The following is a 121,896-nucleotide window of genomic DNA, read 5'->3' on the forward strand; positions in this document are numbered from 1 at the left end:
ACTGAGCAGGAAGAAGAAAGATCCCTTTCCTGGCAAGGACTCAGCCATTGAAAAACCATGAACTCTCTGTGTACTACAGCCCTCCCACTTTCCTTTTCCCACTATAAAAACATTCTCCTTTCCTTGCCGTGCAGGCACTATGCCCTAAACGTGTAAACCCTAAACTGCAATTATCTACTGATCCCAAATACAATCATCTTTCCTGGAGAAATATCTGGCCATCTATGTATTTCAGATCAGATATATAAAATATACATTATATAGTCTGTCTAAGTGAAACAACTTAGAACTGGTTGTGTGATCACAACAACTAACTGTATGCTCACTGTATACAATGTACTGCACTCGATACAAAGCTATGGTAGCAGTCCTCCAGGAGTTTAGATGGTCTAGTGGGGTAGATGAGCACAATCACACAGAGCTGACTGCTAACTGCTAAAGTTAAAGATGGAGGACCTAGAGATCATCACACAAGTAAGCCAGACAGAGAAAGACAAATATCACATGATATCGTTTATATGTGAAATTTTTTTTAATGATCCAAATGAACTTATATATAAAATACAAAAAGACCCACAGATATAGAAAACAAACTTATGGTTACCAAAGGGGAAGAGGGGAGATAAATTAGGAGTATGGTATTAACGTATATACACTACCATATATAAAATAGATAACCAACAAGAACCTAGTACTATATAGCAAAGGAAACTCTATGCAATATCTTGTAATAACCTATAAAGGAAAAAATATGAAAAAGATTATTATATACATATATATATAAAAATCTCTCTGCTGTACACATAATACTAATGCAACATTGTAAATCAATTATACTTCAGTTGAGGGAAAAAAAAGGTAGAAGGGGATGGAGCAGTGAGGAAGCTTTCATGTTTTTCTTTTGTTCCTTTTTGTACTGTCAGATTTTTCCAACAAAATGCATGCATGACTTTTTATACTAAAAAATTTTATCAGGATTAGAAAATTATGGGTCATTTTTTATTTTCTTTTGACTATAAAAAACCTTTGAAATTTTTTAACAAAGAAGAAATTAATGACAAATTTTAAATAAAATATGGATAAATCTAGAAATACGGGAGACTGCCCCTAAATGATGAGATCTAGGAAGATATGGTTGAGATGGAGCCATTCAGTAGGGCTGTGAAGGATGGAAAAATAGAATAAGAAAATATGTGAGAGGAAGATCCTCCAGGGAGATGCAAAAAAACCAGCTAGGCAGAAAGGCGTGAAACTAGGTGGCAAGTTCAGGGTGAACTACCCAGCATAGCTGAGCAATGACTGCAAGCCAGGGAACACCAGGATGGTTGTCTGGCCCGTTTGTGAAAGGTTTTGAATATCCAGCCAAGAAGAGCCAGCACCAGAGTTGCTTAAGGTGTAGCAAAGAGAATGCAAATAAAGAGAAAGAGTTTAGAGGCAGGGCCAGTGGTTGAGAAGGCATTGCAATACCAGGGTGTTTTCAAAGTTCCTTCTCAAAAAGTGACAGTTTTGTTCATGTTAAGTTGGCAAAGTGAAAGCTGAACTGTGTAATAAACACCTTTGGCATTACTTCGAAATGTGTTTCAAGGCACCTGTGACTCTATAGCTTTTCTATCCATTTCATTTATTTTAAGCTAACTGACATTCAGACAGTTTGAATTAGAGAATTCGATTAGGGTATTTTTCTGTTTGTTTTCCAAATCTGATTTTTTTTTTTAATTTTTGTTGAAGTATAGTTGGTTTACAATGTTTCAGGTGCACATTGAAGTGATTCAGTTAAACATACATAGCTATTCTTTTTCAGATTCTTTTCCATTATGGATTATTACAAAATACTGAATATAGTTCCCTGTGCTATATAGTAGGTCGCAGCCAAGGGTCAGAAGTGGTCGGAAGCCAAGTCCGTGGACCAGTGCTTTTAGGGGAATGGGGATCAGGTGAACAGTGTGGCAGAAGGAAAGGGCAGCTTCTCAAGATGAAGGAGGACTGTATTTGGACTCCATTTGGGCCCTGTTGCTTACTCACATGTGACAAAACATGTCCCTTTCTCTGTGTCTCAGTAAATAGAGAGGTGATCAAAATAGGTTGTTTTCAACCCAGGAAACTCAGACGCCCAGGAATCCACAAAGAGGCTAGTAGACATTCATAATTTATTCTCAATAGACTTTATAAGACCCAAGGCAATACTAGTTCTTTCAAGCTCATCCAGAGTTTCAGCGGTAAATGCCCCCTCTTTATTTGATTTATAATAACTAGGAGAATACGTTAATTATAACTCACTAAACAAGCTTGTTCTTTTAAAAATATACAATAAAAGAGGAGCTTGTGGTTTTAAAAAAAAGTACGACACAAATGGACCAATAGATTGCCAAGATCATTCCAGGTCTAACATTCTAGAACCCTCCTTTTACCTGCTGCCAGATATCTGGTCAGTAGAGGTCTGTCGATGTCCTCAAGGTTAGAAACATGAGATTTGGAGTCAGATAGACTCAGTGTTCTTGCCTGGAGAATCCCAGGGACGGGGGAGCCTGGTGGGCTGCCGTCTATGGGGTCACACAGAGTCAGACACGACTGAAGTGACTTAGCAGCAGCAGACTCAGGTAAAGGGTCTGCCTACAACGCAGGAGACCCAGGTTCAATTTCTGCATTGGGAAGATCTCCTGGAGAAGGAAATGGCAACCCACTCCAGTATTCTTGCCTGGAAAATCCCATGGACGGAGGAGCCTAGTAGGCTACCGTCCACGGGGTTGCAAAGAGTCGGACACAACCAAGCGACTTCACTCTCAGACTCCGGTTCAGTCCTCATCTCTCACTTGCTAGCTGATTGACCCTGACCAAATCATTTAACTTCTTTAAACCTCAATTTTGTAATAACTAAATTGAGATTAAAATAGCATTTTCCTGATAGAGTCAAGGCAAAGAGTGAAAAAATACAAACTTTAGTCATCGACATATTCCTTCCTGATCGTTGCCATATCTGCATAAAATCTGAAATAAATTAAGTAACATTTTTCTTTAACTCAATCTATGTTTTCACTTAATGCACTATAACAGGAAACAATGAATTGCTACCATACATAGAAAACCAGTATCACCATAAATTGATACTAACCACAAGATTAATACCAATAAAAATTGTACTTAAAAATGTTTCTCAGTAAATAACAAATAAAATTTCGTTAAAGTCTAGCTAAATACTATTTTTGCTGAAGGTTCTGTGCCTGAGACTGCCTTCTCTTTGTTAAAATGAAGATTAGCATGTATGAGAATGGAGTTAAAAACAGCAACTTCAATCTAAGGCGTTCTCCTTACAATCATCAGAAAGCTGGGAAAGAATTAAAGGGAGCTCTCTGTGTGATTCAGTGTTCCTCAATGCCTCAGCTGGGTATTACCTAGAAATAATCTCTCATAACACAGAGCCACATTGCAGGTACACTGAGAGAATATAATCAAAGCAGTTGTCACTAGACTTGCCATAAAGTCACTGGATGAGTCTTTACAACTACTGTTAAGAGAGCCAAGCCACTCAGCCCTGACACAGGCCCTGCCCACCCTATTCCACGCTGGACTGACAGCCTGGCCGTATCTCATCAGAGGCATCCGTAAGTGGCATTGTCATTCACTCCTTCCTGCCTTTCATGCTGCCTTTCATGACCACTTGTTAATGTCTCTATACTGCTGCTGCTACTGCTAAGTCACTTCAATCGTGTCCGACTCTGTGCGACCCCATAGACGGCAGCCCACCAGGCTCCCCATCCCTGGGATTCTCCAGGCAAGAACAGTGGAGTGGGTTGCCATTTCCTTCTCGAATGCATGAAAGGGGAAAGTGAAAGTGAAGTCACTCAGTCGTGTCCGACTCTTAGCTAGGCTAGAGCTAAGCAGCCCACTAGGCTCCTCTGTCCATGGGGTTTTCCAGGCAAGAATACTAGAGTGGGGTGCCATTGCCTTCTCCATGTCTTCTCCATAGTACAACTTTAATTCACCCCTTTCTGTCCACTTCCATAATGATGACCCATCACTTGGCTTGGTTCTTCATCACCCTACCCCTCCTTCTGACTGGATTTTAGGATTCAGCTGAAAACACTGCTCTAAGTCTTTCCTGATCCCCTAACCCCCCATGCCAGACAGAGGTAACAGCCCTCTTTACTGTGCACCCTGGACGGTCTGCACAGACTTCTGGTGTAATAAGTACTTGGCAAGATTGCAGTGTCCTGTTTATTGTCTGTCTTGCCTACTCAATCATGAGTTTCCAGAAGCTAGGGACTGTGTTTAAATTACCATGGTATTACTTAGCTCATAATAGATACTCAACTCTGTTTTTTAATATGGAAGGAAGGAAAGAAGGAGGAAGGAAGGGAGAGAGGGAGAGGGGAAGGAAGGAAGGAGAGGAGAAAAGGAGGGAGGAAGAGAGGAAAGGAGGGAGGGAAGGAGGGAGAAAGGGAGGGATGTGGGTGTTACAATGATGGACCACGGTGCTTCTCGCTTTCTGATTTTCTAAGGCAGAAGAAAACCAACATAATTCAGGCAGAGTTGGCTCAATTCCCTCCTGTCCAATTTCTGTACATCCCCTTCACACACCATCCGTGGCATTTTCCTCATCTTACAAATACCTAAGGACTCCAGCCTTTCACAGAAACAACCTTGACTCCTTGCCAGAAAGCAAACAAGCCTAAGAATAAAGGAAAATAAATAAATAACAACTGCATCGTCTCATACTTCGAGGTCTGGGAAATGAATTCCAAATGGGAGCTGAACTCAAAACTAAATGTTTGACTTTCAGTAACAACCAGCTACTTGGCTGGAAGCCTCAGGCCCTGCCTGAGACCACTTAGAAACCGTGGGCCCAGAGCTCCTGGTGAGCACCGCTGTCTCCCCTATACCTTCTTTAGGCAAGGAAGCAATTACTGCCAAGAGAAAACAAGCAAACCCGCTACCTACTACTGCAAAGCTGCAGTTTGTGGTGGATCTTCTTCTACCCTGGGAACTTCCCAATTAGTTCCTCAGGAGTTAGACTGTGTTTGCAAAGAGTTTACACAAACCAGCAGATCAACACCTGTCATGTGTATCAGACACACACACATACACACACACACCCTCATAAACACACACAGGAAATTGGGCTTTTAAACCTGGTGCCTCCTTACCATTCAGATGCTACAGGACTGTATGTCTAGCCATGTGTAGCTACTTACATGCCCTAAGCCTGGGGATAAGATGCACTTCCAGGGGGCAGTCCCAAGATGGTGGAGGAATAGAACAGGGAGACCCCTTTCTCCCCTACAAATTCATCAAAAGATCATTTGAATGCTTAACAACTTCCACAAAACAATTTCTGAACACTGGAAGAGTACACCAGGCACCCAGAAAGGCAGCCCATTCTCTTTGAAAGGAGGTAGGACAAAATATAAAAGACAAAAAGAGAGACAAAAGAATTAAGGATGGAGACCTGTCCTGGGGAGGGAGTCATGAAGGAGAAGTTTCCAAACAGCAGGAAACCCTCTCACCAGCGGGTCTGCAGGGAGTTTTGGAACCTCAGAGGGCAACATAACCAGGAGGAAAAAAAAAAAAAACAAACCCACAGAGGACGTGCCTAAGCTAACGCAACTCCGAGCGGAGAAGTAGCCCAGACGCTCGGGTCGGCCACCAGCAAGCAGGGGCTAGACAGGGAGGCGTGGGCTGCATGCTTAGGGTAAGGGCCGAGTCTGAATGCCCTGAGGACAATCTGAGGGAGCTAATATGATATAGCAACCCAAACTGTGGGATAGCCAGAGAGGAAAAAAAGAGAGAGAGAACTTTACCATGAAAGGCTCTAGAGGAGAACATAGGCAAAACACTCTCCAACATACATCACAGCAGGATTCTCTATGACCCACCTCCCAGAATATTGGAAATAAAAACAAAAATAAACAAATGGGACCTAATTAACTTAAAAGCTTCTGCACAACAAGGAAACTATAAGCAAGGTGAAAAGACAGTCTTCAGAATGGGAGGAAATAATAGCAAATGAAGCAACTGACAAACAACTAATCTCAAAAATATACAAGCAACTCCTACAACTCAATTCCAGAAAAATAAACAACCCAATCAAAAAATGGGCCAAAGAACTAAATAGACATTTCACCAAAGAAGACATACAGATGGCTAACAAACACATGAAAAGATGCTCAACATATCAGAGAAATGCAAATCAAAACCACTATGAGGTACCATTTCACGCCAGTCAGAATGGCTGCGATCCAAAAGTCTACAAGTAATAAATGCTGGAGAGGGTGTGGAGAAAAGGGAACCCTCTTCCACTGTTGGTGAGAATGCAAACTAGTACAGCCACTATGGAGAACAGTGTGGAGATTCCTTAAAAAACTGGAAATAGAACTGCCTTATGACCCAACACTCCCACTGCTGGGCATACACACTGAGGAAACCAGAATTGAAAGAGACATTTGTACCCCAATGTTCATCGCAGCACTGTTTATAATAGCCAGGACATGGAAGCAACCTAGATGCCCATTAGCAGATGAATGGATAAGAAAGCTATGGTACATATACACAATGGAGTATTACTCAGCCATTAAAAAGGATACATTTGAATCAGTTCTAATGAGGTGGATGAAACTGGAGCCTATTATGTAGAGTGAAGTAAGCCAGAAAGAAAAACACCAATACAGTATACTAACACATATATATGGAATTTAGAAAGATGGTAACAACAACCCTGTATTCGAGACAGCAAAAGAGACACTGATGTATAGAACAGTCTTGTGGACTTTGTAGGAGAGGGAGAAGGTGGGATGATTTGGGAGAATGGCATTGAAACATGAATAATATCATATATGAAACGAGTCACCAGTCCAGGTTTGATGAACGATACTGGATGCTTGGGACTGGTGCACTCAGACGACTCAGAGGGATGGTACGGGGAGGGAGGAGGGAGGAGGGTTCAGGATGGGGAACACATGTATACCTGTGGTGGATTCATGTTGATATATGGTAAAACCGATAAATATTGTAAAGTTAAAAAATAAAAGAAAAGAAAAAAAAAAAGAAAGGCTTTAACCTAACACACATCCTGGCCAGCTCACAGAACAAAGGATTGAACGAATACCAAAGGAGAGCTAGCCTGCTGCATACAGGCCCCTCCCGCATCCAACAGGAAGCAGAGAGGCAGGCGTGCTACAGTCAGATATGGAAGGCAAGGGGCAATCTCGGCCCCAGAGACCGATATCCTCCACCAAACTGTGAGCAGGCTCCCAGTTGCTAACCACGTCTTCCTGGGATCCTGGACTGTTGACATCTGCCAGGAGGGTCGCAGCCTGAGATCAGTTCCCCAGAGGAGACACACAGCACACCTGAGATGGTGCTCTCGTGGTGCACCCAGGAAACCAAGTGCCCAGGACAGGGGTGGAGATAAAGACCATGGCCCACCTGGGACAGTGCACTTGCCAAGCACCTGGTCACCTGAGCTGTTCAGACCTGGGAAGGGCACAAAACGCAAGCCCAACCGAGTCTGTGCCCTTGTGGAGTACCTGAGAACCTGAACCTGAGCAGCTTAGACCTGGGAAGTGCATGAAACTTGGAGCCCGCTTTGGACAGTTCCCCTGCAGAGCAACATGGAGCCTGAGCAGTGTAGACCGGGAAACCACACGCGCCGTGAGCTGGAGCAAACCCAGTGTGGTCCATACACTGTGAGCACTCCCCACACATGCCAGTGATATTTGTTTGCAGTGTTCCTCCCTCCCCACAACACAACTGAACAAGTGAGCCTAAATAAACGACCACCTTCACCCCCTTGTGTCAGGGCGGAAATTAGACACTGAAGAGACTTGCAAACAGGAAGCCAAAATAAAGAAGAGGGAACCACCCTGGAAGTGACAGGTGCAACAGATTAAAACCCTGTAGTTAACATTGACTAAGCATTGGAGGGGGCCTATATTTTTGAGAAGAAGTACAAGCTGGAACAAGGAACTATCTGAAACTGAACTGACTCCACACTGCCCTCAACAGCTCCAGAGAAATTCCTAGATATATTTTTACTATTACCATTTTTTTTATTTTTAAGTTCTTTATATTACTCCTTTAATTTTCATTTTTATAACCTACTATTACATTGCCAAAAAAGGCCCTATTTTTAAAGCAAATTTCATATTTTTTTTTATAATTTTTGTGGTTGATTTTGTTTCATATTTATAACACTGTATTTTTGAGAGTCTAACCTCTACTCTAGATTTTTAATCTTTGCTTTTCAGTATTTGTTATCAATTTTGCACCTTTAAGAATCTCATCTTCAGTATCCATTTTCACGTACGGGTGTGATTACTGGCTTGATTGCTCTCTCACCTTTTGACTTTCCCTTTTCTTCCCCAGGTCACTTCTATCTCCTCCCTCCCCCTTCTCTTCTCTACTTAACTCTGTGAATCTCTCTGGGTGTTCTGGGCTGTTGAGAACACTTAAGGAACTGATTGCTGGCTAGACCTGTCTCTCTCCTTGTGACTCCCCCTCTTCTCCTCCTGGTCACCTCTATCTCCCTCTTCCCTCTTCTCTTCTCTATGTAACTCCATGAATCTCTCTGGGTGTTCCAGACTCTGGAGAGCACATAGGGAAGTGATTACTGGCTAGACTGCTCTCTCCCCTTTGACTCCTCCTCTTCTTCTCTTGGTCACCTCTATCTCCCTCCTCCCTCTTCTCTTCTCCATGTAACTCTGAGAACCTCTCTGGGTGTCCCTCACTGTGGATAATTTTTTTCACCATTAACATCGATGTTTTATCATCTGTGCTATATGAATGGAGAAGTGTTAAGGCTACTCTAAGAATAAGACTGAAAGCCAGACTGGTTCCAAACAGGAAAAGGAGTACATCAAGGCTGTATATTGTCACCGTGCTTATTTAACTTATATGCAGAGTGCATCATGAGAAACACTGGGCTGGATGAAGCATAAGCTGGAATCAAAATCGCAGGGAGAAATATCAATAACCTCCAATATGCAGATGACACCACCCTTATGGCAGAAAGCAAGGAACTAAAGAGTCTCTTGATGAAAGTAAAAGAGGAGAGTGAAAAAGTTGGCCTAAAGCTCAACATTCAGAAAACTAAGATCATGGCATCTGGTCCCATCACTTCATGGGAAATAGACGGGGAAACAGTGGAAACAGTGGCAGACTTTATTTTGGGGGGGCTCCAAAATCACTGCAGATGGTGATTGCAGCCATGAAATTAAAAGATGCTTACTCCTTGGAAGAAAAGTTATGACCACCTAGATAGCATATTAAAAAGCAGAGACATTACTCTGTCAGCAAAGGTCCGTCTAGTCAAGGCTATGGTTTTTCCAGTGGTAATGTATGGATGTGAGAGTTGGACTATAAAAAAAGCTGAGTGCTGAAGAATTGATGCTTTTGTTTTTGTTTTTTTTTTATTTTTTAACTTTACAATATTGTATTGGTTTTGCCATATATCAACATGAACCTGCCACAGGTATACACGTGTTCCCCATCCTGAACCCTCCTCCCTCCTCCCTCCCCGTACCATCCCTCTGGGTTGTCCCAGTGCACCAGCCCCAAGCATCCAGTATCCTGCATAGAACCTGGACTGGCAACTCATTTCATATATAATATTATACATGTTTCAATGCCATTCTCCCAAATCATCCCACCCTCTCCCTCTCCCACAGAGTCCACAAGACTGTTCTATACATCAGTGTCTCTTTTGCTGTCTCATATTCAGGGTTATTGTTACCATCTTTCTAAATTCAATATATATGCATTAGTATACTGTATTGGTGTTTTTCTTTCTGGCTTACTTCACTCTGTATAATAGGCTCCAGTTTCATCCACCTCATTAGAACTGATTCAAATGTATTCTTTTTAATGGCTGAGTAATACTCCATTGTGTATATGTACCACAGCTTTCTTATCCATTCATCTGCTGATGGACATCTAGGTTGCTTCCATGTCCTGGCTATTATAAACAGTGCTGTGATGAACATTGGGGTACAAGTGTCTCTTTAAATTCTGGTTTCCTCAGAATGAAGCAACTGACAAACACTAATCTCAAAAATATACAAGCAACTCCTACAGCTCAATTCCAGAAAAATAAACGACCCAATGAAAAAATGGGCCAAAGAACTAAATAGACATTTCTCCAAAGAAGACATACAGATGGCTACGTTAGCATGAAACACATGAAAAGATGCTCAACATCACTCATTATCAGAGAAATGCAAATCAAAACCACTATGAGGTACCATTTCATGCCAGTCAGAATGGCTGTGATCCAAAAGTCTACAAGCAATAAATGCTGGAGAGGGTATGGAGAAAAGGGAACCCTCTTACACTGTTGGTGGGAATGCAAACTAGTTACAGCCACTATGGAGAACAGTGTGGAGATCCCTTAAAAAACTGATGCTTTTGAACTGTAGTGTTGGAGAAGACTCTTGAGAGTTCCTTGGACTGCAAGGAGATCCAACGAGTCCATCCTAAAGGAGATCAGTCCTGGGTGTTCATTGGAAGGACTGATGTTGAAGCTGAAACTCCAATACTTTGGCCACCTGATGCAAAGAACTGACTCGTTGGAAAAGAACCTGATGCTGGGAAAGATTGAAGACAGGAGGAGAAGGGGATGATAGAGGATGAGATGGTTGGATGGCATCACCGACTCAATGGACATGGGTTTGGGTAAACTCCAAGAGTTGGTGATGGACAGGGAGGCCTGGCATGCTGCAGCCCCTGGGGTTGCAAAGAGTCAGACATAACTCAGCAACTGAACTGAACTGAATTATAAGCCTATTTTATTTTTTAAATATTTTTATGGAAGTATATATAGTTCATTTACAATGTTGTGTTAGTTTCTGCTGTACAGCAAAGTGAATCAATTATACATATACATATATCCACTCTTTTTTGATTCTATTCCCATGTAGGTCAGTATAGAGTAGTGAGTAGATTTCTCTGTGCTACATGGTAGGTTCTCACTAGGTATCTACTTTATATTTAATAGTATGTATATGTCAGTCCCAACCTCCCAGTTGATGCCTCCCCAATGAGTCCACTTTAAAAACCTACCTCCTCTTCTCTCGTGCCTATTGGTTAGTCCGTGGTTTAATATCACTTAATGCTTTAGGAAAAGCATTAAGTTTTTCATAAAGAACTTCCAATGTTAAATCAATAACAGATTGGTCTCTGGATAGAAACCATCCAATTAACCTGACTGGATGGTTAAAAAAAAAAAAAAAGTTATCTTTCGTTAGTCATTCACCTCCAGAAAGAAAAGGTCAGTCTTTATCTTAATAACAAAGAGGACAACTTAATCATGGCAAACCTCCTGAATAAATCAAAACGAACACCCTCTATTAGATAAATGAAGATGAGCATCTCAGTAGGTACCCATTACCCTGACAGGAGCAGAGAGGAAAGTCTGTCTGTGTCTGTCAGTCTGTGCTCTGAAAAAGTAGCACTGATTAGACCTGACACATGTTTGTATCTGAAGAGCAGGAATGAGCAGCAAAGGGGACACCTCCAACATCCTCTCTCCACTCAACAGCACACTCACATTTAACACCACCATGAAGCTTTACCCAACCTTTTGTATTCAAAAAAAAAAAAAAAATCCATTACTTGGCTTGACCCTCAAGGAAATCCTGTGATTTCCTTGTGATGTAACTAAAGGGCAGGCTTAATTTTACAGATGAAGAAGTGAAACAGAAGAGTGACCAGGAACCCAGGCACAGATGGGCGGGCCATCAACCCATTCATCTGGCAAATGAATGAATGCCAGGCATGGCACTGGGTCCTGCAGAGGTGATGGTGAGCAGGGAAGAGAGTGTCTGCTTCCACAGCCCTTAGAGAAAAGGAAGATTAGACAACAGTGTAGGATAAGTGCCAGGACAGGGAAACAAGGTAGGAGAAGCATCAAATCTGTTGGCAGGTCCTGAAGGATGAAAGGGGCCAGAAGAATTTGACCCTATGAGAGAGCCTCAAAAGGGAGAGCCAAGAACAGGAGGTAGGTAATGCAGGGAGAAATACCAGTAAAGCATGTTCATGCTTGTCTGCAGGAAGACCTGCAGACAAGCAGATGGAAAACAGAATGGTAAATCCAAACACTGCTATATTCCATGGGCTTTGGGGGCCTCTGAATATCCTGGAGTTCTATGGTGTTAGCACTGAGATGTGGAGAGGGCAGTGGCGCCCCACTCCAGTACTCTTGCCTGGAAAATCCCATGGACAGAGGAGCCTGGAAGGCTGCAGTCCATGGGGTCGCTGAGGGTCGGACAGGACTGAGCGACTTCACTTTCACTTTTCACTTTCATGCATTGGAGAAGGAAATGGCAACCCACTCCAGTGTTCTTGCCTGGAGAATTCCAGGGACAGGAGAGTCTGGTGGGCTGCCATCTATGGGATCGCACAGAGTCGGACACGACTGAAGTGACTTAGCAGTAGCAGCAGCACTGAGATATAATCAGATTTGACCACAATGATTTTGGTGGTATGTTTTGTTTTTCTTTTCTTCTGGCTGCATGGCATGTGGGATCTTTAGTTCCCCAACCAGGGATTGAACCCGAGTCCACAGTAGTGACAGCCCAAGTCTTGACGACTGGAACACCAGGGAATTCCCTGGACTGTGAGATTTTAAAGGTAATGATGAAGTTGAAACAACTGCTCCTTTCGCCTCATCTGGCAGCTCGAACAAGGCTAAACACACAAGTCCCAAAATCTCATTGTCATCTCTCTGTACAAATGGCCCGGACCTGTCAGAGTCAAGGGGGCTTTGCATCTCACCAGACTAACACAAAGAGAAAAAGGGCATTTATCACCTGTCTCCCCCTCTCAACTTGAGCCCTCCCTGGACCTAAAGCCATATACCAAGGCCAGGAGGGGAGGATGGCAGGGTGAGGGAAAGGAGAGGGACTTCACAATCCGGTGACAGTGTTTCTGTTGTGTGGATGAAAGATGTTGCCTGCTATATCAATAAACAAAGGATGCCGCAGCCGTCAAGCCATCAACCACAGCAGCCACCCTGACTCTGAATCCTGAGGGAGTTCGGGACGGAGAAAAGCCCAACACTGGCCTACATGGTTAACATGCACATCAAAGGAATGGTTTCATTGAGCCTGGACTCTTACATGTTCCCATATACAGCAACAAGCTAAACTCATTAACTTGAGATATCCGATTTTCTTTAATTAACAGTAACCTTTTGATGTTTCAATTGTCTGGTCTTTGTTGTGAAACTTCCTAGATAACCTGGCCCCTCCCCTACCACTTTGGAGCAGTCTCTCAGAGATATCTGAGAGGCTGCCTTCCAGACTTAAGTCCTCAGTTCTGTTTGCCAAATAAAACATAGTTCTCAACTTTTAGATTGTGCATATTTTTCAGTCGACAGGTGATACTACTAATTGTTTTCTTCAAAAAGCACAAATGAGAAACACTTCAAATTTAGGGTACCTTTTGGGGAGCCAATTAAGCCGACTGTGCTCTTTTCCCCATGGGGGCCTAGTGTGCAATGGCTGCAGACAGCAGCCTCCTTGGTTGTGTATGCACCTGTTGCCTGTACAGGTTGCCCTAAGGGACCTTGGAGACAACTCTTTCTAGTGGGCATTCATGACTGGCCTGCTGTCCCCAGTCTATCCCTGGGTTGGGAGGATCCCCTGGAGAAGGAGATGGCAACCCACTCCAGAACCCTTGCCTGGAGAATCCCATGGACAGAGGAGCCTGGTGGGCTATAGTCCAAGGGGTCGCAAAGAGTCGGACACAACTGAGAAACTTCACTTTCACTTGGGGGTCCGATTGCGAGTTCATTTTAGTTACTATGTGTTTTTAAAACAGAATTCACATAGGGTATTTTATTCCCACTTTCCTTCCCACAATGAGGGGTGAAATCGCAGTATCAATGAAACTAGCTTTCATCCTCTGGCTCCCAGAGCGTCCCGTCTGGTCCAGTTGCTTCTCAAGCCTGATCTATTATCAACCTTGAATTCTCTTCTGAACCCACTTTCTCTGAGCTCTGAGACCTTCTCTCTCTCTCTCTCTCTCTCTCTCTCTCTCTCTCATTTGTTTTCTAGGTCCATAAAATGCTCTGCCTTTTCCTCAGTCAACAAGATTTATACAAGTTGTCTTGTTATAAGTTGGTTTCTCCAGCGCCCTGTCTCTAGCGGCCATAAATTCCTAATGCAACTCCTCTGCGCCCCATCACCGTGAAGACTGAATAGCTTTTACGACATCACTGTAGGTACAGAAACGTTGCCAGGGAGTGCAGAAACAGAAAGACATAAAAGCTCTGGTCGCAATCCTCTGAGCCAAACTCCCACTCCATCAGGCAAATGAAGTTTCTTTCGTACCCCAAGGGAACTCTAAGATTACAATGGATATGGCTCTTACTCTTGATATTCTTGAAAGTATCTGCTGTCAACCTGTGCTCTGTGGCCACTGGTGACCCATAAAAAGCCTTTATTGGTTCACTGAAAAAGTACGGAGTTCTTTCTGTTCATAAGCTCTACTTTCAGTTCCTTTGTACAAAAACACTGTTTATTTTCATCGCACATATCATCATCTGAAATAAAATTTTTATCTTGGTTTATTTCTCTCAACAAAATATACATGCCAGGAAATCAAGGAGTTCATCGGGTTTGCCTAGAATTGTATCCCTAGTGTTTGATAGATAGTAGGTGCTTAATAAATATTTTTTGGATGGATGGAGAGTAAGAAAAAGGTCTTACCCAAGACCTTTCCCTTACTCCTCATTCTACTCAAGGATTTTAGAAATGGAATAGCTGATTTTTATGCCCTCATGTTTATAATACAATTATGCTATAGTTCTTTCTTTCAGCTAAATCTTTTTTTTCCATACTAGGCATCCTATTATTTCCATCTCAGTTATGCAAGTAGCTCTCTGCTGTGCCTCTGTGAGGGGAATTTGGTCACACACATTGGAAGCCAAGTCCAAGGCATCCTAAGTACGGCTGGGGAATTTAACATACTGGGAAAGTTTAAATACTTCTTTCTGAAGGTTTCTGGGGCACCTAATTAAATTCATTATACTATACAGATCCCATACTTTCAAATCTTTTTTGATCTCTATAACAGACTTGTGCATCTTGTATGATAGACTATCTCCCATCCCCCAAATAGGCATTTGAAAAAGATGTAATGCTGAGGCTTGTCCAAAATCTCATAATATTGTGACAGCCTGGTCAAGGCCAGACCTGATTCCTGACTTTTCCACCTTGCCCTGGATGAGGATGGCAAAACAAATGACATTTTTTCCTTTCCAACCCATGGTAAGTACTATACTAATCAACCACACTGCCCTCCTTCCCATTGTTCCTAGAGGCAACATTATTTAGAAACCAGTTAATGTCAAGTTGAAACCTGAGAGTTGAAATGTATTTGCCTTCCCTGCATTAACCAACGGAGAAGGCAATGGCAACCCACTCCAGTTCTCTTGCCTGGAGAATCCCACGGACGGAGGAGCCTGGTAGGCTGCAGTCCATGGGATCGCAAAGAGTCCGACACGACTGCGCGACTTCACTTTCACTTTTCACTTTCATGCATTGGAGAAGGAAATGGCAACCCACTCCAGTAGTCTTGCCTGGAGACACCCAGGGACAGAGGAGCCTGTTGGGCTGCTGTCTATGGGGTCGCACAGAGTCGGACACAACTGACGCGACTTGGCAGCAGCAGCATTAACCAAATTCCCTGTGTAAATTAGGAAGCCTCTGGTGAAAAATAAATAGAGTGAAAACTACTTTTTGCAAAAGAAGGGACACAAGGAAGGTGAGCTAAGAGAACAGGAGATGAGGTGGGTTTTGAATTTTACATTCTATAGTTACCTGAAAGTCCTAAGACCTGGGTTTCATTTTCCTCTAGTTACTGTAGAAAGCAGGGATGAATCATTGCCACCACCAGGAAACATCCAACTGTTACATGCAAATGGTTGTTTATTACATTCCCTGCTTCCATTAATCGGGAAACAATGATTTCAACCTCTCCCTTGGTGACCAGTGTGTATATATTCCCTCCCTAACACCACCATGAAAACATTTAAATGGTGCTTTTTACAATCAACCCAGATCTAAGTGTGCCAGTAGTAGAGGTGATGGGCTAACTCTGAAATAACAGCTTATATAAATTCAAATGATCCTCCTTTGGGGAAAACAAATATAAGTGCATCTCTTAGAATATGTCTTTCTCTCTTGGGTGATTCATTCTCATTTTTAATTTGGCAAAAATGCTAAATAATAATAAAATTGATACCATACCTGAAGAGGTGAATCAGCCAACACCAACAGATCATTTCCATTAGATGCACTAATGGCATCTTTTATATTTCCTCCCAATAAATAACATCAAAAAGAGATGTCTCTTATGCTAGCACTTAGCAGAAATAAAACCTATTTATTGTTTTCTGGATAACTGGAACAAAAACAGAAATATGAGTGTGACCAGACTGATGACGTTCCCAGAATCCTAACCTAAACATAGTTTGCTGAGATCATCTGAGAACACCTTCCTTTTGAGTTCTGCAAAGACATCCCCCTATAAAAACACTCTGTAAACTGGAAATAAGCCATTTCCTCCTGCAGTGGTTAATCTCTGTGCCTAAACTACGCAGATGAGGCATCAGGGTGACTACAACTTGAGATCACGGAGTCTTTTCCTATTTAATTGTACTTTGAAAGAAAACTGTATTCTCAGGCACCTGTGGCCAACTGGTGTCCGGGAATTTGCCCATCTTATTTGATGGAGGTCATCCAACTTGGAGGTCACTCACTCCAGCTTTCACCATGACCTCCTTCCCCCAGATTATTTTTGTATATTGATGTTGTTTTTAGCTGTGCTGCGAAGCTTGCAAGAACTCAGTTTCCTGACCAGGGATTGAACCCTTTCACAGCAGTGAAAGCCTGGAATCCTAACCACTAGGTCACCAGGGAACTACCCACCTTCCTACCCCCCCAAATTTTATTCTTTTTTTTAATGTAACATAAATATTTTATTTCCCAGATTATTCTTGAAGGTGCATGTATGGTACATCCTGAATATAGGTAGGCCTTGCGTTTCGACTCATCTGGCCAATCCCATAACTCAAGTTTCTCCAACTGGTTCATAATACTACTGTTGATAAAGCATTATAATATGCTTGGCACTATAATCAGAGCTTTATAGATGTCATCTCACAAAAACCCTAAGTCTGAAATAAGTGCTAAGGTCTTCTCCATTTTACAAATGAGGAAGCCAAGGCTCCCAAGTCACCCAGCTTGGGAGAACCTAGATTAAAAGCCAGGATCCAAAGTCTTTGTGCTAGGTTCTATGCAACCTTGCCTCATGGCCAATGAGACTTCATTCAGACATGCACAGGAAAATAGTACATTCTGTCACAGTCCTTCATCCATCCATGCTGCTGCATTAAACAAACAAAACATTTTAATATCAGGATCTAAAAACATCAAAGAGATAGTGTTCTTACTATTATAAACAATAGCTTAAAATCAAATATCATGCACATTTTCATTCCGGTGACCCAGCAGATAAAATTTTTTTTCTGTGTTTGGGGAATTCTCTCTTAAGCATCTTGTTAGGAGGCAGAGACTTAAATGTGATGCTTGCTTTCCCAACCTGCCTTGAAGCGAGGGCATGGGACATGGCCCAGGCCCATCTGCTCAGACGGTCCCATCCAGGACTCTGAAAGAGCAGTAAGAGATGCAGATAAGCTGCGACCATGAAGAATCTATCTGAAGACAAATGATGGAGGACAGTTCCCCACTCCCAAGGGAAGCAGAGTCGGTAGTGTACAGCATGCTAGCAGCAACTACACAAGCCGTGGTGTCCGGAGTCAAAAGCAACAGCTACCGGGGCCTCAGCAGTCCAGTTCTGGGGCCATGATCTGTCTGCAACTCCAGCTTTGGTCCTGACCGCCCAGGCCCCCAGCCTTTCAGGTCGTGGTGGGGGTTGCCCCATGTGCATTTAACGTATTTCTTTTCTGCTCCTAAGTCAGTTTCTGTTGCTTGCTCTGAGTAGACCAGGAAGGCAGAAATCTAGGATCACAAAAGTCTCCATTTTCCACAATCCCTTGCCAGTCATTTAACTAAAGGGGGCAGGGGAAGAACAGAAGGATCGAATTTTATGATAAAATCCAGACTCTGGAATTCTGCCCTGATTCATGAGATTACCTATCTAGGGCTAAAGTGTGACTGAAAGAAATCATTTGTATGTGGCCACTGTAGTAACTAAATTCACCAGGTCTATTGATGCCCCAAACAGTTCAAGTTTCTCCTTAGAACCATGGAGCTGGATTCCAGCAAATACCTTGGAGATTACAGAAATATGGAGTATCCTGGGGAACAGGATAATGTGTCTGCAGATTAAAAAGAAAATATCTGAGTAACATTAAATAAGGCAAGGAAATTTTCTAAATGAACAAAGCTTTTGTGGGGGATAAAAAAATATTCTCCAAAAATCAAAAACATAAGATAAAATAATTTTAACAATAAAAGCTGAAATACACAGAGTACATAAGTCCCTGTGCTTTACATTATGACTCTTGCGCTTTCAAATCCGTGTGCCTTTGTGGAGGGGGTTTTACACATGCACACGCTAAAAATGATGTTGAAATGCTTTCTACCCCCAAAAAACATACTCCTTAACATTCCCAGTTGCTCAAATTGTGTTTCTGGTAAGATGCCCTCACATACTGTTTCATTCAACTATAGTTCATCAAGTGTTTTCTATGTGTTAAGCACTTTGCTAGACCTAAGAAGACAAAGATGAATAGGACTCATCCTCATCCTATTCACCAACAGATACTCTCAATGCTGTGTGGCAAGTGCTAACAAAGAGAAATACAGGGGCGACAGGCACAGTGATGATGGAGGAGCTGCATGGGGGAAATCTAGAAAGGCAAGATTTATTTACACAAACCTCAAAGAAAAATAAATTATAAAGTTGACTTAACTAGTAAGTCATCGGCTTAGTCAATTCACATGGTCACATGCCTACATCCATTTCCTTTGTCCCACTAGCAGTCCAATTTCCTCCTGGGGATTTATTGCTACACCATTGTGCATAATGGAGAGAGGGTGATTCCAAGTGCCCACCTTTCAGGACAAAAGCTAAAAGTCCTCTCAACACTCTCTATATAGCATTATTCTATATAGTATTATTCTCTCTATATAGCAGATTTGGCACTGGAGGCTCTGAGAGGTTAAGCAATTAAGAGGTAAGGTCCTTTTTCTCCACACCCTCTCCAGCATTTATTGTTTGTATACTTTTTGATAGCAGCCATTCTGACCGGTGTGAGGGTGATATTTCACTGTGGTTTTGATTTGCATTTCTCTGATAATGTGTGATGTTGAGCATCTTTTCATGTGTTTGTTAGCCATCTGTATGCCTTCTTTGGAGAAATGCTTGCTTAGGTCTTTTCCCCACTTTTTGATTGGGTTGTTTGTTTTTCTGGCATTGAGTTGTATGAGCTGCATGTATATTTTGGAAATTAATCCAAAATTGTCAGTTGTTTCATTTGCTATTATTTTCTCCCTTTCTGAGGGCTGTCTTTTCACCTTGCTTATAGTTTATTTTTCTGTGCAAAAGTTTTTAAGTTTAATCAGGTCCCACTTGTTTAAGAGAACGCTCTTGCACTATTGGTGGGAATGTAAATTGATACAGCCACTATGGAAGATGATATGGAGATTCCTTAAAAAACCAGGAATAAAACCACCATATGATGCAGCAATCCCACTCCTAGGCTTATACCCTGAGGAAACCAAAATTTAAAAAGACACATGTATCCCATTGTTCACTGCAGTACTATTTACAATAGCTAGAACATGGAAGCAACCTAGATGTCCATCAACAGATGAATGGGTAAATAAGTTGTGGTATGTATACACAATGTAATATTACTCAGCCATAAAAAGGAACACATTTGAGTCAGTTCTGATGAGGTGGATGAACCTAGAACCTATTATACAGAGTGAAGTGAGTCAGAAAGAGAAAGATAAATATCATATTCTAACACACATATATGGAATCTACAAAAATGGTACTTAAGAATTTATTTACAGGGCAACAATAAAGAAACAGACATGGAAGGGGGGCGGTCCTAAGTTGGCAGAGGACTAGGATGGGGAAACCACTTTCTCCCCCACAAATTCATCGAAAGATCATCTGAATGATGAGCAAATTCCACAAAACAACTTCTGAATGCTGGTAGAGGACACAAGGGACCCAGAAAGGCAACCCATTCTCTTCAAAAGGAGATGTCTTATCATTGGCGCTGTATGGATGGTGAGGTCTTGAGGCTACTGTAAGAATAAGACTGAAAGCCAGAGGCAGGAGGCTTAAATCCAAAATGAGAACACCAGAAAACTTCTGATGCCAGGGAACATTAATCAACAAGAGCTCATCCAAAAGCCTCCATACCTATGCTGAAACCAAGCTCCACCCAAGAGCCAAAAAGTTCCAGAGAAAGACATACCAAGCAGGAACATAACCCTGAGCATTAAAATACAGGTGGCCAAAAGTCACACCAAACCCATAGACACCTCAAAACTCACTACTAGACACTTCATTGCACTCCAGTGAGAAGAGATCCAGCTCCACCCACCAGAACACCAATGCAAGCATCCCTAACCAGAAAACCTTGACAAGCCACTCGTCCAACCCCACCCACAGAGAGGAACCTCCATAATAAAGAGGAACCACAAACTTCCAGCATACAGAAAGGCCACCCCAAACACAGCAATCTAAACAAGATGAAAAGGCAGAGAAACATTCAGCAGGTAAAGGAACATGATAAATGTCCACAAAACCAAACAAAAGAGGAGGATATAGGGAATCTACCTGAAAAAGAATTCAGAATAATGATAGTTAAAATGATCCAAAATCTTGAAAACAAAATGGAGTTACAGATAAATAGTCTGGAGACAAGGATTGAGAAGATGTAAGAAATTTTTAACAAGGACCTAGAAGAAATAAAAAAGAGTCAATCAATAATGAATAATGCAATAACGGAGATTCAAAGCACTCTGGAGGGAACCAACAGTAAAATAACTGAGGCAGAAGATAGGATAAGTGAGGTGGAAGATAGAATGGTGGAAATAAATGAAGCAGAGAGGAAAAAAGAATTAAAAGAAATAAGGACAACCTCAGAGACCTCTGGGACAATGTCAAATGCCACAACATTCGACTCACAGGAGTCTCAGAAGAAGAATACAAAAAGAAAGGCCATGAGGAAATACTTGAGGAGATAATAGTTGAAAACTTCCCTAAAATGGGGAAGGAAATAATCACTCAGGTCCAAGAAACCCAGAGAGTCCCAAACAGGATAAAGCCAAGGTGAAACACCCCAAGACACATATTAATCAAGTTAATGAAGATTAAACACAAAGAACAAATATTAAAAGCAGCAAGGAAAAACAACAAATAACACACAAGGGGATTCCCATAAGGATAACAGCTGATCTTTCAATAGAAACTCTTCAGGCCAGAAGGGAATGGCAGGACATACTTAAAGTGATGAAAGAGAAAAACCTACAACCCAGATTACTATACCCAGCAAGGATCTCATTCAAATATGAAGGAGAAATCAAAAGCTTTACAGACAAGCAAAAGCTCAGAGAATTCAGCACTACCAAACCAGCTCTTCAACAAATGCTAAAGGATCTTCCCTAGACAGGAAACACAGAAAAGGTGTATAAACTCGAACCCAAAACAATAAAGTAAATGGCAATGGGATCATACTTATCAATAATTACCTTAAATGTAAATGGGTTGAATGCTCCAACCAAAAGACAAAGACTGGCTGAATGGATACAAAAATAAGACACCTATATATGCTGTCTACAAGAGACTCACTTCAAAACAAGGGACACATACAGACTAAAAGTGAAGGGCTGGGAAAAGATATTTCACGCAAATGGAGACCAAAAGAAAGCAGGAGTAGCGATACTCATATCAGATAAAATAGACTTTGAAATAAAGGCCATGAAAAGAGACAAAGAAGGACACTACATAATGATCAAAGGATCAATTCAAGAAGATATAACAATTATAAATATATATGCACCCAACATAGGAGCACCATAATATGTAAGGCAAATGCTAACAAGTATGAAAGAGGAAATTAACAGTAACACAATAATAGTGGGAGACTTTAATACCCCACTCACATCTCTGGATAGATCACCTAAACAGAAAATTAGCAAGAAAACACAAACTTGAAATGATACAATGGACCAATTAATCCTAATTGATATCTACTGGACATTTCACCCCAAAACAATGAATTTGACCTTTTTCTCAAGTGCACACGGAACATTTCCAAGATAGATCACATCCTGGGCCATAAATCTAGCCTTGGTAAATTCAAAAAAATTTAAATCATTCCAAGCATCTTTTCTGATCACAATGCGGTAAGATTAGATGTCAACTACAGGGAGAAAAAAAAAAAAAAAAACATTAAAAATACAAACATATGGAGGCTAAGTAACACGCTTCTGAATAACCAACAAATCACAGAAGAAATCAAAATATGCATAGAAATGAATGTAAATGAAAACACAACAACCCAAAACCTATGGGATTCATTAAAAGCAGTCCTAAGGGGAAGGTTCATAGCAATACAAGCTTACCTCAAGAAACAAGAGAAAAATAAAATAAATAACCTAACTCTACACCTAAAACAACTAGAAAAAGAAGAAGTGAAGAATCCCAGGGTTAGTAGAAGGAAAGAAATCATAAAAATTAGGGCAGAAATAAATGAAAAAGAAACAAAGGAGACTATAGCAAAAATTAACAAAGCTAAATCTGGTTCTTTGAGAAGATAAAGTAGACAAACCATTAGCCAGATTTATCAAGAAACAAAGGGAGAAGAATCAAATCAACAAAATTAGAAATGAAAATGGAGAAATCACAACAGAAAACACAGAAATACAAAGGATCATAAGAGACTACTATCAGCAACTATATGCTAATAAAATGGACAGCTTGGAAAAAATAGACAAATTCTTAGAAAAGTATAACTTTCCAAAACTGAACCAGGAAGAAATAGAAAATTTTAACAGACCCATCACAAGCACAGAAATCAAAACTGTAATCAGAAATCTTCCAGCAAATAAAAGCTGAATTCTACCAAAAATTTTGAGAAGAGCTAACACCTATCCTACTCAAACTCTTCCAGAAAAATGCAGAGGAAGGTAAACTGCCAAATTCATTCTATGAGGCCACCAACAGCCTAATGCCAAAACTAGACAAAGATGCCACAAAAAAGAAAATTACAGGCCAATATAACTGATGAACATAGATGCAAAAATCCTTAACAAAATTCTAGCAAACTAAATCCAACAACATATTAAAAAGATCATACATCATGACCAAGTGGGCTTTGTCCCAGGGATGCAAGGACTCTTCAATATTTGCAAATCAACCAATGTGATACACCACATTAACAAATTGAAAGATAAAAACCATATGATTATCTCAATAGATGCAGAGAAAGCCTTGACAAAATTCAACATCCATTTATGATAAAAAACCCTCCAGAAAGTAGACATAGAAGGAACATACCTCGACATAATAAAAGCCATAGATGATAAACCCACAGCAAACATTATCCTCAATGGTGAAAAATTGAAAGCATTTCCCCTAAAGTCAGGAACAAGACAAGGGTGCCCACTTTCACCACTACTATTCAACATAGTTTTGGAAGTTTTAGCCACAGAAATCAGAGAAGAAAAAGAAATAAAAGGAATCCAGATTGGGAAAGAAGAAGTAAAACTCTCCCTGTTTGCAGATGACATGATCCTCTACATAGAAAACCCTAAAGACTCCACCAGAACATTACTAGAGCTAATCAATGAATACGGTAAAGTTGCAGGATATAAAATCAACACACAGAAATCCCTTGCATTCCTATACACTAACAATGAGAAAACAGAAAGAGAAATTAAGGAAACAATTCCATTCACCATTACAATGAAAAGAATAAAATACTTAGGAATAAATCTACCTAAGGAAACAAAGACCTATTTATAGAAAACTATAAAACACTGATGAAAGGAATCAAAGATGACACAACTAGATGGAGAAATATACCATGCTCATGGATCAGAAGAATCAATATAGTGAAAATGAGTATACTACCCAAAGCAATATATAGATTGAATGCAATCCCTATCAAGCTACCAATGGTATTTTTCACAGAATTAGAACAAATAATTTCACAATGTGTATGGAAATACAAAAAACCTTGAATAACCAAAGCAATCTTGAGAAAGAAGAATGGAACTGGAGGAATCAACCTGCCTGACCTCAGACTATACTACAAAGCTACAGTAATCAAGACAGTATGGTACTGGCACAAAGACAGAAATATAGATCAATGGAACAAAATAGAAAGCCCAAAGATAAATCCACGGACCTTTGGACACCTTATCTTCAACAAAGGAGGCAAGAATATACAATGGAGAAAAGACAATCTCTTTAACAAGTGGTGCTGGGAAAACCGGTCAACCACTTGTAAAAGAATGAAACTAGAACACTTTCTAACACCATACACAAAAATAAACTCAAAATGGATTAAAGATCTAAATGTAAGGCCAGAAACTATAAAACTCCTAGAGGAAAACATAGGCAAAACACTCTCTGACATAAATCACAGCAGGATCCTGTATGACCCACCTCCCAGAGGAATGGAAATAAAAGCAAAAATAAACAAATGGGACCTAATTAAACTTAAAAGCTTTTGCATAACAAGGGAAACTACAAGCAAGGTGAAAAGATACCATTTAGAATGGGAGAAAATAATAGCAAACAAAGCAACTGACAAAGAACTAATCTCAAAAATACACAAGCAGCTCCTGCAGCTCAATTCCAGAAAAATAAATGACCCAATCAAAAAATGGGCCAAAGAACTAAACAGATATTTCTCCAAAGAAGACATACAGAGGGTTAACAAACACATGAAAACATGCTCAACATCACTCATTATCAGAGAAATGCAGATCAAAACCACAATGAGATATCACCTCACACCAGTCAGAATGGCTGCTATCAAAAAGTCTACAAACAATAAATGCTGGAGAGGGTGTGGAGAAAAGGGAACCTGCTTACACTGTTGGTGGGAATGTAAACTAGTACAGCCACTATGGAGAACTGTGTGGAGATTCCTTTAAAAACTGGAAATAGAACTGCCATATGACCCAGCAATCTCACTGCTGGGCAAAGACACCAAGGAAACCAGAATTGAAAGAGAAACGTGTACCCCAATGTTCATCTCAGCACTGTTTACAATAGCCAGGACATGAAAGCAACCTAGATATCCATCAGCAGGCGAATGATAAGAAAGTTGTGGTACATACACACAATGGAATATTACTCAGCTATTAAAAAGAATGCATTTGAATCAGTTCTAATGAGGTGGATGAAATTGGGAGCCTATCATATAGGGTAAAATAAACAAGAAAGAAAAACACCAATACAGTATACTGACACATATATATGGAATTTAGAAAGATGGTAACGATAACCCTATATGCAAGACAGCAAAAGAGACACAGATGTATAGAACAGTCTTTTGGACTCTGTGGGAGAAGGTGAGGGTGGGATGATTTAAGAGAATAGCATTGAAACATGTATATTATCATACGTGAAACAGATCACCAGTCCAGGTTCAATGCATGAGACAGGGTGCTCACGGCTGGCGTACTGGGATGACCTAGAGGGATGGGATGGGGAGGGAGGTGGGAAGGGGGTTCAGGATGGGGAACACATGTACACCCATGGCTGATTCATGTCAATGTATGGCAAAACTACCACAATATTGTAAAGTAATTAGCCTCCAATTAAAATAATTAATTTAAAAAAGAAACAGACATAGAGGCTTATGGACATGGGGAAAGGGGTGGAGAGGGTAAGATGTATGGAAAGAGTAACATGGAAACTTATATTACCATATGTAAAATAGATAGCCAACAAGAATTTGCTGTATGGCTCAGGAAACTCAAACAGGGTCTCTATATCAACCTACAGGGGTGGGATGGGGAGGGAGATGGGAGGGAGGTTCAAATGGGAGGGGATATATGTATACCTATAGCTTATTCATGTTGAGATTTGACAGAAAACAACAAAATTCTGTAAGGCAATTCAGTTCAGTTCAGTCACTCAGTCGTGTCCAACTCTTTGTGACCCCATGGACTGCAGCACTCCAGGCCTCCCTGTCCATCATCAACTCTTGGAATCTACTCAAACTCAAGTCTATCATGTCAGTGATACATCTCATCCTCTGTCGTCCCCTTCTCCTCCCGCCTTCAATCTTTCCCAGCATCAGGGTCTTTTCCAATGAGTTGGTTCTTCGCATTGGATGGCCAAAGTATTGGAGTTTCAGCTTCAGCATCAGTCCTTCCAATGAATATTCAGGACTGATTTCCTTTAGGATTGACTGGTTGGATCTCCTGTAAGGCAATTATCCTTCAATTTAAAAAATCAATTAAAAAAATAAAAAAATTTTTAAAAGGAATTAATGGGAAAAAAAAAAAAAAAAAAAGGTCTTGTATCCCAGTTCAAGGGATTCCAAGGCTTATGTTCTTAAGTACCATGAGGCACTGCTATGCCTAAGCACCATGGCCAGCAAGTCCAAGGCCAGATGAAGGAAGTAGATATAGACATAACTATTCCTACAGGCAGCTAAACAAAGTAAAGGAATGAACCACAAGCAATATCTACCTGTCCAGTGCCATAATTTTAGTTTGACAAGTCTCCCTTGACTATCTACTGCCACCACCTCTTCACTGATTTCCATTTTCCAGTACTGTTCACCTAACATCCATTCATCATGCTGCTGGAAATGGGATATTCCTACCACAGAACTGGGTCATGTCATTCTGCTACCTAAAATTTTCCATGGTTTTGCCACTGTCCTTAGGATAGAGTCAAAATCTTGCTAATCAAAACATGGACCATGGAACAGCAGCCTCATTGTCACCTGGGAACCTGTTAGAAATGCAGAATCTCAGGTTCCACCCCAGACCTTCTGAATCCAAACCTGCATTTTAACAAGATTTCCAGGTGATTCATAAGCACTTTAAAGTCTCAGAAGCAGGGATCTAAAGTCTTCAGCAAACTCTTTCAGGTTACATGATCTGGCTACCTCTACAGCCAAATTTCCAGTCTCTTCATACCTTACACTCCAGCACTGAATATCTCTCTATGTGCCCATAATTCACATGTGTTATTTCCACAGTTCTATTCTACCCTCCTTTTTTTTATTATTTTTTAACTTTTTTCCTTTAATTTATTTTTAATTGAAGGATAACTGCTTTACATTATTGTGTTGATCATGAACATGAATAAGCCATAGGTATACACATGTCCCCTCCCTCTTGAGCCTCCCTCCTATCTCCCACCCCATCCCATCCCTCTAGGTTGTCACAGAGCCCTGGTTTGAGTTCCCTGAGTCATACAGCAAATTTTCACTGGCTATTTATTTTACACATGGTAGTATATGTTTCCATACTATTCTATCCATTCTATCACCCTTTTGCCTAGGCAATGTCTTCCTCTTTCCTTCAGCCTTAGCTTAAACATCACTCTTCTCCAGAAAGCATCCTTGCCCATCATCTCTGCCCCAGCCCCAAGTACATTAGACAACCCTGCTATGCTTGTTCATAGCCCAAGGCCGTGTCCATCTGCAGTTGCATGCTAAACTGATTCTCTTTACAGAAAAAGAAGGAAAGGGATATTGTTGTTGCTGATCAGTTGCTAAATTGTATCTGACTCTCTTATGATCCTGCAGACTATAGCCTGCTAGGCTCCTCTGTCCATGGGATTTCCTAGGCAAGAATACTGGACTGGGCTGCCATTTCCTTTTCCAGGGGATCTTCCCGACCCAGGGATGGAACTCATGTTTCCTGCATTGAAAGGTATATTCTTTATCACTGAGCCACCTGAAAAGCCAAAGGAAAGGAATAGGATACGCCATGTTCTCATTATATTCCTGGTGACTAGAGTGGTGCCTGGTAAAAAGTACTTCATTAAACCAATCAATCTACTAAAACATAATGTTCAACTTCCCACTTGTACTGTTTTCCAGCCCACATTTCTACCTCTAACCAGCCCCCAAAATTGAAACAAAAAAAAATGCATGAAATCTATTTATATAGCATTTCTCTCCCTATTGACTTTTGTGAGAAATCAATAGCAGAGATGACAGATAGCTGATGCCAACACACACACTCCTGCATGCTCAACTACACAAAATAGCACCAATTATTCACCCAGATAAAGGGAGAAGGAATTCATACACTTGAGTCAGAAGGATTAGGTGAAGGAGCCCTGGAAAAGAAAATTAAGTCCCTGAAATGTGTGCTGAGTCATGAAGCTATTGTGGGAAGACCTACAAAGCTTCTAGTAAGGGATGAGAAGGTAAGAAAATATTTAACAGACAGGGTACAAAAAAAAAGAAGTGTTATCAGTTTTTCAGGGCCATCTGTCTCTAATTTTCATAACAGCTCAGTTGGACTCTGAGGAATATGTGACAAACTACATAAATTTTTTAAAACTTGTGACAAAATCCAGCCAGAGAGAGGTTTGACTAAAATGGAAGAGTAAGGAAAATTCTTGACACCAATGGTGACAGCCTAAATTATCTCTTTTGCCTAATTCCAATAAGGTCCTGTATTTGTACCATTTTGCATAAGTCTATACATGAATTAATATAAAGTTACTGACATAGTCATACAAGAGAAAATTAGATCGCTGTCAAATCCCCTAGGAGGTTACCAAGGTAGTGTGAAACTAGAGGCACTAACTAACTTCCAAGTTTACAAAGATTTTTAGTTTCAGCAACTTCCAAGACCTCAGTCCATGCCTTCAAACTCCAAGTCTGGTATTGTCTCCCCTCAGCTCTGGGAGGAATAATGAGAATGTAGCCAGCATCCTGCAAGTTCTTTCTTGTTTCCATAGCAGGTGCCACTGGTGATCTAGTGTCTATCACTAGGATGTGACTTCCAAAAGTTCACCCACATTACATTATAGGCGACTGCCATAAATTGATTAGGACCAGCACCCAAAATGAACTTTATTTGCCTTTGTTCACTTAATGCATATTGCTCCTCTTAAAAGTGAAGCTGATTTTATCCCTTCTTCCGAGGTAGCTCAACATTTGGCTCAATTCCCATGATCTATCAACCAAAGGTTTTGAGTTGAATCAAAGTACTCTTTCCAAGTGCATCTTGAACATAGAGCTCTCCCTTGAATCAAATCAAATGTTAATCCATTTACTGCTTTTCTTTTCATCATGCTTTTAACTTTTTGAAAGCATTCTAAATTACATTCCTATTTCATTCTCAGAAAATCCCTGTGAGCTCGGCTAAGCAAATAGTAGTATCTCCAAGAGAATGAAGGCCCCAGAAGTTGAAATGAATCATGAAAATAACCCAGTGATTTAGAGGAAAAACTGGGTTGAACATCCCGGTCACCTCGCTGCCACTCCACAGCCTTCATATGACTCCACAGTGCTCTGGAGGATGCTTCCTCTTCTCAGCTTACTCTTTTCCACTTGAGGTCCACACACACACGCACAGACATACGCACTCTTGCAGGCACAGACACATACATGCACACAGAAAATCTGCACACAAAAATATGCCTGCACAGAAAGATATATACTCACAAACACAGACACATACATGCCCAGAGAGAGAGACATCAGTTCAGTCACTCAGTCATGTCCAACACTGTGACCCCGTGGACTGCAGCACGCCAGGCTTCCCTGTCCATCACCAACTCCCGGAGCTTGCTCAAAGTCATCTCCATAGGGTCGGTGATGCCATCCAACCATCTCATCCTCTGTTCGTCCCCTTCTCCTTCTGCCTTCAGTCTTTCCCAGAATCAGGGTCTTTTCCTGATGAGAGACACACAGAGAGATAGAGAGGTATACATTCAGAAAGACACAGAAAAAGACAGATGCACAGTGATATACAGAGATGCACAAAGACAGACACATATGCACAGACACACAAAGAGACACATAGGGACATATACACAGAGACATACATCAGACACACACAGACACATGCATTCAAGAACACATGGACACACACACATGCAGGTAGATATACACACACACACTTTACTTTCTAACAATTTTCATTTAATTAGCTCAGGATGGAAAATCTATTTTTCTGTGGGACTTTACCAGTGTGAGTCATGGAGAACATCCTAGCCCCTGACTCTGTTCCATAAATAACAGGCCTCCCTCTGTGAGCTTAGTGATAAGAGCATGCTAGATGGGAGATTATGGCTCTTAGTAGAACTGGCATGTGGCGATCTGTACAGCATTCATCCACTCATTAATCAATCATTCATAGCCTAGTTTGTGTTGAGGTACTCTCAGAGGCTGTTATTATTATGAGGAGTCAGGGGTGCATTGTAGCTGCCACACTGGGCTCTGATGACCCCATCTGGGGGCCGAATCCCTACTGTAACTGTCACATTTGCTCTAAGAACACACCATTTGTACCATCATCTGATTTCCCAAGAACAGAAGCATTTGCTCTCGGTGCTAACAATTGTAATGGATCTCTGTAGAGAGGTAAGGAAAGAGAAGGATCAGCTAGAAAAGTAAGAAAGTGGGAGAAAGTGTAAGAGTAATAAAGAATTCAAATTGTGGTCTTTTTTAGGGTCTTAGGCTATAGGCTTCCCTGGTGGCTCAGACGGTAAAGAAACTGCCTGTGATGTGGGAGACCTGGGCTCAATCCCTGGGTTCGGAAGATTGCCTGTGAAGGGATTGGCTACCCATTCCAGTATTCTTGTCTGGAGAATCCCATGGACAGAGGAGCCTGGCAGGCTATAGTCCATAGGGTCGCAAAAAGTCAGACATGACTGAGTGACTAACACTTTGACTTTCACAGCCTATGGAAATAATAAAAACCATCTTTATCTTCTTTCTTCAACACTGCCTAATTAGGCCAGACTCTCCATATGGATGGAGTAGGAAATGGCAGCCCACTCCAGTATTCTTGCCTGGAAAATCCCATGGACAGAGAAGCCTGGCAGGCTACAGTCCATAGGGGCGCAAACAGTTGGACACAACTTAGCGACTAAGCATGCTCCTTATGGAAAGTTTATGCAGCCACATGTACCCAAATCCATTCTCTAGAGGCCATTCCATAGTGGCAGTGTCCCAGGTTGAAGAGTACTTGCCTACCTTTATGAAACCTTATTTTCTAGGAAAACCATCCAATCTTCAGCTTAAGAAGGGTGTATCTTGATTAGGCCAAGCTGAGAAAGGTTAACTACATTCTTCCTGCCAACAATGTGGCTATGAGATTTGAGGAGAAGCCTGTTGGTGAAGCTTCAGGGAAACGCCTTCTATTTCTACCTTTGGACATTGATATGTGACATCATGATGGATGGAGCTGCTGCCACCTTCTTAACAGCCATGAAATGAGCTAGTTCATATGCTGAGCACAGGGTGGCAATCTGTCTCAAATGGCTACAAATTCTTTGACCATTTTTCCACAAGAGATGGGATCTTTGTCCCCTCCCCTGAAATCTGGGCAGGCTTTTGCATACTTCAACCAACAGAATATGACAGAAAGGATACTAGGTCATAAAAGGCCATGTTACTTGTTTCTTGTTCTCTTGTAGACATCATTCACAGCCCTTTCAATTAAAGGGAAGGCATCTATCATGTAAGACTTTTGACTACCCTGAGACAGCCCCATGCTGGAGAAGCCAAGTGTAGATGTTCTGTTTGACATCTCAGGGAAGCCCAGCCCTCAAGAATCCCACGTTTCCAGACATGTGAGAAAGCCATCTCAGAGGTGTAATTCCAGCCCCTGCTGTCCCACTTCCCACCTCCAGTTGTTAAGTCACCCCCAGCCCTTTATGCCACCTCCAGATGAGGATCCAGAACCATGAAGCTGAGACAAACAATCCCTGATATACCCTGACAAAAGTCCTGATCCAAGAATCCCTGCATATAATAAGACAGTAACACACCACTACATTTTGAAATTGTTTAAGCAGCAAAAGTAACTGAAGCAAAGTAAAAAGATGGAAAAACCTGACTTCCTGATGGCAATAGTGCTATTAACCAACCCTGGAGTTGCCTCCTCTATGGGCTTCTAGTTACATAGTGTGTAAGTTCTTTTGAGATGGTGTATTGGTTTTATAGAGTTGCCATAACAATAACAACAACAACAACCCAGGCTGGGCATATTAAACTACAGAAAAGTATTTTCTCATAGTTCCAGACGCTGCAAGTCCAGATCAGGGTGTCAGCAGGAGTGGGTTTTTCTGAGGCCTCTCCCCTTGGCTTGCAGTTGGCATCCTCAAATGCATGACCTTTACTCTGTGCACCCATACCCCTGGTGTTTCTCTGCATGTCCAAACTTCCTCTTACAAGGACACCAGTCAAATTGGGTTAACACCCCCACAACAGTCTCATTTTAACTTAATTAATTCTTTAAAGACTATCTCTAGATATAGTCTCATTCTGAGGTACTAAGGGTCAGGGCCTCAATATATGAATTAGTGCAGGAGGACACAATTCAGACCATAATAGATAGGCTCCTTGCTGCTGAAATTATCCTTAAAAATAATATGAGAGAAAGATAAACCACTCTAACACAACAGATACCAGAAGAGTTCAAAAATTAAAGAAAGAGAAATATGACAGAGTAAGTCCAAGAATGCCAGTGGCTGGAACTGGGGTTATCATGGCATCCAAATACACATTCTCTCTGTGTCACTCCGACATCTCTGATTCTCTCTGGGGTTTGCCTTCCTTCTCTAAAGAGCCACCACACAGGACATTATCTTGTTATTTTTGTATGAAATATACCTCCCAGTGAATTATAGGAATATTGAGAGAAACAAGGCTAGAGCTGGCAGAGCTCCACACACCTGCCCAGGGGGGAGCGATAGTGCTCTTACTGTCATGTGAAAGGAGCGCTAAGGCTTCCTGGCTTCCTGGAGCTGCCTACCACATGTCTGTTCACCCCCTGACTCAGTCTAAGACATGCTGCCTCTTATAATACCAAGAGAAAATGAAACATGAGCTAATCTGGTGAGAGAAAAGACATATGGTAGACTCATGGGGGAAGAGTTGTTGAAAACCACTGACACTAAAGCTTCTGCTATTAACAAGCCTAAAAACTCGCATCACATATAGACTTTTAAATGATTCTCTCTCCTAAAAACAAAAAACTAGGAGTAACCTAAAATCTGGAATGTAAATAAATCAGGGATGTGTCCACAAAAGAAATATTATGTAGCTATTTTAAAGGTATGTAGGGAATTCCCTGGTGGTCCAGTGGTTAGGACTTGGCACTCTCACTGCCAGGGCCTGGGTTCAATCCCTAGTTGGGGAAGAACTCAGAAGCCTTGTGGCACAGCCAAATAAATCAACAGAAGAATGAAGCAGGGGCAGATCAAGAGGGTGGAGTAAGAGGACACAGAGCTCACCTCCCTCCACAAACAAAAATACATCTAAATGTTTAACAATTCTCAAGGAAAACTAACTGGAAACCAGCAGAAGGACTCCTGTACAAACAAGGCTGTAAGAAAGATATACACATAACTGGATAGGAGAAGAAGAAAGTACCAGGTAGGGACCACGGCTGATGGAAAGGGACTAAGAAGAAAAAGGAGACTACATGGGTGGACACTTGTCCTGGGGAGCGAGCAGTTTGAGCCACAAACTGGGCTATCCCAGGGTCCTACACATACGAGACAATTGGAGACCTGCTGGGACAGATAGAAAGACTGTATAAGTCTAGCCACCACTAGTGAGGAGTAACTAAAATAGAGATTAAAAAATAGACAACAGAAAAGATCAGTAAAACCAAGATGTAGGTTATTTTAAGATTAAAAAAAAATCGATTAACCTTTAGCCAGGCTCACCATGAAAAAAAGAAAGAGAACCAAATAAACAATATAAAAAATGAGAGAGTAGAGATAACAGCCAATACCACAGAGATACAAAAAGTCATAAGAGAATACTGAAAAGTGTTAGTCACTCAGTCGTGTCCGACTCTTTGCAACCCCATGGACTGTAGCCCACCAGGCTCCTCTGTCCATGGAATTCTCCAGGCAAGAATACCAGAGTGGGTTGCCATTTGCTTTTCCAGGGAATCGTCCTGACGCAGGGATGGAACTCAAGTCTCCTGCATTGCAGGCAGATTCTTTACCATCTGAGCCACCAGGGAAGAGAATACTATGAACAGTTATATGCCTACAAATTGGAAATTTAGAAAAAATGGACAAATTTCTAGAAATGTACAGCCTGCTAAGATAGAGTCAAGAAAAAACAGACAATTTGAACAGACTGATCACTAAGAGTAAAACTGAATTTGTAATAATAATAATAATAAAAAGCTCCTAGGAAAGAAAAGTCTAGAATGGATGTCTTCACAGAAGAATTCTACCAAACATATAAAGAAGAACTAAGACCTAGCCTTCTCAAACTATTGCACAAAATTGAAGAGAAGTGAACACTCCCAAAATTCACTCCACAAGACCACCATTACCCTGATAGTAAAACCAGATAAAGACACTAACACCAAAAAATAAAATTACATGCAAGCATCCTTGATAACTATAGATGCATCCATTCACAATTAAAAATCTAATCTAAGTGGATAGATTTTAGATTTTTGTAAGTTGGAACATACCCCAACATGATAAAAACTATTTATGACAAACCTAAAGTCAACATAATACTCAACAGTGAAAAACTAGAAGCCTTCTCACTAAATTCAGGAACAAGACAAAGATGCTCACTCTCACAACTTAAAATAGTACTGGAAGTTCCAGCCATAGCAATCAGACAAAAAAGAGAAGTAAAAGCTATCCAAATTGGGAGAGAAGAAGTAAGCCTGTCACTATTTGCAGATGACATGATACTTTATACAGAGAATCTAAAATCTCCACCCAAAAACTATTAGGACTAATAAATTAATTCAGCAAGGATACAAGATTGATATATAGATTAACTAATTAATATATATCTTTTGCTTTTCTGCACACTAAAAAAATAATAATAATACCAGAAAGAGAAAGTAAAAAAAAACAAATTCATTTAAAATTGCATCAAAAAATTAATTCAGCAAGGATACAAGATTGATATATAGATTAACTAATTAATATATATCTTTTGCTTTTCTGCACACTAAAAAAATAATAATAATACCAGAAAGAGAAAGTAAAAAAAACAAATTCATTTAAAATTGCATCAAAAAATATCTCAAATAAACTTAACCAGGGAGGTGAAAGACCTATACTCTGGAAACTGTAAAACAATGATGAAGGAAACAGAAGATAATTCAAAGAAACAAGAAGACATTTTGCACTTTTAGATTGGAAGAATTAATATTGTTAAAATGACCTTACTATCCAAAGCAATCTACAGATTTAATTCAATCCCTATCAAAATACCCATATTTTTCACAGAACTGGAACATATGATATAAAAATCACATGGAACCACAAAAGACCCTAAATTGCCAAAGTAATCTTGAGAAAAAAGATCAAATCTGGAGGTATTAATGTAACAGTCCCAGACTTCAGACTATACTACACAAAGCTACAGTAATCAAAACACCATGGTATCAGCACAATAACAGACACACAGATCAAGGGAATAGCATAGAGAGCCCAGAAATAAACTCTTGCACCTGTGGTCAATTAATCTATGACAAAGGAGGTAAGAATATCCAATGGAGAAAAGACAGTCTCTTCAATAAGTGGTGCTAGAAAAACTGGACAGCTACCTGTAAAGCTGTAAGATTAGACCATTCCTTCACATCATATACCAAAAAAAAAAAACTCAAAATGGTATAAAGGCTAATATAAGAACACAAATCATTAAATTCCTAGAAGATAACATAAGTAGAACACGCTTTGTTATAAATCATAGCAATATTTTCTTGGATCAGTCTCCCAAGGCAATAAAAGCAAAAACAAACAAATGGGATCTAATCAAACTTACAGTCTTTTGCACATCAAAAGAAACCACTGACAAAATGAAAAGACAACCTACAGAGTGGAAGAAAATACTTGCAAATAATGTGACCAACATGGGTTAATATCCAAACTGGCAACTCAACATCAAAAAACAAACAGCTCAATCAAAAAATGGGCAGAAGACCAGAATAAACATTCCAAAGAAGATCTACAAGTGGCTAACAGGCACAAGAAAAGATGTTCAACATCACTAATTACTAGAGAAATGCAAATAAAAACAACAATGAGATATCACTTCACACTTGTCAAAATGGCCATCATCAAAACATCTACAAATAACAAATGATGGAGAGGATGTGGAGAACAGAGAACCTTTTATGCTGTCGATGGTAATGGAATTAGTGCAGCTATTAAAGAAAACAGTTTGACGTTTCCTCAAAACAACTAAAAATAGAGCTACCCTATGATTCAGCAATCCCACTACTGGGCATATATCCAAAGAAAACAAGATTTTGAAAAGACACATGTACTCCAATGTTCACTGCAGCACTATTTACAATAGTCAAGACATGGAAGCAACTCAAATGTCCATCAACAGATGAATGGATAAAGATGTGGTATATATATACAATGGAATATCACTCAGTAATAAAAAAGAATGAAATGCTGCCATTTGCAGCAACATGAATGAATCTAGAGATTATCATACTAAGTGAGGTGAGTCAGATAGAAAAGGATAAGTATCACATGATATTATTTATATGTGAAATCTTAAAAAGAAAATGAGCTTATTCACAGAACAGAAATAGACTCACAGACTTAGAAAAGAAACTTATGTGAAAAGGTTGGGGGGAAGGATAAAGTAGGAAGTTAGGATTAACATACACAAACAACTATATATAAAATGTTTCCCAGGTGGCTCAGTGGTAAAGAATCCAACTACCAAGCAGGTTTGACCCTGGGTCAGGAACATCCCCTGGAGAAGGAAATGGCAACCCATTCCAGCATTCTTGCCTAGGAAATCCCACAGACAGAGGAGCCTGGTGGGCTACAGTTCATGGGGTCCCAAAGGAGTCGAACATGACTTAATGACTAAACAACAATGACAACAGTACATAAAACAGATAGTAAAAAAGAATTACTGTGTAGCACAGGGAACTCTACTCAATATTCTGTAATAACCTACATGGAAAAATATCTGAAAAGGAATAGATATATGTATAATAGAATCACTTTGCTGTACACCCGAAACTAACACAACATTGTGAATCAACTATACTCCAATATAAAATAAACATACTTTTTAAAGAAAGTGGTATTAAACTAGAAAAAATATAAATTTGTGGACTTCTTGCAACAACCCACTGCCCAGGGTATTCTGCCAACTGCAAGGAAAGAATCATTAAGACTAAGATTCTTTCATAAATCAGACAAGAATCCTATGGCAGTATAAACAGTGTCACTTTCCCTTCTTCTTAGCACCTTAATAATAGTCCATTTTATATATCTGGGTTTCTAAAACCTACTTTATCATCATATCTGCTATATCATACAACAGGGTCTTCCACATAACAGGCATTCAATAAACAGTTGTCCACGAATGAATAGCATCTTCAATATTGTCAATATATGGCAACTATTTTCTAATGCCTACTAAAATAGCATAAGTTCTGAGTCACAAGTGTCAGGACCAGTATCTAAACTTGGATTTCTCTTCTCAATTACTTCTGCCTTTCCCATTGTATATCTTCAAGATTTTCATACCAACAATACCAACCACATTCCCTGAGGCTACACAGCCTTGGCAGAACCCACCACAATAAATTAATGTTCAGAGTTGGACTCAAGAGGATACATTCAAATCACAAAAGAATGCAGGTCAGATTTGTAATTATGATCAGTGAAGTAGATAGACTTCAATGTGTCATGCATAATTTAAATGACTATAGGAATGTTCAGTATATATCAGCTGGAAAAACATCTCTTTCTGTATGGGAATAAAAATTAGACATGAGGAGACTGTCATATCTAGCAAAAGCTTGACTATGAAATAACTACCATTTCTATACCCTGGTTATAAGACTGTACCTGCCCACCTGTTACCTTTGGCCTTAACAGGTTCAACTACTAACTACTACATAATCATAAACCACTCTATGATTATGACTTGCTCAGAATTCACACTGTCAGACTTTCTTAAAACCTAAAGGGAGCTGAAAAAGAAGATCTTGCTTTTTCTCTAGGAAGTTCTCAATGCTTAAAACAATTAAGAACACACCTGCAACAAAGGATTCCCATCCAAGCTTTATCTCTTGTACACCAAGTGTACTTACTATTGCTTTTTCTCAGCAGTGCCCCACTCATCTCATCTCCACCCCTTGACCAGAACTGAAAAATTTTTCACACTATTGGCTCAGTCATCTGCATGGGAGCAAGGAAATAGTATGCACATGTTACTTAAAACGTTGACTTAGGCAGAGTGGGAACAGTGAGTGAACCTCATTTTCTTAATTTCATATCTAACTAAACATTACTAAAAGAACTGTTGAAGTTATGAAATTCCATGTTCATATAAGGTTTAGGATGGGGTGGCTAAGGACACACATAAAAAGAATTATTCTGATTCTTCTTTTCTTAGTAATAACATTTAACACTCAGATATTGCTTTCATCTCCATCACTCTTTACAAACATTAATTGTATAATTTCACTACATTAACTGCAAATAGAGTCAGAAATGGCCCTATAATTTTGCAGTCACTTTGGAACATTCATTGTGTCTTAAAATGATACACTACACTCCAGAGTCTATGTTTTAATTTGGTTTAAGAAAGGAATGAAGGAGGAAAAGAGATCCTATTTTAAAATAACAGAGATCTCAGAAGCCTACGTAGGATTCTAGGGAAATATCCTGAGATATGTGGGTTTAGAACATAGAAGGCAGGAGAACATTGTGGGCACGGGGAGAAGGAGGCAACAGAGAAAGAGATAGTTGGATGGCATCACAGACTCAGTGGACATGAGTTTGAACAAACTCTGGGAGTTAGTAAAGGACAGGGAAGCCTGGCATGCTGCAATCCACAGGGTTGCAAAGAGTCGGACACAACTTAGTGACTGAACAACAACAGAATGTGAAACTGAAATAGTGAACTGAATGACACACCTAAATTTTGAAAAGTATTGTTATGCTAAGCACATAACAGTTTATATTAAAAACAAAAACAAAAAAGGAAAGGTTCCAAATGCTTCCTAGCAGAGAAAAATTTCCTTCAAAAAAAAAAAAATTGAATATAGTGTGTATACAGATTTAACATAAACAAAGGACATAGTATCTGTTGTTGGTAATACTTTTGCAGCTCACCTTCTACCTTGGAGTCATTTTTTGGGAAAGACTCTCCAAATAATAAAAATAGGTATCACTTGTTAAATATATACTACATGTGAGGCATCATGCTAAGTCTTCAAAAACATTGTTTCAACTCAGTTTCCCAACCTGCAAATTGAAGGAATTATCTAGAGTAGGAATCAGCAAACTACAGCCCATGGTCTAAATTCAGTTCAGTTCAGTTCACTCCAGTTACTTGGTCCTGTCCAACTCTTTGTGACCCCATGGACTGCAGCACACCAGGCCTCCCTGTCCATCACCAACTCCCAGAGCCTGCTCAAACTCATGTCCATCAAGTCAGTGATGCCAATCCAACCATCTTATCCTCTGTTGTCCCCTTCTCTTCCCGCCTTCAACCTTTCCCAGCATCAGGGTCTTTTCCACGAGTCTGTTCTTCACGTCAGGTGGCCAAAGTATTGGAACTTCAGCTTCAGCATCAGTCCTTCCAATGAATATTCAGGACTGATTTCCTTTAGGATGGACTGGTTTGATCTCCTTGCTGTCCAAGGGACTCTCAAGAGTTTTCTCCAACACTACAGTTCAAAAATATCAATCCTTTGGTACTCAGTTTTCTTTATGGTCCAACTCTCACATCCATGCACGACTACTGGAAAAACCACAGCTTTGACTAAATACAAACATTATTTTTGTAAATGATGCTTTACTGGAACATATCCATGCCCATTTATTTACAAATTGTCTGTGACTGCTTTCCCACTCCCAGTGTTCAGTTCAGTTCAGTCACTCAGCCCTGTCCGACTCTTTATGACCCCATGGACTGCAGCACTCCAGGCTTCCCTATCCATCACCAACTCCCAGAGCTTGCTCAAACTCATGTCCATCACATTGGTGATGCCATCCAACCATCTTACCCTCTCTTGCCCCTTCTCTTCCTGCCTTCAATCTCTCCCAGCATCAAGGTCTTTTCAAATGAGTCAGTTCTTCGCATCAGGTAGTCAAAGTATTGGAGCTTCAGCTTCAGCATTAGTCCTTCCAGTGAATATCCAGGACTGATTTCCTTTAGGATTGATCTCCTTCCAGTCCAAGGGACTCTCAAGTGTCTTCTCCAACACCACAGTTCACAGTCTTCTCTATTCCCAGGGTAGAATTGAGCAATTGTGACCAAAACCACATGACTCATGAAGTTTAATATATTTATGATCTATTCTTCTGCAGAAAAAGTTTGCCATCCTCTGATCTAGAAGACAGCCTCAAAGGAATGCCAAATACTAACATCTTATGCCTCTGACTCTGAGTGTTAAGAAATCCTCTCTACTTTCACCATGGTCATTTGCTGCAACAAAAGGCACAAATAGTATATTGGTCTCTATTTGGCAATATATTGTTATGTAGATTTCCATATCCTGTTAGCTCTTCAGGAAAATATTCTTCATGATTCTAATTCTAAAATAATTCACATATCAGCCCACTATTGAGAGTTAACAACTTCAGTTACTCCAAATTTAAACTATATACTATCAATCACAACCACATCAAATATTAAAAACGACACTAATAAAAAAAATTAAATTCTGTCCCTTCTTCCTTCATTCGCTCAGTTCAGTGCTTCTTCGCCACTTTCTCTGCTATCATCATTGCCACTTCACCTCATACTTGAATTATAACTTGACTGAACACCATTCAGCCCAATTCTCCACATAAAGTAGGATTCAACACACCTGCAATCCAAGATTCATCTTTAGAAAAAATCTGTGCTAGGAAGGTAGGGACTTTTCTTAAATGTTTTCATTGTCCAGGATTAGAAACAATGAAGAATTATCCCATTTTTTTCATATCTTCTCATAAACATGGTCAATTTTCACATTGGGTATGATAGGTGACAAACGGTTAGAATGCATGATTGTGATGGGAATTTATGAGGCTTTAAACATTCTTTGGGATTGGAATGAAAACTGACCTTTTCCAGGCTTGTGGCCACTGCTGGGTTTTCCAAATTTGCTGACATATTGAGTGCAGCACTTTTGCAGCATCATCTTTTAGGATTTGAAATAGCTTAACTGGAATTCCCTCACCTCCACTAGCTTTGTTCACAGTGATGCTTCCTAAGGCCCACTTGACTTCACATTCCAGGATGTCTGGCTCTAGACGAGGGACCACACCATCATGATTATCTGGGTCATAAAGATCTTTTTTGTATAGTTCTTCTGTGAATTCTTGTCACCTCTTCTTAATATCTTCTGCTTCTGTTAGTTCATGCCACTTCTGTCCTTTATTGTGCCCATTATTTTGCATGAAATGTTCCCTTGGTATCTCTAATTTTCTTAAAGAGATCTCTAGTCTTTCCCATTCTGTCGTTTTCCTGTATTTCTTTGCACTGATCACTGAGGAAAGCTTTCTTATCTCTCCTTGCTATTCTTTGGAACTCTGCATTCAAATGGGTATCTTTCCTTTTCTCCTTTGCTTTTTGCCTCTCTTCTTTTCACAGCTATTTGTAAGGCCTCCTCAGACTGCCATTTTGCTTTTTTTGCATTGTTTTTTCTTGGGGATGGTCTTGATCCTTGTCTCCTGTACAGTGTCACGAACCTCCGACCATAGTTCATCAGGCAGTCTGTCTTATCTAGTCCTTTAAATCTATTTCTCACTTCCACTGTATAGTCATAAGGGATTTGATTTAGGTCATACCTGAATGGCCTAGCGGTTTTCCCCACGTTTTTCAATTTAAGTCTGAATTTGGCAATAAGGAATTCATGATCTGAGCCACAGTCAGCTCCTGGTCCTGTTTTTGCTGACTGTATACAGCTTCTCCACCTTTTGACTGCAAAGAATATAATCATCTGATTTTGGTGTTGGCCATCTGGTGATGTTCATGTGTAGAGTCTTCTCTTGTGTTGTTGGAAGAGGGTGTTTGCGATGACCAGTGCATTTTCTTGGCATTTTTTATTAGCCTTTGCCCTGCTTCATTCCATATTCCAAGGCCAAATTTGCCTGTTACTCCAGGTGTTTCTTGACTTCCTACTTTTGCATTCCAGCTCCCTATAATGAAAAGGACATCTTTTTAGGGTGTTAGTTCTAAAGGGTCTTGTAGGTATTCATAGAACCATTCAGCTTCAGCTTCTTCAGGGTTGCTGTCAGGGCATAGACTTGGATTACTGTGATATTGAATGGTTTGCCTCAGAAACGAACAGAGATCATTCTGTCATTTTTGAGATTGCATCCAAGTACCTCATTTCAGACTCTTTTGTTGACTATGATGGCTACTGCATTTCTTCTAAGGGATTCCTGCCCGCAGTAGTAGATATGATGGTTGTCTGAATTAAATTCACCCATTCCAGTCCATTTTAGCTCGCTGATGCCTAGAATGTCGATGTTCACTCTTGCCATGTCCTGTTTGACCACTTCCAATTTGCCTTGATTCATGGACCTAACATTCCAGATTCCTATGCAATATTGTTCTTTATAGTATCAGACTTTACTTTTATCACCAGAAAGTAATGCTCAAAATTCTCCAAGCCAGGCTTCAGCAATACGTGAACCATGAACTTCCAAATGTACAAGCTGGTTTTAGAAAAGGCAGAGGAACCAGAGATCAAATTGCCAATATCTTCTGGATCATCAAAAAAGCAAGAGAAAAACATCTATTTCTGCTTTATTGACTATGCCAAAGCCTTTGACTATGGATCACAATAAACTGTGGAAAATTCTGAAAGAGATGGGAATACCAGACCACCTGACCTTCCTCTTGAGAAACCTGTATGCCGGTCAGGAAGCAACAGTTAGAACTGAACATGGAACAACAGACTATTTCCAAATAGGAAAAGGAGTACGTCAAGGCTGTATATTGTCACCCTGCTTATTTAACTTATATGCAGAGTACATCATGAGAAATGCTGGGCTGGAAGAAGCACAGGCTGGAATCAAGATTGCCAGGAGAAATATCAATAACCTCAGATATGCAGATGACACCACCCTTATGGTAGAAAACAAAGAAGAGCTAAAGAGCCTCTTGATGAAAGTGAAAGAGGAGAGTGAAAAGTTGGCTTAAAGCCAACTAAGATCAGAAAAGTAAGATCATGGCATCTGGTTCCATCACTTCATGGCAAATAGATGGAGAAACAGTGGAAACAATGACTGACTTTATTTTTCTGGGCTCCAAAATCACTGCAGGTGGTGACTGCAGCCATGAAATTAAAAGACGCTTACTCCTTGGAAGGAAAGTTATGACCAACCTAGACAGCATATTCAAAAGCAGAGACATTATTTTGTCAACAAAGGTCCATCTAGTAAAGGCTATGGTTTTTCCAGTAGTCATGTATGGATGTGAGAGTTGGACTATAAAGAAAGCTGAGTGCCGAAAAATTGATACTTTTGAACTGTAGTGTTAGAGAAGACTCTTGAGAGTCCCTTGGACTACAAGAAGATCCAACCAGTCCATCCTAAAGGAGATCAGTCCTGAGTGTTCATTGGAAGGACTGATGTTGAAGCTGAAACTCCAATACTTTGGCCACCTGCTGCAAAGAGCTTACTCATCAGAAAAGACCCTGATGCTAGGAAAGATTGAGGGCAGGAAAAGGGAATGACAGAGGATGAGATGGTTGGATGGGATCACTCAATGGACATGAGTGTGAGCAAGCTCCTGGAGTTGGTGATGGACAGGGAGGCCTGGCATGCTGCAGTCCATGATGTCTCAAAGAGTCGAACACGACTGAGCTACTGAACTGAACTGAAACTGGCTTTTGTTGCAAAAACACTTATATAGCCTGACTCCTCCCTTTCCTCTTCAGAACAGACCCTCAGAGCTCTCTGAGAGGCTATCTCCTGGGTTTAAGTCTTCAGTATGTCTGCCAAATAAAACATAAGTCTTTAACTTTTAGGTTTTGCTTTTTTCCAGTCAATAGCACAAACTGTTCTGTGTGTAAAGGCAAACTGAACTCTATGGGCAATTGTGCCTTTTGTGATATTGATGACCCGCTATGGCCTGTGGATCAAATCTAGCCCACCACCTGCTTTTGTATAGTCTGTGAGCTAAGAAGAAACTGGAAAGCCTGCAAAGCTGAAACTCTGGCGTCACAAAGAGTTGGACACTATTGAGGGACTGAACTGAACTGAAACATTCTTTATCACTATACTTGTTTTAGAAAGTCCTAGCAATGTCTAAACTTCACACATAATTTGTTTTCCTATACAAGCTTGTGTTCTCAAAGAAAAATCACTCTGAAACAACCAAAGCCACAGTACAGAGAGGATATGAACGCACTGTTACAGAAAGCTGCCATGTTAGTTTCAGTATGTATGGGGTACAGTCTCAAAGACATATTTTTACCTCAGTAAAGACGAGGTGCTAGATTTTAGTACTATTCATGAGAACTTATTTTTTTTTATCTACTCTAAAGTACTAATTGTCTTCAATTGATTAAATCACTAACTTTTCTATCCAATTTATCAATAGCTTTCATTGGGTTCACTCTAAAGTGCTTTTGAACAGACCCAGTAATCATCTAGATTCGTTTATTATTACAGCTCAAGCATGATTTTAATAAGTAAAAGTATCATCTTTATCTCTTTAAATATTAACTTTGGATAGTATCATCAAAGTAATATTTCAATACCACCTTTATCCATCCAAGTGGAAGATTAACATTAGAAGGAAAGACTAGGGGAACTTCTCCAGTGGTCCAGTGGCTGAGACTCCATGCTCCCAAAGCAAGGGACTCAGGTTCAAGCCCTGGCCAAGGAACTAGATCCCACATGCTGCAACTAAAGATTCTGCATGCCACAACTAAGACCCAACACAGCCAAATAAATAAATAATTCTTTTTTTCAAAAAAGACTAAAAAAAAAAATCCAAATTCTTACATGGAATTAAAATCACATTATTCTATACTCATACTAATTCTATACTAAATCTTCCTGTTAGTTTCCAGAAGTAGGCAACTGAACTGAAATACCTTCTTTAATGTAGTAGTTACAATTTCTGTCACACTCCTCATGTTTATCTTATTGTTGTCCATCTGGTCCTGCGATTTTCTTTATTGAAAGGTTTTTGATTATTGATCCAATCTCCTCACTATTGGTCTGTTCAGATTTCTTACTTCTTCATAATTCAATCTTGGTAGGTTATAATTTTCTAAGAATTACTTAGAAATTACTTCTTCTAAGTTATCCAATTCATTGGTGTACCATTTTTCATAGTAGTCATTTGTATTTGTACTTCTGTGGTATAAGTTATAATGTCTCCTCTTTCATTTATAACTTTATTTACTGGGGTCTTTCCTGTTTTTCTTTGTGTGTCTCAGTTCAGTTCAGTTCAGTCACTCAGTCATGTCCGACTCTTTGCAACCCCATGAATCGCAGCACACCAGGCCTCCCTGTCCATCACCAACTCCCAGAGTTCACCCAAACCCATGTCCATTAAGTCGGTGATGCCATCCAGCCATCTCATCCTCTGTCGTCCCCTTCTCCTCCTGCCCCCAATCCCTCCCAGCATCAGGGTCTTTTCCAATGAGTCAACTCTTCCCATGATGTGGGCAAAGTATTGGAGTTTCAGCTTTAGCATCAGTCCTTCCAATGAACACCCAGGACTGATCTCCTTTAGGATGGACTGGTTGGATCTCCTTGCAGTCCAAGGGGTGTGTCTAGTGAGTGATTTTTGTTTGTTTCAAAAAACAAAAACTGAAAGAGAAAAACTAATATCATGCATTAACACATATATATGGAATCTAGAAAAATTGTCCTAATGAACCTACTAGAGAATGGACTTGTGGACACAGAGAGGGAAGGTGAGGGTGGGACAGACTGAAAAAGCAGCCTTGATATACATACACTATCAAGTGTAAAATAGTGGGAAGCTGCCGTATAATACAGGGAGCCCAGTCTGGCACTCTTGTGATAACCTTGAGTGGGATCCAGGGAGGGGAAGGCAGGAAGGGACACATATATATATATATATATATATATATATATATATATATAAAATTATGACTACAGACTTCCCGTAGCTCAAACAGTAAAGAATCCGCCTGCAATGCAGGAGACCAGGGTTCGATCCCTGGGTTGGGAAGTTCCTCTGGAGAAGGGAATGGCAGTCCACCCAGCACTCTCACCTGGAGAATTCCATGGACAGAGAAACCTGGCAGGCTATATAGTCCATGGGGTCGCAAAGAGTTGGACACAACTGAGTGACTAACACACATAACACACACATAATTAAGACTGATTTGTGTTGTTGTACAGCAGAAACCAACACAAAATTGTAAAGCAACTTTCTACCAATTTGATAAACAAATTTTTTGAAAAAATAAAGTCCTGACTTTAAAAACTTAAAAAACAGAAATGTTACTGCAGAGACCTACAGTAACATATTCTTAATATGTTAAGAATATTCTTAAGGAACAGGAATGTCCAATACTTCCATACAAAGCGTATGTAGTACAGCAATATTAAATTTTCCCTTGAAACATGAGTAGAGTCTATACCACTTTTACAAGTTCTTATATTCTAATAAGTAGACTCAGAAAAGGTAGGCTCTAAGCAATAACCTGTGTGTCAACATCAACCTGAAGTCCAAAAGCTCACAAAAAAGATAACTAGAAAAGATGAACACTTCTGCATCAGCAGCAAGTATAGCTCTTCTCAGTTAAAAACCCTGTGTTGTTCTGATAATAGGAGATTGAAACCAGGAGGACACTGAGAGGTCACAGTGGGAAGAGAGAATCTTGTTCTTTTTTTTTAATGTAAACCTTATTTAGAATGCACTCATAAGAACTAGTTTGCTGAAATATCAATTGCTCCGCTCTGTGTTTTACATACATTATGTCACTTAATCCTCATAGAGCTGAGGAGCTAGGGCCTATCGTCTCCATATTTACACATGAGGCAACTTAGACGAAGCACAGCAAGCAGTGGAGAACCAGCACTAAACAGGAGTCTGGATGATTCTGTAAACAGGCTTGAGACTCTCTTAGTTTTGACACTCATGACATGTTCCAGATGTTAAAATTCAATAAAGCCTAAGATGCAAACATTCAGACCAGTGTTTGCCCTCTTTGTGTTCCTCCAGAACCCCAAAGCTTTCTATTTAAAATGGGGCCCTATGGCTGATTCATGTTGATGTTTGACAGAAAACAACAAAATTCCGTAAAGCAATTATTCTTCAGTTAAAAAATAAATAAAATTTTAAAGATAAAATGGGGCCTTGGAACTGATGAAAACACACATTATACAAGAAAGTGGGTAATCTACTGATATTTGACTTTTAAAAGCTAGCTTTAAGAGAGATCAGAGACAAGCCTATATTGCGTTTCTCTTGTTCCTTCTCCATGTGCGTTAGACTTCCTAGGTTAGAGCCACACCAACCTTTAGGAACACATGCGTGTAAGCCAAATTCACACAGACTGCATAAGCTATCTTGCTGAGGGATGTGGCAAAGGCAGAAAGAGCAGTCTCTGGGCCTTTGCAAAGAGAACTCAGAGCCAAGTTTGGAAGCATAAAAATTGTTCTGCATAATAAAGTGAAAGGAAATTTTTTTTTAAGAGAAGAGTAGTGAAATGAAAGAGAAAGAGGAGGCTGAAATCACTGTAGGTACATGTGTCTTAGGGAATATTCTTAAGGAACAGGAATGTCCAATACTTCCATACAAAGCCTACGTAGTACAGCAATATTAAATTTTCCCAACTCCCTAATTCTTCAGGAAAGTTAGCTTGACCCCACTAAACCACCAAATCACTTTTCCTTCCTTAGAAAAAGTAAGTGAAGGGATCAAAGAAAGAAGAGAAACAGCCTTCCCCGTTCTTTCAAAAGAATGGAACTTCCTGTTTTACAGACTAGAAGAAAGTCAGGAAGAGGATAAGAATTATGTCACCATCAAAGCAAGGAAAGAAAGACACCCTGACTACCAGTTAAGAAAGCTTGCAAACCTATGCCTTTGCTGTTGGTTGTTGTTTTTTTTTAATTCTGATACAGGAAATTAATGCCTATAGAAAAAGTGAAGAAATGTGTTCCTGGAACTTTCTAGAACCAGAGCAGCCAGTCCCTAGTTCTGATCTAATCCTACTATTTACCTCCCTGAGAGGACTCTGAGAGCAAGGAGCTCAGCTAGTACATACCAATATTAAACTCTAGTTAACTTTTCAGTCCACATTTTCTACATGCCTACCCTCCTAATCTGATTCAGCATCAGGATTCGTGCAGAGCTCAATTCTTTTGAACTTATTTACAAGTTTTATCATTATACTTACCCACATTATGCAAGCAGTTTGCAATCTCCCCTAATTCTCTGACTTTAATTATATAATTGAACAAGCCAAAAACTCATTTTTCCCAGGAAACATTAAACATTACCATCTTAATGAAATTCTTAATGAAATGGTCCACTATGCATGCAAATGACCAGCAGTGGCTGAGCCCTTAGATTATCTCTGGGCAAGGCACTAGGACAAATGCTCTTTCTTTTGTCCGTCACCAGGAATGGCAACCCTCACCCACACTTTTGGCTGGAATGATAATTTCACAAGACCAGAAGATGGGTCTCTGCCAGATGCATGGATATAATTAAGATTGGATGGAAAGAGTTTAAATGAAGCAGGAATTGATCTTAACCTACACAAATCAAAACTTATTTTCAAAGTTGAGCAAGCTCACTTAAACTTTTCTTGCCAATTAAACAAAAAAAAAAGTTATCAAGTGTCCTTTTCTCCAAAGACTAGAGGTCTGAGAGAGAAAATAGTTCTCTTCTCAACTAACTTTTCAGGACTGAAAACAGTAAGTGGCCAAGACAGAAGAAACTTAGGGGACTTAGGAAATTTGGAGTGAAATTTGGAGGACATTTTCAGCATAGTTCATAGTTCTTCAAGTATCTGTTCCTTCTCAACTGCATTTTTCAAATGCTCTTGTTGCATAAAACCCAAATCTTATATACACCACACACTGTCCACATGCCAAAGTCACTAGCTGCCAAAAGCTAAACTGGAAGGAAAGCAGACCTATTCACACATCTGTTCAAATAACATGCACATCAATGTCCTGTGCCATGCAGACACCAAATTAAAGTATTTAATAGTAGCTATTATTTATATAACAAATAACAAAATCTTTGCATTGCCAGAAACATGTCAAAATGTCTAACACAAAATCTTACCCTAAACATTTATGGTATGTTAGAGAAAAGAATTTAATTGCTGCACTATGCATAGTACCCAGCTGAGTAGCCATTACTTCACCTCCTCTCAAATTCTTCTATTTTTCCACAGAAGGAATTAAAAGCAAGGGAAAATTATGTTTGTAAATTTAACATCTTTATTAGAATATATTTCACAAATCATATAATTCACTAAAAGTATAGAATTCAATGGTTTGAGGTATATTACATTATTAATTTTTTAATTGTGGAAAAACAATACATCATAAAACTTGCCATTTTTAAATGTACAATGTCAGTGGCTTTAATTACATTCAAAGGTTGTGTAACCATCACCACTATCTATTTCCAAAACTTTTTCATCACTCCAAACAGAAACCCTATCACCATTAAGTAATAATAACTGCCCCTTCCTCCTCCCTGTAGACCCTAGAAACCTCTAATCTACTTTCTCTGTATGAAGTTGCCTATTTTGGACACATCATGGAAGTGGAATATCCTTTTGTGTCTGGCTCACTTCACTGAGCATACTGTCTTTAAGATTCATTCATGCAGTAGCATGTCAAGATTTTATTCCTTTTTAAGGCTGAATAATATACCACATTTCTTTAATCCATTCATCTATAATCATGTTGATTATAGGTTTATATTTTTTAATAATTTGAGTGCAGAGAATGGAGAGATCTTGTACCTTAATTCATAGCACACTTTTGAATTAAGTCAGGATGGTTTTTGTTCATTTCTTGTTCAAGATCTCTTGGATTTTGTTCATTTCATTTCTTCATCCCCAAGAATCTCTCCTCCAGTGGGCACACGTACTAATGTGTTTGACATAGATCCTTAAATATGTACACAGGTTTGTAAAATACAGAACTGTGTGTTGTTTTAATTTATATAAATGCATCTAATTTATATAAATGTCATTCTGTTTCTTTTTCACTCAACTCTATGTTTTTCAGATCTACAGGTATTACTATGTCTAGTTAACTGTTAATTGTTTAATGAAATATGGCAGAAATTGATTAAGTGGTTTCATGTTATTATATCTTTTCCACTGAGTATGGTGACTCCCAGGGTAATTTTTGTACTTCTCAGTGAGCAGTAGACAAATCTCTTAATCTCTCCAAGTCTAGTTTCTTCATTTATATGATGAGGGGGTTACTTCAGATCAGAGATCCTTAAAGGCAGTAATGTGACAAATGACTTCGGAAACTTCTCCAAAACAATGTGCCTAGCTCAACACTGTTAATCATTAGGGAAATACAAATCAAAACCACAGTGAGAATTCTCCAGGCCAGAATACTGGAGTGGGTAACCATTCCCTTCTCCAGGGGATCTTCCCAACCCAGGGATCGAACCCAGGTCTCCCACATGGCAGACAGATTCTTTACCAGCTGAGTCAACAGGGAAGCCCAAAAAGACCACAAAGAAATGTTGGCAAGGATGTGGAGAAAAGGGAACCTTTGTATACTACTGATAGGAATATAAATTGGTGAAGCCATTGTGGAAAACAATATGGAGGTTTCTAAAAAAACAAAACTAAAAATAGAACTACTATATGATCCAGCAATCCCATTTCTGCATATATATCCAAAATAAACAAAAACACTAAATCCAAAAACACAAATGCACCCCAATGTTTGTAGCAGCATTATTTACAGTTGTCAAGATATGGAAGCACCCTAAGTGTCTATCAACAGATAAATGGATAGGGACTTCCCTGGCTACCCAATGGTTAAGATAGCTTCAAATGCAGAGTGGGCAGATTTGATCCATGGTAGAATGAATATCCCACATGCCACACAGCCAATAAATAAATAAATTTAAAATTCATATGTTATTTTAAAAAAACAGATGAATGGGTAAAGAAGATGAGGTATTTTATATATATATGTATATACACACACATACATACACACAATGGAATATTACTCAACCATAAAAAAGAACAAAATTCTGCCTTTTGCAACAATGGATGGACCTAGAGGGCATTATGTTTAGTGAAATAAGTCAGACAGAGAAAGACAAATACTGTAGAATATCATTTATATGTGGAATCTAAAAAAATGAAACAAACTGGTGAATAAAACAAAAAGGAAGCTGACTCACAGATACAGAGAACAAATTAGTGGTTCCCAGAAGGAGGGGGAGGGACAACATAGGGACGGAGAAATAGGAGGCACAAACTACTGGGAATAAGCTATAAGGATGTATTGCACAACACTGGAAATATGGCCAATATTTTGTAATAAATATAAATGGAAAGTAACCTTTAAAAATTGTATAAAAACTTAAAAATTAGTTTAAAAACAAAATAAAATAATGTGTCTAACCCAACAGCAACCCTGGCATAAATAAGTGTTTGGAAAAAAATAATATTAACTCACCAAATGATTCTGATGTACACCCCTGGTTAAAACTCCTGAACAAGATGGATCTCAGAGGTCTCTTCCCTTTAATACACTAGGAATCTGTGACTATAGGGAAAATCTCTCAGCAAAGGTCCTACAGCAAACCAGACGTGAGAATTAGCAATAAAAATGATGTCTGTGTCCCAGCTCTCTATTTTCTAAATATAAAATCTATTTTAAAAGCATCTATGCTGTTTTATTACTACCTTCGATAAGTATATTCCCAGGATTAACTGCTCCCTGGTTAACACACCCTTCCACAACTCCTCAGGGCTCAATCCTTCCTTGGCTCAGATCATGCCCCCTGGTTCTTGTATTTGATAAAAGCTGAAAGAGGCTGGGAACATCTTTCATTTCTATTCCCATCAGAAATTCGTGTAGCTCAATAGGGTCACCTCTGAATTTCTGCTTTTGCAAGGAATACAGATCTGGTTTCTAGAGTCTGATTTAAGAAGAAAATGCCTGTTCCTTTGTACACATACAGGGCTGCACTTGCCTCATCCTTCATGCCTTGTTCTGAATTTAATAATAAAAACTAACCTTCCCAGTCTTCGCTTTCTTCTTTTTTGTATTTTTGGACAGACAGCAAATAGGAAAAAGAATAAAAATTACTGTAATCCCACTGAGTGAAATAATTTTTCCTCCCAAATATCCCCTACTGCTACTGCTAAGTCGCTTCAGTCGTGTCCGACTCTGTGCGACCCCATAGACAGCAGCCCACCAGGCTCCCCCGTCCCTGGGATTCTCCAGGCAAGAACACTGCAGTGGGTTGCCATTTCCTTCTCCAATGCATAAAAATGAAAAGTGAAAGTGAAGTCGCTCAGTCGTGTCTGACCCTCAGCAACCCCATGGACTGCAGCCTTCCAGGCTCCTCCGTCCATGGGATTTTCCAGGCAAGAGTACTGGTGTGGGGTGCCATTGCCTTCTCCTACCTAACTGTTTTCATCAGTTCAGGATGCTATAACAAAGTACTATAAACGGGGTGGCCTATAAACAGATGTTTCTTTTCTCACAGTTCTGGGGGCTGGGAATCCAAGATCAAGGTGCCAGTATGGTCAGGTTCTGAGAGAGGGCCCTCTTCTGGGTTGCAGACTGTCTCACTACACCCTTAAGTGGCAGACAGCAAGAGGAAGCAAGTTCTCTCGTGACTCCTGAGGGCACGAATCCCATCACATGGGCTCCCCCCTCATGTTAACCCTGATCACCTCCCAAAGACCCCACCTCCTAGTACCAGCACACTGGGGGACAGGGTTTCAACATATGAATTTGGTGGGGAGTGACGCACACATTCAGCGCTTAACATTCTTACATATTTCAGCTAGTTGTACCATAATGGTCCTGTAGCTCAGGCCCAGGACTTGACACTTGGTTCTTCTCTTCTTACCTCCTCCAACCTCCAAATATATCCTGAATCTATCCTCATCCTTCTGTTTCCATTCCTACCACTGTAGGCCAAATGGCCATCATCTCTTACCCAAGTTTCTCATTTAGCCTCCCCAATAAACTGCTAAAGGAATGAAAATATTGACTGACAGAACAAGGAAACAAAAATACAGTGACTAGCTTGAAAAATTAGGCTAAAATTAACAAGATTAAATTTAAATACAAATAAATATAAGTCTCTGCATTTACTTTCCAAAATTCCATAGCAGAAGTTACAAGATGTATAAAGGACTTGGGTGATTTATTTGACTGCAAGCTCAATTAAGAAAACAACGTGATGTACCCAACTAAAAAAAAAAATCCTTATTACTTTAGCTGCATGAAAAAAAAATGCACAGTCCAGTACAAAAGGCATAATATAATCCTTTGTGGTCACACACAATGCTTCATTTTGGGTACCAGATTTATATAGATAGAAAGATAGATGGATAGATGAGTGAATAGATAGATGGATAGATAGACGAACAGATGGACAGACAGATGGATGGAAAGATAGAAAGACAGACAGACAGATCTCTGTAGTTGATAGAGAAGGATTCTGAGTGGAGCTAAATTGGTTCACATGACCAACAGCTAAAAGAACAGGATAGGCTTCTCTGGAGAAAAGACTGAGAGTTTAAAAGGAACACCCACACTTGGAACACTCGAAGGCTTTGCCCTGCCAAGAGGATTAGTCTCCAACAACATAGCTAAAGTGGCAGACTCTGGTTCAAAATAAACCCTCCCATCCTTCAAAGCACACCTGAAAGACCCCTCCTCAGAGAAGCCTGCCCTGACTAGCCTGTCTAAACAGCCCCAGTGACTCTCCACCACGGTACCCTGTTTCATTCCCTTCCTTGAACTTACTGCCGGCTAGAGTCATCCTGGTTTTATTAATAATTAGGTGTACACCACGGAGTCACAAAGTGTCAGACACAACTGAAACGAACTGAACTGAACTAGAGACTGAGGTGTATGCTACGTCCCAGATTCTAATGCACCATTTGTCAGAGCAGGAATTTTGTTTATTCTGTTCACCGTAACATTCTGGACCCAGAAAAGTGTTTGGTACATAATAGGAGCTCAGAAAACGTTCACAGACTAAAGGGATGAATGGATAAATGAATGCCTTCCTCCCCACAGTAGCTTCCAGCATTTGAAAGGGTCATGAAGAGCTGTTCTCAGGGAGACCTGGTTAAAGCATCCAGAGTGCCTGCTGGAAAAAGAGGATGCAGAGAGCTGAATTCATTATCTCTTGAGTCCTGGGGCACTTCCTTCACTCAATATTTTTCATTCTGTGACTTGATCTGCAGCTCCATCACTACAGATTCCTTGGTTATTACCTAGTCTCAGATTTGTCCTTGGATCAGAACTGATTTGGGGTTCTCCTTGAGAGGAGCTCCTACTGTCCCTCTGCATTTAGCTGGGGTTCCCTGAAGTCCAGAACATTGTGACTTTTGACCTTCTTCATGCTAGGTCATGTGGAGGTGTTAAGAGATCCAGACTCCAGCAGAGACCAAAACGAAGACTCCAGAATGCTGCTCCCACAGCCTGGCATGTTCTTTCTGAAAAGTGAACTGAATCCAATAGGCAGATTTTGTCACCAGTCCTTAGAAGACTGCTTCAGTGTACAGCCATTAAACTTATAATAGTGATCTCTGCCTACAGATCCCTGAGTCAGGAAGAGCCCCTGGAGAAGGAAATGGCAACCCACTCCAGTATTCCTGCCTAGAGAATTGCATGGACAGAGGAGCCTGGTGGGCTGCAGTCCTTGGGGTTGCACAGAGTTGCACACGATTGAGCAATTTCAATTTCTTTTCTGCCTACAGACATGAAAACCTACGAAAGGTATATTTTTAAACTAAAAAGCAGGTTGTTAATCAACTAGATTCCAATATAAAATAAAAACTTCTTATAAATTAAAAAAAATAAGTTAGAAAACAATGTGTTGAATATCATCTCATTTTTGTTGTAAAATAAAAATATATATAAAAAGCCTGGCAGGAAATATACCAAAATATCAACTGTGTGATCACTAGGTAGGGGCAACATGATATCTTTACTGTCTTTTTTATAATTAAAAATTGTAATTATGCAACAGTAATTATTAATTCTTATAATTTAAAAAATTACAGTTTAGGCTAAAAAGGTGGGGTTTTGCCAAAGAAAGTTGCTTGATCTTAGGCTGGAAACAAATAGGGAAGCCAGGGGCAGTAGTGCAGAGCCTGCAGTAAACCCTTTCCTGCTTTCTCTCCCTGAAGTCTCACAACCATCCCATGCAGTCCTAGCCCCATTTTACAGCTTGGGAAACTGAGACTCGGGAAAGGTTAGTAATTGGATGAAGTCATATTATTTGGTAGAGATGATTTAACCCAGCTCTGTTTAATTCTGCACTGGTGCTTCTACAGTTAAAATACCATCTCTCCCTCTAAACTGGCAAGTCTGAGGCTGGAGCAGAAGCGATAGTCCTTGGCTTTTGGTGGACTTAACATACGGTGCGTTTTTGCAAAGTTTTGGGTTTCTCTGTCCAGGGTCAACACTGCTACTCGTGGAATGGTGCACGGCATTGCTGACACCACCTGGGAGCTTATTAGAAATGACACATATCAGGACTAGCTGAGACCTACTGAATCAGAATCTGCATTTTAACAAGATGCCCGGGTGATTCACCTGCACTTTACAATGGGAGAAGTGTGTCTCTAAAAAATGCCTCTCCAGTCCCACTCCCTGACCTGGTTGCTAGGGAAACCACCATCCCCAGCCTCTGCTTCCAGTGTCCAATCTCTTTCACCGAAGCAAAGTCCTCTATCAGACACTCACAGAAGCCCTGGGGCCCAAGAGGAGAAAAACTATTTCCAAAGGCACTTTATGAATCAAAACAATGCATGGCACTTCATGGTTTATATGTGCAAGCCTCAAAGAGAGCTGGACCTGGTCCCTGTATGACAGCAGGAGCAGTGGGGTGTGGGTACCTGTTTAACAAGCTTGGGGTGGAGACCTGATTTGTAGCACTTGCCAATTTCCCATTTTCAGTACTCCCACCAGAGCCAATTCCAAGGCACAGAGGCAATGTCACTGAACGTGGAGCTGGGAAGGGATGCATGCAATTGGCTCATGCAAGCAGGCACCAGCTCCAGCACACCACTCAGCCTGAACCGAATTTTTCTGAGTCAAGATCCTTCATATAAGAAGGGAAGCCACAGGATTATTTCAGCTAATGAGGACATGATGTTTTATTGTTGGCTTCTATCACCATTTAAATTTATCCATCTCTAATTAGTTTTGGAAAACAGAAAATGACTTACCAAATATACTCTGCAAACAGCCTGTCAGACCATAAAATTGTCTGTGCTGGCTGCTCTCTCAGCAAACAGAGGGAGTCTTGAGTTTGCAACAGAGAAGGATTGGGAAGCCCGGGCTCAGTATCATGAATAAAACATTTTCAGTAGCTTCTAGGTGAGAGGAGAAATGGGTTCGGGCAAAGCCTACACCATATATTTTCTCTAACTCTTCAGTATCTACTCTTGTCGTTCATTTCTCAATAAAGACAAGGTATAGCAGCTGTGTAGTTTTGAGTTAGGAAGGTAGAAAGTTAGACATCTAAGGAGAAGCTGAGAAGAAGAAATCTAAGGAGAAGATCTGGGTTGACAGAGGAGAGGTAAGAATAGCATAGCTGATGGAAAACTGAGAACAAACATATAACAGAAGGAAATAAGAACTATTTGAAAAGGTCTGTTTGACTAGAGGAGAAAGTTGTTAACTATTGTCACCATTACTAGCCCCTACTTACTGAGCCCTCAACCATGTGCCGGGCTCTATGCTAGCATTTTAAGTCAATTATTTCACTGACTCATCACAGAAATCCTGTATCACCACCATCACCATCATTATCATTATCATCATCCTCACCTCCATTTTACAGAGCAGGAAATTGCAGTTTAAAGAGTTTAAGATATTTGCTCAAAGTCATACAGCTAGTCGGAGAAGGCAATGGCAACCCACTCCAGTACTCATGCCTGGAAAATCCCATGGACGGAGGAGCCTGGTAGGCTGCAGTCCATGGGGTCGCAAAGAGTCGGACACGACTGAGGGACTTCACTTTCACTTTTCACTTTCATGCATTGGAGAAGTAAATGGCAACCCACTCGAGTGTTCTTGCCTGGAGAATCCCAAGGATGGTGGAGCCTGGTGGACTGCCGTCTATGGGGTCACAGACACGACTGAAGCGACTTAGCAGCAGCAGCAGCATACAGCTAGTAAGAAAGGGGAGGGGGCAGAACTCCAACCCAGGTCTATCAGATGCTGAAGCCCATGCTATAAGCAGTGCCATTTATCATCTCTAAATACGTGTGAGTGGTGGGGGTGGGGGGTGGAAAGGGAGATGTCTCTTTCAGGAAAAGGGCCCATGAAACCTCTCTGAGCAGGCAGAGAGGGAGAAGAAATGGAAAGGAAAGGGACCCCTGACACCCCTCCTAGGTCCCGAGGGCCGAGAGTAAAGAGCCTAAGAGCAAGCAGCCTCACCTTCCTCGTCTACCCAGCTCAGACTACTCCTGAATGCCATGCATTTTCAGAGGAACACTGACAAATCAATGCATAAGAAGAGGGGAGTGACTAGAGGGTGGGAAGATTCAAAAGCTACCCTTGTTGGAAAGGAATCAGGCCAGGGAGGATGAGGCTTAATCCAAGAAACATATTTTTTCAGAGATTGCTGGCCGATCACAAAACCTAGTAGCTCTTCCAGGATACACCGCTAGATCACGTTTTCCAGCCATCTTTGCTGTTCAGTGTGGCCATGGACTGAGTTCTAGCCAATGGAATCTGGGTGTAAATGATGTAACACTCCTCCAGGCTTGGTCCCTAATAATCTCCCACGTGCCATTCTTCATGCTCTTTCTCCTTCCGTGGTGAATGCAGAAGCCAACTGTTGAAGACAGCAGAGCAGAGTCTGGTCTCTGAATTATCACTTGGAGATGAGCCTCCTGCCAATCAAAAACACTGAATTAAATCCTGTGTAAGCAATAAATAAATTTGTATTTATTAACATTTTTTAAAATACACCCTGCCAAAGCAACTGGAGAATACTCAGAGGTGGAAAGTGATCATGATATTTAACTTTCAAATATCTAATGAGCCACCATAAGTTAAAAGATTTCTTTGATGTTACTCCAAGTTAGGGAACTAAGACTAGGAGTAGTATCTGAAAGAAGATTGATCATAACCCAGTATAAGGAAAACAATTCCTAAGAATCAGAGATGTCCACAGATCTGGCTCCTGCCCACTCTCCAGGGTCATGTCTCATCACTCTTCCCTCGGCTACCCGCCCTTTCTTCTGATCCATGAGCACGCTGAGCTCTTTCTTGTATCTGGGCCAGTATGTGTGCACATTCTTCAGCCTCAAACACTCTTCCTGACTCCCCACAGGCCTTATTCATAGATTCATTTAACAACTATGTATTGTTGCATGCCCACTTCACATCAGGTACTGTTCTGGGTGCTTAGAATACAGAAGTATTCCAAGCAAAACAAGTATTCCAAGCGAAACAGACAAAAATCACTGCACCCGTGGAACTTAAATTCTAACCATAGATCAACATTATAAACAATGAACATAATAAATGAATAAGTGATCTAGCATGTTAGGGGATAGGTTCTCTGGAATACAAATAGAGAGGTTCAGCAAGGCAAGGAGAATTGGGGGTTCTGGGCAAGAGGGGACGATGGTAAGACAAGCTACCATTTTAAGTACAATGGACATGGTAATGGCAGGCCTCATGATGATGGACATGGTGGATAAGGGGATGGCAGGCCTCATTGAGAAGTTGGATACTTGAGCCAAAACTTGAGGGAGGTGAGGAAATTTAGAGAATATTGGGGGGGGGGTAGTGTTTTAGGAGAGGGAACAGCTATAGCAGAGACCCTGAGTGGGAACACCCCTGAGTGTTTGAAGAATAGCAACAGGGACGGTGTGGCTGGAGTCGAGTGAGCAAGAGGTGATATGCTGAGAGTGGGGATGAAAGAGGCAATAGGGACACCTCAGGCTTCAGGTTCCATATCACTTCCTCCAGGACCCCTTTGTGAACCCCCAAATCTTAACTATATTTGCACCCCTCAATTCCATGATTTTCTCTCACAGTACATTTGTCTTTTATGACATTGTATTCATTTGCTAGGTTGCCACAACAAAGTACCACAGACCAGGAGGCCTAAAGGACAGAAATTTATCATCTCACAGTTGTGCAAAAGGAGGGACGAGGTCAGGGCACAAACTCTGAAAGAATGGCATAGCCTGAGGACAAAACATAAACTGATTAAAACCAAATGGGTCCAAGATGACAGACAAGTCGATTTCCACTAGACTTTGGGCCTCAGTATAGGCTCACTGTAATATATCAGCAAGCTAAATGACACACCCACAGGTGCCACGAAGGTTTCAAGGCCAACCATAAAGGTCAAAATGTTGGCAGAGGCCCAATTCCTGGAAATCCCAACCCCTTCCCCAAAATAGCTGGAAAAATCCTCCCACTCATTAGCCTATGGAATTACTTACCCCTATAAGAACCAACACCTGGGTGTTCTTTGGAAGGAATGATGCTAAAGCTGAAACTCCAGTACTTTGGCCACCTCATGCGAAGAGTTGACTCATTGGAAAAGACTCAGATGCTGGGAGGGATTGGGGGCAGAAGGAGAAGGGGATGACAGAGGATGAGATGGCTGGATAGCATCACTAACTCGGTGGACATGAGTTTGAGTGAACTCTGGGAGTTGATGATGGACAGGAAGGCCTGGTATGCTGCGATTCGTGGGGTCGCAAAGAGTCGGACACGACTGAGCGACTGAACTGAACTGAACTGATAAGAACCAACAACCCTGTACACCCTGGTGTCATTCGCACTTTCTGAGATGGCCCACACTTTGCCTGTAGAGCATGTTTCTCTCTAAATAAATTCACTTCTAACCTATTATTTTGTCTCCCACTGAATTCTTTCTACAATGAGACAGGAAGAACCTGAGCTTCATTAAGTTCTGAGACCTTATGTGATCTCAGTTAAAAGGTTACGGGTTCAAGTCCCAGTCTAGGTTTTGGCTAGATACAAGTACCAATCTGAGTTACATGATTTCAGCACCAAGGTGGAAGCAGGGTTCATTCCTACTAAAACAGAGAGGGGAGCATCTCTTCCAGGCCTCTCTCCTTGGCTTGTAGATGACCATCTTCTCCTTATCTCTTCACACTCTCTTCCCTCTACTTATACCTCAATGTCCAGATTTGCCTTTTTATAAGGACACCACTCATATCAAATTAGGGCCCACCCTAATGATCTCATTTTAACTTAATTATCTCTGTGAAGAGCCTGTCTTCCAATAAGGTCACATTCTAAGATACTAGGGATTAGAATTTCAACATAAGCATTTTGGAGAAGACAATTCAACCTGAAACAGACCACGTAAGTTGTAATTATGTCAGGTGAGTGTAATCTCCTCGGTTCTGTCTCATCACAACAAAGATTTGAAGCAACGGACATTAAAGCCCTCAGCATGTCACAGTTCTTGGACAGACTGTGTTACAGGTCTTGGGTCTCGAACAGACCGTGTTATAACTTTTAGACAGATCAGTGTTAAAACTCCGTGTTACAGCTCAGTTTTAGTTAGAAAATAGCAGGAAAATACATCCTCAAGGTATGAGGGCTGCTGCTGCTGCTAAGTCACTTCAGTTGTGTCTGTCTCTATGTGCGACCCCATAGATGGCTGCCCACCAGGCTCCCCCGTGCCTGGGATTCTACAAGCAAGAACACTAGAGTGGGTTGCCATTTCCTTCTTCAATGCATGAAAGTGAAAAGTGAAAGTGAAGTCACTCAGTCATGTCCGACCCTCTACTTGGTGCTTAATTAATATTTGTTGATCAAGTGAATGGCTGTTGGAATGAGTTACCTCCAGAGGCAGTGGTTATCTAACCCTGGAGCTGCTGGGACCAAGATTTGGTGGTCATGTGGTGGTGATTCAACCATCACAGGGCAAGGGGAGACAGAGTAAACTTGAAAATCCTTTTCCACCCTGGAAGTCTATAATTCCCTGGCATTCCTGAAACAAAGCCCTAAGTTCATTTTGTTCTGCTGCAAACAGACTGAACAACCTCCTCTTGTCCTTCAGTTCTGCAGAGTTCTTTCTTTCCATTTAAAATCCTCCTCCCTCAGGGCTGCCTCTCAGGGCTGTCCTGTGTTCTGTTGACAAATTAGAAACCCTATTGAGTTTCCAGCTTGATACTGCCCTGTTGGCCATTTGAAAGAACTACCAGGTAATAATTCCTGTAGTTTTAATGAAGCTGGGTTTACTCAACCCTCTTCTCTCCCCCACCCCCTTGCAATCTCCTTAACACAGCCAGTTGACTATGAAAGGACACTGCATAGTAAGTATAAATCTCTGGACAGAGACCAATAAAGCATCCAAAGTTTCATTTGGAAAAATGCGCAGCAAAACGGCAAAGAGAGCTAAGGTGTGTTGTAGACTTCGTCTCCACTCACTGCTCAGATGCTGATTTATGGTGGAATTTCAGGGATGTGATTTAACCTCTCTGGTTGCCTCATCCATAAATTGAAGATAACACTAATGGAGTTTGCATCATAACACAGGGATAGCAACACACTATGAGGGCTTACAAGCATTATTCTAATGTGAAATGTTTTATTAGAATCTAATGATACAGATTTCTTATCATCACCTGAAAGCCCTGTAAAACCTGGTTCCTGACTCTCCCTTCTCCAGCTAGTTATGTATTAGTTCCTTAAACACACAACTCCTTTCCTGACCTGGGACCTGTCTCCTCCAGAAATATTTTCCTTCCCAACATTTACCATTTGCTGATGCATCTTTCCCCTTAGTTCTCAGTTGAGCCCTTGCTTTCGAAGAGAAACTTTTCTTTTTTTCTCAGTCCTGCCTACAATGGATGCCCCTTCCCCACTCACTCACTACTAAGCTCACTCTCATCGCTATCTGATTTCTCTATAGCATTGGCGTGGGCCACCTGACGTGAAGAGCTAAGCTGACTCATTGGTAAAGACCCTGATGCTGGGAAAGACAAGGCAAAAGGAGAAGGGGGAGGCATAAGATGAGATGATTAGGTATGAATTGGAGCAAACTCTGGGAGATAGTGGAGGACAGAGGAGCTTGGCATGCTACAGTCCATGGAACATGACTTAGCAATTGAACAACGTTTTATTCACACTAGTCACTTGCTTGTCTGTTTCACCAGATCAAAGGGCCATGCCTCCCTCATTCACGAACCCCACTACTCAAGTGGTTCAATAAATATTTGTTGAGCGCATGAACAGATTCATTTCTAACAGTGGACAACTGGAAACAACACAGGAAGGGTGAGGCTAAGGAACTCCAGGTATGTGCATGAGTTAGAAAGAACCTAGTCTTCCTCCTGAGTCTCTCCTTTACTCTCACAACACTTGTGACACCAGATGTGTGGAGTTTTCCCCACCAAGCCATTGTCAATGACACCAGCTGGATGACCCTACAACTGAACATGATTCAGACACTGCCTTCCTGAAGATGGCATCAGATCCCACAGGTTAAAGGCTCAGCGCCATGAGACTACCCCTACTTCAGATGCCAATGGCAAGAAGCAGGTCCCCAGGCTACCCACAACTTCTGTCCAACCTGGCTACAAATCAGAGATTCTCATGACCTCTTCCCCTTTGGATTCATTATTTGCTAAAGCAGATCTCAGAACTGAGGGAAACACTCACTCACATTTACCAGCTTATTAAGTAAAAAGGATATGATAAACGATACAGATGAACAGCCAGATGAAGAGATACACAGGGAGAGGTCTGCAGGAATGTCTAGCACAGGAGCTTCTGTTCCCATGGAGGTGGCATGCATCACCCTCAAAGTACGTAGATACATTCACCCACCTGGAAATTCTCTGAATCCCATCCTATTGGAAGTTTGTGAAGGCTGCCTCACATAGGCATGATCAATTATTAGAGAGGTGGTGTGTGTGGCTGAAAATTCTAAGCTTCTAATCATGGGCTTGGTCTTTCCGGTGACCAGCCCCCATCCATGAGCCATCTAGGAGTCCACTCAGAGTTGCCTCATTAGAGCAAAAGACACTCCTAACACCCGAAATGCCAAGGGATTTAGGAATCCTGAGTCAGGTAAGTGAAAGTGTTAGTTGCTTAGTTGTGTCCGACTCTTTGTGACCATATGGACTGTAGTCAGCCAGGCTTCTCTGTCCATGGGATTCTTCAGGCCAGAATACTGGAGTGGGTTGCCATACCCTCCTCCAGGGGATCGTCCTGACCCTCGGATCAAACCTGATCAACTACCAGAACAAAAGATACTCCTAGTGCTCTTAGCACTTGGGAAGTTAGAAGGGTTTCAAAAGTTCTGCATCAGGAATGGGGGACAAAGACCAAAGTATATATTTTCTATTGTCTCACAATATACTTAACAAAACTCTGTAGAGCCATTCAAAATCATCACTGAGAAGATTATGTAGCGCTGTTTGTTCAGCGATTACAGTTTGTTTTAGATCACAAAACTAGGCACACTGTTGGATGGTCCACAGACGGGAGGCAAATATTTGCTCACAGGTATATGTGGAATGAACTTCTTTTTCATACGTTTCTAGAGTCAGCCGGGCCATGGTGAAGTGAGGAGAGGGATGTGGCACAACTTTCTGAGCCCCTATAAACTCACCTGTGGAGTTAAGCATCAGGAGTGGGGCTGCACTCCACATACCTGCGAGGAGGTGATGCCCCAGAGAGCAGGGGAAAGTCAGGGTGTGGCTACTGATTAAGAGAGGGAATATCAGTTCCCTGGCCAAGAAAGACACCAACAGTTACTACATCAATAAAGATCTCTCCTATCCACAACTTACCTTTCTCTGTTTTTAAGGCCACTGTACCTCCAAAGCCTCATTCAACCCTCGAAACTCCTCTTGTGAGGTCCTTGGCTATCATACACATATTACAGAATACACTCGGGCATTTGAAGAGCTTAGCCTCCTCATTCTTACCTTGAAATTAGGGATATCTATGGCATAGAATAATGCCTCTGGGGAAGAAAACCTCACCATGAATTTACTTACCCAGGCCATGTGAGATGGAATCTCGTCACCATACTGGAATGGTTACAGTGATACGAAGGCTAAACTACCAAGGCACACGAAGTGCCTGATCATAAAGACCAACAGGATGGTTCAAGTGTTCCCAAGCTTTCCTCCCTTGCAACAGAGATGATAGATGACACTTACGTGTATAATACACCTTATGTCAATCCTCTGGGTCACACACAGTTCCCAGGCACTAACTGGTAAGACTTTCTCACCTGGCCAGGGCAGCACCTTACAATACAACAAAGCCAGAAGGTGAGCAAGTAAATAACTGAAACACTTAAATATTTTCATAGTTATTAGCATGGGAAGCAGTTTTGCTCAGTAGCTAAGACACAGCCTGTAGTGAAAACACATGGCTTCAAAGATTGGTTCTAACCCTTTCTAACTATGTGACCTTTAACAAGCTGATCTACCTCTCTGAGCTTCCATTTTTATAAACTGGGGATAGCAACATCCATCTCATAGAGTCCCAGGAAGGACAAATAAGAGAACGCATACAAAGTTCTTTGCAACAGACTTGGCACATAGCATATACTCAGTGTTAGCTAAGGATGGTAGCAGCAGTGCCGCTAAAGACAACTTGAGAAATCCTCCAAAAATGACCACTCCACACAAAACAAGCTGGTTCTGAGTGACCTTATTCTAAGAGCTTTACCCCCAAAGAGTTGAGAATTGGACAGTTGGTATAATGAAGTTCAGGAAGAAACTGGATCATTCCATCAGGAATCTTGCCAATTTCTACTGCGTTCCCTCACTGAGAACTAAAACCCCATGGAGGGAGAAGAAGGAGAAACAGTCAGAGAACCCCTGAAGAGATGAGATGATAAATCAGGGGAGAGAACTTGGCATGCCCAACAAAACAAAACATACCTACAAATCTCTCTGGAAGGTCCCTGAAAGGAGGAAGGGTTTGGCCTTAAAGTACAGGTAAGATTTGGGTGGGAGGGGAGGAGAGAGGCAGGACAGAGCCAGATACAAGAAAAGGATGGACACATGGCCAAAGCAGAGAGTTTGTGCCAGAGACCTGTGAGCAAGGCCCCCTGCCCTCTTCTCCTTGCCCCTTCCATCCTCCTTTGCCCGTCCCAAAATAACTCAGCCCTTTGGCTAAGCTATCAGGATGTTCTAAGTTGGTTCTGCTTGCAGTGTTTCTCCAGCTAGCTAATTAAACATAGCACATTTAATTGAATCATAGTGAAACCCATAGCTGATGTCTCTACACCCGGAGGGGAAAGGCGGAGTGTGATGGAAACCAACTGTGTTTTACTGGTGCCAGCTACAATGCTGCCGGTGTTTTCAAAGCTCAGCATAAAAGGCATGATATTTGAGGCAATATCATGTACAGATTAGAGTAATCTCCCCAACAAGAGATGAGAAGATATCCCTTTTATACAACAACAGTTCAGTAAATTTTGTTTAGCTTGCGTAGGATACAGTTAATTACAGTAATTTATCAAAGTGGCATAAGGTGGTATTCACACACACAGAGAGTACTTTCCCACAGTGGAAAATCCTTAGTTTTATAGAAGCTGAAGCTAGTACTAATTGAATTTTCACTTGGGTAGATAAAATCTTTAACAACTCCAGAATAACTAAATGCTCTTTGCTCAGTGATGTGGATCGGGATGATTTACAACACCTTTCACATAATCATGCTAATTTTGCTTTTATATGATTAATTAAAACAATATGTTCATTCTTCCTAAAGTGGAAGTAGGGCACCCAAGGAGCTGGCTTCTATAGCCAACTTCCCTATCCAGGAATAGAAGCAGTGTTCACATATTGTCTTCAAGGAAGTGTCAAGTCCATGGGGCCCTAATGAAGACTTTGTCAAGTCCAACTTTGCTCTTTGGAGGACAGCAGAGGTGAGTCTGATGGGCAGAAAGAGGCTTCTAGAACTTTAGAGCTGAAAAGGACTTTCAAGTCAATCACGTGAAAAGCCCTCACTTCACAAATGAAAAAAGCTTTGAGAGACTAACAAGTTGTCCCCAGATCACAAGGCCCCATTTCTTGTAGAACTGATATCAGCATCCAGCTACCCTGAGGTTTAACCCAGTCTCCTGGAAAAAGAGCACTGGAATGGGAGTCAGCAAACCCAGGTTTAAGACCTGATTATGGACTTCCATAGTGGTCTTCACTGCAAGCAGAACCAACTTAGAACATCCTGATAGCTTAGCCAAAGGGCTGAGTTATTTTGGGATGGGCAAAGGAGGATGGAAGAGGCAAGGAGAAGAGGGCAGTAGTTAAGAATCTGCCTGCCAGTGCAGGGGACACAGGTTCGATAACCAGTCCAGAAAGATCTCATATGCCTTGGAGCAATTAAGCCCATGCTCTGCAACTTGGACTGCAAGGACATCCAACCAGTCCATTCTAAAGGAGATCAGTCCTGGGTATTCTTTGGAAGGAATGATACTAAAGCTGAAACTCCAGTACTTTGGCCACCTCATGCGAAGAGTTGACCCTTTGGAAAAGACTCTGATGCTGGGAGGGATTGGGAGCAGGAGGAGAAGGGGACGACAGAGGATGAGATGGCTGGATGGCATCACCAACTTGATGGACGTGAGTTTGAGTGGACTCCGGGAGTTGGTGATGGACAGGGAGTGCTGCAATTCATGGGGTCGCAAAGAGTCGGACACGACTGAGCAACTGAACTGAACTGCAACAAGAGAAGCTACTGCAGTGAGAAGCCTGTGCACCACAGCTGGAGAGTAGCCCCTGCTCGCCACAACTAGAGAAAGCTGAGTGCAGAAACGAAGACCCAGTGCAGCCAAATAAATAAATAAATAAAAATGAAAAGAAAAAAAAAGACCTGATTCTGCTGCTGACTCTCTGTGAGACCTTGCAAGCAGGGGTCTCTCACTTTCCTCCTCAAGGAACTGGGAAAATGATAGCACTTGCACCATCAATTTCCCAACATAAGAAGCTATGAGACAGATGAAGTTTATTACCAGGGCTCTTCCATTTCTAACCCCCACTTTCTCTTGAATTTCCCAGACCCTGTTGCTTTATTATCCTCTGATACTTAGAATCTTCAAAAGGGGCTCTCTCTTGTTTTCCCAGCTGGAGAAGCTAAAGGCTGGGGGACTTTAGACCAGGCAGCTACTTAGTGGCAAGATGCTTTGGAACCCACTACCACCTCCCTATGCAGCCTCCTTCCTGTGCCCATTCCCTTAGAATCCTGCCCTCTACCGTGGATGACAGTGGATGGCAACTCTGTTGGCTAACAATCCTAAACGCTGAGGGAGCCCTACTCATCCTGAAGCTTTGGTTCACCTTGCAAGAGGCTCTTTTTAATCAGGACGCCGGTGTTAGACTCCAGTTCTTAAGCAGTGAAAGACAGAAAAGACCTCCAGCACCTTTACTTTACAGATGGGAAAACTGAGGCCCAAAGGAAAAGAAAGTGCCATTTACTAAGCACCTCTGATATACCGGACATCACTTCAGGGGCTTTCTCAGGTGATCACATTTCATTCAAGGGCAGAAAGAACATATGACTTATCCAAGGGCATCTGGCTGCTAAGCAGTTAATCAAGACTCACTCAGGCCTGCTCTGTTTTCCATGCAAACAGTCTCCAAAACTTTCTCCAACATTTTATGTGTTGAGTGTGAACTGTTTTATATGTACTAACCTATTTTATATTTCAAATGAACCTCTACAGGTGGCACTACTATCCCTCCTGCTTTAGAGATGAGGAAAGGGAAGCAGAAAGGTAAAGTCACCTGGCTAAACTCACACAGCCAACGAAGCCGAAGACTGAGATGTGAATTCAGGCAGTGTGTCTCCAGAGCCCAAAATCTGAACCTCTGCACTCAACGACCACCTCTAATACACTGCCTCTCCTTAGATTTCTGTTAGAGCTGCAAGGCCTCTGGTGTTTGGACCACAGCTCTCTATGCGAGCGTAAAATAAAATCAATTAGGAGGTGCCAAGTACAGGCGTCACACGCCTTCAAACTGATAGCACAAAGACTTCAAATGGTCCTTCAAGAGTTCTTGCTTCCCCCAAGGGGTCACTGGTTCTGGATTCACGGATGCCATTAGCATAATGACAACTCTGCCAGCAGCCTCAGCCCCCGGGCTGCCTGGGTCTGAGTGAGTGGCTGCCTCCCAAGGCCTCCCTTCGGCTTCACGCTCCACTGGAGAGTGAAGACAGCCGCGTTCATCTACCCCAGCAGCCTGGAAACCCACTCAGAAGCTGCATGCCCCCACCCTGAGGCCAATCCACGGGAAGACCCGTGGGTTTCTCCAAGTTGGCCTGACATTCAAAAGGATGGAAAGCAAAAATAATAAAAAACACAGATGACATGGGATAGTACAGCAGGAAAAATGGGGGTTTTATCCAGATGAAAATAATCCATTTAGTGCTCATTTCAGCAGCACACATACTAACATTGGAAGGATACAGAGAAGATGAGCATGGGCCCCTGCCCACATGCAAATTTATAAAGCGGTCCATATTTTTAAGAACCTACTATATAGCACAGGAAACTCTACTCAATATTCTGTGATAAACTATATGAGAAAAGAATCTAAAAAAGAATGAATATATGTATATGTATTATATAATAAAATCACTCTGCTGTACACCTGAAGCCAACACAACATTGTAAATCAAGTATACTCCAATAAAAAAAATTTTAATTCATTCTTTCAAGGTTCTTATTATCACAATTTCTCACCTTCCCAAACTCAATGCTATGCTATGCTATGCTAAGTCACTTCAGTCGTGTCTGACTCTGTGCGACCCCTTAGACAGCAGCCCACCAGGCTCCCCGTCCCTGGGATTCTCCAGGCAAGAACACTGGAGTGGGTTGCCATTTCCTCCTCCAATGCATGAAAGTGAAAAGTGAAAGTGAAGTCTCTCAGTCGTGTCCGACTCTTAGCGACCCCATGGATTGCTGCCTAACAGGCTCCTCCATCCATGGGATTTTCCAAGCAAGAGTACTGGAGTGGGGTGCCATTGCTTTCTCCGCCCAAACTCAATACCTCTAAGCAAAGGTTCTACAATTACTGTTGCTGCCACTCAGTCCCTAAGTCGTATCCAACTCTTTGTGACCCCCATGGACTACAGTGCACTAGGCTTCTCTGTCCTCCACTATCTTCTGGAGTTTGCTCAAATTCATGTACATTGAGTCAGTGATGCTATCTCATCTCGTCCCTCTGCCTCCTCTTTCTCCTTTTGCCTTCAATGTTTCCTAGCAACCGGGTCTTTTCCAATAAGTTGGCTCAGTTCTTTGCATCAGGTGGCCAACGTCAATGCTATAGAGAAACAGATAAGATTGAGAGTGAGCTTAGTGCTGAGTGAGTAGAGGAGGGACATCCATGTAGGCAGGATGTATTGGCTGGAGCATCTGGAGGCACACACGTGGTGCCAGCCCCAGACTATCCAGGATCCCAGAGCTCAAACAGCGTTAGAGTCCATCCATGTTCAACACGGGATTTCATCTTGGCTTCAGTCTATGATCTGTCCTCCTAATCTCCTCGGGGACATTGTTTCTGGGATCAGTTCCTATAGCCTATGACACATGGGACAAGATGGTCAACTCCTCTATCTCCATCTGCAATTCAAAAAATTCCAAGGAAGTTACATGCCTTTTCCGGTGGCCAGGGAAGTGGGATCTATTGTTGCCTATCCCATCAGAACCATGTAGGATTTTACAAAAAACAAAAGGATGCATTGTGGTAGAACATCCCATATTTATATGGGAACCAGTGTGTGATGACAGAGTCCCTTTAAAGAGTGTACATTACCTGTCTACCTAGGTAGAGCCATAATATTCAACATACACACATGCTATTCAAGAAGCAATAGAAATGAACCATAAGTTGTATATGCTAAGCAGAAATTAAATTTATATTTTCTTCTATCCTCCACAGTGCCCAGCACAGATTAGTCACTCTAAGAAGGATCTGTGAAGTGACTAATAGCTTAGCTCTGGAATCAAATTATGTCACTGTGTTAGTTAGGATTATGCTTCAGTTTTCCTGATAGTTCAGTTGGTAAAGAATCCACCTGCAATGCAGGAGACCCCAGTTCGATTCCTGGGCCAGGAAGATCCACTGGAGAAGGGATAGGTCACCCACTCCAGTATTCTTGGGCTTCCCTTGTGGCTCCGCTGGTAAAGAATCCGCCTGCAATGCAGGAGACCTGGGTTCAATCCCTGAATTGGGAAGATTCCCTGGAGAAGGGAAAGACTACCCACTCCAGTATTCTGGCCTGGAGAAGTCCATGGACTGTATAGTCCATGGGGTCCAAAGAGCTGGACACAACTGAGCGACTTTCACTTTCACTTTTCAGTTTTAAAAAATAACCACCAAATCTTAGTGACTTAGTGCAGGTCTGAGTCTCGCTCACACAAAGTCCACGCAGTACAGGTGACTGTTCAAGGCAACTGTTCCCAGAAGAAACTCAGAGGCTTCACCATCTTGCAGTGTACCATCTGTAACACAGGCCCTTGGTCAACACGCAGCAGAGACTCCATGGGGGAGAGGCAACATGGGGGGTGTCTCATACTGACAATTAAGTCCTTCACTCCACAAGGGACCCATATCATTCTGCTCACAGCACATTGTCTAGACCAAGTTACCAGCCCCACCTACTGCAAAAAAAAACTGGAGAATATCATCTTTCATATGCCTGGAAGGAGAGGAAAACCAGGTGTGAGTTCTATTGATGGTTGTCTCCATCGAAATCAGTTAAGATAAGATTACATTCTATAAAAATTATATCCCAATTTTTAAATTTAAGAAGTTCCAAAGAGAAGAAAGTAGCCTAAAGCCTATTAATATGGCTTTTCTACTACTCCATCACTGAGCTCCATTCCCCACATTTCTGACTAAACCCATATAACAGCCCAGCAGAGACTAATTCCATTTGAAAGTTCAAAGTTTATTTATTTTGCACACTCCACTATTAGACAGAAATGACCTTCAAAATCCAATTGAGCATACAATCTTACTAGAGGCAATTGACAGTTCTTTGCAAAAGCCTTTAAAAAAAACATGCCTACTCTTTGACCCTGTAATTCCACTTCTGTGATTTAACCTGAGGAAATAAGCATGGATATGCACACAGATTTAGCTACAAGGATGTCCCTTGCAGCCTATTTGAAACAGGGAAAAGGAAGAATTAATCTAAATGGCAGCATGAGTGTTGTTTAAATAAATTAAAGTATGTCCTCACGCCAGACAACTATGTATCCATTAATAATTATACAGTGAAGGTGTGCTCATTAATATGAAAAGAGGCTTGTGGTACATTAAATGGGGTGGGGGGAGCAGGTTATCAAATGGTATGTACACTGTATATGTCTGGGAAATATTCTAGAAGAAAATATATCAAGGAATTAATAATGCTTGCTTCTGTGTGGGTGAGATTATAGGTGTTTTTATTTTCTCTTTTTAGCTAGACTATTATTTTATGCTATTATGAGTACTGCCATTGAAGTAAGAAAAACAAGGTAGTTAAATTATAAATAAATAATATCCTTGAGCTTATCACACAGTCACTGCTCATAATGGGGCTTTTATCTTAGAAATTGACTGCAGGCGATTAGGTTCTTTTTAGTCTTTACTGTTCACAGTCAGTATCAATGACAATAAGAGCAGGGCAATTTCTGGGAGATGGCACTTCCCAGTTTATAAGACCTTTCAGATTCAGAAGGCTCCGACAACTGTATAGGAAGGTAGGAAAGGCCCTGCTCTCCCACTTTACAGCTAAGGCTCATGACTTACCGCTTATCTGCCCAAGCGTGGAGGCCACACAAGAATCCAGGCCACTTCCAGGCCATGGCACTGTCCCAATCCAGGGAACATCACTGTGTTCCAGAAGTGCTGCTCACATAGAATATAAATGAAAAGTGCCCCCTGGAGGTGTGGAGTGTCCAGTCCTGCTCAGACCCTTACCGGAGAGCTGTACGTGCTCCTACGCTAATGAGGCACAGTGGGTTACAGGTAAAAAAGCAGCTTAGTGTTCAAAAGGTATTTATTGAGCACCCCTATAAGTCAGTGCTGTGGGGACACTTGAAACTAAGTTTGGCCTTTAGGCACTGAGAAGACATTTGAGGGTCCTAAACAGTAGACTCATATAAGTAGAGCTGTGTTTTAGAAAGAACATTCTGATAGAAATGAGTCAGCGAAAGTCAGCAAGACCATAGAGACAGTTAGGAGGCTGCTGCAATCATCTGGACAGGAGGAAATAAATGCCTAAACTAAGGCAGAGGTATCTGAGTGACAGACAGTATCAACATCATCACTATTTTGATAAGATTAGTAGGCGCTACTGTTTACTGAGCACCTATCATGTGTCATATGCTATGCTAGTGATTTACATAGTGAACCCACTCAACCTTCAAACTAACAGTAAGCATTATTATTATCCTTTCTCTGAGGTAAGGGTTCAGAAGAGTTAGGTCACCTGCCCAAGGTCACCCAGCTAGTATGTGGCAATGATCCCAACGTGGGCCCATGTAACCTCAAAGCTCATCCTCTGAGCCATCGTGCTAAAATGAGTAAAGGCGGGTGGATGGCAAAACGCATGCCACTGATGACAAAGGGGCATCATGAGTTCATTTCCAGAAACATGGAATGCCACAGAATGTCCAGAGGGATGAATCCAGGCGACGTGCAGAAAGGCTAGGACTGAGGCTGAAGCTTTGGAGGCCATTGGCGTGTAGGTGAAAGCAGGTGCCCTAGGAAAATAAACAGCTCACAGGGAGAGTGCACAGAGCCTGTTGCCCCAAATGGAAGCCTGGGGAACATCAAACTTTAAAGGCCAGGAAAGCTGCTTTGAAAAAGCAAAACACAATCAAGGCAAATCAGAAAAGAATAGCACCAAGGAAACAATGAGTGAAATGGTTCCAAAAATCATACTAAGCCCACACTAGACTTAGTGGTATCAAATGTTACATTCCCAACAATAGGGACTGATATTTTTGAGCACCGATTCAATGGTACTAATCTGAGTGCTTTATGTATATTAGCTCATTTAATCTTAACCACCTTTCCATAGGTAGACATTAGCCTCACTCTCAAATAAGAAAACTGTCCTGTCCCAGGTCCTATGGCTTACATTTAATGGAGCAGAGATTCAAAGCCAGGCAGTCTAACTCTACAGACAACACCCATGGCCTCTATAGTATCTGACTCTAGAGCTGGCATTCATGGTCTCTACACTATCTTGTCTTCCTCAGTAATGTCTAACATTTTCGAACACTCAGTATATGCCAGGCACTGTTCTATATACTAACTCAATCTTATAACAATAACCTTATTAGGTGGGTACCGTTATTATCCCTATTGTACATATGGGAAACTGAAATCACAGAGCAGCTTCCCAGAATCACAGTGGGTAGAACCATAAAGGTATAGTAGACCCATCCATCAGGAAATTAAAGAATTATCAATCAGCACGTGGTAGGTGAAGGCAAGTTGGCAGGAGTCCTAACCACAATGAAATGTAGAAATGAAAAGTCAGAGTCCAATGGGAACTAAAAAATTATGAAACTTCAGCACTTAAAGCGGCCTGGGATCTGATCTCGGAAGCTAAGCAGGGTCGGGCCTGTTTAGTATCTTGGATGGGAGACCACCTGGGAATTCCGGGTGCTGGAGGCTTATTTTTTTTTGCTTGGGGCTGGTACACTGGGACGACCCAGAGGGATGGAATGGGGAGGGAGGAGGGAGGAGGGTTCAGGATGGGGAACACATGTAAACCTGTGGCGGATTCATTTTGATATTTGGCAAATCTAATACAGTTATGTAAAGTTTAAAAATAAAATAAAATTTAAAAAAAAAAAAAAAAGTGGCCTGGGATATCTATTAATGCTATTCACAAAGTGCCAGGCACAAGGTCAGAGTGCACTTTCTGGCCCCTGTGCTTGTGTGATCCATAGGACTATTTTCATCCAATGAGCAGGGAAAAGATGTGACACATGTCACTTCTAGGCCCGCTGATTGCCAGTAAAAGACCCTCCAGAGTGCACTGTGCCTCTGTCGCAGCGTCTGTAGCAACAGTAATGGTGGCTGCTCCATCAACCTAAGTTCCACAGGAGGGGACGTAGGGACAAGCCTCACCTGATGCACAGTGGACATGTGGCATGCATGAGAAATAAACTTGGCTGGTACCAAGCCTTAAATGACCTAGGTGGGGAAACAGAGGGCCCAAAAGGACAGAGACTTGCCTAGCAACACAAAGCTGGATACCTAGAGGCATTGAGGGGCAAGAACCCACATTCAGCATTCCATCCAGTTCTCTCTCCTCTTTACATCCCAGAGTATCATGCTGCATCTTGTTAAGTCACTGCTCCTTCTAACCCAAAGCATATTCAGCTCTGTAAATTAATGCGAAGGCTACATTTTACTATTCATTGCCTAATTTTTACAAACTGTCTCCTAGTACAACACACTCAAAGCTCAGTTTTTTCCAAAAGGTATAAGGAGAAGGCATGGGGGTGGGAGGGTTGGATGGCAGAGTAGGGAAACCCTGCTCTATTATTTATAGAATCAAGGCTAATTTAATTAAGTTTTGACACAAAGTGCTCAATTTCGCGGACAGTTGCCACCCGTTCTTCCTGCAGTCTGCATCTCCTCATAGTAACTGACTTCACTCCATCTTCCTCTTTGATGTATGAGGCTATAAAACAGGGAGTGAGCAAGTCACCTTCGAAGAGGCCTTTTGTCATTGCAATAACTAGAAGTAATTTATGTGCACCTGGAATTTAAGTTCTCTGCCTCTGACTAGGCAACAGACTGAAATCACAATTTGGATGCTGGCAGCCAATCAGAAGGTCAAAGTGATTCTGAAAGGTATCCATCTTCTAAAATCTAGGATAAGGAAATACCAGGATCTATGCTCAGCAATTAGACCATCAGCAAAGATTTTAGATTCAGGCTGTCACTTGTGTATTTGGGATTCACTTCACCTTGCAGGTATCCTGTGACACCTTCCCCATCATGACCACCATCCAAGTCCCTCCTTATCCTCCATGACCATGTTTAAGTCCTGCCTCTTCCAAGAAGCCCTCCCTGACTACCCAAGCCTATGATATATATCGTATGCTATAATTTTACAATTCTTTGGGTACTTGTCACATTCTCCCTTGGTGCATGCTTTTTATGTTTGTCTAGATTCTGTGGATCATGTTTCTATAGAAATAAGTTTCAACTCATGTGCCAACCCTGGTCAATTAGTGGCTGCCCAGAGTGAGGACTCCAAGGTTCCATCTGGGCTCAGTGGTTAATAGTGCAATGATTGATTAACAAGGTCTGCAATGGGCATGACCAAGAAAAATGAAAATGTGTGGCATGTCTGCCCTCTGTCCTGTAAATAGTGACTTCTTTAAAGAGAGGGTCCATGAACTGCATTTATTTATATTCCCAGGAACATTTGCACAGGCACACAATGCATGGTCAAAAAGTATTTGATGAATAAATGTTTCCCATTTTAATAATGAGCTTACTCTAATGCATTAATCATATAAGTTCTAATTATGGTTTTATGAAATAGCCCTTAACACACATAAGTAGATTTGACTCCCATCAGAAATCTTTCCAAAGCTGGATTTTATATGAAGGATGGCTTTTGACACATCAGCCCCCTAAGGTTTCTGAATCTGCAAATATTAATACTTAATAACTCCTAGCATCTGTACAGTTATTAATGATTGCAAAGTTCTGTACTTCATTTGATTACCACATGACTTTCATAAGATAGAAGTTTATTCTCATTTACAACTTTGAAACAACTTGTTTAATAGCATAATGATTAGTCAGACCAGAAGTTGTAACCCAATAAATGTTTACCAATCCTCCAAAAATTAAATAAGCCCTTAAAGTCTAGGCCAGTGTTTCCTGTAGTCTTTTCCACTGTAGAACATCAGGGTTTTTGTAGGGTCGTGACATGTCTTCTTTGTGGTTAGATGAGTTTGAGAGACATTAATAGGTTTCCCCAGGGGTGGGACTTCTCAGAGCTTTTAAGACATTGATATACTTGGTGAACTGCAGAGAGGGCTCTTGACATGAAATACTTCCCATCGACTCCACCTCAGAACCCCTTTGACAAGAAGCACTTGAGTTTCACAAAACCTTCTGGACTCATCAAAATACTATCCTTCATCTTTATCTAAAATTACCAGCAAGAGCACTAAAACGAAACTAGTTAAAAGTGCTTCCACACTAACTGGCTGTGACCTTGAATGGGTCACTGAATTCCCAGACTCGCTTGCCCACCAGGAACACACAGATTCTAACAGGGCCTAACTCTGAGGGTTGTCATGAGGACTGAATGAGGTAAGGCAGGCAAAGTGCCTAGATCATGTAAGCATTCGATAAATGTTAGCTGATTTTTATTGCCAAAGAGGCAGAAGGTCAGAACAGAATCTATTTAAAAACAGAACAAAACACCGAAGGTTGGGCTCCTTGGGAGGCAGCCTCCAGGGTGAAGATTAGCCTGCAGGAGGCTTGTAGAGGAGTGTTCCTGAAGTCTATGTCAGGGGAAGGGAAGGGAAGAAAGAGGGGAAAAAAGTTGAGCTGTGAGACAGCCCAGTGAAAGTGAGCCCCAAAGGGAAAGACCTAGAGATGAACTGATCCCTCAGAATTGTCCCCAGTTGAACTGAGAAGGTCAGGCATGAATCTGTCATTGGATGTGGGTCACCCAAGAAAGGCCTCAGATAAGGCAGCTCAGGATACCAGCACTCCCAGCAACCAAGGCAAGTTCTCCAGCAGAGGGGTATCTGACCAGTGCACATAGAGTTTTGCATACACACACACACACACACACACACACACACACACACAAAACACAAAACAAAGCAAATGCTTCCCTGACCCTCTGGGAAGGAAAAAGAGCACTCTGTAGACATCAACCAAATCTAGTCATTTATTCACTCATCATTTATTAATGCCTACCATATGCCAGGCCGCGGGGCTAAGGGGTACTGATTCTATAACAGTAATAATAAGAATGTCTTCTCTTGACTTTTTAAAGCATGAAAATAAAGATGGGGAAACAGAGTCGGTAGAGATATCAAATCACTTGAAGCCAGGATATATTCTCAGGTGATCAGTCACCTGTCAGCCCAGTATGAAAAGGTGTTAATTTGAATGAAGAAAGGGACACAGCAATTTTTTTCCCCACAGCAATACATCAAGTTGTTCTCCCAGTGATTTCGCAAGCTTGGCAAACTCTGTGTGCTGCACGAAATTGAATTTCCAGGTTTGGGGAAGCCTGGGCAGGCTCGAGATGCATGAGGATTTATGACTTTAGGTACTTAAAATGCCTCCCACTATATTTGTTGTGACCTTCTTCCCTCTGCCCGTGGCCCCAAGTTAACCACAGCCTGGGACAGAGCAAAGGTTAAAGGCACACCAATCAAACAAAAGCAGCCCCAGAGAGACAGATCTCTGCCTGGTGGAGGGAGAGACAGCAAAGCCTTTCATATCCCCAGAAGCCCTGGCTGTGTTCCTCTCTGCCCTGGAGCAGCTTCAGTTCTCAGGGTCTATCCACCCTCCCTCCCCAGCCTCCCGTCCTCTCAGGACCCCTCCCATCCTCTGCATCTTGTCGCTTGCCTCCCTAGCAGCCCCTCAAGCATTGTTCTTCTCGAGCAAAAGACAGCTCTTGTCTTTCCCACTGACCTTCTCATCTGTTTATGTTGTGTCTTCTCAAGAAGCCAGTCAGCTACCCTGCAACTAAAATTTCACGTTTGTGTAGGATGTCATAATTTACGACACACTCTGGGCCTCACAATCAGCTGAGAGGCAGGCTCTGTAGAAATGATGACTCCCACTCCAGAGATGAGGGCATGGAGGCCCAGAGAGGCAAAGTTACTTGCCCAAAGTCACAAAGCAGAACAGCGAAAGCCAAACCAGCCCCTCCGTGCCACAAAGTAGCCGCACCCACTGTCTCTCAGCCCCAGGGACCAGGCCATGTGTTGGCAGTGTGCCTCACACTCGGTAGGACAAGTGATCCAAGTCACAGATTTGGGGAACCACCTGGGAATCCACAGGAAGGAAGGGATGGCCAACCCTGCAGAGGAGGCCCATGCATACACTTCTGCACAAACATATGATCCAACTGGAGCATACCTGGAGAAGCTAAAGGTGGTTGTTTTCCAAGCCAAAAGCAACTAAAATTTTTAACTAAAACAACATAGATTTTTTTTTTTAACTTCACTGCCCCAAGTGAACTTAGGAAATCCACGGGCCTCTGAGCCTAAATATTTTTCTTGTCAGTTTAAAGTTCTTGTTTTAAAATGTTCCCAGGCACCTGTTTAAGAACAAGCCCTTGGCAGGTGTTCATTCTACATTTTCTCTTTCACCCAGCAGATAATCACTGAGAACCTACAGTGGACCGGGAGCTGCGCTAAGTTCTAAGGATTCAGGCAAGGACCAGGCAGTCAAATTCCTGCTCTCAGGAGGTCTCACAGGCTGGCAGAATATTATGGTTATTAAACAAGCAAGTACAATGCAGAATTTAGAAACATCGCAACCTTTTGTAACCCTGTTGGAGTTTAATATAGGACAACTTCTATGAAGAGCAAATTGACAGAAGCTATCAACGTTTTAAATGTGCATAACTTAGGGCTCAGCAGATGCAAAAGTAAAATGAAACAAATTAAACTAAAACATCAGATACTTAAAGCAAGGGCAAAAGGGTACATATATGAAAGGGGAGAGGGACAGAAAAAGGGGGAGGGAGGGAGCAAGGAAGGGAGGAAATAAGGAAGAAAAACTTAAATACCCATCCAGAGGAATACAGCTTTAAAGTTATGGTACATTCAGGCCATTGAATACTAATAGTTAATAAACATATGCAATAGACTTCTTTGTACCAACCTGGGGAAATGTTTATAAAACAAGCTAAGAGGAGGAAACAAGCAAGTTGGGAAGCGGCGCATGTGTTCTACCTGTCTACGTATATGTGAGTGAGCACATCGCTCACTCTCAGTGCCCAACTCTTTGCGACCCCATGGACTGTAGCCCACAGGCTCCTCTGTCCGTGGGACTTTCCAGGTAAGAATACTGGAGTAGGTTGCCATTTCCTACTCCAGGGGCTCTTGGAGGGATTGAACCAGAGTTTCTTGCATCTCCTGCATTGGCAGGTGGATTCTTTACTGCTGTACCATCTGAGAAATGCTGTATAGGCATATATGAACAACTAAATGTATATCTATTTAAAGCCAAAGGAAAACATCAGCAAGGATACAGCCCAAACTGTTACCAGGGAACAATATCTCTGAGCAGTGGAAGGGGGGTGGTTTAAATTGATAAACCTTCAAAACTTTGCAAAGTAACCTTACTTTTGTAATTTTGAAAACCCAGTTGAGCAAAATAGAGTATTAAATGTTCTGAGAGGGGAAGAAGGGAGAACTGTCTCTCAGCACCAAGCAGGACTTACATTTCATTTCTTATGACTTTAATTTGCTTGTCTTTCAGTCTCCAGCATTTCCCAACAAGACCCCAAGCATCCTGCAATTTTTAACCCCACCTAGTGGCAAACAGGTGAATTTCAGATGTCAAAACTTAAGAGAAATACATTATTTTGCAGGAGGGTGAATGTGGTGGACTTCACAGCTAAATACTACAAAATGACTAGTGAGAAAAGGGGGTCTTCTGGAGCCCCCCTTATAACCAACAACAAGTTGCTGTGAAGAGAAAACAAGCTGAATATGTTACAGAGGCTGCTTCCCAGTTCACACACTCACTTGTGTAAGAAACATGTGTGTGCTAAGTCACTTCAGTCATGTCCGACTCTTTGTGACCCTATGGACTGTAGCCCTCCAGACTCCTCCGCCCAAGGGATTATCCAGGCAGGAATACTGGAGTGGGTTGCCATGTCCTCCTCCAGGGAATCTTCCCAACCCAGGGATCAAACCCGAGTCTCTTGTGTCTCCTTCAGTGGCAGCCGGGTTCTTTACCACTAGCGCCACCTGGGAAGTCCCACATATTTTTATTCTTTCTAACTCAGCTAAACTTCTATTTTGAGCTCTTATTCTGCCAAGAGGGCAGGGATTTATTTTTAGTCAATACAGTACCACTGGCTCTGCTCCCACAACCACTCCCAATACACAGTTACACACACATAACACCAGGACCAGGAGGAAGTTCAGGGGGAGGGGTCTCTGGGAGCCCGTGTGCTGGGAGTGGGGGTTTAGGTCTACGTAGGCTACTGTAAGGTGCCTCTGAGCCTTCTCACTGGGCTCTTTCTGGCCCAGCAACTCTCCCTTGCTTCTGAGTCAGAGACTCTTTGCACAGTCAGGTCACTTCTGCCTCCCTCCAAGACTGGCCATATCATCTTTTTCTCTTGCTACTCGCCTCCCGGGCTCCACCCAGGGGAGAGGAAGGGAAGGATGTAGGAAGTCTCTCTCTCCTAGATCACAGAGTTCACTGCTCTCAACACCTCCACCTCAACAGTCCCCACCACACCACAGGGGATCTCTGTCTAGTCTTGTAGGGCTCTGGGGAATGGTAAACCCCTCTGTGCTCCAACACTCCAGAAGTCAGCAGATGGGAGCACAAACACCCGGAAGCTCTGCCCCAACTTTCCCTGAGGTAAAGAGGTCTATTGCAGAGTAGGTTGCAATCCAGGATGGGGAAAAGGAAAATAAATGGAGAAAAAAGAAGAGGCTAATGTGCCATGTGCAAATGGTATAGCCAAGGCTTGGTTCAGTTCAGTTCAGTTCAGTGGCTGAGTCGTGTCCGACTCTTTGCGACCCCATGAATCGCACCACGCCAGGCTTGCTTACTGGTATATAATTGTCTGGGTCTGAATCTCCACTGCACCATTCACTGTGTGCATGTGTGCATGCTCAGCCGCTCAGTCATGTCCAATTCTTTGTGACCCTATGGACTATAGCTCACAGATATCTCACAGGAAAGAGTATAGTTGTCTTTGGTATACCTTGCTCTAGAATAAGCATTTCTTAGCATCCATTAGAATGGAAAAGGTGACATGATTAGTGCCTAGGAAATTTCCCCAAAGTCCCCCTAAATACCACTCCAATAAAACGCAACTAGATACGAACAGGGAATCCATTAGTCCTGTAAATTCTACATACACATTTCCTCCCACCCATGCTAAGAAGATAAAGATTATGCTACCAACTCTCTCTTATCCCTTCTGTGGATTGGCTCCTTCTTCCACAGACACAACAGGGCTAGGCAGACACTGAACTAAACACAAGTCCCTTTTCTAGAAAGCTCCCCCGATCCATGAAAGAAGAGAGAAGCCATGGGACCGTACTCTTAACCATTTCTGATTAGACCAGAAATGAAGACACCTGACCCAAGATTAGCCAATCAGATTCCCTCCTGGGAATCTGAAACTGGGATTCAGAGACATTTAGTCAGTATTTGAAATTGGCTATACTGATAAGTACGAGGTGGGCAGAATTCACCAGATGGCCTGAGGAGCAGGAAAAACTAATCTATAGAGAAAGAAAAGAGCAAAGTAACTATGCATAGGTAGAGAGAGAAGACAAAAACATCCCCATGGCTTTCCAGACCCCAGCTTATGTCTCCTCCTGGTGGCTGCCCAGAGCCTTCTTTATCCCACCTGCATGTTCCATGAGGCATTTTACATCCTCATCATTATTTTCCCTTTCCTACTTAAATTAGCTCCAATTGGAATCACTCATTTATTCAGTCCTCAGCCATTTGTTGAACACCTGAGCTAAGCCAGGTGCTGTCCTTGGTGCTGGAGAAATGGTGGTGAACAGTACAGACCCATTCTTGATACCATGGAGCAATCGGTTCTGTTACTCACCACCCAGAACACCTAGGATAGACCCTACACCTACCACAATATAGAGAAATGCACTCACAGAAGGAAAAGTTATAGAGAAATATACACAGTTTATCCAACATCTACTATGTGCTAGGCACCCTGTTAGGTGCTTTATATGCACCTTCTCTGACAACAGCCCTAGGAGACAGGAATTATCATCATCCCCTGGCTCAAGGACACAGAGGATTCACACCTGAGCAGTCTGAATCTTCACAGCTGCTAAGAGAAAAGATAGAAAGTGACAGAACATAAGTAGACACTGGAGAAAGACACATACTCACAAACTCATTTACATTCACATATACACTCAAACACACACACACACACACACACAAACCCAGAATTCAGGCCACCTATAGCAGCACAGACCTAGGCACATCTTGTTCTTTGTTAGGTGCTGGCCTCTGCTTCATCTCTATCCTATAAGGAGACAAAAATCAACTCCTCCCTCTTCAGAAATACTCTTGAAGAGGAAGCAAGCTCGGTAATACTTTAATTGGACAAAAGCCTTCCAAACATGGCCTCCTGAGCACAGCAGGGATCCATTTCCACCTGCCTTTTAGAAAATGTGCCCTCCCTGGATTGCACATGAATGCTCTTAGGCAAATGCCAGAGAATCACTCTAAAAACTTTCTCCCAGCAGGTCAGCACTTACCCACTGGACGCCTCGTCAGGAGCCCCACTCAGCTCCATCCCTGGCTGCTCCCTGCCAGGCCCAGGAGAGCAGGGAGCAGCTCTGATCCAGGTGGACACAGATGTGACTAGTCCCTGCCAAGAGCCCTTCCCCCCAACCTCAGCTCAGGGTGGGCAAGCAAAACACTTAAAGGCTGGCTGAGGCTTCAAGCCTGCAGAGTCCAGGAAGAATACAATAACTAAGAGGCAGGGGACATTCCAGCAAGAGAGGATGGGGAAACAGGGTAAGAGACACCCCTTGTTAGCGTCCACATCTGGAAAGCTGGGGTTCTCACATCTGCCTTACCTCAAAACAGATACCATTTATTGAGCACAGGCACTGTGCCAACCACATTTGCATGTTATTTTAAAGAACTCTAGTAGCTAGAGATGACTGTCTCCAATATACAACTGACAAAACTGAGGTTGCAGAAGATAAAGCTGGTTCACATAACTAATCCTGGTTCACATAACTAGTAAATAGGAGAACCATCACTTTCCTAAGTCCATGCTGTCAGCCACTAGCTTTACTTGTGTTTGAGAGGATAAACCAACAGTCAGCAGAAAAGGACAAAGCCACCAGTATGTCTTCATAATTTGCCAGTAGTCAGCCTGATCTAGCGGCAACTTTTATTCCTCCCCTCCCCACCTCCATCCCCAAGCCTGAATTCTCTTCTAGCCCAGCTGCAGACTTCTTAGGACAATTTTCCTGATCCTAAGACAGGAGGCTTAACCCCAGAAGGCCTCAGCTGCAGCCCAGCAAGCTCACAGAGCTCTGAGACAAATGTACTGACAAATCCATATATCATCATAGCTAGAAATTTTTAAAAACAGAAATCTGAGCTATATTGAAGTAACTGGGAACTGGTATCAGAGTTTAGGTTTCAAATGCTTCTCTAAAGAACAATAGGAAATGTCTGCCTTAAAGCCCCATAGAGTAAAGCTTTATGATAAATTTGGGGAAACCTCTTTGAAACTCTTTCTGTCTCCCCATCCACTCTACTGGTAAGAATCACTCACATGTTTCATTTAGTATTTTCTGCTTTGCCCTCACACAAGCTTTAGGGTGAGCTCGGTTACGCACTCTCGCTCGCCCTCTCCTTCTCTCTCTCTCTTTGTTTTTCCTGAATTCTCAAGGTTCTCAGCAGAAAAAAAGAAAAAAAAAAAAAACAACACTAACAAAGAAACACCCAAATATCCAGTCCTCTATGGGAAAAGAAATACTCATAGACACATGTCTCAGAAATAGAATGATATGCTTTTATCTTACATTAGATCAGGTATGTTTCCAGTTACAGCAGAGAACAACCAATATCTTAGAGCTAATCATAACTTTGATATTGGCTGAGGTCTCTCTGTCCTTGTCATCCAGAGAAGATGAAAATGAAAGGTCTGTTAGGGGCAGGCATTTTTTCCCTTTCTTTTTTCCCCCCATTGCTGTATCCCCAGTGCCTAGAATAGTGCATAACACACCGTGATATTCAATACAAATTTTTAACTCTTCCAGGATTCATCCAGACCTATGAATCAAAAACTCTGGGAATGAGGCCTAGCAATATTTTATTATATTAAGCCTTCTAGGTCTTGATCCTGAGTGATCCTGAAGTTTCACTGAAGTTTAAAAACCACTGAACTGGGACTTCCCTGGTGGCCCAGTGGCTAAGACTCCATGCTCCCAATGCAGGGGGCTAGGGTTTGACCTTTGGCCAGGGAACTAGATCTTGAAAGCTGCAACTAAGAGTTCACATGTTGCAACTAAAAAGAATCCTTCATGCTGCAATGAAAAATGAAGATCCTATGTGCCACAACTAAGACTTGACCAAATAAATAAATAATAAAATAAATATTTAAAAAATAAAGCTAAGAAACCACTGAACTATGGTATTGGTCTGTGCTGTTCAATATGGCAGCTACTAGACACATGTGTGTGCTTAGTCGCTCAGTTGTGTCCAAATGTTTGCAACCCTATCGACTGTAGTCCGCCAGGCTCCTCTGTCCATGGGGATTCTCCAGGCAACAATACTGGAGTGGGTTGCCATGCCCTCCTTCAGTGGATCTTGCCAACCCAGGGATCAAACCCAGGTCTCCCGCATTGCAGGCAGACTCTTTACCAGCTGAGCTACCAGGGAAGCCCTACTAGACACATATGGCTATATTATTGATATAATTAACATATAACATTAGATGAGTTTCAGGTATGCAACATAATGATTTGAGATATGTATACACTGTAAGAAAGTTTAGTTGCCACCCATTACCATTCAGTTCAGTTCAGTCGCTCAGTCGTGTCTGACTCTTTGCAACCCCATGAATTGCAGCACACCAGGCCTCCCTGTCCATCACTAACTCCCGGAGCTCACCCAAACTCATGTGCATCGAGTCAGTGATGCCATCCAGCCATCTCATCCTCGGTCGTCCCCTTCTCCTCCTGCCTCCAATCCCTCCCAGCATCAGGGTCTTTTCCAATGAGTCAACTCTTTGCATGAGGTGGCCAAAGTATTACAGTTTTAGCCTCAGCATCAGTCCTTCCAATGAACACCCAGGACTGGTCTCCTTTTGGATGGACTGACTGGTTGGATTTCCTTGCAGTCCAAGGGACTCGCATGAGTCTTCTCCAGTACCACAGTTCAAAAGCACCAATTCTTCGGCACTCAGCTTTCTTCACAGTCCAACTCTCACATCTATACATGTACACAGTAACAAAAAAATTATTTTCTTGTGATGAGAACTTTTAAGATCTACTCTCTTAGCAACTTTCAAATATACAATACAGTGTTAACTACAGTTACTATTAAAATATTTTTAATAAATAGGCAAAACTGCCTCAACATACACACACACATACCCTCTGGGGTAGGCAGACTTACAAGATGGCTCCCAGTGATTCCCACTTCCTAGTATTCCTGCCCTTGTATAACTATTCCTCTCTTTGAATGTGGGCTATGTGTAGTGACTTGCTTCTAATCAAAAGAACATGGCAAAGATGATGGGATGTTATTTCTGTGATTAGATGTCACTTCCATGATAAGGTTACCAATGATGGTCATTTCTGTCTTACCAGCAAAACTCTCTCAGGTTAGCCTGAATGAAGCAAGCTGCCATGTTGAAGCTCACATGGCAAGGAAATGAGGAAAAACTTCAGCTAACAACCAGTGAGGAAACACAATCCTCAGTCCAGCAGTCCCCAGGAAACTGAATTTTGCCAACAACCACATAAGAGCTTGGAAGCCTTTCTTTCCTCAGTTAAGCCTTCAGATGATATCCAAACAATGACTGATGCCTTGGTCGTAACCTTGTAAGAGACCCTGAAGCTGTACACCCAGAGAAGCTATGCCTGGATTCCTAAGCCACAGAAATGCAAGATAATAGATGTTCACTGCTGTAAGTTTTAGAGCTATGTGATACACAGCAACCGGTAACTAATATTCCCTCACAGTGTAGAAATCCGAAACATTCCCCAGCACTTCTGAGAATCACAGACTGCTTATATTTTCATGTTCCCCCCGGATTTGAACTCTAGGTTTAGTTTGATTTAAGAACCGTCTCATGTTCCACCTACACTACCCCTAATCCATACTCCTTCAATCTAGCCATGACTCTCAGACTCTTATTCATTTCCATGTTTGCAGAGAGCAGGTAAAACAGGCTAACCAAAAAGCTTAAAAGGACAAAATAAGGAAGGAAAAGTCCCTAGTTGGCTTGGAAAAGCTTTAAAATATTTCTACAGATCTAGAAGACCATACATAAACACAGACCTGTGGGCATGCTAGAAGACCTGAGAACATCCTAACTTCTCATGTCTGGCTAACACTGAGGCTCTATTCAAGCAGAAAGTAAAGTCTGTACACTCAGGAAAGCTATGCCTGGCAGTTGTGAACTGCTGGTTCAGCAATGAACATGTGCCCCAACACAAACACAGAGCCCCTCAGCAAGGCCTGGGAGATGTAGCAGTCCTGGAAGTTTAAGGAAACCACTACCCATCAGGAAATTTAAATTGTTCTCTAGAAAATACCTATATTTACCACAAAAGAAGGCAGTAATAGAGGAACAGAGAAACAAAAAAATATAAGCTGTATAGGAAACAGCAAAGTCACAGGCATAAATTCCACCTTCTTGGTGATTACATGTTAATGAATTAAACACTCTAATTAAAAGGCAGAGCTTGGCAAAATGGACTTTTTTAAATGATCCAACTATACACTGTCTATAAGATTCAAAAACACAAATAGGTTGAAAGTAAAAGTATTGGAAAAGAAATATCAAGCAAAAAGAGAGAGCCGAAATGGCTATAATAATATCAGACAAAACAGATCTTAAGACAGAAATTGTTACTAGAGACAAAATTTCTAAATCAATGAAGAATATATAACAATTATAAAAATGTGTATACCTAATGACAGAATCCAAAAATACACAAAGGAAAAAACAACAGAATTGAAAAGAGAAATAGACAATTCAAAAGAGACTCAGCAGACATATCAACCAAAAGCAATGCATGTACCTGAACTGGGTCCTGATTCAAATAAATTGTAAACACACGCACACACACACACACACACACACACTGTAAGAAAATCAGGGAAATGTAAATACAATGAATATTCAATGATATTAAAGAATTACTGTTCAAGGAGATCAAACCAGTCAATCCTAAAGGAAATCAACCCTGAATATTCACTGGGAGGACTGATGCTGAAGCTCGAATACTTTATATGATGTATGCAGCCTGGAGGGAGGAGGTAAAATATGAAGACTAGATCAAATAAGATTACTCATGAATGAATAACTGAATAATTAACATTGCTGGGTAGAGGGTCCATGACAGCTCATTTTGTTATTCTTTCTTCTTATGTATGTATTCAAAATGTTCCATAATAGAAAGCTTAAAAAGGCAAAACAAAGCTACCTGACTGCTCATTCTGAGAAGCACTAGAACCAAAAAGATTGTTGTTGTTTAGTCATTAAGTTGTGTCTGATTCTTTTGCGACCCCCATGGACTACAGCCTGCCAGGCTCCTCTGTCCATGGGATTTCCCAGGCAAGAATAGTGGGTTGCCATTACTTTCTCCAGGGGATTTTTCTGACCCAGGGATCGAACCCACATCTCCTGCATTGGCAGGCAGATTCTTTATCACTGAGCCACCAGGGAAGCCCTTACTATTTGTACATCTACTCAAAAAACATTTGTTGAGCATTTACTATGGGTAGATCATTGGGATAAACATGTTCTCAAGCAGGTACAGATAAAAATTAATTATAAACAAAGACCAGAAAGGTGTTTTAGGAGAGACCCAAGTGCAGGGCTTCAAGGGGTTCGTAAGGGAGAGATTATTACTGATGGAGAAGAAGGGCAAGCTTGAAATCACAGAATATTCAAGTAGGAAGAATCTTCATCATAACCATCTTATTTACATCTGAAAAATCTGAATTCCAGAGAGAGGAAGTTGATTTGCCCAGTTACCACAGCAACATTCAATAAAGCTGGGATTTATTTGTTCTGTAGCTAACATTCATTGACAGCTTATTATGTCCTGGCACCTTGCTTAGAATTTCACAGATATTATTTCATTTACTCCTCACAATGTATTGCATTATTATCCCATACAGAGAAGGAAAGAGAGGTTCAGAAAGGTTAAGTGACTCACCAAAGTGGACACAGCCAGGAAGTGGCAGAAACAGGTCTCAAACCAAGGTAGGTTGTCTCCAGCTCCTTCTCTCCTCTCCCTATCCTGGGATTTAACCCAGAGGTCCTTCCATCACTGAGTGCTGGGTTCTGCTAGGGAGAGAACAACAGATGTTTCAGGCAGAGGAAATGGAGGAGATATAACTAACACTAATACTTTGTCCTACAGGGCTTTCTAGGACTGACAAATGAACACCTCAAGAGAAGAACCCTATCACATTAATAATTTTATGTCACTAAACATTTTTGTGCATTGTATAAATGCACAAAATTTGCTCCTGTGACCATTTTCCATACAGTGCTCTCTGACCACTTGCTCTGGTTTTCTGCACTTGTCAAACAAAGCCCATTTATCTCAGCCCTGCTGAGGGTCATCGAGCCTCCTCTGGCAGTCCTTAGCCACCCCAGATGGACTGCAGCGTGGAAGGCTCCAGGGGCCAAGCTCCCACACACCATTCAGCTCTGTCCTCCTCCCAGAGGGGCTAGGTGACAGCATGGAAATCTGGGCTCTCATCCTTAATAGCACTAGCACAGCTCACCAAGTGACCTTGAGTAAGTCATTCAACCTGGACTTGTTTCCCCATATCTTTCGCATTTAAAGGGTCAAACCACATGAGCTTTAACAATGTACATTTTCCATAAAATATTGAATCACTATGCTGTATACCTGAAAGGAAATGTAATATTATAAGTCAATTATATTTGAACCTTTTTTTAAAGGCACATTCTTCTCTGACAAGGCATAATTCCACGAAATCAGGGAGTGAGAAAAAGACACTTAAAAAAAAAGTTATTGGGGTTTCCCTGGTGGTTCAGTGGTAAAGAATCCTCCTGCCAATGCGGGAGACATGGGTTCAATTCCTGATCAGGGAAGATCCCACCTGCCGTGAAGCAGCTAAGCCCATGTGCCACAACTACTAAGCCGGTCCTCTAGAGCCTGCTAGCTGCAAAGTGCTGAACCTAATGACCCTGGAGCCTGTGCTCCACAGCAAGAGAAGCCACTGCAATGAGAAGCCCATGCACCGCAACTAGAGAGTAGCCCCCACTTGCCACAGCTAGAGAAAAGCCCACACAGCAACAAAGACCCAGCATAGTAAAAACATAAAATAAATAGCAGAAGCAAAAAAATTTACAAACCAAATATAAAATTGTAAATCATATATATACCATATATGATAAAATAAATATGCTTATTCACTATACAGTGTTAAGGATACAGCATTTTATGCCACTATTGGACTCAAAATATCAGACAAATTGGGCTCTGTAGCCCAGCTTTGCCAAGCACTGAGTATGTCCATGCTAATGCTCAATCACTGTTGTGTCTGACTCTTTGAGACCCTATGGACTGTAGCTTGCCAGGCTCCTCTGCCCATGGGATTCTCCAGGCAAGACTACTGGAGTGGGTTGTCATTTCCTTCTCCAAGGGATATTCCCCACCCAGGGATTGTACCCGCGTGTTCTGCATTGACAGGCATATTCTTTACCACTGAGCCACTTGGGAAGCCCACTGGGCATGTTATTCTCTTGATTATAATAATAACAATAATAATAGTTAATAGTCATTGAATACTGCCTAGATGTTACAAACTCAACAGTCTAAGGTTCTCTTTGGGGAAAATCATTTAAGTCTCAGTTACCACATCTATAAGAATGAATAGAAGCATACCATAATATAGTAGTAGTAATATTACATGTATCAGCAAAGGTTTTTTAAAATTATATTATTGAACAAAATTTGAGCTTGCTAAGAACAATTACTCCATCATCCTCCAGGCTAATCCAATGTTAGCCACCTACTGTGAGAAAAAATATATATATTCAACTATTTGTCTTTACTTTTCTTGAAAACTACTATTTTTAAATGTCATCTGATATCTTTAGGGTTGTAAATTCCCATAGCAGTAATAGTAATAAATGTATTATCTCCTTACCTTTCCCATTATTATTCCAAAAATAACAAATTCAGGCAGCTCATCAGAAAATGCCACAAAAACAAATGAAAAAGAAAAACATTTGTGAGAGAGGTATACTCTGTTGAAAAGCAAAAGTGAAGAATTTAAAACCATGTGTATCACAATTAGACGTTCAGTTGCTCTTACTAGGCTATCAATATTGAGACTATTTCCACTATCACATGACTAAGCTCTCTCAACTGGATTTTATGATTTTTAGTGATTCAAACTACAGAATCAGAAGAGTGCTAAGAGGTAAATCAGTTCAATTCCCTTCTAGTTCCATTCCTATGTTCAGGAAAGAAAAATGAGAGCCCCAAAATACAATCAAGGAGTCAGTCAACTATTAGCTGCTCCACACTTACTATCATTTGCCTCTCTCTAGGTTCTTGGGATGCCTCATGAACAAAAGAACACCAAAAAGAATCCCTGCCCTCATGACACACACTGTGGCAGAGACAAGTGACTTGTCCAGACAACACTTCAGACCAGGAGCAAAACTAGGTTACCCTACACCTAGACTTGGGCTAGAACCTTTACACCCAGTAACCAGACACCTTGTTTCACAGCAGAATTTGAATGACATCTGTGGTTAGGATTATTCTTCCTATATTTTGCTCAAAATGCCTTCAGAACTTTCCTTCAATTTCATCTGTTTGGCAGAGATATAAATTTCTGATTGCCAGGTCAATTTGGATTGACTACAGCACGCTTCAACAAATCGAGTGAAACTAGACAATACAATGTCACAGACTATATTATGTCTTGTAGCATGAATAATGCTGAAAAGTTCACAAAGTTTTCTGGAATCTTTTGGGAGATAGGCATACATGCTAGGCATTTCCATATTGCCCTATGCCTTCACTATAGTATATCTTGTGTTATATTATAAGTGCTTATTTTGTCTCCCTCTCTAAACTGTAAGCTCCATGATGGGGCAGGGGCTTTTATGTGCCCCATTGGATTGATATCTACCCTAAGTCTGAATGCATGATTGGCACTTAATCCGTAGTTATGGGGGAATGAATGAGTGATCCATTTTCCCTCTCAAGCTTCTCAATGACCCTCTGAAGTGAATAGATATTACTACCACATTTTACTGGCCTCAGAACTAAGACTCAGAAAGTCCACATCATATTTCAAATGTCACATAGATGGTCATAAAAAAAAATGACCTGACAATTATTCCAGTGACTTTATGTTTCTTATAGACTAGAACCTCCTGTTTTTCATTTTCTGAGCTCTTTACAGAGTTGGTCACCATATCTGGCCCCTAAGGAGGCAGTAATAAACCTAATTATTAAAAATTACTATTGATGAAACAGACTTTAAGTCAAAAACTGTCATATGAGACTTAGAAGGACATTATGTAATGATAAGAGGATCAATACACTGGGAAGATACAACAATTACATGTACCTTCCCAGGGATGGTGGACCCTGGTGGGCTGCCGTCTATGGGGTCGCACAGAGTCAGCAGCAGCAGCAACATCAGAGCACTTAAATATATGAAGCAAAACTTGACAAAACTGAAGGGTGAAATAGACAGCAAAACAATAATAGTAAGGAACTTCAATACTTCACTTTAAATAATGGATAGAATATCCATATGAAAGATCAATAAGGAAACAGGACTTGGATACATCATAGATGAAGTGGATCTAAAAGACATACAGAACATTCTATCCAACAGCAGCAGAATATATATTCTTCTCAAGTGTACACAGAACTTTCTCCAGGATAGGCCACATATTAGGTCATAAAATAAGTCTTAACAAATTTAAGATTAAAGTCATACTAAGTATCTTTTCTGATCACAATAGAATAAAACTAGAAGAACCATAAATTCCTAGAAACTTACAATCTACCGATACTACTATGAAAAAAAAAACAGAAAGTCTGAAAAGGCCTGTAGTGAAAATGGAGACTGACACAGTCAAAGGATCATACATCATGACCAAGCGGGATTTATCACTGGGATACAAGAATGGGTCAACACACAAAAATCAACTAATCGATACACCACATTAAATAAGGGATAAAATCACATGATCATCTCAATAGATACAGAAAAAGCATTTGACAAAATTCAATACTCATTCATGATTTAAAAAACTGTCAATAAACTAGTAATGGAAAGGAAGCACCTCAACAAAATAAAGGCCATATATGAAAAACCCACAGCTAACATCATTATAAAAGTGGAAAACTAAAATCTTTTCCTTGATGATCAGAAACAAGGCAAGGATGCCCACTCTCTCAATAAACCAGTTATAGAAAGACAAATACTGCATAATTCCACAGGTATGATGTATCTAAAATAGTCAAATTCATAAAACCAGAGTGGAATGATGGTTGCCAGGGGAGAGTGGGAAATGGGAAGTTACTAATCAACAGGCATACAGTTTTTGTCAAGCAAAATGTGCAAATTCTAGATATCTGCTGTATTAACAACTGTACCTATAGTCAACAGAACTGTACTGTATACTTAAACATTTGTTAAGGGGTTAGATCTCATGTAAAGTGCTCTTACTACAATAAAATTTTAAATTTTTAAAGGAGCATTATTATTATTATTAAGAAGAAGAAATAAAAATAATTTTTTTAAAAAGAAAGGAGTTTTGGAATCAGAAGGTTCAAATCCCAACCCTGCCAGTAACTAGCTGAGGGATCTTGAATGGGCATCTTCACATACTTATTCATCTTACAAAAAGAACATCATAGTTCCTATCTCCAGGGAGGCTGGAATAAAAGAGATAGTGCATATAGAGGTCAACAAACTACTGGAATTTCCCATGTAGGACCTTAAGGCCAATACCCCCTCCCCAGAGTCACAGAAATGGCAAAGGCTTCAAGAAGGAACCATGTGAGAAGGGAGGAGGGAAGGGGGTTCAGGATGGAGGACACATGTACACCCATGGCTGATTCATGTCAATGTAAAGCAAAAACCGCTACAATACTGCAAAGTAATTAGCCTCCAATTAAAATAAATTAATTAATTTTTTAAAAAAGAAGGGACCATGGCTTCTTCAAACCTGCTTATGTTGTACAGATGTACCAAACCAGGGAGTTCTAAGACTCAGATGCTCACAGATTGGTACCCACCTAGACAGAAGGCACTCATAATTCCATTCAAAATCCCTGAAAGGCTTCTTCCCAGCTTCTACTCAACTCAAAGTCAGCTTGTCAACTCCTACAGGTTCCTGCAGCTTCATTCACTTTGGACAGTATTTCCTGGTGGCTTGTGTATAAAAAATTCTAAATGCTTCGAATTCTCAGTTGGCATATGAACAAAGGAAGTACTTTTTGTTCAAACTAAAATCTTTGAAGAAACAAGCGAGGGGCTGAGGTAGGAGAGCAGCCTGGCACTCAGCACAGGCCAAGTAAACAGCCTAACACTATTAATAGAACTATGTGAACAACGGGAGAGAGCAAAACTCTCCCATATGCCCCCAAACAAAGCCCCAATCCAAGAGCACCACAGACAGGCATGGCGGCAGGCTGGAAAATGCTGCCTACAGATCAATCCCCAATCTTTGTTCAGTTTCCCAAATCATATAGCACACAGACATTTGCTACATTGGACCTTGGGATATGAAAGTCACTGCTGAAGAGTTTTGACAATTTATGAGTGCTATTTATTGTAGTTTATGACCTCTACAAGGGAAAAGCTTGGAGCTGCTCTTCAAAATGCAACATTTTTTTAAACCTTCATTCACTCAAGAAATATTTACTGGGCACTCCTCTGTGTTAGACGCTGAACTAGATAGATCCTGGGGATCTGACAGCAGCAAACAGAAATGGTTCTGGCCCTCAGGGAAACTATGTTCCAATGGCACCAACAGACAAAAGCAACTAGACAAAAATAAATACATAAATACTAAGTGCAGTAAGTTCTACAAAGGAAGCAAATAAGGAGCTGGCATGGGGAATAATATTAAAGTTTGAGGAAAGAGGTAACATTTTACCTGACATTCAAACAACGAGGAAAGAAAGTCATGAAAAGAGATGTGGAATTGTATAATCCCATTTTTAAAGAATGTCCAGAAAGGCAAACATATAGACACAGAAAGTAGATCGCTGCTGCTAAGTCACTTCAGTTGTGTCCGACTCTGTGCGACCCCATAGACGGCAGCCCAAAGTAGATTAGTGGCTGCCTAAAGGAGATCGGCCCTGGGTGTTCACTGGAGGGACTGATGTTGAAGCTGAAACTCCAATACTTTGGCCACCTGATGCGAAGAACTGATTCATTTGAAAAGACCCTGATGCTGGGAAAGATTGAGGGCAGGAGGAGAAGGGGACGTCAGAGGATGAAATGGCTGGATGGCATCACCGACACAATGGACATTAGTTTGGGTGGACTTCAGGAGTTGGTGATGGAGAGAGAGGCCTGGCGTGCTGCGGTTCATGGGGTCACAAAGAGTTGGACACGACTGAGCGACTGAACTGAACTGAATGGGGAGGGAGTGGGAGTGAGTATAAATAGGCATGAGGTTTCTTTTTGAGGTGATGGAAATGTTCTAAAATTCTATCCCTGCCCTGGATATTTACCCATGAGAAATGAAAGTATAAGTATACAAAAAGACTCATTATAAGTACTCAAAAGTATATTCATGGAATCCTTATTCATAATAGTGCAAAATGGAAATAATTCAAATACTGATCAAAAGGAAAGAGATAAACAAATTGTTATATACTTATACAATTGAAAAATACTCAGCTATATGAAAGAGCTAACTCTCATATACACAAAGATCCATGGATGAGTCTCAAAAACATTGTGCAGAGCAAAAGATGCCACATACATGCCCAAAAGTAAAGACTTTATTATTCCATTCATATGAAATTCTAAAAAAAGAAAATATCTATGGTGACAGAAGTCAGAAAATGGTTTCCAGGGGCGGGAGCAGGAGGAAGAGTAACTGGGAAGGGGCACAGGGAATGACCTTCTGAAGTGATGGAAATGTTTTATATCCTGTTTTGCATGGTGGTTGCTCAAGTTACGTATTTGCAGAAACTCATCAAATTGAATAAACCTGTACATCTTTTCAATGTAAAATATACCTGAGATTAAAATAAACTGGCTTTAAAAATTAATCCTCTAACCACCAAAAATCTACTGTATAGCACATGGAACTCTGCTCAATGTTATGTGCCAGCCTGTATGGAAAGGGCGTTTGGGGGAGAATGGATACATGTATATGTCTGGCTGAGTCCCTTCATTGTTCACCTGAAACTATCACAACATTGTTAACTGGCTTTACCCCAATACAAAATGCTTTTGGTGTTTAAAAAATTTAAATTCAATTTTTTTAAAAAAGCAGTTTGGATTATGTCAAAAATAAATCAGTTAATCCTCTCCATAGACTGATGCATGTACATACACAACATTCTTCCTGTAATTTCTGCATGTTCTCAGACCCCAGCAGTTCACACAATCTGGATTAAGAACTCCCGGACAAATGACTTTCCAATATCTCACATTCTCTGAATTCTCTGAAGAAAAAAAAAAATTCTGAAATCACAAGGTAATCACAAAGTCAATAGGGAAAAATGAGTCCTCATGATTCACATTTTACCTATAACATAAATCAAGAAACGTACACAATTTTCCTTGGAAGTTATCAGCTAAGGTTAATATCTTTATCCTGGCCCTGTGGAGCAAAGGCCGAAGACAGGGAACTCATTGGACTGGAGATGGTTGCTAGCCAGAGGAGATGTGCATGAAACAGAAGTCCTGGTTTGAAGCCTTAGTTTTACCACTAACACACTGAAGAACCCTAAAGGAATTCTAGAATCAATCAGGCCAAATATCTCATTTCAAGGATGAACACCCTGAGTTCCAGAGAAAGGGATTAACTGGCTCAAGTTCAAATAGCAAGTAAGTAACAGGGCCTGATTAGAACCCTGTCTTATCAAACCCAACTGTTATGGACCCCGTTGTTTTGTTTGGCCAGTGTCTATTTTCTAGGAACTTCTTCTTTGTCCTATTATACACGGGCCTGTCGTAGAGCTACCATGTTCCTTCAAAGTAACCCACACCACCAGGCCTACAGTATATGGGTCTAGAGAGACAGGTGGGAGAGAAGAGGGGAGAGGAATGAGGAGAGGATGGGGAGAAGGAGGAAGAGGAGGACAGAAGAGAGAGAGATCCCATCTGTCTTTTTTTTATTATTCATTTTTTCTTGGGTTTTTTTTGGCTGCACTGGGTCTTCATTGCTTTGTGCAAGCTTCCCATAGCTGTGGCAAGCAGGGACTACTCTTTGTTGGGGTGTGTGGTGGCTTCTCTTGTTGGGGTCTGCAGCTCTAGAGTACAGGCTCAGTAGTTGTGGCCCACAGGCTCAGCTGCCCCATCACAGCATGTGGAATCTCCCCAGAAAAGGGATCGAATCTGTATCTCCTGCATTGACAGGTGGATTCTTATCCACTGGGCCACCTGGGAAGGCTAGAAGCTGGTCTTCTGAAGTTAGATTTTGTTGTTATTTTTCATTGAGGTATAGCCAGTGTACAATATTAGATAAGTTTTAGGTGTACAACACACTGATTCACAATTTTTAAAGGTTGCATTCCATTCATAGTTATTTTAAAATACTGGTTATATTCATTGTGTTGTCCATCTGCTTTTAGATGCTTATACCACAAGCCTGTGGCAACAACCATTATCTGTCCCATAGTCTGGAAAATCCATTAAGTCAGAGGTGCCCAACGATTAGGCCTGTTACTCAACCTAGAGATTATTTCTGTAGACCTTATAAGAGTTCAGAGAATATTTAAGAAGGTATTTAGTAGAAGAAATTAGAATAAAACATAGGCAGGATGCTCTTTGACATCAGTTTTAGTGATTTTTTTTTATATGTCTCCTCACATAAGGGAAACAAAAGCAAAAATAAACAAATGGTTCTATATCAAACTAAAAAGCTTTCACAAAACCAGGGAAACCAACAAATGAAAAGGCTACCTACTGAATGGGAGAAAATACTTGCAAATAATATATCTATAAGAAGTTAATATTCAAAATATACAAAGAACTCATACAACTCAATATCAAAAAAAAAAACCCTCATTCTAAAAATGGGCAGAGCATCTGATTAAACATGTTGGCAAGGATGTGGAGAAAAGAGAACCCTCATGCATTGTTCATGGGAATGTAAATTGGTACAGCCACTGTGGAAAGCAGTATAGGAGTTCCTCAAAAAAATTAAACATAGAACTACCACATGACCCAGCAATTTCACTCCTGGGTATTTATCTGAAGAAAATGAAGACACTAATTAAAGAAGTTATATGCACCTCTATGTTCACTGCAGCATTATTTACAATAACTAAGATAGGGAAGCAACCCAGTGTCCACCAATAGATGAATGGGTGAATAAGATGTGAGATACACACACACACACACAATGGAATATTACTTAGAAGAAGGGACAGAGAAAAAAAAACTTTTTCAACTTTCACCAAACCTATCCAATTAAATTCAACCTACCAAATGACAGGTTTCTCAAGAAAGAAAGCAGGGCTTATTTACTTGAGTTGCAAACAAATAAGGAAAAATTGGCATCAACTTTATGTCTTTCTAAATGTTTTACTCTTGGTCTCAGGCAGGATGTTTTTAAGATTCTAAGCATCAGCCTCAAGTTAATTAATCATTAACCACCCTTCATGACTCCAGTTTGCCTTGCTCCCAGGTTCCTGCCAAAGATGTTAGTTCTGAGGAAACCAAAGTGGTTAAGGTGGCCACCATGTGCCCCCTGGTCAAATGGAGTTTACCTGTAGCATCCCAGCCATTACCTTGGCTTTGTCTTCTAATAGAACCCACTTGTTCCCATCATCACTGGTCTCTCTTCAAAAAACCTGACTCTACAGAAGCAAGGGCACAGTTTTCATTGGTTATTTATTATATCTAACAATGTGATTGGCTCATCAATCATCCAATCAGAAAAATTACAGGCAACAGCTCTAAAGGAGTGTTCCCTAGGTACTGAGGAAAAGATGGCCAAAATGTCTTAAGCCAAAAAAATAAATAAATAAGATGCAAAATAGTATGTGCTTTATGTTCAATATGTTTTTGTTCAGTCACTCAGTCGTGTCCAACTCTTTGTGACCCCATGGACTGCAGCACACCAGGCTTCCCTGTCCTTCACCATCTCCCAAATCATGCTCAAACTCATGTCCATTGAGTTGGTGATGCCATCCAACCATCTCATCCTCTGTCCTCTTCTCCTGCCTTTGATCTTTCCCAGAATCAGGGTCTTTTCTAATGAGTTGACTCTTTGCATCAGGTGGACAAAGTATTGGAATTTCAGCTTCAGCATCAGTCCTTTCAATTAATATTCAGGACTGATTTCCTTTAGGATTGACTGGTTTGATCTCCTTGCTGTCCAAGAGACTCTCAAGAGTCTTCTCCAACACCACAGTTCAAAAGCATCAATTCTTCAGTGCTCAGCCTTCTTTATAGTCCAACTCTCACATCCACACATGACAACTGGAAAAACCATAGCTTTGTCAGCAAAGTGTTTAGCATTAACCTTTTAGTTGTGGATCATGGGGAAGACAGGGAGGTGGTCTTTAAGGAGGGTCAGGGTAGCAAGAGTCTTGGGGAGGGTTCAGGTCAGTCTTAGAGCAGCATCTATTACTAGTCGTATAGATGTAATTCAACATTTTAACAACCACTATGGTCACACCATTGTATAGTACTGCCCAGAGACAGGCAAAAAGGGTCCCTTTGCTGGCCCCCACATTTTAGAAGACCTCACATGTCAGAAAAGAATAAATTCCTTGGAGAACACATGGTCACCATTGTCCATCAGTGTTCAAAACTTTAGCAAGCACAGCCCATTCCCTAAACACCTGCTTTTCAGACCAACAACATTCAGGCCCCAGAGAAGCAGTTCTGCTCACCTCCTGCTCCTTGAACAGATGGCTGAGTCTGAATGCCATGAAGGTTTGTGGGTTGTGGCTCTGCTGACATTGAAGACAGAATGCAGAGTGCAGGAGGGTTTGTGTGGTGAGAGTGCTTAGGTTAGAGAAAAGACTAATTAATTAATTTGTCAAATTCTTCCACAAAGATAGCATAAATGTGACAGATTCTTGAATAATGAAGTACAGTTTCCCAGCAGTGCTGAGTGTCCATTTTTTTTTTTTTTGCTTCTCTTTGTTTTATAACGTTATTCACAAATTAGCATGGTATCCATAATTGCATGTGGTAACTAAGGAATATACGCTGTATTAAACAATTCATCTGTATGTACTGTCAAGAAAAGGTACCCAAAATGTCTTAGGTAAAAAAATAAGATGCAGAATAGTAGGTACATTATATTCCTATTTCTGTGGGGTTTTTTTAAGTTCATATACACAGAGATATACATTTGAACAATCACAGTAAATTTCTGGGCTTTCTGTCTAGAGTTTTCTTTTTCTGGGAGTCCACTGAGAGGGCAATTTACTCTATTTCATGCTCTTCTGAAGTGTTTGAACATTTTTTTATAGTTCATAGATCACTTTTTCAATTTCAAAAAGTAGTATTTCATAAAAAAGAAATTCCTTATAGACTGAGTAAATTTTATTTTCTTTTTATGTATTTTCTGATTTTTCTACATTGACTCTGTATTTTTTAGTAACTTCTACATAATTCACTTCTAGGGCCTTCCCTGGAACTCCACTGGTTAAGTCTCCATGCTTCCACTGAAGGGGCATAGGTTTGATTAGCTATAAAAGTTATAGTCACTAATAACTTTCCCTCGTTAATTAGCCCAATGTGCTTCCACAAGATTTTCTGTCTCTGTAGCTGAGAATGTGGGTTTCCGGTTGTGCTGAGAACTAAAAACCACTGTTCAGGGTGTGCATACAAGAGAAACAGACTCAGAGACAGAGGCTGACAAAAACAGAGACAGAGAGACAGAAAGAGGCAGACAGGGACAATCCCAACAGTTGTCACAATCTCCCCAGAGTAAGCAACAGCAAAGATAACATCTTGAGAAAAATGTTTCTTCCTGGGGATGTCCAGAGACTCTCCCCACTTCACTCCTCTGGAAATCACAATCCCACTCCACTTGGGAAGCATGGCTGAGGGGAGCTGGGGCAGAGAGAACACAGTCCCAACAGCAGATGGGAGGTTCTTACCAGCCCTTCAGACTGCAGAGGCCACTCACACCCCCGGCTTACTAGCTTCCCCGATACCTAGGCTTCCGGGTCATCCCAGTGCACATTGCCACCCACCCTCCCCCCAACCCCGGCTTTGCACACAGGCTGTCCAAAACTCTGACACCAGAGCTCACAGACGTGTCCACAGTCGTGAGTTTCAGACGTCCAGCTCCAAACCCCTCAACCTCCTCTTCTAAAAATGCCTATTAGCTCCATTTCATCTCCTCTCATTCTAAAATCCACTAATTCATTGGGGGAAACAATTCTTTTGATCTCTGATTGCCTAGTCATTCATAATTGATAACCTGACTTGGGAGGGAAAAAGTCACCATTACCTGTTCCACGTGATATGTCCCAGAGTTTCAATTATGGAACCCCACTAGTGGAACAGAACTTTATTCCAATGAGGCAAATCAATCAGGGATGAAGGGGACAGAGAAGAGCAAGAGAGAGACAGAAAGAAACAGATAGAGACCAAGAGTCCAACCATATACACAGAGGAAGTAGTTAGAAACACAGATAGAAGGTGACTGTTTCAAACTTCCAGCAGCCAAAGCATCACCCAGGAAGGTTTTTAGCTCAACCCTTGTTGTCTCAGACTTGGTAAAACTGACCCGGGACGTCTTACTTCCTTCATCACAGATAACAGTGAAAAGCAGGGCTCCCTTTTCCTGACAGTTCCATGACTCTCTCAGCCCTCTCAGCAATGACCTTCCAGCATTCACAGCCATTATCTTAAAGACCTTGGCATTGGCAGCCTTCAGAGTGAGCAGTAATAAGAAGTCCATACACACCCAAGGATACTTAAGTCCGGGAGTTTAAGCATAAAGCAGATGAGGTTGGGGGTAGGAATTGTGGGGAGGTGGTTCACAGGGAGGGGGTGAGAAACCTGGGAATAAGTTCAAAGGAAACACTTTACTACCAAAAGCTTGAAGTAATCAGCTCTTCTTTAAAGAACATTCTGTTACTATGTCATTTCTATCTGTCTTGGGTCCAGTTTCACAACTCAAGTGTATTGGATTGAATCACATCAATTCTGGTGGTAGGGGAATGCTTAAAATACGTGAGCAGAAGGCACTTTTCTAGAATATTCTCTTGCAATGCAGCTAACACCCACACACATCCAATGACTTGACCCTAGTATAGTTTCAGAGGCATTCAAAAGCTCCAACAAGGTGACTGCCCATAGCAAGTCTTATGTACAGAGACTCACTAGGAAAGAAAGCTAGAATTCAACTCCCACAAAAGACAGCTTGCAGAACATGGCATCTACTTAATTGTTATCAATTGGCTTTGAAAAACCTGACATGGCATTTGGAGCCCTAAGGGGGTGACTGCAGCTCTCCTCAGAAAATCTGATCAACAAGGTAGTTGCTGCCTCCAAAGTCCAAATCCCTTAACCATGGGTAACGTGTTTTCAAATAATGATATCACCTGAAAATTGTACAGCACTTCATATTTCTTAAGTGCCTTCATCCACATGGTCTCCCGGTGCTGGCAGCCAGGCAGGGAGGAGAAGGGAGCCATTTGAGACAATGATGTGCTACAGGTCACACACGGTGGAAGTGATGGCCCAGCTGTACATGTGGTTGAGTCAGGGACAAAATCCCAACTCCACAGGTCTTCCTGTGATGCCCAGAAGGCCTTGCACATTGACTAACCCTCAACATTTTAAATTTCATTACTCTGCTGGCTCACGTGGGCATTCACACACTCTCCCTCCCCCATCAGGACTTCTGCTCCTCCCTATGCCTGAAATGCACTTTCCCAGGGAAGAGCCACTTGCTATTCATATCTTGGCTCAAATGTCATCTCCCCAGACAGACTCTACTTCCTAGGAAATAAGCCTTCACTATGACATCCCTATGTAGAAATGAGCACATTCTGAAATTATTTCCTGCACTGGTGATCTTGTTAATCACCTGTTCCCCCAGCAGAAGCATGAGGGCCAAGCTTGTGTACCACTGCATCCCACATGCCTAGAACAGTGCCTGGTATACAGTAGGTGCCCCCAAATGTTTTCTAAGTGGCTAACCTATTTCTTTAATACTCATAATCAACCTTGTAGAAACACGAAAGCATTATCATTATTGTTTTACAGATGAGGAAACTGAGGCCCAGATGACAGACCTGTTCAGGATTGCAGCTAGAAAAGAGACAGAGTTGAGAAAAGAGCCTGCGTCTTAGACATCAAGTCCAATGCTATCTGCACTATATAGCTTTTTTATACCAAAAGTTTAGGATGAGAAATTCTTGCTAATCAAGAATTACTTTATATCCCATTAATTCAACAAAGGTTCTGAGCATTTATTAAATTCAAGAAGTATATTAAACTCTATGTGATATAAAAAGGATACAGGCAAGGTACACTTCCTGCCTCCAAGGAACTTATCAACTTCTAGGAAAGTTAAAAATAGACACATGAATATCAATAAAATAAAATAGAAAACTTTAAGAGCTATTATGGACTGAAGCATGTTCACCCCAAAATCCAAATGGTGAAGTCTGAACCCCCATCACCTCAGAATGTAACCATACTTGGAGACAGGGCCTTTTAAAAAGGTAAAGGTTAGTGAGATCATATGGCTGGCCCCTAAACCACATATCCATATTTGGAGGTGGGCTTCAAAGAAACAATTAAGTTAAATGAGGCAATTAGGGTAGCTCACTAATTCAATAGGACAGTTGGCCTTATAAGAAAAGGACGAGACAGTAGGGATGTGTGAGCATAGAGAAAAGGCCATATGAGGACACAGTGAGAAGGAAGCCATCTGCAAGCCAGGAGAGAGGCCTTAGGAGAAACCAAACCTGTAACACCTTAATCTTTTTTTTAATTTGAGGATAATTCCTTTACAATGGTGTTGGTTTCTGCCATACAACAGCATGAATCAGTCATAGGTATACACATGTCCTCTTCCTCTTAAACCTCCTTCCCACCCCCACTATTCCACCCCTTTAGGTTGTCACAGAGCACCAGGCTGAGCTCTTGGTGTTAAACAGCAACTTCCCATTATCCATCTATTTTTACACATGGTAATGTATATATTTCAATGTCACTCGCTCAGTTCGTCCCACCCTTTCCTTCCCCGGCTGACACCTTAATCTTGGATCTTTAAACTCCAGAACTATGAGAAAAGTAATTTCTGTGTTTAAGCTACCCAGTCTGTGTCTCTCTCTCTTCTCTCCTTATAAGGATACCAGTCACGTTGGATTACTAGCCCACCCTACTCCCATATAACCTCATCATAACTTAACCAATTATATCTACAACAAAACTATTTCCAAATAACATCACATTCTGAAGATCGGGACTTAACATTTCTTTACGGGAAAGGATACAATTCAAAAAGTGTCTGATCCAATTTTACTTTAAAAGACTCCTTCTAAAACTTTTTCTGGAAATAATGGAAAAGATAAATGACAAAAAGTTTAATGTAAAGATTATGTAAACCTAGAGCTATCAGGGCCCCACCAGCCCACCACTGGAGAGAAACTGGAGGAAAGCAGAGCCTTAAGAAAGAGAGATGGAACAAGTCCTGATGGCCTTCTCTGAGCCCCTGGATCTAACCACACCTGATGCTGGTCTTTCCAGTTATATGGGTTATTACATTCTCTCTGTTCATTAATTATATAACTGAATCACTTAAAACCAATAGTCCCAACTAATAAAGAAAACAGAATCAATAAGATCTGACAATTATCACATGAGAGCAGTTGAAGGAAAGATGAAGCTACCTCCAAACTGAGTCACTGAGAGGAAATAGGGATGAAAATGGACAAAGGGAAGTCTATAGGAAGAGAAAGTTTGAGAGGGAAAAATAATAAGGTTAGTTTTGGGTTTCTTGAACTTAAGATTCTAGGATGACATGAATGGGGCTATATTCTATAGGACAAAGGAAACTAAGATCAGGATTCACAGGAGAAAGATTATTACCTCCCATAAGTGTGATTTGTACTAACACAAAGGGATGTATCAAATTCACTGCAGGAAACCAAAGCCACTCTGGATAGATCAAGCAGAAAGAGGTTTAATACAGGGATTTAGTTACTCAAAAGGAAAAAAAGGACTGGAAGGCTAGAAGGGGTAGAAGTCAGGGGGTCTCCAAGGGATTAGGGAGCTCAATGACATGCTACCATAGCTGCAATCCCACCTGCTGCCATTCCTGCCCCTAAAGTCCCTGGAGGCTGGTGACTACCAACTGGGATGCTGAGTCCAGTCACTGAAACTGCCTCTTAACACATCTCCACCACCTTGACTCTCAACAACCATGGCTGCAGACAGACCCCAGGAAAGGGCAATGAATTGGGGAAACATATCGTGCATCTGGAATCCTAGCTGCAAGAAAGATGAGTTAGCTTTCCAATGTCTCGAGGTAGAAGGATGAGGAAATGGTAATTGAGAAGCCAAGCCATGGCTTCTACCACCAGGGATATTTGCATATGATGATAAAACAAGTCAAAGAGCAATTAATTGTCCATGTGATCACTGTACACCCTTCAACAAGTGTGTTTTCACACAATGAGAATCAGTTTCCCTGTCTCTAAAACAAGGCAACTGAACCAAGTGATTTGTAAGAGACTCTTCAGTCCGGCTATTTTAGATGTCTGGGAAAGCCACTCATGTCCTGATCCAGAGTTAAACAATTTCCCCCTGGGAGTATTATCTTTCCAGTCAGCAGCCCAGCCCTCCACATTTGAACATAATCATTAAACACCTGGCAAGAAGTGCCACCCCACATACAGTTTAATAACTCACATTCCAATCCAATTACTGCACGTTTCATCAACAAGTGCTTCTTAGAATACAGCTGTTTCTCTGAGCAAGCAGACTTTTTAGAAGGGAAATTACGATGATTATCTTTAAGATACAGGCATGAATAATAAAATCATTCCGCCTCTCTCGTCGCTGTTACCACTTCCCTTTCAGGCTGTCTTAGACGGGGACCTCAATGCAGCCCGTGTCTCAACACAGCCACCCTTCCCACTCTGGACCCTTTAGTCCCCTCCACTAAGGTCTGCCCTGTCTCTTCATCAAAACACATCTGTCCTAGGTCCTAAAGGAGCCAAAGGATTTGACAAGGGTCCTACTTATTACCTCTTCATCTCTGACCTACTATTGCATGTGAAGTTGGAGGGAATTTGGTGCGGAGATAAGAAACGGACTGACAGTGAGGCAACTGTATGGCTTGGAGCATCTGACCTCTTTCTGGGTCCCTGAGTTCCCACCTCTCAAATAAGAGGATTGGATTAGACCAGGAATTCTTAGACCAGGAGTGCTGGATCGAGCTTCATCTGATACCTCTAAAGCTTTTAAATACATAAACCAGTAAATTTCCTCCACTGATTAAGCTACTCTGAACAGGGCTTCTGTACCTTGAAATTAAAAGCAACTTATGTGACAGTATGTTTATATGTAAGATGCTCTAAGGAGAGAAGTCACAGTTTCCAGGAGATCTTCAGAGGAATCTGTGACTCCCCCCAAAAAATATTTTAAATCCGTAAACTAGGAAAATCCTTCAGGTCCTCTTGTAGCATTAGCATTCTGGAATCTTATGACTCTACGAAATTCTAAATTATTGCTTTGACTGATAATATGTAACCCACACCATTCTAAAAATAGTTTTTTAAAAAATAAAGTTGATCTTTTCCATTATAAAAGAAATACATGCTTATTACAGAAAACTATAAAACTATAGAAAAATCAAAAACTAAACAGAAAGACAACCACTTCTAATATTTCTAAAGTTCCCTCTCAATTCTTAATTTTTTCTATGTATAATCTTAGGGAGGTTTTTATATAGCTGAGTTCATACTATATGTACAATTCTGTATCATTTATTTTTCACTTGCCATTATCATATAATTCCCAAATGATCACAAACTCTTTGTAAACAGCCTTTTTAAATGACTTCTTCACATTCTGTTGAATGGATATTTTATAACTTACTACTCCCCAAATGTTGGACAAAATAAAGTTGTTTCCAGGTTTTGTCGTTTTTTTCCTTGCGTTTTTGTTTTGTTTCATTTTTGCTATTCTATTTCTTTTTGTAAGGGAAGACTCCTTGCTAAACATAAAGAAAGGAGGCACTAGCTCTGGAATGCCTGTGACCATGTCAGACCTCATGGGGAAAGAGGCGGAGAGCCATCCAGACACAGGGCAGTCCCCACCTGGCCATGGAGACAACTCCTGGGTCCTACACCAATCCAACGTTAAGTCATCTCTAAGCCTCTCATTCTTCTCCCATTTGGCTTCCCTGATAGCTCAGATGGTGAAGAATCTGCCTGCAATGCAAGAGACCCCAGTTCTATTCCTGGGTTGGGAAGATCCACTGCAGAAGGGATAGGCTACCCAATCTAGTATTCTTGGGCTTCCCTTATGGCTCAGCTGGTAAAGAATCCACCTGTAATGCAGGAGACCTGGGTTCGATCCCTGGGTAGGGAAGATTCACTGGAGAAGGGAAAGGCCACCCGCTCCAATATTCTGGCCTGGAGAATTCCATGGACTGTATAGTCCATGGAGTTGCAAACAGTCAGACACGACTGAGTGACTTTCACTTTCACTTTCCAGGGCAGCACTCCTGGCCTCAGGGAGGAGGGTCTGCCCTGATCAGTGGGTTTGGGAAGCAGTCCCTTTCACTACAACCAGCACAGCCCTCTGTTCTGTCCTGCTTGTTTTTGGTAGGTCAGGCCCCAGTTTGGGCAGCTCTTCAGTGATCCAGCTTTGTAACAGAAGAGAACTCACACTCTGTTGTCCAGCAATAAGAAATCTCTTTAATCTCCAAAATCTGTCTGATTAGGATAAAGGTGGTATTTGGGTCACCTATCTCCTTAGGTTTTGTCTAATTTTTCTATTGGTTTAAGTTAGGAAGAAGGATGCTATTTATCCAACCCCTTCAAAACCACAGCTAAGACAATAATATCCTCCCCACTGTTGCTGAGTCTCTTTTCTCCTCATCCTGCAAGTGGGATGTTGGGGTTTGGGACTCTGTTTGGAGGACTTAGCTGAAGACAAAACCTCTTGCTACCTGTTTGTCTTGGCAGTCAGTACTGAGCTCAGATAGATACCAGAGATAATAGAGGTTGTTATTACCTCTAACAGCCACTACTGTTTCTTGAGTAGTCATCACGCACTCTGCATTGTGTTAGATGCTTTACACACGTAGTTCATGCTAACAAAAACCCTGTGAGGTAGATTGTCACCTCCATTTTACAAGTGAGGAAGCCAAGGCTCAAAGAGGTCCTATAACACCAAGAGTCACACTGTTAGCTGTGGCTAGGCTAGAATTCACACTTAGATTAAAGCCCATGCTGAAAGCTCATGCTCTTAACTTCTTGGCAACCCCATGGGTCTCCAAGGAGGGGCTGGGGACAGGGGCAGGTGAAAGAGTCAGGACCCCCACCCTCCCTCAACACTCAGTCCAGGGAATTCCACCAGGCCACACCAGTCTTTATCTTTCCAGAGACCACCTCCACAGCATCAGTGTGGTTCAAAGGGACTTGAGGGGAGCATGCTATTTATTTTCGGCTTCTGGGTTTTGATGGAAAATTCACGTAACATAAAACTTGCACGATTCAGTGGCATTTCATACACTCACAATGTGCACAATCACTGGTTCCAGACCCTAGTTTTTTATCACCCTACTGCCATTTTTATTACCCTAAAAGGAAACCCCAGTACACTGTCACTCCCCAGGGCCCCCTCCCCCCAGCCTCCGGCAAGCACTCATCTGCTTTCTACCCCTTCTGGTGTGCCTATTCTGGATATTTCATATGAATGGAATTACCCGCAGGAGACTTCTCACGGGTGGTAACAGCTCCCAACTCGTTCACTGTGGGTCGGGGAAGCCGCCTCAGAGCACAGGGTAGAGAATCCTCGTCCTGCTGCCTGCTCTGGTTCCTTCTCTCCCACTAGGCTGCCTCTCTGCTGTTCTCTCTTTGACCATCCACCCTTTCCTCCTACCTCCCTTACACATTAACTCAAAACAAACCAACAAACAAAACCTTTCCTACCAATGAGCCAGTGACCTAGCAAGTGTAATGATTCAACCTTCTTTCTCCTTGCTCAAGAGCGTCAAGACAGGGACTTCCCTGGAAGTGCACTGGCTAAGACTCCTTGCTTGAATCAGATCCCACATGCCACAAATAAGAGTTCAAGTGCCACAACTAGAAGATGCCACATGCCACCACTAAAGATCCTGCATCCTGCAACTAAAGATCCTATTCACTGCAACCAAGACCTAGCATAGCCCAATAAAAGAATAAATAAGAAGGTCAAGACCAAAACGGCACTGATAGAGTCAGAAGTTCAGCAGTCCAAATAGTCTAGGCTTCTACAGGAGTCCTCATTCAATGAGCATACAATTCCACTGTCGCATCCACCTCCACCCATGCTACCCTTCACCCTTGTCGTAGGAGCTCTGAAAACTGTATATATCCTTATAATGTATTATCTCTTCTTTCAAGATGAACTCTAGTCTTCCGGTAGTAGTTATGTGGTGAGCAGTGAACCAGGGTTATCATTCCCGTCTGTGAATACCTTCCCTTCTGGCTGGAGAAAGCAGAGGAGAACCTGAGTTACTCAAAATGCTACTGTCAGAGCATGGAGTAGGAGAGGCAAGGAAGGGGTGACTGACGGAAATGCAGGACCAAGGAAGCCAAGGGGGGCGGAGGGATTCTATGCTGAAAAAGGACTTCTACATCTTTCAGGAACATCCTATGGAAAATTAACTGAGACAGAGACCACCTGGCTTTCTCTGGGAAAGTACAGAGGCACACAGCATCTCCCTGGAAGTTCTCTATGGTCCACAGCTGGCATGAAGGAAAAGGTATTCACCACAGACTGATAAAGTTCAACAATTTCCTAGGCCAGTTCCAAATTCCCTGCATCTCAGCCCAACAAGACAACTACCTATATTCCTGTGACAGAGAAGGGGAAGGAAAGACTCTCAACAGGAGAACTGGGACAGATGAAATGCAGCAGCCCTTTTCCTCAGTCCTACTGCATACCCCCCTGCCTCTTCTGAGTGTGTCTGTGGCGTTCTGTGACCCTGAATACACAGTCATCACCATGAAGGCTCTCATTAATCTCAGAACTTGTGTCCCCACCACCACCACCCCCAACACACACACACATGCACACCTCCAGCATCACTAAGTCAGTAGGCAAATACCCATGATCTCTTTGGGAGGTTATTACTCAGTGGATTTAAAATATAGAAATGAGTGTTCTATGGCTAATAAGCCTAACCCTGGATGCTTAAATGGGAGCCCAAAACACTTCCCTCAATACTGATACCCTCTCTTTCCTAGGGCTGTGGCAACAAATTCCCACAAACTGGGAGGCTTAAAGCAACATAAACTCACAGTTCTAAAGGCTCAAAGTCCAAAACCAAGGTGCTGGCAGGGCTATGCTCCCTCCAAACACTCTAGGGAAGAATGCTTCTTGGCCTCTTCTGGTTTCTGGTGGTTGCTGTTAACCCTTGACATTCCTTGGTTTGTGGTATCACTGCAATCTCTGCCTCTGTCTTCTCACAGAGTTCTCCCTGTGTGCCTGTGTATAGATTTCTCCTTATAGACACTAGTTATTGGATAAGGGCCCACCATCATCCAGTATGACCCTCCTCTTAACTTGATTACATCTACAAAGTCTTATCTCCAAATACACTCACATGTACTGAAGATAATCTTCAGGAAGTTAATACTTGAAGGTATCTTTTGGAGGAACACAATTCAACCCACCACACCCCAGAGGCCTTTCATGTTAACAGTTACCTGTTGTCAGTTCCTCAGACCTCAAAAATATATCACCAACACTACAAAACAGCAGTATTTACTTAGCACTAAGTGCTACTTTACATGGATTTTCCTGTTAATCCTCAAATACTCTGTGAAGTAGGAATTATGACTAGCACCATTTGACAAGCAAGAAAGTTGAAGCTTTAGAAAATTAAGTAATTTACCCAAGGAATATAGTGATAGATCCAGGATTTGAACCAAACTCTGATCCTAAAGCTCACCAAAGTTCTTTCATGCTTTACTTTCTGAGCTTCCCTGGTGGCTCAAATGGCAAAAAAAAAAAAAAAAAAAAAAAAATCTGCCTGCAATGTGGGAAACCTGGGTTCGACCTCTAGGTTGGAAATATCCCCTGGATGTGTGATTTGGGGCAAGAAATGCCCCTCTCTGGGCTTCAATAGCCTTACCTGTAAAAAGACCAGTTCCTTTAAGTTTCTAAGGGTTCTTCCCACTATGACTCCAGAGTTTTCTGAGTCTTCCCATCCAACGTAACCCATCACTCTGGCCAGTTGATCCACTTCTAAAATCTACTGCAGAAAGGTCTGCTCCCTGACCCTCTTCCCTCCCCACCAGCAGACAGACATCTTGCAGTGTGTTTCTTCATGATTCAAACAAACAGGACTTCAAATACCCTTTTCAAAATTCGATATCAGGCTCTGACAGCCTCATGAGAAGCAGGGATCATTTCCATCTGCATATTCGCTTCAGGGACAGTCTAACTGACCCACAGGGAAACCCCAGCTCCACCAGCAAGACACATCTTTACAGCACTTGGGAGAAAAACTTGCATTTCTAATTTGTTTCTTATCAGCAGTGTGCCTCTGGACTAAGTGAGAACATAATGTCTTTCACTTGACTTAAATGAAAGTTCAGATTCCAGTTCCAGAGAACAGATTAATGAAAGGGACTTCACATTCCTGACCCCCCTCATCCCGGCATTTTCCCTCTGCCTTTCATTCCACTCTTCAGCTCAGCTACATATGCAGGGCTCTAAACATCATGACAGGAGAGAAGCAGCAAGGGAAGGGGATGGGGAGTGACAAAAAGATTAGGGTCAGTAAGGGAGCTGGTAAAACCATAAAGAAAAGAACATTGCTAAGAGCGAGCTGGACCCAAAATGATCACCAAATCACAAATCACTTTGGTTGTACTGATTTTAGGCATATTTTCTCTTGCAAGGCTCTCAGCAATTATGTGAGGCAGCTGTGCATGGTCCCACTCCACACATGAAAAAACCAAGGCTCAGCTAGTAAATGAGATTCAGAGCAGGTGTGGTTGGTCCAAAGCTGCTTTCCTCTACAACCCTGGAGCAGCAAGGACCACACACAAAATAAAACAGTCCCTCTTTCTACAGCTTGCATTGCTCTTGGTGTCATGGCTGCCAACTTACAAGAGTAAATTCTTTACTCTTCCTCACAAAAGAGGAGACAAGATTTTGTTCTAATGAAGCCAGTAACAAATAAGACTACCTCAGATCCAGAGTACCAGAGAGAATCAACGCTTGGGAAGAACTGGAATAGGAGGAAAGGGAGAAAGAAGTCCTCTTCATCCCAGTTCTCCTCCCTCTGGCTCCTGCTGCAGCATCAAAACCAAAGGCTGAATGACTCCTGCAACCTCTCCAAGCAGCAGTTACGCTGCACTCCCCAGCCCCGCCCAGCAGAGGGGCAACCTATCCTCATGTTTGACTTCCTGCGGTTCCCTCATCTGTGCGATGAGGGTGACATTGGTAGGTATTTCGTATACATCCTGAATCCACATCCTGAATCCCAGCTTCTCACTCCTCCAGTTCCTAAGACCCTATCCAACCACAATACAGTGCAATAGACACCTAATTTATCTCTTTCCTTTTGCTTTTACTTCCTATAGCTACACTGTCACCCCAGCAGGCACAGTGGTCTTTTTGAAATGTAAATTAAGTCATATTAACGTCTTGTTCAAAACCCTCTGATGGCATCTCATCATTCCTAGAATTTAAAAAGCTCTTAGTCATGGGGGAATTCCCTGGTTGTCCAGTGGTTAGGGCTGCAAGTTCCCCTGAAAGGGGCTCAGGTTCAATCCCTGCTTGGGAACTAACATCCTACATGCCTCACCTTGTAGCCAAAATAATAATTTTTTAAAATTCTTTAACTCTTTGCTGTGGTCTTCAAAGCCCACTCTTGCCCGCTTCCCTTACACTCTCCCCCTTGATCTCTCCACGCCAGCCACATGGGCCACCTTCTAGTTCCTGAAAAATAGCTGGTCCCTCTGATTTGCATGTTATTCCTATTTCATAGACTTTCTTCCTCACTTCATTTGGGTGTCTACTCAAATGTCTTTTCTCCAGAGAAGCTTTCCCAGACCCATACCACACCCACCACCAATTACAACTTCCCTTATTGTTGTCCTTCAGTGGCTAAATTGTGTCCAACTCTGTGACCCTGTGGACTGAAGCATGCCAGGCTTCTCTGTCCTTCACTATCTCCCAGAGTTTGCTCAAATTCATGTCTGCTTTCCTAACAGACTCTAAAAACTTCTTTGCCTCCTTTTTTTCCCAGAACATTTATTACTACTTAAAATTCTACATGTGTATCAATTGCTATGATGTCTCTTCCACTAAAATAAAAGCTCCATGACAACAGGAGTCTTGTCTGCATTGTTTATCCAATACTTGTCATGTAGTAGGTGCTTAATAAATATTAGTAGAATGAATAAATGAAGGAGACCAGATAAGTTTTGGCAAAGCTGCTAGTTGTCCCCAATATCCATTCTCCCCTTCTTCCTTTAAGTAATCAAAACCCCAAGCAGTGCACACTACCACCCACCTAAGAACTGTTTCCCAGACTCCCTTGAAGCTAGGTGTGTCCATGTCACTAGGTGCTAGCCAATTAGTGTTGTGAGGTAAAATACAGGATGCCCAGTTAAATTTGCAAGTCAGAGTGACAACCAGTAATTTTTTTTTTACTATAAGTATGTCCCAAATTAAAAGTCCAATAATTGTTTTAGTATAATGATGCCCACTAGAACAAAAAAAAAAAAAGAACTGATTGTCTATCTGACATTCAAGTTTAACTGGTTATCCTATATTTTTGTTGCCTAAATCCGGCAACACTATGGCCAACAAACTATGAGAGAAAGTAATGTTCACAACTCCGAGGTCACACCCTTAAAACCAGGGGATGTGTCCTCACTTTCTTCCTCTTTCTTATTGGCTGAAACACAATCATAGAGGGGGTGTGAGTCACCTTTGACCCTGTGGACAAGAAGTCCAGGCACCAGGGTTGATGTGAAGGAACAGTGCTGCTTTGTTCCAGATCTACCTGCTTGCTCACACTTGGGAAAATAACTTCCTTCAGCTTCATTGAAATCTCTATGTTATTTTGTCCTCCATTAAAGCAGCTAAATCCGTATCTGAACAAATGCAAAATAAAATTCTCCAAGCCAGAATACTGGAGTGGGTAGCTATTCCCTTCTCCAGGGGATCTTCCCAACCCAGGGATCAAACATAGGTCTCCTGCATTGCAGGCTGATTCTTAACCAGCTGAGCCATAAGGAAAGCCCCCTAAACTTGTAAATGAATATGATAATTCAGGTGGCTTCTAGATTATAAGAAAGCCCCAATAAATTTTTATTTCCTTTCATCCATACTAACAGGGTTGTCCCCTCTTTACCAAATTTCACAGCCCTGTTTTGAAGGAATTTGACATCTTCAAGCTTTATCAGCAGCTCTTGCAACCCCAAATTGTTTCAAAGTGGGGTTGCAGGAATTCAGTGGCCAGCAGGGGCTGTGTGCCCTCTTGGCCTCTGAGGAGTGGGGCTCAAGGTGAGGCATATTTATAGGCTATAATTAAGCAAAGGGACCAATAAGATTTTCAGTTCTCCCAGCACTGATTCCCAGCTGCTCAGAGAAGCTTCAGAATTCCCTGACACAGAGCTGCGAGCACTGGAAATACTCTCATCTATGGAAACTCAGGGAAAAGAGAAGCAGCCCTGAGTCCTTCTGCATGGGTGCTACCACAGGCTCAGCCAGAGTCACAGCTGTCCAGGCCAAGGAGAAGCCTCCGGGTTTCCGTGGGAAGTTCTCCCCTCCAAACCTATCCACTGCTCCCCACACCTTTTAGTGGCTGGTCTCTGCTCCAATGTCGCCTCTTTAGAGAGACCTCCTCTGGCCACTCCATCTAAAGGAGAAGCCCCTGTCACCCTCCACTCCTGGCCTGACACTTTACAGCATCTATTATATGTGTACTGGGTGATCGTCTGCCTCCCCCATTGAAAGGCAGGCTCAGTAAAGGGAGGGGATTTGTCTCTCTGGCTCCTGCTTTACCCCCAGGGGCACCTCAGATAGTGTCCAAGCAATTAGAAGGTGTGGGATAAATATTTCTGAATAAATAGAAGACAGATATGGACATAGACAGAAAAACAGATCTAGATATAGATGTAGATACAGATCTAGAAATACAGACATAGGTGTATCAGGGTCAATGGCAAGCCAAGCAGATTTTTAATCAATGGCTTCTAGCACAGGGTGACAAGAAAAGCCACAAAACCTCCATGTGCGTGATAATGTTGATGTTCTGTTAGAGAAAACTCAGCTTTTAGTTTAAGGTTGACTCCCTATGGACATGGAAAGCTCTGCTGGGTAGAAGTAATGTTTGCACAGAATGTTGAGCCAAAGGCATCTGCAGTTCAAGTCCCTGATGGGGAAACCGAGCCCAGAGAGAGCATGGGGTCACACTAACAACAGCAACTGATATCTGCAAAGCACTTTTTAGTGAGGAAGCATCTTCACTTCTTTTCTCATTTGATCCTCACAACAATTCTTCTAGGCAAGTGGTGGTAATATTGGTAGCACTGTATTATTTACAACTGCCAAAGTATGGGAGCAACCTAAGTGTCCATCAACAGATGAATGGATAAAGATGTGGTATGGAGACTTCCCTGAGTGGCTCAGTGGATAGAAATCTGCCTGACAATGCAGAGGACACGGGTTTCATCCCTGGTTCAAGAAGATTCCACATGCCTTTGAGCAACTAAGCGTGAGCGCCACAGCTACTGACGCCTGCTTGCTGAGAGCCTGTGCTCTGCAACAAGAGAAGCCACCACACTGAGAAGCTTGTGAACTGCAATGAAAAGTAACCCCACTCGCTGCAACTAAAGAAAGCCCACACAAAGCAACGAAGACACAGCACAACCAAAAATAAAATTAATTTTTTAAAGATGTGGTGTGAAAAAAAAATAAAAATAAAGATGTGGTGTGTGTGTATATATATATATATATATATATATAATGGAATATTACTCAACCATAAAAAGATTTAAATTTTGCCATTTGCAGCAACATGGATGGACTTAGAGGGCACTATGCTAAGTGAAATAAATGAGACAGACCTTACATGGTATCACTTATATCTAGATTCTAAAAAATGCAACAAACTAGTGAATAAAACAAAAAAGAAGCAGACTCACAGATAGAAAACAAACTAGTGGTTACCAGTTGAGAGAGGGAAGGGAGGAGGGACAATATAAGCATAGGGAGAAAAAAATGGTTATTATGGGACTAGATGAAATCATGTGTTTGAAACACAAAAATTGTAAAGCAGTATAGACTTTAACGAATCTTTCATTCAACAAAAAATGCAATAAGATAAAATAAAAATACTGGTAGCATTATAATTATACTGAAATATAATAATTAGCATTCTGAACTGCGTACTTTAAAATGGCTAGCTTGGTAAATTTTATGTTATGTGTATTTCACCACAACTAGAAATTTTTTTAATTATGTATGTGTGGTTCAGATGGTAAAGAATCTGCCTGCAAAGCAGGAGACCCAGGTTCAATCCCTGGATCGGGAAGATCCCATGGAGTGGGGAATGGCTACCCACTCCAGTATTCTTGCCTGGACCATTCCATGGACAGAGGAGCCTGGCAGGCTATAGGCCATGAGGTTACAAACAGTTGGATGGACACGACTGAGTGACTAACACTAACATATACAAAACTACTAGCCACAACTATATTTTGTGAATGAAGTCAGTAAAGCTCAGAGAGGCTGTAACTTGTAAAACTCACACAGTAAGGAATGTGTGGGGAAGCCAATCTCATATTAGGACTTTCCCTGGACCTTCTCTATGGGGAGAGGGAAACTTCACCTGACAAACATGCCAAGAATCAACCTCAAGCCACAAGATCACTGTCATTGCTCTGAGTTTTCCAAGGAAGCTTCTAATACACTTAATCCAGCACAGCTGTTCAAGCAGCTCTGCTGGAGAGACCTGCCTCTTGTGTGCTATTGTGCCGAGGGGCGGCTGATCCAACAGACAACGGCTCAGTACAGACTGTGTGTCGTTTACTCTCATTTTGTGATGATTAATTTGCTCGGGGACTAAGGGTGTTCAGTGGTTACATTAAGATGCAAAGAAAAATTAAACATTTATGCATCTTTTATCTCCTCATTTCAAGACAGATAAGTCCCATCAGTGTCTACAGAAGATATTTTCATTGACATTGTTTATCTGTTCCACTTGACTCCAAATTACACTTGAGAAACAAGAACTAACACACCATGGTGTTTTTATACAGAAGTGGTGACTACAGGAGACCAAGTATTAAAGAGAAAATATCTAGCCTGAGATTCCACTGCAGCATAAACTCAGTGAGATATGACACAAAGAATCAGGCCCAAACATGCAGGAGCACAATGAAGTCTTGGAAAAAGCCACCTGGGCCGCTTGAGTCCCTGCTTAATATGCAGCCCTGTGCAAGTTGGGTTTCATTTCCTGTGCCAGCTTTGCTGTCAAATCTAAATCACTGTGTTAAGAAGGCGTCTGAGGGCTAATCAGAAGTTACAGTCATAGCATGGAATGTAGTACATCATAACTGTCTGCTTCTTTTTTTAAAACTGCCCTTCGTGCCTTTAAGAGCCAGCCCTATTCTTAGGACAGCTCTCCTAAACTGAGAGGGAGACTGCTGTGTGTCCCATCAGCCTCCCCTGTTAGAATTGAGCACAAGGGAGGAGAAAAGACTTAGGCCCATACAATTGCCTGTTTTCTGATACTCCTCCAACTCTCCCACTTCACTTAGATCACGCATCTCTTTCATACTGGCTGCCTGGTCTTAATTTATCAGGCTTCTCAAGGTAGGGTGGCATAAAGATTAACTTTGGAACCCAAGAGAGCTGCATTTGAGCTCCATCACTTACCGTTTATATGAACTTGGAAAGTTACCTAACCTGATGGATCTTGTTTTTTCAACTCATAAAAAGGGAATAACATTGCCTGTCCCCACAGGATTGTTGTGTGAATTAAGTGAGATATTTTGTGCAAAGCAGTGGGTACAGTGCCTGGTGGCAGCAAGGGTTCAATAACTGGGCTACTCATGATGCCTGACTATACCAAACACTGTATTAATCCCAGAGCACACTTTGAATAAGCATTTATTAGCAGTTATCACACGGTCCTGAGAATAAGTGATCTCTTGGTTTTTATTTTATTCAGCATGAATTGCGCTTTATTGAGCACATATTATGTGCTAGGCCCTGCTGCATGTGGTTTGTGTCTTAACTCATTGAATTCTCACACAGTCCAATCACTCTGTGGGCAGAGGGGTGCAGGCTGGTTGGGGAGGAACACACACCCAGGCAATCTGGCTCTGGCACCTGCCCTCTTAACCTCACTGTCTCTGCCCAGGAGCAGCTGCTACTTCTTCTGTAACCAGAAAAGCAAAATATTTTTTAAGTGATTTAAAACAGTAAATACACACTCACTGAACCATTGTCAGCTCTCATCTGAATTTGTAAGAATCTGATGACTGAGAGATTGACACTTCTTTTAATTCAGATGAAAGTTATCGAGAGCCGGGTGTTAGGTACAAGGCAAGATACTGTGGGAAATATAACAGAAGAAATGATGTCTTCCCTTCAGGGCCTTTAGATTTGGAAGATGAGATATTATTGCCAGTAGCTGACATTCATTTAGTATGTGCTGTGTGCCCACTGTGCTAAAGGCTTTCTCTCATTCAATCCTCATGACAAATTGATATAATAGGTATGATTAATACCCACGAGGTGCAAATGAGGAAACCAAAGCCTTTAAATCTTAATAACTTGCTGGGGGTTCCAGGAAGAAAAGCCTGTACAGGCTAAATGCCACGTGGCTGCCACAGGCAATGATTCTCATCCATCTTTCTCTTCCCCACTGTCTTAAAAAGCAGGCCACCTGGTAAGTGCTTGAAACATTCCTGGCAAAGTGCATACCCACTTTTCAATAAACTCCCATTGCTAAATATCCGTGCATTTACCAGACATTAAACTTCACATGCACATGATTACAGAGTTAGTAAGTTCTAAAGAACTTCACCTTTGGAGTTTATGGGCCTCTACCAGCAACTCTTCGCCCACCTTCACTTCAGCATTTGGAGATGGGCCTGAAATGGAGAGGGCACTGCCATCTCCTGCTCTCGCCTCCTAATTCTCAATTTCGAGATTTCTCTTATACCTGATTTATGGCCTGACAGGGCTCATTCTAGCCCACAACCTTGAGCTTGTAAAATGCACAGGAGAAACTTTACTAATGACTGTGTTCGTCTTAATGCACTGTAGGGAATTTTTTAAGTGAAAAAGGCTCAAATAGTAGGGACATTTTAAACAGCCAATTATGAATAACAATTGTTTGATGGCCCAGCACCGCAGATCTTCCAGCTCATTCAGTTTTCATCTAATTAAATGTTTCATTTCCACGGGCAGCATGCGGTACAAACTTGTGTCTGCTTTTGTCGGCAGGAGATAATCAATAAGAAAAATGTGGATGCATTTCAGCATTTATTAGCAGCTCAATTGGAAGTTGTTTTATTTTAATAACATCCTTGCCTTCATTCTGTTCAGGATAAATCGACAGCTTTGATGAATAAAAGACGACAGAAAACTAGTTTATGTTATCCCATTAAGAGTAAAGAAATCAGAGAATGAAAGGGAGCTGAGAAAGAAATTGAAAAACACTTTAAAGATGCATTTTCTGTTACCAAGAAAAGGGAGAAACAAACAAAAATGCCTTCAATTCACTCTAAAGGACAATCAAACCTATCTGACTTCAGCTAGATATCCCTCCTAAGACCGAAACAATAAACTCCCTCATCCTGAATCTTTCTACCACTTTTATTTGCAGATCATATTTAGTAATTCTTGGTTAACTTCCATTGGAGCTGTAATATTGATCAGAAAGGGGAGAACCAGGTACAAAATGTCATTTGTTCACCAGAAATAAGCTCAGATGCCCAAAGCTCATATCCTTAAATAGTAGACAAGCTGGTAGGGTAGGATGCCTTAGAACAAATACACAAGGTCCACCATGGTGAGGCATTTACAAGAGCCTTCACACCTTGCTAAGTGGAATTTAAACTGATCTGTGGGCCAGAAGACCTCTCTTTGAAATCTCACTTGGCATAACCAACCATCTACTGGACAATGCCATGTGAGTATCTCTCAGGCATCTCAAATGTAACATCTAAAAATCTGAATGTTTTACCACACTGCGACACCACTTCACAATCATTAGGGTGAAGATTATAATTTAAGTTATTTAAGTTATAATTATTATTTTTAAAAATTAATAAATAACAAGTGTTGGAAAGGAAGTGGAGAAATTGGAATCCTTGTGCACTGTAACACGTGCAATGTGAAATGGTTCGGTCACCACGGAAAACAGTTTGGTGACTCCTCAGGCAACTGAAAACAGAACTACCATACAACTCAGCAATTCCACTTCTGGGTATAAATTCAAAAGAAGTGAAAGCAGGGGCTTGAGCAGATACCTGTACAACCATGTTTGTATTAAATAACAAGCAATAAACAAGAGCTGAAAAATGGAAGCAACCCTAATGTCCATCAATAAACGTATGAGTAAATAAAACATGGCATATACACACAATGGAATATTATTCAGCTTTAAAAGGGAAATTCTGACAGCATGGATGAACCTGGAAGATACTATGCTGAGTGAAGTAAGCCAGCAACCAAAGGACGAATACTATATGATTATATGAGGTACCAAAAGCAGTCAAATTCATAGACAGAAAGTAGAAGGATAATGGTTGCCAGGAGCTGAGGGGGAGGAGAGAATAGGTAGTTATTGTTGAATGGGTATATTCAGATGGGGAAGATGAGAAAGTTCTGGAAATGTTTAGTGGTGATGGTGGCACACATTGTGAATGTACTTAGTGCCACAGAAGTGTACAATTTTAAATGGTTAAAGTTGGTAGAACCAATGGTACCCCTTCAGTTACCACCACCATTGCAACCTCAGCTGATACAACCACAGTTACAGACGGATCCTCTTGGTATTATATAAGTAAGAAGGATTGCAGACAGCCTGAAATTGGACAGAAGAAAATCTAGACATGCATGTTTCAGGGTTCAGTAGTATACTTCATGTTTCTTACAGATAATTCACATTCAAAATGATGAGACATTTCCTCTTTGAACTGTATGGTATTCCTTACTCATTTACATTACAAAACTAAGACCATGTGATAAGCATGACTGAGAGGTTTAATTTTTATAAACAAAAATAGCTATAAAATACAAAGCTGCTGTTGCATGCAACCTTATTGCAATCAGTATATCATTCCTGTGGCATTTTCTGTCACATTATATTGTGAATAAAATTTTTCTATAGAAATTAAATGATTTAAAAACTCACATATATGAAACATTTAATGCTTTCCAGCCTGCTTTATGGCTGGTTTTGTTATTTGATGTGTTAATTTGAGCAACTTAATTTACTTTTAGTAGTCTGTGTAGATAACTAAAAAGCCCAGTTAAGTATTTTATTATTTCAGGCTACTTATGCCATGCTTGGGATGTTGTTTGAAGGAAAGAAAAATACATTTAACATATTTCTGCACCTTCATCTTCTAAGTAAACCTGTGGATGATTTGATGGTGGTAAATGAAAATATTTCTTGTACACACATACCAAGGACATGCTTGTGGCTAAAGTGAGTTGATAATGTTGTGCAAAGGATAGTTGTCACCAACTCATTTCTTTATAGTCCATAATGAAACCAACATCTTGTATACTGTTAATTCTGTAAACAGATGCATGTTCAAAAGATTATGGTCTTGTAATCTTAATCTAATATATTTTAGATATTTTAATTTTTTCCCTCTTGGGAAATACATTTAGTATAGTGTAGAAAATACTTCATGACATTTTCATATAAGGTTATATAACTTTTCATACATAAACATGAAATTTCTTGTAGAAAATTCTTTAAACCAAACATTTTAATCTAGGACTTCAATTTAATCTGTCCCTTGAATCTATTTTTATGTGGCCCTTAAAAAAACATATCCAAAAATCCATTGCTAATATAGCAATAAAAATACTTTGGGTACTGACAGCCTCTTTGGAGTATGTATATATAAAGTTGCAAACTTGTATTCATATTCTTTCTGTGATATGTTGTACTAAAATCCAAAGTGGCTTTTGCACCGTTTTGTAAAACAATTATTTTCCTTTGATGTTGGTACCA

At 41.3% G+C, this 121,896-nt stretch overlaps 1 long non-coding RNA gene, 3 other non-coding genes and 1 pseudogene across 7 annotated transcripts; 3 read left to right on the forward strand and 2 right to left on the reverse strand.

Annotated features, from left to right (window-relative positions):
* The first annotated feature begins 13,433 nt into the window (after positions 1 to 13,433).
* Positions 13,434 to 13,567, forward strand: LOC112587160. The gene has a single exon (XR_003111688.2). It is a non-coding gene; the product is annotated as a small nucleolar RNA SNORA70 (small nucleolar RNA).
* Positions 13,568 to 33,278: 19,711 nt separating this feature from the next.
* On the forward strand, positions 33,279 to 33,350 carry TRNAE-CUC. The gene has a single exon. It is a non-coding gene; the product is annotated as a tRNA-Glu (tRNA).
* A 24,583-nt stretch (positions 33,351 to 57,933) lies between these two features.
* Positions 57,934 to 113,373, reverse strand: LOC112586856. 4 transcript variants are annotated; one of them, XR_006553260.2, is made up of 3 exons: positions 111,862 to 113,373; positions 88,469 to 88,596; positions 57,934 to 58,232 (listed from the first exon to the last, which is right to left on the reverse strand). It is a non-coding gene; the product is annotated as an uncharacterized LOC112586856 (long non-coding RNA). The 4 variants fall into 4 exon arrangements; XR_006553261.2 differs by lacking the exon at positions 111,862 to 113,373 and adding an exon at positions 110,560 to 111,854; XR_003111325.3 differs by lacking the exon at positions 111,862 to 113,373 and adding an exon at positions 108,385 to 110,542 and having other exon boundaries at positions 88,469 to 88,599.
* On the forward strand, positions 68,735 to 68,835 carry LOC112587147 (annotated as a pseudogene).
* A 3,895-nt stretch (positions 113,374 to 117,268) lies between the features above and the next one.
* LOC112587174 lies at positions 117,269 to 117,407 on the reverse strand. The gene has a single exon (XR_003111701.1). It is a non-coding gene; the product is annotated as a small Cajal body-specific RNA 11 (non-coding RNA).
* Positions 117,408 to 121,896: the final 4,489 nt, after the last annotated feature.

This window comes from Bubalus bubalis, chromosome 9, assembly GCF_019923935.1.
Source record: "Bubalus bubalis isolate 160015118507 breed Murrah chromosome 9, NDDB_SH_1, whole genome shotgun sequence".
Lineage (NCBI taxonomy): Eukaryota > Metazoa > Chordata > Mammalia > Artiodactyla > Bovidae > Bubalus > Bubalus bubalis.